Genomic DNA, 144,179 nt, shown 5'->3' on the forward strand with positions numbered 1-144,179 from the left:
TTGGCCCCAGAGAGTTTCTACAGGGTTTCGGTCCCACACTGAAGCACGTGTAACATGTGTGGCGTCTCCCTGGGCTAGTGACTTTGTTCGAAATGTGCCCCCGGTAGGATGAGATGGTTGTTAACCTTCTAGCGACTAACAGGCAGCTTGGGTTGTATACTCCCCCGGGAGCTGAGAATGATTCTTGATGTAGCCAGATGTTAAGGCGTTGATTCGTCACGATGAAGATCCGAGTTCGAGCTATATAAAATATGAAGCCCATTCTTGATGTCCCTACCATGTATATGACTGTGCCTACTCCCTACATTAAAAAGAAATATTTCCCCAAAGGCTTATTTATTGTATGACGCCTTATACATTGTTGTGGCACAACAGGGGATATATACAGTTTCCAGTACAGGTAAACCGTCAGATGATTATAAGAATAGTCATGTTTATCAAAACGATGACGTTGAAAGTTAACTTAATTGTTCATGAAGTAACAATTTCGGTACAGAACATTCAAGAAGGTTTTGGGTTTTTTTTATTAAATAAAACATAATATCTCAGCTGAAAATCCAGTATGAATTTCTAATATCGTAAACCAGGGAAATACGTGGTATCTATGCGGATGTGACTACGCCACTATGACGTATACGTACCCTAATATGTATACGGACGAGTGGGTTCGTGTTATGTTAACCTTTGCACAATACAACGCCGGTAGTCTTCACACAATAGCAAGCTGGGACTGATTTCATTATGGAAACATATATAGCTAGTACTGTTCCTTCATATGTGGGCCGTGCCTTGAGTTACCTTCCTGTTATACATTGTCGAGGATATCTGGAGCATCAGTGAAGGCAAGTTTACTGTTAATTGTCCTTTATGAAATTAAAAAAAACTCTGATTAAAAAGGATTATAACGTATAGGTTGTGTTCAAGAGCATACCAAACCTATTTTTGCTAGAACAAAGTTTAATGCGTCTCCTTGTTTTATAGGTATAATTTCACATATAGAGCCATTGAAATGTACCGATTTGTCCGTTTGCAATGTACGTGTATGTGGATATTTAATGTTAAGGACGTTATACAGATTGAATCACAACCTATACAACACAAAATGCAAATAACCTAAATGATCTAATGTATTAATAAATATTTTGAGGACAGATACGAAGCTTATACGTTACATTTAAAACATGACTCAGTTAAACAATTTGTTATGGCAGATATCCATTGAATTCAGATCAATGGTGTAGTGTGAGTGAATAGTGTGGACTTAACGGCGATTCGTCAAGATCAAAATAATAACCCACGGTGGCGTATAGGGATTTTGGACCGATTAGACTGCAACATTCATTCCGCAACAATGACCGCTCCCGAAACCAGGAAGTGATCACGTTGAAAGGAGGTCAAGCGGACTTACAATGTTAATTTATATCAGTATGTATGCTGGTGTAGATATCTAAATAGGTCATGGACCAGGTAACTTCACTTATTTGGTCATTTAGCATAGGATAAGTAATAATAGTTCCTGCTTTTCTAACAGGAATCAACCTGCGGATGAATTTTGTCAATATCGCATGTGACAACTGCATGCCTTCAGTGACAAGCAGTGTTTTACTGCTGATGTTTTGGCATGCCTCATTGTAAATTGATACCGTAGAATGACATTAACAGTATCCATGATGTGGGGTCTTTGATTATGGAAGTTAATCAACAACACGTGTAGATATATGTCACGTATGAATGTTACATAATAATATGTATCGATAGTGTTCAGTGCCAATAGTTGTTTGCAGAATTTCTGTGTGGAACAATTTGATCTGTTATTATTGTTTGAGATTTATTCCAACGTCATGTTAGCTTTCAGCTGTGCATACTCTATACTTAACATAGTACAGCAGACAGATCATGGCCTTATTATATATATTTATAAATGAGGAGAAACAGCTTAGAAGTGACAGTGTGTATGTTGTTCATGTTGTTCATGTTGTAGGTGATAAAGGGCACGTAGTTGTTCATATACAAGCCGGGGTTATGTTCCCTATGTTCTACCAGTCTTTTTTGTATGTTAATGACCTACAGCCTATGAAAGTGTACACATCCTAAAGCTATTATTAACCCCATTGGTGTGTGACATTGACACAACCTATCATGCCACTCAAGCTACTGTAATTTCAGTATTGGGTGTGGTTGTTTACCATGGGTACATGTGTACAGTGTGCAGTGTGCAGCTAACACTTGTTAAGGAGGTTGCACTTGTAGATAATCCTTTCTTTGGCTGATAGGTAAGATATGTGTTTACAAACCAAAGACTTAGTGTGATTTACAAAGTGGTATAGTGTTTTTTGTTATGATTATTACATTGGTGTGTAACTGTAGATTATTTGCTAATTTGTATGTTGCATTGTTTAAATAAGTTTTAAGATGTTTACTTGGAAGGTTGATTTTTTTTTTATTCAACTGTAAGGTGTTGATTCACTTACGTGGATCTCTGACATTTTAGTCAAGCGTTATTATGAAAATTATATTGTAGGTTATTGTTTAAAACAGCAGGAAAAATAGAATTCCACCAAAACCAATATATATATATATATATATATATATATATATATATATATATATATATATATCAAGATCCTTAATAAATGTTCTCCCTTTTATTTCAGCAATGTTCTGTGTCCCATGTACATGATCAGCCTAAAGGGAGACAACAGATGAAATCTAACATGATAAATCATTGCTGACCACTAAAAACACATCATGGTTGACAGATCAACAAGGTGTATCAGTGAATTATTTGGCTTTCTCAAGGAAGTTGAGCATTGTGAAAATTGTGACCCAAATAGGTCTTCAGAATTCAGAGTGCAGAATGAAGATATTGTCTCCACATCAAAGTTCATTAAGAAGTCGGTTAGTGACACCAAGTTGCTTCAGTCTCAAGCACAGAGCCAGCCTCAGATTGTAAGGAAATGTATCTGTAATTTGAGGCAAGAGAATGCTTTGGCAGCAAAAGGTAACACTGTTTCTGAAAATTCTACAATAGAAAATGGAACCATGGATAACCATGAAACACAAACTGTCAGTATTAAAGGAGAGAAAAGTGTTTCCATTGATCCTGGTAAAAGTGACGTGGCAAAACCTGTAGTCAGTTCTCATCAACAGGGGGAGGTAACTTCAACATTAGGGATGGAAGATGTCAATATCGACAAACAGAAAACAAATGTTTCCGACTCTGGTAGTCATGGTAACAGTGTAAATGGGATACATGAATTTTCGGAAGACGAGGAAGTCTCTATGAGACCAAAGTTGGCATCACAGGAACCAAGTCGAACAAATACACAAGTAGTGTCTGATGTGTTTAGTTTTCTCCGCACGGAGTCCGAGACAGGTGATGAAGGCACTCGTGTACAAGATCACATTGAAAAATTGAGTGAAATGGTCAAGAATGAGGATTTGATGAAAACTTCATCATGTTCCTCAGCAGAAAATACTGATAGTGCATGTTGTGCAAGTGTTGAAGTGAACACATCAGACGTTGCAAGTGCAAATGATGCAGACAAGACAATTAGTGATGTTGCAAAGATTCATCTAGATGAAGAAAAAACAAATGTGAGTATTGATGGCGGGAAAGAAGTGACTTGTGAAAATAGTTCATCTTTTGAAGTTGATCGTCTGAAAGGGGCAGTACCCAATGGCAGTGAATCAGAAAATGTGACCAAAATTTTAAAAGATGAAACAGCTGTGAGAGAAAATGGTTGTGAACACTTAAATGAGGTCGTCAAAGACGAGAATCGCAATACTTGTGAAGACACTGAGGGGAATGTATTTGATGATTCTAATGTTAGTGACACTGTAGCAAGAACTGACGCAGGGACAAGTGCTGATGGTTCCAAGGATGTAGCTCGGTCTGACAAGATGGCTACAGGGGGTAATGAGGATGTTGTTTTACGAAGACGCCAGTCCAGTAAAAAGTCAGAAGGAGATTATCACTCGGATGATTCATCAGATGAAGATACAGGTAGGTGTCCTGCTGTTTTACTCATGGGTAGTTTCAAAATATAACATGAATAACAAGAGGTCATAATTTATCCCTAATGTTAAAAATTCTTATTAAATATAAGATTGAGTCATCCTCCTAATTTCAAGGACTAACATGATCGGGTGGTCAGGCTCACTGATATGGTTGATTCATGTCATTGTATCCCAATTGTGTGGATCGATGGTCATGATGTCTATTACTGTCTTTTCCAGTGTGATATTTACAGACCGCCGTCATATAGCTGGAATATTGCTAAGTTCGCATTAAACAACAAACAAGCAAACAAACAATTACAGCCAACGTCAAGGAACTCAAATTTCAAACAAATTATTTTGCACTGATATTGGAGAACTTGTTTTCAACAATTCTCACTGACAAATATCAGTTTTGCGTCATGCCTATTTGGTTTGTAAGCAAGTTGGGGCATGGCACATTTGTCTTTATAATGGGTTGGGATCAGATTCACCCTGATAATCATGATTATGATCTTCAGTTTGTTTGAGACATACCAGTCCCAACTGGTTTCACCAAAGCGACAAACATCTAAGACCTGAGCCTCGTTCCACAAAGCGATCTTAGCACTGAGGCGATCATATCTCTCATACTGTAACATAGAGTTATGATGATCGTAGCGCTAAGATCGCTTTGTGGAACGAGGCCCTGGATTATCTTGGACTTTCCTACCAACATGAAGATGATATACTGTGTGATACCACTAGGGTGCAATATGTCCATTGTTTCGACGGGTTGTTATCCTGCGTATTGACCCCTGCAACATTCTGAGATTTGACAGTCCGATTCAGATGAGAGGGTAGCAAGCCTTGGTTCACAGTTTTGCATTGTCAAAGGGGCCTGCTGGAAATGTCAAATTTGAAAGATTTGAAAAACTTTGAAATGTTCAAATGCCTGACAGCCACTTCCAAGTTTTGGACTTCTTGGGCACGCAAGAAACCTAGGTATGATTGTGGGTTTGAATCCTGGTTTGCCCCAATAATGTTTCTAGATTTGTCAGCACCATACTCGTGCTCGTGGGTTTCACCGAAGTGGAAAACTTCGACCTGCATCACTTCACGCTTTCCTCCCAAATTAAGCGGAATAACCGGAATAATGTTAAAAGCGGCGTTAAACCCAACTCACTCACCTTACTCTAACATTACTCTAACATTGTCTAAAGCATTTGTTCATTATCCGGATTCCTTTCAAAGGTACAAATATAGTCATTGCATCATGTCAGTACAGTAATCATGGTAATGCATGACCAACTACAGCATGTTTACCCACAGTTCCACTCACCAGCCATTCAATATTCAGTAGGAAAATATCAGGCTGTTTACATAAGACAGAGTTTAGGAAGTGGTCTGAATCGTCCTGATCATGTCGACAGACAAGGAAGTGCAACACTGTCACTTATTTGTCAATTCTTTTGTGTTCCCCTGTATAATAAGACTGCTATTGTAGCACCTAGTATGTTTTCAAATATTCAATTTCGAATTGGATGACATAGGATCACCTGCGTCTGACACACTCAGATGCCTGCTCAAACCTTTAAGAAATAAACAACTGGGGTTGTTAATCATACAAAATATCACTGCAGGAGACTGAAATACGAGGGGTGCAGAACCATGAGTTGTATGTTTTGTATATGAAATATTAACATCATTTACAACCCCTTTAACCAGGTTAAAATGTTTTAAGGATATATACCTGTATTTACATAAAGATGACTCCCTGAATACGAGACAGCCTCAGTGGTCTAGTGGTAGAGTGTCTGCCGAGAGAGCAGAAGGTCCGGGGTTCGATCCCCGGCCTCGTCATACCAAAAAATGTTAAAAGATGGTACTTGTTGTTACCCTGTCTGGCACTTGGCATTAAGGGGCTAAAACAAGGACTGGTCGGCTCGGAGTCAGTATACTGTGTCTGAGTGGGGTATTTATGTTAAACTGCGGCATGGTATCTCAGTAAGCTAGCACTCCAAATCGGCATTAGTCCGGACTAGTACAAGCAGCCTAACAAACACATACACATACATGCACATCGCTATATAAGTGCAATAATCTTGGACGTGACGTTGAACCCCATTTCACCTCACCTCACCCTGTATGTAATCCGATCTTGGCAATGTCGGACAAGTCAATTATATGAACAGGGGGGATTAAGTATTTCCTGAATATTCTCACAAACATAAAAATAATTGACAATGGTTATCTTCACCTTTTCTCCAATTTATAAATTTCCGCATCTTGGCCACTTTTGGATGCGATTGTTTGGCCTTTGTATTTAAACTAAATCGTCTAATTTATGATGTCATCAAGTTGCAAATCTCCCCAAATGATGTCATGATGGAACAATGTTTCATTGAGAAATAAACCGTGCCTTGTTCTTCATTTTTGTTTGTGATTTATCCTGTAGCTTTCTTATTTAGGAAGGTATGTCTTTCTGTGTGTCATGGGTAAAATATACACTCACAATGGAGTTACTTGAAAATTGCCCATGAATCACGGTACATAATATTTCAGCTCTCTTCAGTCACACTCATAAACAAGGCAACGAGGACCGAGGCAAGGGAGGTAACTGACTTTAAAAGTCCAGTTTCCACCCTTGCCGAACTAGGTTGGTATTACATTTTGGCTGGACTAATAGTCTTTGTATAGTCCAATCAAAATATGGCATCGAAATCCGGTTCGTAAACTGTCATGCAGATGTCGGTCGATTGCAGGATTTGCAAAGCATGTGCACTGCCAACTCATTGTCAGCAGATATTTCCCACATCTTTTCATGTTTTTTATCAAGGTGCTCATGTGATTTGATGCATTTCGCGATGTAAGACCGGTTTATCACAATATAGGTCTTGATTATGGATCAGATCGTCCTGACTGGGCGCCACCATTTTGCGTGAAGCAAACACAGGTGATACGAGGGGTGATATCTGATTGGTCCATAGGAGAGGCTTAGAAGGGACATAACTGGCAATAGCCACTGGTGGCGCTACGATCGAGCCCAGTAATTCCAGTGTAGTTCGGCAAGGGTGGAAACTTGACTTTAAAAGTCAGTTAACTCTCTTGCCTCGGGAAGATGAATGGTCATGACTATTTATTTCCCAAGACCTCGCTCGTTTGTGTATCTTGCTGTCAATAAAGTTATGTAAAGATGCATAACATAGACATAAACAGATTTACAACATCTGATGCTTTTAGATTTCTGCACCCTAACAACAATCATGTAATAGACTATATCTTCTGATGTAGTCTCCGTGAAGATGCAGGTATGAATTGGTCTTCAGCTACCCATGCTTGTCGTAAGAAGCGACTAACAGGATCAGGTGGTCAGGCTCACTGACTTGGTTGGTGCATCGTTGCCCAATTGCATATATTGATGATCATGATGTCAATCACTGGATTGTGTGGTCAAGGCTCGTTCTTTGTAGATTGCCATTATATACCTGGAATATTGCTGAGTGTGGCGTTAAACAACTGAGAGAAAAACAAACAAATCATATGTACAGGCTCATATATCATGTATATGATATAGCTACAAAGTGTATTGCAAATTCTCAATAATACGATGTGATGTAACCATTTCTGACCAGGATAACAATACCGCTAAGCACAGAAGTCCAAAAGTAATCAGTTACATTTGTGATTGACAAAAAGACCCTGAACAATCACATTAAAATCAGATCTTAGTACTGGCTACTGCTTTTCATCAGACTAATCATGCTAATCATGAAGTTTGTAATGAGATTGGGAAAGTGAGGGTCTGAATGTTGTTTTTCATTATGCAGCCTCCAAAAGGTTAACACTGGTCTTTCTGAATGACAGTTATAGGCTGTAAAACTGATTTCGAATGCTAGACATTTGAAGCGGAAGAAACTGTCCCTCATCCCCCCCCCCCCCCCCCCCCCCCCCTCCCCAACACACACACACAACCCCCCCACAACCCCTTCTCTCCCTCCAACTTTAGTTGAATATTAATTGAAATAGTTCAAAAGTGAAACCACAAAGCAGGTGTTATAGATAACTCAACATGAAATCTTTGGTATTACTTGAAAAATAAAAACCTCAAAGCAGGTCGTACTTGAAAGTAAAGCCTCAACGCATGCATACTTAAATTTATTTTTGTTGTTGTCATTTCTAAAGACAATCCATCAACTTTTATATATACATTTGCAACCATGCATTTTCCATTTGCCAAAAAAGTGCAACACAGCTGTGGCTTGAGCTGTGTTTTAGCCCATGCGAACTACAGATTAATGTGAATATAAGCTGTACTCATGGTAATAAGGTAACAAAATGTCATCATGCATGACCGGTTCGTGTTGTGTATGTCTAAAACGTTTATGCATGATATATTTAACAGCAATAGCTACATGTAGGCGTGGTTGGGAAATCTCAACCGTCCATATGTCTTTTCCTTACTTGCGAAATTGTTTTAAGAATATTTAAGTATTTGATGTAACATAAGTGTTGTTTGATTTACCATGGACTCTGAACCCCTTGTCTTATTAAGCCATTCTAAAAGACCAAGAGTCCTAGTTGTTGCACAACAGTATTCTGTAAGTCTGGTGACTCACGAATGTCAACAATAGAAAGCCCCGACAACATATGTTATATGTATGTTTTTGCTTCTGCATTCTGCTTTTGAACAGAACAAAGCTTTGTCAATAGTAATTCAATTCTGTAAAAATACAAATCATCCTACACTATAAAGAGTATTCACCTTTATTTTTCGTCCCACCTCTAAGCTGTAAAACAACTTCATGCTTCATGTAAAAACATACTGTGCCACCACCCCAACCCCCACCAACCCTGAAAACAAATTGGCCAGCAAAAGTCTGTTAAACATAAAACAAAAAATGAGTATGGCACATAGATTTGTGTAACCATGGCAACTGGGTCCTTTTCATGCCAGGTGCTTCCTGCATCGTGTGACTTTCCCATGTATACCTGACTATTAAGAGCTACTGAGGAACTGTTTTCCTTAATCCCTTTATCCCTTTAAGGTAATGTTATCATGGAAACGGTGTGGTATGATTAACAGTGGTGATCAAATTGACAAGTTGTTTTTATGAAATGTTTGGTTATCAACGTTCATAATGGTGGATAAATTAGCTTCCTCATTGATTGTTTCTCAGTTTCATAAAGGAAATTGTGTTATCAGTAGAGCCATTACCATGAAAACAATACCTTTGGCTGCCCTGACAACCCTCTTGTTGCTAAGGTTACGATGCTATGTATGGTAGGATAGAGGAGAACCTGACACTCTTCAAATCACTGAGAAGTTTTAGAAGTTCAGTATGTACATGGATACACCTTGGCATACAGTTGGAATATTGGAGCTTATTTAAACATTTATATGTCTAAATCTGATATATTTGGCATGTGTAATCTAATTGTAAACAATTATAAAGAAGATTAAAGACGAATATTTCTCCTTTTATGTTGTCACATATATCATGATATATAGTTACTTGTTGTTTAAGTGTGTCCTTGTATGCAACTTTTATGTAAATTCCTCTTGGTGAAGAATTCCCTTTAGTTGAGGACTGATATATTTTTAGGGAAGTGTTAAACATGTTAAATGATTTTTGGTGATGAATTCCCTTTAGTTGAGGACTGTTTATCTTTAGGGAAGTGTTAAACATGTTAAATGATTCTTGGTGGAGAATTCCCTTTAGTTGAGGACTGTATATCTTTAGGGAAGTGTTAACATGTTAAATGATTCTTGGTGAAGAATTCCCTTTAGTTGAGGACTGTATATCTTTAGGGAAGTGTTAACATGTTAAATGATTCTTGGTGGAGAATTCCCTTTAGTTGAGGACTGTATATCTTTAGGGAAGTGTTAAACATGTTAAATGATTCTTGGTGATGAATTCCCTTTAGTTGAGGACTGTATATCTTTAGGGAAGTGTTAAACATGTTAAATGATTCTTGGTGGAGAATTCCCTTTAGTTGAGGACTGTATATCTTTAGGGAAGTGTTAAACATGTTAAATGATTCTTGGTGATGAATTCCCTTTAGTTGAGGACTGTATATCTTTAGGGAAGTGTTAAACATGTTAAATGATTCTTGGTGAAGAATTCCCTTTAGTTGAGGACTGTATATCTTTAGGGAAGTGTTAAACATGTTAAATGATTCTTGGTGAAGAATTCCCTTTAGTTGAGGACTGTATATCTTTAGGGAAGTGTTAAACATGTTAAATGATTCTTGGTGAAGAATTCCCTTTAGTTGAGGACTGTATATCTTTAGGGAAGTGTTAACATGTTAAATGATTCTTGGTGAAGAATTCCCTTTAGTTGAGGACTGTATATCTTTAGGGAAGTGTTAAACATGTTAAATGATTCTTGGTGAAGAATTCCCTTTAGTTGAGGACTGTATATCTTTAGGGAAGTGTTAACATGTTAAATGATTCTTGGTGGAGAATTCCCTTTAGTTGAGGACTGTATATCTTTAGGGAAGTGTTAAACATGTTAAATGATTCTTGGTGATGAATTCCCTTTAGTTGAGGACTGTATATCTTTAGGGAAGTGTTAACATGTTAATTGATTCTTGGTGAAGAATTCCCTTTAGTTGAGAACTGTATATCTTTAGGGAAGTGTTAACATGTTAAATGATTCTTGGTGAAGAATTCCCTTTAGTTGAGGACTGTATATCTTTAGGGAAGTGTTAAACATGTTAAATGATTCTTGGTGGAGAATTCCCTTTAGTTGAGGACTGTATATCTTTAGGGAAGTGTTAAACATGTTAAATGATTCTTGGTGATGAATTCCCTTTAGTTGAGGACTGTATATCTTTAGGGAAGTGTTAAACATGTTAAATGATTCTTGGTGAAGAATTCCCTTTAGTTGAGGACTGTATATCTTTAGGGAAGTGTTAAACATGTTAAATGATTCTTGGTGATGAATTCCCTTTAGTTGAGGACTGTATATCTTTAGGGAAGTGTTAAACATGTTAAATGATTCTTGGTGGAGAATTCCCTTTAGTTGAGGACTGTATATCTTTAGGGAAGTGTTAACATGTTAAATGATTCTTGGTGAAGAATTCCCTTTAGTTGAGGACTGTATATCTTTAGGGAAGTGTTAAACATGTTAAATGATTCTTGGTGAAGAATTCCCTTTAGTTGAGGACTGTATATCTTTAGGGAAGTGTTAACATGTTAAATGATTCTTGGTGGAGAATTCCCTTTAGTTGAGGACTGTATATCTTTAGGGAAGTGTTAAACATGTAAAATGATTCTTGGTGATGAATTCCCTTTAGTTGAGGACTGTATATCTTTAGGGAAGTGTTAACATGTTAAATGATTCTTGGTGAAGAATTCCCTTTAGTTGAGGACTGTATATCTTTAGGGAAGTGTTAACATGTTAAATGATTCTTGGTGGAGAATTCCCTTTAGTTGAGGACTGTATATCTTTAGGGAAGTGTTAAACATGTTAAATGATTCTTGGTGATGAATTCCCTTTAGTTGAGGACTGTATATCTTTAGGGAAGTGTTAAACATGTTAAATGATTCTTGGTGATGAATTCCCTTTAGTTGAGGACTGTATATCTTTAGGGAAGTGTTAACATGTTAAATGATTCTTGGTGATGAATTCCCTTTAGTTGAGGACTGTATATCTTTAGGGAAGTGTTAAACATGTTAAATGATTCTTGGTGAAGAATTCCCTTTAGTTGAGGACTGTATATTTTTAGGGAAGTGTTAAACATGTTAAATGATTCTTGGTGGAGAATTCCCTTTAGTTGAGGACTGTATATCTTTAGGGAAGTGTTAAACATGTTAAATGATTCTTGGTGAAGAATTCCCTTTAGTTGAGGACTGTATATCTTTAGGGAAGTGTTAAACATGTTAAATGATTCTTGGTGAAGAATTCCCTTTAGTTGAGGACTGTATATCTTTAGGGAAGTGTTAAACATGTTAAATGATTCTTGGTGAAGAATTCCCTTTAGTTGAGGACTGTATATCTTTAGGGAAGTGTTAAACATGTTAAATGATTCTTGGTGAAGAATTCCCTTTAGTTGAGGACTGTATATCTTTAGGGAAGTGTTAAACATGTTAAATGATTCTTGGTGATGAATTCCCTTTAGTTGAGGACTGTATATTTTTAGGGAAGTGTTAAACATGTTAAATGATTCTTGGTGAAGAATTCCCTTTAGTTGAGGACTGTATATTTTTAGGGAAGTGTTAAACATGTTAAATGATTCTTGGTGAAGAATTCCCTTTAGTTGAGGACTGTATATCTTTAGGGAAGTGTTAAACATGTTAAATGATTCTTGGTGATGAATTCCCTTTAGTTGAGGACTGTATATCTTTAGGGAAGTGTTAAACATGTTAAATGATTCTTGGTGAAGAATTCCCTTTAGTTGAGGACTGTATATCTTTAGGGAAGTGTTAAACATGTTAAATGATTCTTGGTGATGCATGTAGTCATCATCTGAACGATTCAGAGTCAAATTTCAGTATTGATGAGAACTAGTGCTGTTACCATGGTTACCAGTCTAAATAATGATATGTCTTTGCCAGAGCTGTCACTGGTTGTAGTTGTTTATTTCCCATATCAGTGTAATTATATTATGTTTCAATGCTGAGGTTGTAATGTGCCGTGCGAAGTTCCTTTACCCTGATTGGCCAATTGGGAGTTTGTGGGCCCAGTGTTTGGCGCCACAGTTTGTGATTGTTGGTTCTGCTGCCAGATTCACCCCAATTATGACCCTTGGTCAGCGGTACACCTGTACTGGTGTTTACAGTGCATGGTAAATGTCGAGAATGTTGGGCTTTTCTTTCATCAGGAATCATTTTTTCAAAATTTGGATTGTTCTTATTTTCTTAATCAATAGTTTATACATTTACATTCAATGCCATCGTGTAAAACTGAACATTAAAGCCTTTTCAGTCATCATATCTCATATTTTATCAGTGAAATGAAAATCACGTCTACAAAGCTTTAACAGTGGTAATATAACTAACACTATTAATTGAGAAATTTATAAATCCATTTGGGAATTTGTACTGACGTTGGCTGAAGACTTGGGATCAAATATTGGCCTCTGATCAGGCACAGGTAAATTCCTGCCCTCATTAAGCTGACTTGCCGTGAAATAACTAAAACACTGTTCAGTTCTGTAAGACCTTGCTCGCCCTCTCACTCACTCACTCAGTCACTCACTCAATTGGGGTGGTTGGGTAGCCTAGTGGTTAAAGCGTTGGCATGTCGCCGAAGACTGGGGTTCGATTCCAAACACTCACTCACTCACTCACTCACTCACTCACTCACTCACTCACTCACTCACAAACAAACAAATACCAGCTGAATGAAGAAAAGCCAACTACTTCAGGGGTAGAAACTAACAGTTTCAGTCCACTAGTCTTATAATGATAACATATAGCAAAACCCCTAAAAATGGCAAATTTCTACTAGCACTTATGATTCCTTAACTATTGGGCAGTTTGGACTACAGGCCAATTTCTAAAGCTGCTACTTCCTCAATGCTTCGTTAAACCTTTAATAACCTGATGCACTGAATACCATACAATACCAAACAATTCATGACAATTTGTATGTACATCTAATAGTAAATACACCTCTGCTAAGCTCCAATGAGTAGAGCATCTCTTGACATCCTGTTTGTCCCTTTGTGTTAAAAACTACATGGGTGTGTCCTTGTACTCTGTGTAAGTACTTGCAGTGTTGTCATGACTACCATATTCCCTGGTGTATGTCACTATATGATAAGGATAATATTACACACTTAGCAGGGCTAAATATAGACTTATTCTTCTTAAGACATGTAAGATATTGTGTACGTAGTAAGCAGCGTTTTTCATCTGATATATGTTGGGTTTGGGGCTTGCTTTATGTGTAAAAAGTAGACTGTACTTTGTTATTTATGTATTACTTATAATATTTTAGTGTTGTATGGATATTATTATATGTCTTTTCTGACACCCACTGTTTGTAAGCAGAAAATAACATTTACATCATTGAAATATGTACACATGCTCAGTTCTCATTGTAAATGTCTGCAATTTGGTACCATATAAATAACTGTTAACATTGCCATCAGTCTGCTAGTTAATGCCTGATTATCATGACCGTTTCATCTCTTTTCGGTACAAGCTTAAACCATGAACAATTACACTATTTCAGCTCATGGTCACTTTGTGACTGTGAATGTCATGATTTAAATCCTTTCCTAAACAATGGGAATTAAAGAATACATTGTATCCTTGGCAGTTTTGTTCCAGGACATATATAGAGAATCTCACCCTCGTGTCTTTTGATATCAAGTATATCAACACGAGTTGATAAAAGTGGACAAATTCTGAGGCTTGCCGAGGATTTTTGCCTCTTTTATCAACAAATGTTGATATATTTGATATCAAAAGACACGAGGGTGAGATTTTATTTATCATCCAACATCATTCTTCCAACTTTTTCAATTTGTAGACAGTAATTAGCAGTGTCTTCAGTGTAAAAAGTACTGCTAACAGCTTCAGTAGCAGAGCCATTAGTCATTGTGACGTCATGGTAACCAGTGACGTCACAATGGTCTGCAATTATCTAATCCAAGCGATATCTCCTGTGGGAGCCAGTTTTGGATGATAAATTCAAATAATATCATCATTAGATGAGAAAGGTCTGTTAAGAACCACCTCAGTAAGTCAGCCACAATACCAGCACGTTGTAATACATTTACGTCAAGAACAAGACGTCAAAGTGGCCGACATGTCAAACTTGACGGGTAAGGTTTCCGAAGTGGTCGATTACAGCAGTTAGTCCGTCATCATTGATCAACTGGCCGATCATGAATCAAATAGATACTAAGGTACATTCATAGATTGCTGCAGACTGTCACTGTCAGCCTCGACATGGATCAAGTCGATACTAAACGGCTTGGATGTTCATTTAGGTGAAAAACATACTGTGTTTTCAATGTAGAGCCTGGTTACCTGTAGATTTAACCACGCTAAATTGAATTTGAAACTGATTGCACAGAGTGAGGTTTCAAATGTTAGATTTAGCGTGGTTTCTAAGGGTTTCTAGGGGTTTTGCCCACACTGAACTACATCTAGCACAGGTGGTGTTTCCTAAGGCAAGTGACTTCGAAATGTGCCTCTATTCACCCAGCAGTGAATGGGTACCCGGTAGGATGAGATGATAACCTTCTAATGCCTCACAGGCAGCTTATGTTGTATACTTCCCAGGGAGCTGAGAATGAAAGTCACCTTTCATCAACATCATCATCATCATAAGGATTGATTTCAATAAAGTATACCTAAAAATATGTGATTTTTCTGGGCTCTTGTATGGTGGGTGTACTGTTGATCTAACTCAATGGAATTACGTTCCACTTAGCAGATTAGGAACGCAAGCCAGCTGTGTATGATATTTATATTGCTTTAACAGTTGATTGCCATGAAATACCTCCCTATTTCCTTGTTGAAAGTACAAAGGGTATGGAGATATGCATTGATAGAGTTTTCCTTAAAAGCATTATTTGAAAGTCCAGCACAATCATTTAGAAAGTGATAACAAACGTTCATACATTTCAGATTTCAGCATGTACGTTAGTAATCATCTCTTTTGCTCCTCCTTCATAGTGTGCTTCGTGAAGTTGTAATGTGGTGGATTATTCCATTGTAACCGGGCTCATGGTAGAATTATCCTGGATTTGTCTTCGATTGTGTCTTTATTAGTTGACCGAGTTGTGTCCAATTGTGTCTGTATGTTCAGCTTGGCAGACGGGTAAGTTCTCAGTTGTCAGAGACTCAGTTGGTTTGTGTCAAGTAATTGTACAGTGGCTTTAGGTCTCTTGTATGTACTGGGATAAAATCGTATTTCATGAATTTGTGATTAAAATTTGACGGACAACTTTGCTTGGTTGATTTTTCACTGCATTTGGCTTGAAAACAAGCAGTTTGTTTGTGATGTAAGCACATGACATCAGCCATTAGCTGATAATCTCATTTCATGCAATGTGATGTCATTCCTGTCTTGCTGTTGTTTGAGTAGAAGGAAAGTGCTTCTGAAAAGTATTGCTGTTGTCGAACCCCATTAGTCAACAATTTAAAGAGCCGTCTCAAAATATTTGATGACTTTTGTGCCTAACAATTTGTAACAGATAAATGTTTTTACAATTGTTTTTGAGGTATTAAGCCCCTGGCCTTTCAGCATTCTAAAACTTGTTTGAAATGAAGTTCTCAAATATCAAGTAGATCTACGCAAATTTACCTGCAGCATGGAAACAGCATGTTTATCTGCAATATAGATTTTCTGTACAGTGATGACATATTTTAATCCACTGAATTTATACATCTTCAGTACTTAATGGTGCCTTTAAAGGAATTTAAACAAATATTGATGGTACATAAACTTTGTCGTGATGATGATGATGATGATGATGATGATGATGATGATGATGATGATGATAGTCTGCTTGTAAACATGGTAAAGAGCATAACTCCATGTGCAATGTTTGCTCAAAGCACTGCATTATTAATACCCTGGTCAGTTGATCAATTTGTCACTCGATTTTTCAAGGAAATCCACACCCTAACATGCGTAAAGAATGCTCAAAGCCTTACATTATAACTTCAGTCAATGGACCAGTGGATCAATTTTCATTCTCAGCACCCTGGGGAGTATACAACCCAAAGTGCCTGTGAGGCGTGAGAAGGTTAACAGTCACATCCTACCGGTTCACATTCACTGTTGGGTGACAGGGGGTATATTTCAAACAAAGTGACTTGTCCAAGGAGACACATGTTCTGCATGTGCTTCAGTGTGGGGCAGGACTGAATCCTCAGAAACTCTCAGAAGCCAAGCTGCCAAACACAGTGCCCCATCCAAGGACTCTCCGCGACCAGCGTTGCTTCATCTGATTTGTGACCTGTGCGCTGTACACTGGACCACGAGCCACCACATTTATGACAGTTTCATTCAGTATGTTTACATTTAATAATTACCTTTCTGCACCCAGTAAATACTTGTAGTTTTTTGTAGAAGTTGTGCACTGTTTCCCATGATTTTAGGTGCAAGGTTTGTTTGTTTATTTGTTGTTTAACGCCGCACTCAGCAATATTCCAGTTATATGATGGCGATCTGTAAGTAATCGAGTCTGGACCAGACAATCCAATGATTGACATCATGAGCATCGATCCACGCAATTAGGACACGATAACATGCATCAACCAAGTCAGCGAGCCTGACCACCCGATCCCGTTAGTCGCCTCTTACAACAAGCATAGTCGCCATTTACGGCAAGCATGAGTTGCAGAAGACCTTTTCTACACTGGATCTTCACAGGTCTAGATGTAACGTAAACGTGTCTGGCTGGATTGACAAGAAATGTTGCATGACACCTTGATACAAAATCAATAGCATTTCGATACATATTACCATAAGGGTTGAATATTTGTATGGAATAACTTTCTGATATTTGCGCATATGCCTTTTAGCGAATCAGTTTGCTGATTGGTAAATTGAAGTCATATGACGGCACAGTGCTTCATTGTTGGGACAAAAAACGATACGACAACAATAGGCTGCTTCGGTGAAGTTTTTCTTTAGGGTTGACACTTTATATATTTTGTCTTCATTTTCTCTCTCAACATGCTCAAAATGTCAATGAGTAATATGTAGAATAACTTACTCAAGACTTGGGATTATGGATTATCTGTCCATCGTGACAGGCTGGGGATTAACACCATTCATTCACTATGATATGAGGACATATGATCTGCAGCTCCCCGTAGCTTGTTTAATGTTTAATTATTTGCCAAGCTGCAGACCTCAGTGAGTGTCAGATGAGAGCATTCATGATGCCAGTGCTGTATAGGGACAGCGGACGGTTCAGTTCAGGGTTCAGACCTCAGTGAGTGTCAGATGAGAGCATTCATGATGCCAGTGCTGTATAGGGACAGCGGACGGTTCAGTTCAGGGTTCAGACCTCAGTGAGTGTCACATGAGAGCATTCATGATGCCAGTGCTGTATAGGGACAGCGGATGGTTCAGTTCAGGGTTCAGACCTCAGTGAGTGTCACATGAGAGCATTCATGATGCCAGTGCTGTATAAAGACAGCGGACGGTTAAGTTCAGAGTTCAGACCTCAGTGAGTGTCACATGAGAGCATTCATGATGCCAGTGCTGTATAAAGACAGCGGACGGTTCAGTTCAGGGTTCAGATCTCAGTGAGTGTCAGATGAGAGCATTCATCATACCAGTGCTGTATAAAGACAGCAGACGGTTCACTTCAGGGTTCATTTCTGGTTCAATATCCAGTTTTATGTTGCTGCTGTTGTCGTCGCTGTGGCCATTGTCCGAGATGGATGCCATGGCAACATGGGATGAGAATTAAATAAAATCCCACTAACTCAATGGTCGTTCATATATACTTTGCACTTGAGTAGAAAGTCATATTTGGTTCCATGACCAACAAGTGTGCTTTTTGTGGAGGGTTAATTTGATCGAAAAGATTGGAAAAATGGTGTTCTAATGGACCAGGTTGCATGCTTTGCACATTGGTCAACTGTATTAAATGCCTGTGTTTAAATTCACACTGATTCACACCTTGATAACAAACATAATAACCTGTCCACAGTATAATCACAGCATCTTAGAAAGTGTGAATGAATCCTATCTGGTCAGATTTGGTCCATCTTCCTGAGGCAAGGGAGTTGACTGACTGTACAAGTCCAGTTTCCACCCTTGCCAAACTATGCTGGAATTTCAGCAAGGATGGAAACTGGACTTTTACAGTCAGTCAACTCCCTTGCCTCAGGAAGATGGATTTGGTCCTGTTGAGTCCTTGATGGTTTACTTGAAAAATATATTTGTATTTGAATAGATTTTATAAATGTGAGCATACTATAACTGATCTATGTATTTGTCTAATTTCCTTTTCCTTCAGGAAATGTGAGAATAATGTTTTGCTGGATCATGGTTGGTCTAAAATTCTGCTGTTCCTTGATAATTATAATAACATAACATGACCATGTTTACTGGTTGTAGTCTTAATACAAGCTAATATCTATTGTCAGGGATCTATGCTGAAAGTTTCCGCAACTCCAAGTGGATACGAATTGATGAAGATGAAGAGATGGGTGACATGAAGTTTGCAACATTGCCTGCCCCGCGGAAGAAGTTGGTGAAAGGGGTGGTTGATGGCAGGTCAGCCAGTGCGTCAGGTCAGTACAAAGTTACATAACATTGATGCCGTCACCCTCTCATGATCAGGCGAGAACAATTTAGGGCCTAACCATCGTGTGATATATATGACTTGGATTGTCATCATAACTCCGATGACCAGTTCTGGTTTGATTAGAAGTCCTAACCAGTTCAATAACTAGTTAAATATTATTGATAATATTTGCAGTTATGTTTTTGAAACTGATATCATTAATATTGACATTTAATGTTATTCACTATGACATACTTATAAAAAGACACTGTCTGTCAGTGCCGAAATATCATAATCTGCTGGTGCTATATCTCTGACACGCGTAGCACGATGCCAAAACAGCTACCTGTTTTTCCATAACACAAAGTTTTAATTATTTAGGCAATATATATACAATTCTGCAATGAAATAGAATTACTGTTTTATTTCTTTCCTGTTTAACATATTATTGAATGATTTCACATTTTGAACAATTTCATTTTGATTTCTTTCCAAAGTCTGCATTTTTGATTCACCCGCATAATGAGCTCCTAGTGTCACAGATTAAAGGGTGTAGCTCTGTTGTCTGTCCTGCAGTCGAACTGTAACTGTACTGGAACTAGAATGAAAACTTGGAATTGGTACCTTGTATCTGAGTCATCCATCATTCTAGCTGATGATGTACAAGCAATGTTGCTGAAAGGATGATTGTGTTGTTCAGACGATGTCTTCACTGAGAGCCATGGGTCTCCACAATTGGTGAGGTCACACAAGAGGTCAGACTCCTCGACGACAACCTTGTCAGAGTCTGAGTTCAAGCGCCAGTACACGTCGCGGAGAAAGTGCCTGATCCAGCGTGACGACAGCCAGCAGGAATACCACCGCTTGTCTCACCGCTTCTATGGTGGGTAGTATTGTACATCTTTCTTAGACACAATAGTGATACTTGGATTTCCTTGAAGAAAACCTAGTGGACATTATTTTGAGACCATGGAAAGCAAAATTTCAGTCCACAATAAATTCTTCTGAAAAAATAATTTCATCCATTTTGTCATCACAGTATTATGGTGTATGAGTATCCCATTCAGACAGATTTGCTTTTATTCTGGAGCGTGATACGTTCAGTAAGTACATGTACTTCATTTTGGAGTATAAAAAGCTCACAGTTATTAGGCCATAACAAATTATTTTTTAGAGTTTCCAATTCCTGCAGCCTTACTACCAAACAGATCATGAGTTTTAATCCCCTAATTTGCCATATTATGAGTATACATGTATAATCCTAGGTTTGTCATCACCAGACCCTATGTTTGTGGGTTTCTCCAAAGTGGTAAACCAGACATCAATCTTGCGATGGTGACTCACTTTTGCATTTTGTGACCGATATATGTGTGTCAGTCGTCTATTGGCGCCTTGTCTATAATTGACTTACGGGACTATGTTTTGGTCATGAATATAACTGGGATAGTATTAAACAATACACAGAAGTCGAGTTAAAAATATAGCAAGTTTTAGATCTCACCAAAAACATATATTATGTTCTGATGTTAGTGAATCGTAATGTTTCACATTGGCTGTCATCTGTAAAAATGGCAGCAACTAAAATAAAACTCAGCTTATACTTGTTTTATTACTTTGTGAAGTCAAATAACACATTCCAGATGCAAATGTAACATTTGGCTCCCTATATTATACCTTGGCTCCTTGAAATTCAATGTCGGCTCCTTAAAATAATGTTAAGGAACCAGTTGGCTCCTTGGTTTCAATTGTTTTCTTTGAAACCTGTAAATGTCTATAAGTTACATTATTTTGGCGTAACAGGTGTTCAGCAACCCATGCTTGCCGTAAAAGGCGACTCAAGGGATTGGGTGGTCAGGCCCGCTGACTTGGTTGATGCATGTCATCGTAACTCAATTTCGTTGTTCGATGCTCATGACCACTGGATTGTCTGGTCCAGACTCGATTATTTACAGACCGCCGTCATATAGCTGGAATATAGTTGAGTGTGCCGTTAAACAACAAACAAACAAACAAACATTATTTTGGCCTTCCATCCCTATTATGCTGTCAAGTCTTGATTTAACTGAAGTGATGTTGAACCAAGTCCAATGTATCACTCAGTCATTGTCAGGAAGCATCCTCAACATTCAGACATTCAGGAATTTGTAAGGTGATTGGGGACAACGTTATCATACAACACTATGGCTAAGCCATTTAGTGATATATTTTCAACAATATCACATGATTACAGAACATGAATCGCCAAACTAAACAATGCTAGCCTCCTATTCCAAGAAGCTGAAGCTGCACTTTCTGAAGATCCAGGACACAGGACAAAGATACGGATATAAATTTATTGGTTTAGATTGATCAAAGTTTCACTGTTTATTCTTATGCTGTTCAGATCAGTGATATGCTTGGTGTGGAACGTACAGTTTGATATGCCTGTTATTCCTCCTGGTGTTCATTCAAACTCTCTACCTTGTTATTTCCACTCAGAGTGCACACATTTTTCGAATCTTGTCAAATATATTGTGTTATCTTGATGAGTGGCCAGACATTGCAGGTATGCATGAGTGATGTAGACAAGGATAAAATATTTATTCAACTTTGTCAGGCAACCAAATGAAATATTACAAGGAAAATATTGATTTTTGTTTTAGAAGTGCAGTTTATCAAATAATACGCCAGAAATCATTTATACTTTCTCCTACTCATAGTTGAACAATGGTGCTCGTGAACTGTTGTGCAGCTGAGGTATTTGTCCTAGTTTCACTTGTACTGTTAGTGCAGGAAGCTGTGGGTAGTTGCAGTTGTTCAGATCAGATTTCAACATATTGTGCACTATTCTCAAATCTGCCTTCTGCACTGTGAACGTCTTGCCAGCTGTATGTTTTATTTAGTTTAAACATCATGAAAAACATGGCACAGGTCCTGCAACAGACACTGTGACAACATGTTCACATTAGACCTCAACCTTGTATAGTCCTGCATCCGACGCTGTGACAACATGTTCACATTAGGCCTCAACCCCGTATAGTCCTGCATCCGACACTGTGACAACATGTTCAAATTAGGCCTCAACCCTGTATAGTCCTGCATCCGACACTGTGACAACATGTTCACATTAGGCCTCAACCTCGTATAGTCCTGCATCAGACACTGTGACAACATGTTCACATTAGGCCTCAACCTTGTATAGTCCTGCATCCGACACTGTGACAACATGTTCACATTAGGCCTCAACCTCGTATAGTCCTGCATTCGACACTGTGACAACATGTTCACATTAGGCCTCAACCTTGTATAGTCCTGCATCCGACACTGTGACAACATGTTCACATTAGGCCTTAACCTTGTATAGTTCTGCATCAGACACTGTGACAACATGTTCACATTAGGCCGCAACCTTGTATAGTCCTGCATCCGACACTGTGACAACATGTTCACATTAGGCCTTAACCTTGTATAGTTCTGCATCAGACACTGTGACAACATGTTCACATTAGGCCTCAACCTTGTATAGTTCTGCATCAGACACTGTGACAACATGTTCACATTAGGCCTCAACCTTGTATAGTTCTGCATCAGACACTGTGACAACATGTTCACATTAGGCCTCAACCTTGTATAGTCCTGCACCTGACACTGTGACAACATGTTCACATAAGCCTCAACCTCGTATAGTCCTGCACCTGACACTGTGACAACATGTTCACATAAGCCTCAACCTCGTATAGTCCTGCTTCAGACACTGTGACAACATGTTCACATAAGCCTCAACCTCGTATAGTCCTGCATCAGACACTGTGACAACATGTTCACATAAGCCTCAACCTTGTATAGTCCTGCACCTGACACTGTGACAACATGTTCACATTAGGCCTCAACCTTGTATAGTTCTGCATCAGACACTGTGACAACATGTTCACATTAGGCCTCAACCTTGTATAGTCCTGCATCCGACACTGTGACAACATGTTCACATTAGGCCTTAACCTTGTGTAGTTCTGCATCAGACACTGTGACAACATGTTCACATTAGGCCTGAACCTTGTATAGTTCTGCATCAGACACTGTGACAACATGTTCACATAAGCCTCAACCTTGTATAGTTCTGCATCAGACACTGTGACAACATGTTCACATTAGGCCTCAACCTCGTATAGTCCTGCACCTGATACTGTGACAACATGTTCACATAAGCCTCAACCTCGTATAGTCCTGCACCTGACACTGTGACAACATGTTCACATAAGCCTCAACCTCGTATAGTCCTGCTTCAGACACTGTGACAACATGTTCACATAAGCCTCAACCTCGTATAGTCCTGCATCAGACACTGTGACAGCATGTTCACATAAGCCTCAACCTTGTATAGTCCTGCACCTGACACTGTGACAACATGTTCACATAAGCCTCAACCCTGTATAGTCCTGCTTCAGACACTGTGACAACATGTTCACATAAGCCTCAACCTTGTATAGTTCTGCATCAGACACTGTGACAACATGTTCACATAAGCCTCAACCTTGTATAGTCCTGCACCTGACACTGTGACAACATGTTCACATAAGCCTCAACCTTGTATAGTTCTGCACCTGACACTGTGACAACATGTTCACATAAGCCTCAACCTCGTATAGTCCTGCATTCGACACTGTGACAACATGTTCACATTAGGCCTCAACCTTGTATAGTCCTGCATCCGACACTGTGACAACATGTTCACATTAGGCCTTAACCTTGTATAGTTCTGCATCAGACACTGTGACAACATGTTCACATTAGGCCTCAACCTTGTATAGTCCTGCATCCGACACTGTGACAACATGTTCACATTAGGCCTTAACCTTGTATAGTTCTGCATCAGACACTGTGACAACATGTTCACATAAGCCTCAACCTTGTATAGTCCTGCACCTGACACTGTGACAACATGTTCACATAAGCCTCAACCTTGTATAGTCCTGCACCTGACACTGTGACAACATGTTCACATAAGCCTCAACCTTGTATAGTCCTGCATCAGACACTGTGACAACATGTTCACATAAGCCTCAACCTTGTATAGTTCTGCATCAGACACTGTGACAACATGTTCACATAAGCCTCAACCTTGTATAGTCCTGCACCTGACACTGTGACAACATGTTCACATAAGACTCAACCTTGTATAGTTCTGCATCAGACACTGTGACAACATGTTCACATAAGCCTCAACCTTGTATAGTCCTGCACCTGACACTGTGACAACATGTTCACATAAGCCTCAACCTCGTATAGTCCTGCGTCAGACACTGTGACAACATGTTCACATAAGCCTCAACCCTGTATAGTCCTGCTTCAGACACTGTGACAACATGTTCACATAAGCCTCAACCTTGTATAGTTCTGCATCAGACACTGTGACAACATGTTCACATTAGCCTCAACCTTGTATAGTCCTGCACCTGACACTGTGACAACATGTTCACATAAGCCTCAACCTTGTATAGTTCTGCACCTGACACTGTGACAACATGTTCACATAAGCCTCAACCTCGTATAGTCCTGCACCTGACACTGTGACAACATGTTCACATTAGGCCTCAACCTCGTATAGTCCTGCACCTGACACTGTGACAACATGTTCACATAAGCCTCAACCTCGTATAGTCCTGCACCTGACACTGTGACAACATGTTCACATTAGCCTCAACCTTGTATAGTCCTGCATCAGACACTGTGACAACATGTTCACATTAGGCCTCAACCTTGTATAGTCCTGCACCTGACACTGTGACAACATGTTCACATAAGCCTCAACCTCGTATAGTCCTGCACCTGACACTGTGACAACATGTTCACATAAGCCTCAACCTCGTATAGTCCTGCACCTGACACTGTGACAACATGTTCACATAAGCCTCAACCTTGTATAGTTCTGCATCAGACACTGTGACAACATGTTCACATAAGCCTCAACCTCGTATAGTCCTGCACCTGACACTGTGACAACATGTTCACATAAGCCTCAACCTTGTATAGTTCTGCACCTGACACTGTGACAACATGTTCACATAAGCCTCAACCTTGTATAGTCCTGCGCCTGACACTGTGACAACATGTTCACATAAGCCTCAACCTTGTATAGTCCTGCATCAGACACTGTGACAACATGTTCACATAAGCCTCAACCTTGTATAGTTCTGCATCAGACACTGTGACAACATGTTCACATAAGCCTCAACCTTGTATAGTTCTGCATCAGACACTGTGACAACATGTTCACATAAGCCTCAACCTTGTATAGTTCTGCACCTGACACTGTGACAACATGTTCACATAAGCCTCAACCTTGTATAGTCCTGCACCTGACACTGTGACAACATGTTCACATAAGCCTCAACCTTGTATAGTCCTGCATCAGACACTGTGACAACATGTTCACATAAGCCTCAACCTTGTATAGTTCTGCATCAGACACTGTGACAACATGTTCACATAAGCCTCAACCTTGTATAGTCCTGCACCTGACACTGTGACAACATGTTCACATAAGCCTCAACCTCGTATAGTCCTGCACCTGACACTGTGACAACATGTTCACATAAGCCTCAACCTTGTATAGTACTGCTTCAGACACTGTGACAACATGTTCACATAAGCCTCAACCTTGTATAGTCCTGCACCTGACACTGTGACAACATGTTCACATAAGCCTCAACCTTGTACAGTTCTGCATCAGACACTGTGACAACATATTCACATAAGCCTCAACCTTGTATAGTCCTGCACCTGACACTGTGACAACATGTTCACATAAGCCTCAACCTTGTATACTTCTGCATCAGACACTGTGACAACATGTTCACATAAGCCTCAACCTTGTATAGTCCTGCACCTGACACTGTGACAACATGTTCACATAAGCCTCAACCTCGTATAGTCCTGCGTCAGACACTGTGACAACATGTTCACATAAGCCTCAACCTTGTATAGTCCTGCACCTGACACTGTGACAACATGTTCACATAAGCCTCAACCTTGTATAGTTCTGCATCAGACACTGTGACAACATGTTCACATAAGCCTCAACCTTGTATAGTCCTGCACCTGACACTGTGACAACATGTTCACATAAGCCTCAACCTCGTATAGTCCTGCATCAGACACTGTGACAACATGTTCACATAAGCCTCAACCTCGTATAGTCCTGCATCAGACACTGTGACAACATGTTCACATAAGCCTCAACCTCGTATAGTCCTGCATCAGACACTGTGACAACATGTTCACATAAGCCTCAACCTCGTATAGTCCTGCACCTGACACTGTGACAACATGTTCACATAAGCCTCAACCTCGTATAGTCCTGCATCAGACACTGTGACAACATGTTCACATAAGCCTCAACCTCGTATAGTCCTGCACCCGACACTGTGACAACATGTTCACATAAGCCTCAACCTTGTATAGTTCTGCATCAGACACTGTGACAACATGTTCACATAAGCCTCAACCTTGTATAGTCCTGCACCTGACACTGTGACAACATGTTCACATAAGCCTCAACCTTGTATAGTTCTGCACCTGACACTGTGACAACATGTTCACATAAGCCTCAACCTTGTATAGTCCTGCACCTGACACTGTGACAACATGTTCACATAAGCCACAACCTTGTATAGTCCTGCATCAGACACTGTGACAACGTGTTCACATAAGCCTCAACCTTGTATAGTTCTGCATCAGACACTGTGACAACATGTTCACATAAGCCTCAACCTTGTATAGTTCTGCATCAGACACTGTGACAACATGTTCACATAAGCTTCAACCTTGTATAGTCCTGCACCTGACACTGTGACAACATGTTCACATAAGCCTCAACCTTGTATAGTCCTGCACCTGACACTGTGACAACATGTTCACATAAGCCTCAACCTTGTATAGTCCTGCATCAGACACTGTGACAACATGTTCACATAAGCCTCAACCTTGTATAGTCCTGCACCTGACACTGTGACAACATGTTCACATAAGCCTCAACCTTGTATAGTTCTGCACCTGACACTGTGACAACATGTTCACATAAGCCTCAACCTTGTATAGTCCTGCACCTGACACTGTGACAACATGTTCACATAAGCCACAACCTTGTATAGTCCTGCATCAGACACTGTGACAACGTGTTCACATAAGCCTCAACCTTGTATAGTTCTGCATCAGACACTGTGACAACATGTTCACATAAGCCTCAACCTTGTATAGTTCTGCATCAGACACTGTGACAACATGTTCACATAAGCTTCAACCTTGTATAGTCCTGCACCTGACACTGTGACAACATGTTCACATAAGCCTCAACCTTGTATAGTCCTGCACCTGACACTGTGACAACATGTTCACATAAGCCTCAACCTTGTATAGTCCTGCATCAGACACTGTGACAACATGTTCACATAAGCCTCAACCTTGTATAGTTCTGCATCAGACACTGTGACAACATGTTCACATAAGCCTCAACCTTGTATAGTCCTGCACCTGACACTGTGACAACATGTTCACATAAGCCTCAACCTTGTATAGTCCTGCACCTGACACTGTGACAACATGTTCACATAAGCCTCAACCTTGTATAGTTCTGCATCAAACACTGTGACAACATGTTCACATAAGCCTCAACCTTGTATAGTCCTGCACCTGACACTGTGACAACATGTTCACATTAGGCTTTAACCTTGTATAGTCCTACTTCAGACACTGTGACAACATGTTCACATTAGGCCTCAACCTCGTATAGTCCTGCATTCGACACTGTGACAATATGTTCACACTAGGCCTCAACCTTGTATAGTCCTGCATCAGACACTGTGACAACATGTTCACATTAGGCCTTAACCGTGTATAGTTCTGCATCAGACACTGTGACAACATGTTCACATTAGGCCTCAACCTTGTATAGTTCTGCATCAGACACTGTGACAACATGTTCACATTAGGCCTCAACCTTGTATAGTTCTGCATCCGACACTGTGACAACATGTTCACATTAGGCCTCAACCTTGTATAGTCCTGCATCCGACACTGTGACAACATGTTCACATTAGGCCTTAACCTTGTATAGTTCTGCATCAGACACTGTGACAACATGTTCACATAAGCCTCAACCTTGTATAGTTCTGCATCAGACACTGTGACAACATGTTCACATTAGGCCTCAACCTTGTATAGTCCTGCATCCGACACTGTGACAACATGTTCACATTAGGCCTTAACCTTGTATAGTTCTGCATCAGACACTGTGACAACATGTTCACATTAGGCCTCAACCTTGTATAGTTCTGCATCAGACACTGTGACAACATGTTCACATTAGGCCTCAACCTTGTATAGTTCTGCATCAGACACTGTGACAACATGTTCACATTAGGCCTCAACCTCGTATAGTCCTGCACCTGACACTGTGACAACATGTTCACATAAGCCTCAACCTCGTATAGTCCTGCACCTGACACTGTGACAACATGTTCACATAAGCCTCAACCTCGTATAGTCCTGCTTCAGACACTGTGACAACATGTTCACATAAGCCTCAACCTCGTAAAGTCCTGCATCAGACACTGTGACAACATGTTCACATAAGCCTCAACCTTGTATAGTCCTGCACCTGACACTGTGACAACATGTTCACATAAGCCTCAACCCTGTATAGTCCTGCTTCAGACACTGTGACAACATGTTCACATAAGCCTCAACCCTGTATAGTCCTGCTTCAGACACTGTGACAACATGTTCACATAAGCCTCAACCTTGTATAGTCCTGCACCTGACACTGTGACAACATGTTCACATAAGCCTCAACCTTGTATAGTCCTGCATCAGACACTGTGACAACATGTTCACATTAGGCCTCAACCTCGTATAGTCCTGCACCTGACACTGTGACAACATGTTCACATAAGCCTCAACCTCGTATAGTCCTGCACCTGACACTGTGACAACATGTTCACATAAGCCTCAACCTCGTATAGTCCTGCACCTGACACTGTGACAACATGTTCACATAAGCCTCAACCTTGTATAGTTCTGCATCAGACACTGTGACAACATGTTCACATAAGCCTCAACCTTGTATAGTCCTGCACCTGACACTGTGACAACATGTTCACATAAGCTTCAACCTTGTATAGTCCTGCACCTGACACTGTGACAACATGTTCACATAAGCCTCAACCTCGTATAGTCCTGCATCAGACACTGTGACAACATGTTCACATAAGCCTCAACCTCGTATAGTCCTGCATCAGACACTGTGACAACATGTTCACATAAGCCTCAACCTCGTATAGTCCTGCATCAGACACTGTGACAACATGTTCACATAAGCCTCAACCTCGTATAGTCCTGCACCTGACACTGTGACAACATGTTCACATAAGCCTCAACCTCGTATAGTCCTGCATCAGACACTCTGACAACATGTTCACATAAGCCTCAACCTCGTATGGTCCTGCACCCGACACTGTGACAACATGTTCACATAAGCCTCAACCTTGTATAGTTCTGCATCAGACACTGTGACAACATGTTCACATAAGCCTCAACCTTGTATAGTCCTGCACCTGACACTGTGACAACATGTTCACATAAGCCTCAACCTTGTATAGTCCTGCACCTGACACTGTGACAACATGTTCACATAAGCCTCAACCTTGTATAGTCCTGCACCTGACACTATGAGAACATGTTCACATAAGCCTCAACCTTGTATAGTCCTGCTTCAGACACTGTGACAACATGTTCACATAAGCCTCAACCTTGTATAGTCCTGCACCTGACACTGTGACAACATGTTCACATAAGCCTCAACCTTGTACAGTTCTGCATCAGACACTGTGACAACATGTTCACATAAGCCTCAACCTTGTATAGTCCTGCACCTGACACTGTGACAACATGTTCACATAAGCCTCAACCTTGTATAGTTCTGCATCAGACACTGTGACAACATGTTCACATTAGGCCTCAACCTCGTATAGTCCTGCACCTGACACTGTGACAACATGTTCACATAAGCCTCAACCTCGTATAGTCCTGCACCTGACACTGTGACAACATGTTCACATACGCCTCAACCTCGTATAGTCCTGCTTCAGACACTGTGACAACATGTTCACATAAGCCTCAACCTCGTATAGTCCTGCATCAGACACTGTGACAAAATGTTCACATAAGCCTCAACCTTGTATAGTCCTGCACCTGACACTGTGACAACATGTTCACATAAGCCTCAACCCTGTATAGTCCTGCTTCAGACACTGTGACAACATGTTCACATAAGCCTCAACCTCGTATAGTCCTGCTTCAGACACTGTGACAACATGTTCACATAAGCCTCAACCTCGTATAGTCCTGCTTCAGACACTGTGACAACATGTTCACATAAGCCTCAACCTCGTATAGTCCTGCTTCAGACACTGTGACAACATGTTCACATAAGCCTCAACCTCGTATAGTCCTGCACCTGACACTGTGACAACATGTTCACATAAGCCTCAACCTCGTATAGTCCTGCACCTGACACTGTGACAACATGTTCACATACGCCTCAACCTCGTATAGTCCTGCACCTGACACTGTGACAACATGTTCACATTAGGCCTCAACCTCGTATAGTCCTGCACCTGACACTGTGACAACATGTTCACATAAGCCTCAACCTTGTACAGTTCTGCATCAGACACTGTGACAACATGTTCACATAAGCCTCAACCTTGTATAGTCCTGCAACTGACACTGTGACAACATGTTCACATACGCCTCAACCTCGTATAGTCCTGCACCTGACACTGTGACAACATGTTCACATTAGGCCTCAACCTCGTATAGTCCTGCACCTGACACTGTGACAACATGTTCACATAAGCCTCAACCTTGTACAGTTCTGCATCAGACACTGTGACAACCTGTTCACATAAGCCTCAACCTTGTATAGTCCTGCACCTGACACTGTGACAACATGTTCACATAAGCCTCAACCTTGTATAGTTCTGCATCAGACACTGTGACAACATGTTCACATTAGGCCTCAACCTCGTATAGTCCTGCACCTGACACTGTGACAACATGTTCACATAAGCCTCAACCTCGTATAGTCCTGCACCTGACACTGTGACAACATGTTCACATAAGCCTCAACCTCGTATAGTCCTGCTTCAGACACTGTGACAACATGTTCACATAAGCCTCAACCTCGTATAGTCCTGCATCAGACACTGTGACAAAATGTTCACATAAGCCTCAACCTTGTATAGTCCTGCACCTGACACTGTGACAACATGTTCACATAAGCCTCAACCCTGTATAGTCCTGCATCAGACACTGTGACAACATGTTCACATAAGCCTCAACCTCGTATAGTCCTGCTTCAGACACTGTGACAACATGTTCACATAAGCCTCAACCTCGTATAGTCCTGCATCAGACACTGTGACAACATGTTCACATTAGGCCTCAACCTCGTATAGTCCTGCACCTGACACTGTGACAACATGTTCACATAAGCCTCAACCTCGTATAGTCCTGCACCTGACACTGTGACAACATGTTCACATACGCCTCAACCTCGTATAGTCCTGCTTCAGACACTGTGACAACATGTTCACATAAGCCTCAACCTCGTATAGTCCTGCATCAGACACTGTGACAAAATGTTCACATAAGCCTCAACCTTGTATAGTCCTGCACCTGACACTGTGACAACATGTTCACATAAGCCTCAACCCTGTATAGTCCTGCTTCAGACACTGTGACAACATGTTCACATAAGCCTCAACCTCGTATAGTCCTGCTTCAGACACTGTGACAACATGTTCACATAAGCCTCAACCTCGTATAGTCCTGCTTCAGACACTGTGACAACATGTTCACATAAGCCTCAACCTCGTATAGTCCTGCTTCAGACACTGTGACAACATGTTCACATAAGCCTCAACCTTGTATAGTCCTGCACCTGACACTGTTACAACATGTTCACATAAGCCTCAACCTCGTATAGTCCTGCACCTGACACTGTGACAACATGTTCACATACGCCTCAACCTCGTATAGTCCTGCACCTGACACTGTGACAACATGTTCACATTAGGCCTCAACCTCGTATAGTCCTGCACCTGACACTGTGACAACATGTTCACATAAGCCTCAACCTTGTACAGTTCTGCATCAGACACTGTGACAACATGTTCACATAAGCCTCAACCTTGTATAGTCCTGCACCTGACACTGTGACAACATGTTCACATACGCCTCAACCTCGTATAGTCCTGCACCTGACACTGTGACAACATGTTCACATTAGGCCTCAACCTCGTATAGTCCTGCACCTGACACTGTGACAACATGTTCACATAAGCCTCAACCTTGTACAGTTCTGCATCAGACACTGTGACAACATGTTCACATAAGCCTCAACCTTGTATAGTCCTGCACCTGACACTGTGACAACATGTTCACATAAGCCTCAACCTTGTATAGTTCTGCATCAGACACTGTGACAACATGTTCACATTAGGCCTCAACCTCGTATAGTCCTGCACCTGACACTGTGACAACATGTTCACATAAGCCTCAACCTCGTATAGTCCTGCACCTGACACTGTGACAACATGTTCACATAAGCCTCAACCTCGTATAGTCCCGCTTCAGACACTGTGACAACATGTTCACATAAGCCTCAACCTCGTATAGTCCTGCATCAGACACTGTGACAAAATGTTCACATAAGCCTCAACCTTGTATAGTCCTGCACCTGACACTGTGACAACATGTTCACATAAGCCTCAACCCTGTATAGTCCTGCATCAGACACTGTGACAACATGTTCACATAAGCCTCAACCTCGTATAGTCCTGCTTCAGACACTGTGACAACATGTTCACATAAGCCTCAACCTCGTATAGTCCTGCTTCAGACACTGTGACAACATGTTCACATAAGCCTCAACCTCGTATAGTCCTGCTTCAGACACTGTGACAACATGTTCACATAAGCCTCAACCTTGTATAGTCCTGCATCAGACACTGTGACAACATGTTCACATAAGCCTCAACCTCGTATAGTCCTGCACCTGACACTGTGACAACATGTTCACATACGCCTCAACCTCGTATAGTCCTGCACCTGACACTGTGACAACATGTTCACATTAGGCCTCAACCTCGTATAGTCCTGCACCTGACACTGTGACAACATGTTCACATAAGCCTCAACCTTGTACAGTTCTGCATCAGACACTGTGACAACATGTTCACATAAGCCTCAACCTCGTATATTCCTGCTTCAGACACTGTGACAACATGTTCACATAAGCCTCAACCTTGTATAGTTCTGCATCAGACACTGTGACAACATGTTCACATTAGGCCTCAACCTCGTATAGTCCTGCACCTGACACTGTGACAACATGTTCACATAAGCCTCAACCTCGTATAGTCCTGCACCTGACACTGTGACAACATGTTCACATAAGCCTCAACCTCGTATAGTCCTGCATCAGACACTGTGACAACATGTTCACATAAGCCTCAACCTTGTATAGTCCTGCACCTGACACTGTGACAACATGTTCACATAAGCCTCAACCTTGTATAGTCCTGCATCAGACACTGTGACAACATGTTCACATAAGCCTCAACCTTGTATAGTTCTGCATCAGACACTGTGACAACATGTTCACATAAGCCTCAACCTTGTATAGTCCTGCACCTGACACTGTGACAACATGTTCACATAAGCCTCAACCTTGTATAGTTCTGCATCAGACACTGTGACAACATGTTCACATAAGCCTCAACCTTGTATAGTCCTGCACCTGACACTGTGACAACATGTTCACATAAGCCTCAACCTCGTATAGTCCTGCATCAGACACTGTGACAACATGTTCACATAAGCCTCAACCTCGTATAGTCCTGCATCAGACACTGTGACAACATGTTCACATAAGCCTCAACCTCGTATAGTCCTGCATCAGACACTGTGACAACATGTTCACATAAGCCTCAACCTCGTATAGTCCTGCACCTGACACTGTGACAACATGTTCACATTAGGCCTTAACCTTGTATAGTCCTGCTTCAGACACTGTGACAACATGTTCACATAAGCCTCAACCTCGTATAGTCCTGCACCTGACACTGTGACAACATGTTCACATTAGGCCTTAACCTTGTATAGTCCTGCTTCAGACACTGTGACAACATGTTCACATAAGCCTCAACCTCGTATAGTCCTGCATCAGACACTGTGACAACATGTTCACATTAGGCCTTAACCTTGTATAGTCCTGCTTCAGACACTGTGACAACATGTTCACATAAGCCTCAACCTCGTATAGTCCTGCATCTGAGACCTGCCTCACTTTGGGCTGACAGGTGGTGGGGTAGCCTAGTGGTTAAAGTCTTGGCTCGTCATGTCGAAGGCCTGGGTTCAATGCCCCACATGGGTTCAATATATGAAGCCCATTTTCCAGTGTCCCCGCCATGATATTGCTGGAATATTGCTAAAAGCAATGTAAAACCTCACTCTCTCACTTTCTACCCTCTCACATGAAGCTAACACGATGCTATTACTTGAATACTGTTCACAGTGGTGTTAAACACAACTAACTCTCCACAACACTGTTACCATGGTTAAGGGAACTGACTCACCCACTTACCAGGAGTCGGAAGAGGAATTCATTTTCAACAATCTCTGTGATTCAAGTGATAAACTTGTTTACCTTTACAATAATGTTGTCTCCTACATCTAAATTTCAGACATGTTTGTTGACAGCCAATACACATTGTGGTCCAAACTGCATATTGAAACAAATAAATGTTGCTCATTCCAGATCAGGAGAAAGTGGTCATAATCGAAAAACAGGATTCAGAGAGCGGACAAGATTTTGGGCTCCACATCCTGGATTGTCAGCCAGCCTACATCACATCCATCGACCCAGGTTGGTTTCACGTCTCACATTACCTTCTGTCGATGCAGAAACCAGTGTTAAGCCAGGGTTCTTAGATCTTTGTCTACAGCAGGAATCTTATACACAAAGCTGAGGTGCATTATGTATGCATGACGTTACATGTTCACATTGTCACTTGTGTAACTAGATATACGTCAGATGTTACCTGTTTGTGTTGAACTACAATGCAAGCGCGCAAAGGCAGTATTTTGTGTAGAGTGAGTTAATGGTATTCAATGCTTTATGTATGAGCAAGCCATGTGCCATAGTCTATCTGCGCCTGGATACGTACCACCATAAAAAAGTAGAGCAGCGTAAAGAAAATATATTGAGAGCCAATCATTATTGACCTAGTTCTGACTCCTATCTCTAAAGGGAATGTGACCTGAGACGTATGTAGGTTATGGGGACTTTAGTTGTTCACTGGAACATATTGAATGTGACAACCCTGATTCTTAAGGAGGTAATACAATCACTGGTGTCATTATCTACCATCCAACCCTCTTACCTGCCTACACCTACCTACACGCTTGTGATGGATATTTGACATGACTTTTGTCCACAATTACCTCCGAGTGTTTGAGTTGTGTGAGACATTCAAGGGCTGTGAATAACAAAGTCAATATTTACCTTCAGCACAAGGATCACTTTTTCATTTTTTCTGTCTGTGCATTCGACGCATTGGATAGTGAAATTTAGTTTTTATTATGTCAGACAGCTCCATCTTTGACAGATTAGAATTTTTGTCCCCCGCTGCGCGAAAGCGCGAAGCGGAGAATATACTATTCACGACCCTCCGTACGTCCGTCCGTACGTCCCACCACGGTGTTGCCGCGATATCTCAAGAACTAAACACTGGATTGTCTTCATATTTGGAACTATGGTGCATATACAGACTCCGAAGACACCAGTCGGTTTTGGTGACCTTGACCCCATTTTCAAGGTCTCAGCAGGCAAATCTGCTTTTGGAGTTGGAAAACGGTGTTGCCGCGATATCTCAAGAACTAATCGCAGGATTGTCTTCATATTTGGAACTATGGTGTATATACAGACACCGCAGACACCAGTCGGTTTTGGTGACCTTGACCTCATTTTCAAGGTCACAGCAGGCAAATCTGCTTTTGGAGTTGGAAAACGGTGTTGCCGCGATATCTCAAGAACTAAGCACTGGATTGTCTTCATATTTGGAACTATGGTGTATATACAGACTCCGCAGACACCAGTCGGTTTTGGTGACCTTGACCCCATTTTCAAGGTCACAGCAGGCAAATCTGCTTTTGGAGTTGGAAAACGGTGTTGCTGCGATATCTCAAGAACTAAACACTGGATTGTTTTCATATTTGGAACTATGGTGCATATACAGACTCCGCAGACACCAGTCGGTTTTGGTGACCTTGACCCCATTTTCAAGGTCACAGCAGGCAAATCTGCTTTTGGAGTTGGAAAACGGTGTTGCCGGGATATCTCAAGAACTAATCGCTGGATTGTCTTCATATTTGGAACTATGGTGTACATACAGACACCGCAGACACCAGTCGGTTTTGGTGACCTTGACCCCATTTTCAAGGTCACAGCAAGCAAATCTGCTTTTGGAGTTGGAAAACGGTGTTGCCGCGATATCTCAAGAACTAATCGCTGGATTGTCTTCATATTTGGTACTATGGTGTATATACAGGCGGGGGACATTTCGTCACTTTGTGACAAATACTTGTGATTTAAATAATAATCCATCACGTGTCACTGGCCAGTGCAGGAGATGATTTCTATTTACATGGATGGATGGATGGATGGATGGATGGATGGATGGTTGGTTGGTTGGTATATGGATTGTTTAGCAGATATTTGTAAACAATCAAATGAAATGGGTTTGTGAGTCGGGTTTTATGCCGCATTTAGCAATATCACAGCAATATCACAGTCAGGGACACCAAAAATTGGCTTCACATACAGTACCCATGTGGGATTCAAACCTGGGCCTTCGGTGTGATGGGCTAATGCTTTAACCACAAGGCTACCCAACCACCCCAAATGAAATACGTCTGGCCAAAGGGAGTTGGGTGAAGAAATATGATTTCTAACTGAACATTACTGAGACAGTGGCTAGAATGAATAGAAAGATTGTAGTAAAATGGAATTAGAATGTAATTTTGGCAGGAGAGCGTAAAGTGTCAACTTCTTCATCAAAGACCCTTCATCAGATGAACTTCTGTTTAAAGTTATGTAAATAGATCCAACTCACTCACACACACTAGGTTACTGTGTTAGGGATAATATTTATTTCATGATTTGAGTGAAAATGTTGCAGATATTGCTGATGAGTGTTGAAGGTGGTGATCACGTGGAATATGAGCTGGTTCCTCATTTGTGGTAACACATTTCCTTGCCATGTTTCATACAGGAAGTCCAGCAGAAAGGTCAGGGGTTAAGGAGGGTCAGATTCTTATCTCCGTCAATGGTGTCAACGTCCTTGAGGCCTCGCACGATGAGATCGTCAAACTCATGCAACAAAGTAGGTCGAAACTAACGTTATCATTATTTATGTAACAATTTGTGTGCCCAATGTATATAGATCACATTTTCTCCTATAAATCTGATCATTTCTTCAGGTACAATACTTCTCTGTGTCACAACCATCACAGGTGAACAATTAGACAACTTTTCCTGCAAAATCTAAATGAACAAGTGCAAAAGTGAGCGTGGCTCACTAATACCCCGGACCCGCCTAGTGTGTCAGTAGTTACAAATTAAATAGCTAGGATAGGGTAAGGGTTTGAAAAATTCATAAAAAAATGGAAATTAATAAAAACATTTTTTTTCTTTTCACTGCACCCCTCCATATGACACAGATTATAAGTACTAAGTTTGAGATGAATCCCCTGAATAGTTTAAGAGAAATCGCACGGACAAAGTTTTCGGACGGATGCGGAACCTTGGTATTACTTTATACCCCGGACATTTTGTCGGGGGTATAAAAATGAGTGGGTTTTTGAGCCAATCAGATGTCAGCTTTTTAAAACAATTCATCTTCATTTTTCTTCCACCTTGATTCAGAAATTTCTATCGTAGCAAAACAAACACCACAGAAGACACACATACCCTCGACAGTACAACCTTTTGAGGGTAGATTCCATGGCGCTCAGGAAAGACAGGATGTATAAAATATCCACAACACGATAGCAGCTGCATGTTAATCTTTCGATCAGACCTCCCTGATTATGTTTGTTTTTTCGAGATACAGAAATGACAGATGGTTGCTAGAAAGCTTTGCTTATTCTTACCAAGAAGTTAGGCTGATCAGAAAGTTCACATGTCATGATCTCTTAAGGAGGAGTCTTCAGATCTTAATGCACAGAGGTATCAAATCGGAATTGAAGACTTGAGTTTAATGAGATTGTTGTATAGCTTTATTTGGGTGGTGGATAAATGTTACCTTTAAGTTTGGGTAATGTATCGATATATCAACAATAGTGATTGAGTATGGTTTTACGCCGCTTTTAGCAATATTCCAGCAATATCACGGCGGGGGACACCAGAAATGGGCTTCACACATTGTACCCAAGTCCGAAATCGAACCCGGGTCTTCGGCGTGACAAGCGAACGCTTGAACCACTAGGCTACCCGACCGCCCCTTGTTTCAACAATAAGACAAAAAATAAGTCCCTTAGTTATATTTTAAAAGGTCTGCATAAACCGTAGGTAATGTCTCAACATTGTTTCATTTTTGTATGTTTGAAACTATTAATTTATATGACAATATGTTTTTCAAGATATTTTATTGTGACAGATGGTGTGTAAACAATCTCAGTCTCGTTAAACCCTTGTCAAGGTGACCAGCCATGATTAAACTGAAATACTGTCCAAAACGATGTTGAACAACAAAATCAACAATTGAACTCTACTTCTTTCTGACCAAAACATAAAGCAGCTAAGACTTTTAAAGATTGTCAACTTGACCTTTCACTACCCGAAATTAAGCGTCTGCTTCCTTCCCAGACCCGGCCATCATCAAGCTGGAGGTGGCCTACAGTGACTTCCAACCTGTCAGGGACCTGCAGGCCAGCGTCATGTCCGGCTGTATGTACAAGCTGGGCAACTCCGCTCTCATGAAGACGTGGAAGAAACGATTCTTTGTACTACGTCAAGACAACTGTCTTTACTATTATAAAAACGAACAGGTTAGTATCCGATACAGATTTACATAGAAAATACTTGTACATAACATACAGTATGGTAGCTATAGCATCAATGCTGTCTTTACTATGGAAAGGAAATAGTTTAGTGTCAAATCAGTATAGGCCTACTACAGGTATTTATAACTTACCTGTGAAGAAATAACCCAATTTATAACAAGTTTAAGTGCGTAATAAATAAATTACTACACTCCTCACTGTTAGATATCGTTTTTATTACAACTTGTGTATTTCAAAACATATCCAACTTTCTTTTGCTCATCAGATATGTTTTGCAATACACTCATAGTAAAAAGAGTATCTTACAGTGACTTACTAGTAATACAGTAGAACACGGATATAATAGACATGGATAGAGCGAACAAACAGATACAACGCTCTGTTAAAAAATCCCCGATTTATCTCCTATATCTTATCATATAAAGGTTACGTACATAACGAACTAGCTACAGAGAACTAATGGATCTAGCGAACTGATATCTGATCCCCGACAAGGCCTGTCTACCACTATTTAGTGACGTGTATAGCAAACTGTGAAATCTCACTCAGTGTCAAGTGTCACTGACAATTGGCTGTACGCAATCAGCGGCAAATCAACACAATCACTGGTGATGATTCAACGTGGTTAAACTTGCCTTATGTTAATCTTACCTGTCCATGTAATTGGACCAATCTTTCAGATACAATTTCTTCCTACCATTTGATCAAAAGGTTTTGAAGTTGTATCATTGGGTACTTTTTAACTGAATCACCAGTACAAACGTGTATAAACGTGTATGTGTATTGTGTTTTGCTTTAGCCAAGTTGGTGGACGTTTCCGAGAGAAAACGTTTATTACGAACATCGTATATAACGAACTGATTTCTCTGGTCCCTTGTAGTTCATTATATCCATGTTCTACTGTATACATATATAGTCACCACCAAAAGAAATGCAAACCACATGAAGTATGTACATTAAGAAGAGATGTTTCCAATGTGTACCAATTAATGACCAAACTAACAGTCAGTGAAGTGTTACCACAGAGTGTCTTTATTCTTATCACTATATGCTGCATGTGATTTTCAAACTGTACACGCTAATTCTGCGAGATTCAAAGGGTGCTTCTGAAGTAATGGATCTAAGACGTAACATGTGATGAGTTCATTTGCATCGGTTCACATGACAAACCAGTATGTTCGTTTGTGCATCAAACCAATCTAATATCTCTTGAATATGAGTAAGTCTTCATATTTTAACCAACATGTATGGTATTAGTGTTTCTTTTGGCAGTTAGAAATATATAAAAAATCGCATACATTATGGCTTATTACTCAAGATCCCCGGCCGCGTCATACCATGGTACTTGTTACCCTGTCTGGCGCTCGGCATTAAGGGGCTTAAACAAGGACTGGATGGCTCGGAGTCAGTATACTGTGTCTGAGTGGGGTATTCATGTTAAACTGCGGCATGGTATCTCAGTGGGCTAGCACTATAAATCGGCATTAGTCCGGACTAGTACAACCAGCCACACACACACACGTGCATGTACTTAGCTATATAAGTGCAATAATCTTGGACGCGACGTTAAACCCAATTTCACCTCACCTTATTACTCAAGTCGCTAATGTCCATGATCTTTCTGCTGTTTTAATTCAACTCACTGAAAATTGGCAATATTGAATGATTCAACAGACAGTGGACTGTCATGTGAGGTAACATGTTACATGGCGTAAGGGGAGGCTACCCATTTTCACAATAGGTCTGGATTATGTGCTATTAGTTGTGAATTTGTTTCTATGTAAGTAGGGTGTTCCATTGCTAGTAGATTACTTGACAAGTTTTGCTTGACAACGGTTAATAAGGATCTATACCGAAATGTCGCTTTTTACAGTATTAAAGAAGTTGTTATCCAGAAATTGTGTCAACTTTGTCAACCGTCAGCTCCTAAGTAATGCCTATCAAACAATTTACTGGTAGATTGGTTTAAACTTCAGTTTGCAGGCAAGTGAAGCATTGTGTGAATGACTTGATCACTGAGTTTTTTAAATGTGAAAAAGTATGAATAAATGAAAAGCATTTTCTCTATTCCACCAACCAGAAATGTTGGTAAAGAAAATTTTAGAAGACCAAACTCATTTACTGTAACTAACCATAAATTCTTGAAAATGATACAATCAAAACCTGTTGAAAATCTATCATAAAATTTGAAAACACAACAATCCATGACGAATTGCAACAGCTCTGTATCTATGACGCAAGGGAGGTAATTAAAACTAGTTTCTTTCCCTGTTCAACCCGCCCCCATCTTTTTTCCCTGTCTTTATTTTAAGGAAATCCTAAAATCAAATGGAATTGAATTGGAAATTTCTTATTAATATTTCTTCAACATACTGACCTGAATTTTTGGCCTATAATCAAGTGTATATTTACAGTAATCAGTCATTTTCCAGACGATAATGGATCAGGTGGCCTCAATGACATGGTTGAGTGCCATCATACCAACGGTGTTGATCATTTCTCATAATATCAATCACTGGATTGTCTGGTCCATACTCAGTTATTTACAAGCCGCCGTCATATAGCTGCAATATTGCTGAGTGCGGCGTTAAGCAACAAACATTCAAACCATACCCTTGAAAGCACAGTTTCCGTAAGGAGCGACCTGCTTGTTGATGTATAGTAACCCTTCCCCTCTGCTTCCCCACCCCAGGAGCAGATTCCCCTGGGTGCCGTACCCCTGGCAGGTTACAGCATCTCTCGCTACATCGACACCAACAAGGACTTCTGCTTCAAGGCCGACAAGTATGGTGCCCGGTCCTACTACTTCATGACCGACAGCAGAGATGAAATGACTCAGTATGTAATAATGATGATGATGATGATGATGATGATGATGATAATAACTGACTGCAGTGAGGATGAGGAGAAACTTTAGGATATACTCATCAGTATGATAAGATATATGTCTGACATTACGATAAGAAACTGTTTATGTGTCAGGAAGAAAGTTGAAAAGAGAGAACAGATTCAAATTGTACTACGGTATTCTTGAAAACAGGATGTTTATATTGTTCACTAATTGCAGATGGGTGGGAAAGATGACTGAGGCGTCTGCAAGGTCGAAGAAACGGGTAAGTTGGTACCAAGGCCAAATGAGAAGATTAACAGTTCAAACAGCTCTACTCAATCCTTGAAACATTTATTATGCCCAGATGACTTTTTACGTCTCTCTTCTCTCCCCAATATTTTCTGTTATATGGGTAATATGAGATCTAAGGTAGGGCTGGGACGGGTAACGCGGGTACTCGGGTCGGGTAACGCGGGTACTCGGGTCAGGTCGGGTAACGAGGGTACTCGGGTCGGGTCGGGTCGGGTCGGGTCGGGTAACGCGGGTACTCGGGTCAGGTCGGGTAACGAGGGTACTCGGGTCGGGTCGGGTCGGGTCGGGTAACGCGGGTACTCGAGTCGGGTCGGGTAACACGGGTACTCGGGTCGGGTCGGGTAACGCGGGTACTCGAGTCGGGTCGGGTAACGAGGGTACTCGGGTTGGGTCGGGTAACGAGGGCCCTCGGGTCGGGTCGGGTCGGGTCGGGTAACGCGGGTACTCGAGTCGGGTCGGGTCAGTACTGAGTAGGACCTGGGTACCTACGGGACTACCTGGACCCGTGGTTAGTTACGTCATATATTGTTTAGTGACAAAAAATATCTAAAACTCTATGGTTACAAGTCACTAATGTTCGCATTTCTTTCTGACTATGCACCCATTCCTTCTGACCTCTATAGGTTTGAATAAAGATAAAACTTCAGTCAACTTCAGTGTATGCATGACCAGATTGTTTTATAAGTGTATCTAAATACATTTTACCATGGCTTAGTAACGATCAAACTATTCCCACTCGGACATTTACACCCAAGTCTTGAGACATATAGTGGGTAGGGTTGGGTAATAGCGTGGTGGGTACCTGGGTAGTAAATTTGGACTCGTCCCAGCCCTAATCTAAGGATTTCTCATTCTTATGACCATAGTTTGATATGGAAAAAATAAATTATGTAAGAGGTGAACGTTAAGCAAATAATATCATTTGACCTTGTCAATAGGAGTGAAATGACATATATATCTGACAGTTGATGTATTGCCATTGTTAGCCCTGAAACTGTACTATATTGATAAGAATTTTAAAATGCCAATAGTATTGTCAATAGTATTGTCAATAGTATTGTCAATAGTATTGCCAATGGTATTGCCAATAGTATTGTCAATAGTATTGTCAATAGTATACATAACAATCGATAGTTTGGGAAATATGGTACACCAAGAAATACAATACGTCTGGTCATACATTGCAACCACAAGTTTCAAACCCTGCAAGATGTTCTCAAGCACTCTATGATATGAGCGCACATGTTCCAAGTATATGGACAAACCTGGTAATTCTCAATCTCATTAAAATCAGACCTCAGTTCTCGCTACCGCTAGACAAAGATCTGAGAATCCCATTAGGTGTTACGTCAGAACGGCCTTTCACCCGACCAATCAGAGCATCGCTTACCAGATTATGAAAGTGACAGTCGGAATGTGATTTCTAATCATGCAGCCTCGAAAACTATTACTCCGAACGATAGTTACAGGTTTAACGACTGAATCCATACCATCTAGACCATCTATTAGCCATTCCAGGATGTTCTTTTGTTCAGGTTTCAAATTTTTAATAAGTAATTTGTCAAAATATGTTTCGAAGCATAGTTGCCAAAATGAAATTGAGGCCGTAAAGCACGAGAAAGCTGCCTTCTGATTGGTCATTCCATCAGTCGGTCAAAGTTCATGCAAGGTCTGACGTGACCCATAATGGGATGTTCTCAGATCTTTGTTTAGCGGTAGCGAGAACTAAGATCTGATTTTAATGAGTTTGGGTAATTCTGTCCTAGTAGGTAATACAGCCATGACAATGGTGTGATAACCTTATTTCCCCCTAATCTCTGTGTACAGAAGGACTCGTGGCTTGATGTGAGCAGCCACAACGTGGGTCTGCCTGCCCTGGAGATCCGGCGCCCAGAGTCCACTGGCTACCTGACCAAGATGGGGAGACAGAGGAAGGTGTGGAAGAAGCGCTACTGTGTGTTGAAAGATGCCTGCATCTACTACTATAAACTCATGTCCTCCCATAGTGCACAGGGTGAGTGACAGTCGCCATCTTTATCACCTTCTTTATTTTGGAGGTATGTAAACTCACACTAAATATGGGTCTGGTACTACCCTACCAATTGAATGTCTAACGTGGGAGTTTCTTGGATTTGAACCCATGACCAGCTTACCCTGACAGCTATAGTGTTGTATCCACTTTGACAATGAACAAGAGCAGATTGTGCACCAAGGGAGATTACTCCTGACAAGCTGATCAGTAGAATTAACATGATTTTTTTTTCAGGTGAGGTGAGGTGGAATTGGATTTATCGTCAAATCCAAGATTATTGCACTTACCAGTACATAGCATACTAGTACATAGTACTTACCTGCCTGCTTGTGTGTGTGTGTGTGTGTGTGTGTGTGTGGCTGCTTGTACTAGTACAGACTGATGCCGATTTATAGTGCTAGCTCACTGAGATACCATGCCGCAGTTTAACATGAATACCCCACTCAGATACAGTATACTGACTCCGAGCTGACCAGTCCTTGTTTTAGCCCCTTAATGCCGAGCGCCAGACAGAATAACAACAAGTACCATCTTTTAACGTCTCTTGGTATGACACGGGTGGTGAATGAACTCCGGACCTTCCGCTGTCCAGGCGGACGCTCTACCACTAGACCACGGAGGCGGTCTTTTCTTTTTTTCAGACATAGAGTAAGTGAGGCAGTGACTTGGGTTTATGGCAGCTTTGAAAATTGTTTGCATCACCAGAGCCTAATGTGGAGGCTAATATGGCTACATCTAGAGTCATAGATGTGTACCACCTTGTGAAAGCCACAGACCAAGCAGCTCCATGAATGAATAGGAACATGCAAGTGTGACTAGCCTTGAGTTTGTTACTTTCAAGACATTAATGGATATATTCAGTATGTGCATAAATCACAAGCAAAGACAAGTATGTTCATTCTTTATTTTGTATCAGGGGTAGCTCATCTCCATGGCTACACAGTAGACGTGAACGGCCTTCCTGGGCGGCGCCACAGCTTTGTGCTCAAACCACCGGAACAAGGAATGAGGACCTTTTACTTCTGTGCTGAGAATGAGACAGACAAAGCACGGTAGGTATTTGTCTCCAGTGATACCTGTAATGTACACATAGCAAAGTGAGCTTGTTGCTCATACTATCAACCACTGGTTTGCCTGTCCCACTTCAATTATATAGGGACTGGTAACATGTATATAAATGGTTTTTTTGAAAAACTAGAACTTTTTTCATGACACCCCCGATCCCAACCAGCCCCCAACAGGTTGCTGAAATCTCACCAGGTCTCCCCCCACCCCCCTATAGTACATGACCAGGACGCACTTGCACAAAGCGATCTTAGCGCTAAGACTATGGTAAGCCTATGTTAAAGTACGGTTGGGAGTTACGGTCATCTTAGCACTAAGATCGCTTCGTGCAAGTGGGCCCAGTTCCTTACAGGCGCTGTATTATAGCTGGACTGTTGTATACTGACGTATTAACCTTTTCACTATTTGGAATAGGTGTTCAAGTTTTACAGGCTTGGCAATTCAGATGTTTTATTAACAAAATTATTAAGAAAAAAATTATCTTGATAATACAGTAAAAATAACAGGTGTTAAACTTCTATTCAGTCAAAAATGTCCTCATATCATTTTTGCAAGTTTTGGGCAGCTTTATCTGTAAAACGTGAAAGACGTTTTTTCTGGCCTCATCAGTGAATGCTTCTTATTCAGGTGGGTGGATTCCATGAAGCGTTCTATCCAGCGCTGGGTGAAGGTGGACACCAAATAACCATACGTAGCCTTCAGGAGTAGAAACCAGAGTCACTCAAGGATTGATGATGTGACTGAAGTCAGCCCTGCTCCCTATAAAGATATCTGATCCTCCACAGTAGCCTTCAGGATGTAGACACCAGAATCACAGAAGGATTGATGATGTGACTGAAGTCAGCCCTGCTCCCTATAAAGATATCTTATCCTCCACACTAGCCTTCAGGATGTAGAAACCAGAATCACAGAAGGATTGATGATGTGACTGAAGTCAGCCCTGCTCCCTATAAAGATATCTGATCCTCCACAGTAGCCTTCAGGATGTAGAAACCAGAATCACAGAAGGATTGATGATGTGACTGAAATCGGCCGTGCACTGCACAACCCATGTTCCCGAGGCAAAAGTCCAGTTTCCACCCTTGCCAAACTAGCCTGGAATTTCTGGGCTCGATTGTAGCGCCACCAGTGGCTATTACGAGTTAGGTCCCTTCTATGTCCCTTCTATGGCCTTCCTATTGACAATCAGATTCCACCTCTCATATCACTTGCATTTGCTTCAAACAAAATGACAATTCCCAGTGAAGACAATCTCGTCAATAATCAAGATCTTTATTGTAATACAATGGGTCTTGATTAAAAACGTGAAAAGATTAGGAATATTTATTTTCATGCTAAATTGATGGTACACGTGTTCTGCAAATCCTGCAATCGACCAAAATCTGCACAGCAGTTTACAAACCAGATGTTGATTCTGTTATGTGGTTTTGATTGGACTATACATACACTTGTAAGTTCAGCCAAAATATATCCCCATAATACCAGCCTAGTTCGGCAAGGGTGGAAACTGGACTTTCATAGTCAGATCACTCCCTTGCCTCTGGAAGATGTGCACAACCATGTCCAAGGGAGTCCCGATACACCCTGGACTGTACATACATCGGCTGTAGATACATCGCTGCATACATTGACTAAGCGATCTATCAACTGAGTCATGCATGAACATCGCCAGCATTCAGTGACCACATTGTATTTACTCACAGCATTATTTGGTATCACTACTTGGTTAGCCCAGTGAGATTCCTACACACTGTGTAACCTGTGAGAGAAGATCATTGGACTGTGGTGTCTGATGGACTGGACTAGTAACTGTCACCAAGCATCCATCTTATGATGACAGAGGTTGATCTGAAGGTGTGTTCTCACTGCTGTATATATTAGTGCTATTTCATATTCTGTTAAACCTGATGATTGAATCATTGCCCTATGCCAACGCAGTGATGAATTGTGTCCAGTGTTGGAAATTAACAGTTCTAATGTTTAGGATATCATTCTTAATGAGTCCTTGAGTCAAATACCACAGCCAAAATCCTCATTGACCTCTTTAGTTCTTGTTTGATATTCATTTATTGAGATAAAAAACATTTAAAGACCATAATGTTTATTTCACATCAGCATCCATTCCATAATCCCTACATATTCATCCCTCAGTGCTAGGCAACCATTGAGACATTTTGATCTAGGCGGTAATTGTTTTCATTTTTAAGAAACGACAAGGGTCCTAGGGCCACTTACAAAAAGTGTTTTTAGTGCTTTGACACACTTTAGCATTGACCTCCGATAGTCGACGCGCTAAGATCGTAAGATAAGTCCTGGGCCCCTTTCAACAAAGCGATCTTAGCGCTATGACTGTGGCAAGTCAGTGTTTAAGAAAGGGAGTTGCGATCGACTTAGCGTTAAGATGGCTTTGTGGAACAGGACCCTGGGCCCCGTTCCACAAAAAAATCTTAGTGCTAAGATGAACGTAACTCCCATACTTTAACATAGGCTTATGACAATCATAGCACTAAGTTTGCTTTGTGGAACAGGCCCCTGGTGCTAATTCCACAAAGCAATCTTAGCTCAAAGATTAACTCCTATGCTGTACCATAGATGTACAACAGTCATAGCACTAAGATCATTTTGTGGAATGGGCCTTGGTTTTCTGGAGTAGTACAGACGTTTTTGATACTAGATTCCCTGGTACGTTACAACTTGGTTCTCAGGAAAGTGTGGAAGTCACTTAGATCTCTGGGTTAATATCTTCTACAGTGTAGTCGCATATAGTTCAACAAGAATGGATTCCCATTAACGGGTGAATGCCAGACTATCAAAGCCTGTTCCAGGTTATCTGTGGGGCAGGTAAAGAAAATCATTCAGATATGTTTATGCTGCGTCCAATTTTGTTTCATCAACAGTTTGAATATTTATGAGAAATGTACATATTTAACCAGTTTTAGGTCAGTAGTATTTTATTCAGAGACCGAAATATTTCTTATTCATTCTATGTTGACGTACATATGTCTCATTATTCGGTCATTACTCAGATGGTTGTATTTTGGGGGAGAATTGAATGTCATGATCTAATATCACTGATGAACTGATGAGTCTATCAACTGTCACACTAAGGCACAAAACTCATGTTCACTGTCAAGGCCGTCTTTAAGTTATGTTCAGTAGGCCAGACTAATTTGATTAATTGTTTTAAAGACTTTAATGCTGAAATTTATTGTGTTTATTCTTTTTACCGATATTGATAGACAAACATTTGTGTGATGAAGAGAGTTGTGAAATTTTTGAAGTATCAGGTGAACTGATAATAAAGAACGTGTCTCTATGTCCGTGGAATATATCATGACATCTGTCAGCTAAAGTCTCATGCAATCTCATAAGAATGAGATCTTAGTGCTCGCTTCTGCTGCACCATATTTACTTACATTTTACTGTCTCACATCACAGTCATTGTCTGGTTACCCAACACTTCGCCTTGACCATTTTCTCTCAATCATGTAAACCCAAGACTCCATGTATTTGAAGGTATGCTGGGCCCCGTTCCACAAAGTGACCTTAGTGCTACAACTATCCAAGTCAGTGTTAAAGTATTGCGTTAAGATCTTGTTAGTGCTAAGATCGCTTTGTGCCCAGTTCTATATCAGTGTAGAGTGAATTGCCCCTTGGCTGTGAACATAGCTTCTATTATGGAGTCAAAATTTACTACCCGGGTACCCACCACCCTATTACCCGACCCTACCCGGGTACCCACTGTTGGTCTCAGGAGATGTCTCAAAATGTCCGATTGGGAACATTTTTAGCATAGCCCTGGCAAAACGTATTTAGATAGTATTTAAACAATCCGGTCATTTATACACTTAAGTTGAATTAAGTCCTCTCTTTATTCAACCAAGTGAAAAATCAGAAAGGATGGGTGCATAGTCAGAGATGAAAGAGAAAATTAGTGACTTGAGTGTAACCATAGAGTTCTAGATATTTTTTTGTCATTAAAAAATAACAACGGTTCCGGGTAGTCCTGTGGGTACCCGGGTCCTATTCAGTACCCACCCGAACTGGGTACTCGAGTTACCCGTCCCAGCCCTAGCTTCTATGATTATATGTAAATGTTTTGAATTGATTAAATGTTTTAAATGGACTATTACTATTAGTTATGCTGGCTACTTGTTTGCCTGACCTAGACTTGATTATGTACAGGCTATTGTGATATAATTGGACTATACTGACTGTTGCTTAAAACAACATGCACCCATTCAGTATAACCATAGTAACGGAAAGGGATGGACAGAGTATTTTGTACTCATATGAGATTGGACCTGAAGTTTTGTGAATGTGTTTGGGGTGAGCCATCCATATGTGATGTGGCTGCGTGAATACATGTATTAAATACTGTGTGTTGCTGCCAAAGGATTACGGTTGTGGTTTCATATTTTCCTGCTTGAATATACTCATGAATTTGAAATATTTACTTTTGTATAAAAATGTCTTGGTCAAACCAAAAATGTATTTATTTGCTATATAAGTCAACAAAATAGATACAATGTGTGGATAACAACAATCTCATTAAAATAGATCTTAGTTCTCGCTACCTCTAAACAAAGATCTGAGAACACCACATTACAGGTCACGTCAGACCGACCTTGCGTAAACTTTGACCGACCAATGAATGGCTGACAAGAAGTCGACATTAGCCAATCAGAAGGCAGCTTTCTCAGTCTTTACGGCACTAATTTCAAATTGGTTACTACGATTTGGAACATATTTCGACAAATTCTTGATTAAAACTTGAAGCCTGAACAAAAGAACATTCTGGAATGGCTAATTGATGGTCCAGGTTGTATGGATTCAGTCGTTAAGTCCGTAACTATCGTTCGGAATACCCTGTGTTAAAGTTTTTGAGGTTGCATGATTAGAAATCACATTCCGACTGTCACTTTCATGATTGGGTAAGTGACGCTCTGATTGGTCACATGAAAGGTCATTCTGACGTGACCCCTAATGGGATGTCCTCGGATCTTTGTTTAGCGGTAGCCAGTACCAAGATCTGATTTTAATGAGATTGAGATAACAACTTCTTTTATGACTGTACACGTTTGGTGTAGATCCTTATGCCGACATCAAGCAAGGCTGGAGTCTATACATTCCTATTTCTACTTACCAAACCCTATTAACTTTTATAGTGTAACAATATATGCTTTGATCAGCTCAAGAACATTGAATTCCAGACACACATACAAGATCTCAAAATATTATACATGAAATATGTATTTTAATGTGACACCAAAAATATGTATTATAATATAATATTTATGTTTTAAAGCTTAAAAAATTGAAAGGATTGGTTCTCAGTCGGGCTAGTGTTTTTTTTCTTTTTTTCTCTTGGTCGAACCAGTATGTAAACAAATAAATAGTTGTGTACCACCAACCTGTGAAAGGGAAAGGGCTTTCCTACATAAAGAAGCATACAAACTCCTATTGCCGACATGACCATAACACTAGATCCGCAGTAAAGCAGTGCGCATGTAAAGGGAGGTAACTGCACATATATTTTTTTAAGTATTAAGATTTTTTACGTTTTTGGGGAAAATGGAAATAAAAATTAAATGTGAGACAGACTTTATGATGAAGCGGGCGGTGCCTGAGAACAAAGAATATTATTTTTTTTAGCCTAATAGTACAACTTACTGCAGGAATCTGTATGTCCTGTGACGAGAAGAGAATCGGTTTTGAATCTGAAATGGTTGTGAGAGTGCATACATTCTTGAACTAAACATATCAGTTCACTTTATCAATGGAGAGATCTTCTTCAAAATATATTCATCACATTGAGGAACAATCACTGGATGATCTCGTCATTTGAAAAATGTTGATTATCATGATAAGACAATTGTACATAAAACCTACCTGTAGGGTTGTCAGTTCACACAAACACTGTAACAATGTAGTCAATTGATATATGGGAATACGATATTCAGATGATATATATATGTGTGTATGAACCCACTGTACTTACAACTAGTGTTTGTTATATGTGATATGATCACGTGTACATATCTCCACCATCCCACAATGCAGTAGTCCTATGTACTTCCTGTCAGTGCTAATTTACAACTTTTCCCAATCAGAAACACAACATAGGAGGTTTACTGCCAAGGTCAAGGTTAGAATATCGAAGCATATGAGTTTTGTCAGAGATATGTTCTTTTATTGTCTGGCAGAGTGGATTAATCTTGTATGTTGGGTTGTTTGATACACAATTAAATATGTGCAACCTGGCTGTCGAGACTTCCATTCTTTTGCTTAAATTTTTGGCAATTATTGTCATTTGAGTGATATACAAATTAGAACAGTAATTCAGTTACCTGAAATTGTGTTTATTTTCAGTATCTCTGCATTTTGTGGATATGATGTATTAGGACCCAGACAGGTCATCTGTGATGTCAGCCCTCGATTTTTTTACTATTAGAATGCAACAGGGGCGTACTAGTTTTATTGATGTGGTTGTTCAAGTCGTTACTGGTTTTCCCAAACCTAATCTGATACTACACCTTGTGTAAAACGTAAGTCACTGCCTAATTGTCAGTTCTTCATATCTCTCTAGGGGGCACGGGGGGCCAAGTCGTCTAAGGCACCGTGATTCACTGTGCAGAGTTGAGTCCCAGAGTTGCATACCAAAAACCTATGATTGTGGGTTTGAATCCCGGTTAGCCCCGATTATGTTTCTAGTTTTGTCAGCACCAAACCCATGCTCGTGGGTTTCACCAATGTGGTAAATGCCTGAGACCTTCATCAATTAGGGCTTTCCTCCCACATTAAGCTGACATGCCGTGATATAACTGGAATATTGTTATAAGCGGCGTTAAACCCAAACTCACTCACTCACTCACTCACTCATATCTCTCTGGCAGTGTCCATTCAGTACAAATTCATCAACATGAATCTATGTCGCCTATGTAGAACAAAACACAATAAACATTATGTCTCTCAGTGCATCTGACTCTGTCAAGAGATTGACAGACATTGACCACTTTGACTAGATTTCTTAAAACTGATACTTTTGATAGGGTTTCTGCAATAGTTTTATGATATTATCATCTTGATATATTTGTTTCTTCTTACAAGAATACTTTACAAATGTATTTTTCATCAAGCCATGATGTGCCCTCATGCAGGTCACTTGTTGATATTTCTGTGGCTAAAGGGTTGTTAGTATTGTTAATGGGCCAAAAGGTAGGAATAATTTGGAGGCCAAATTGTTCTTTTTGCTCATTACATATATTGATATAACAAAATACATGGGAAAAACATTGTAATAAATAGAATTTTATTTGAATTTCTTTCCCATTTAGATAGGAAATCAGTATTAACAGTATTGCATCCTCAGCAGATAACAATACATAAAAAAGTATGTGTGACCTTGAGATAGCAAGGTTATGTACCATTAATAAGTGAAGTGTTTGCACATTCCTAATCATTACAACTGGTGTTTTTTTTCGTTTTTGTTCATCTTTTCACAGTTTTGTATCTGCACTTTTGTAAGATATTTGTTCATCTGTTATGATGAATACCAATGTTACTTTGAAGGTACCCCGGATGTACATGAATGTAGAATATGACGGAACCTATTATGTCCCTCCTCTTTGTGATCGTGTCGTTTTTGTATTGTTGTGTCTGACATCTCCATATTGTTCTATGTATGGAAATGGTCGACAGAGTTGTTGATTAAATGTATCTCAATACTTACATGGTATACGATTTGTGTTGACACTAGTTGTTGTTGTTTGTTGCGTCTCAGATAGCTGTTTCTGTGAACTGGAATCCGTCTAACAATATATTTGTACTTAATTTGCCATTGTGACAGATATTTTGTTTGAATGTTGTGTAGATAGTTTACTGTCTTTGTTATTTGTTGTTCTGTCTTACGATGTCTGCAGCTCATACTTACCATGTTTGATATGTCATTTACATTTATTCAGAAATGTTTTTGTAATGTTGGTTATATGTTCTATATGAATATTGGGTGCGTTTTTTTTTTTAATCGCAAGACTGATATCTACATGAAATCATTTAGATAAAAATCAGTTGTGTGATCATGACGATGTATATGTATTTGTGCAGACAATGATAACATCTTCAGTATTTGTAGCTCTGACATATTTCTTTACTGGTTTGAAGTCTCTTGTATGTTCAAATGAAGTGTTCTCTCTTACATATCATGTGATCTTCAGGCAAGACTTTGTTCTAAGGTGGTTATGGGTTTTGATATCACCTATATAAAAAAATAATTTACTCAGCAAGCCCGAAGAGACACACACGCTTAGGTAAACTGCTAACACTTTCAGACGTCGAAAAAGCAACAACAAAAATTCACATTTATCAAACAGGAAGTCCATGAACCACTACCACGGGTAATTAAAAAATGTCTGATCTTTGAGACTGTGATCTACCGGTAATCAAGACTTAAGTTCAAACTGGGGACGCCGGTGGCCCAGTCGTCTATGGCGCCGCGATTTGCTGTGCAGAGTTGTGTCCCTTGGGCATGCCAGAAACTTATGATTGTGGGTTTAAATCCCGGTTCGCCCTGATTATGTTTCTAGGTTTGTCAGCACCATACCCGTGCTCGTGGTAAACGTCTGAGACCTGCATCACTTCGGGCTTTCCTCCCACATCAAGCTGACACGCCGCGATATGACTGGAATACTGTTAAAAGCGGCGTTAAACCCAACTCACTCACTCACTCACTCATTAAGTTCAAACTGTCTGCAACTCTGATGTTAAAGCCGTCATCATGATGATGGTGGTGGGGACATAGGCTCTTTAGAGAGAGGAGGTGGGCTTATAACCAAGAACAGACCTTTAACTGGACAATATTGTAAGTATGTACTTGACAATGTGAGAATTAGTTTGTGTGTATCTAGGACATTGATTATATGATACATGTGCATCTGTGGACTATGCATCAGTGTTGCCTATACCAAACAGCTGAATATATTGTTATAAATGCTGAATTATTGTAAATTATGTGCCAAAAAAGCCATGATGCTTATGAAAGAAAAGGTATTGTCTTTCAGGTGTTCATATTCCTAGAAGTTTTATTTGTTTCCTTAGGAAGCACTTTTTGACATCTTAGAAAAAATGAAATCTTCGACTCGTTTTGAACTTACAGCCTTATGTTCCTACTCTACATTAGACTTGTTTATGTCTTGTATCAAAAATACATTCTCTTGACAATCAATGAAATGTATTTGTCATATACTATATAACTGATTATATGCAACAGAATGTAATACAATGATATGACTTGCTAATTTATTAGCCTAGAAATGCACATAAGGACGATGTTGCACTTAGTAAGTATAAAAAACATGCCGGTAATTGCTCAAGTGTCAAGACAAATCCCTACCCCCAAAAACATGATCATGAAAATTCCTTTGTCAAGCTAACTTGGCAATAATTGTGAAGCTTTTGGTGTGGCGGTATGTCAATCAGGCTTTTTCCTAATTTTATGCCTAATGTGCAGAAGCCTTTAGTTTTCAAAGTAAAGCTGGGGGGCACGGGTGGCCCAGTCGTCTAAGGAGCCACGATTCGCTGTGCAGAGTTCTGTCCCTTGGGCATGCCAGAAACTTATGATTGTGGGTTTGAATTCCGTTTCGCTTCAATTATGTTTCTAGGTTTGTCAGCACCATACCCGTGCACATGGGTTTCACTGAAGTGGTAAATGTCTGAGACCTGCATCACTTCGGGCTTTCCTCCCACATTATGCTGACACGCCGCGATATAACTGGAATACTGTTAAAAGCGGTGTAAAAACCAAACTCACTCACTTACTCAAAGTAAAGCTTTATTTATTGACTTGAACTGTAAACCCCCTGAACAAGACATGTAAACCCCAACCACAACATAACAAAAATGTTTATCCGACTTCAAACTACTCCCTTGATGTCTTCACCCTTGTCCAAAACGCCCCAGACCGTGCACGTGGATTAGGATCACCTGTAGTGACGTGGTTTTAGTGATGGAGTCCTGTTGAGTAGTGTGCAGTGCTTAGGCTTGTTAATCTATGATATCACTAAGGATCACCGTACAGGATATAAGACTAACCAACACTTCACGTTTATCACAAGAGTACTTAGGACTAGTTTGATTAAGGTCCTTCTAGGTCCACTGTCTGCTGGCTTGGATCGATCGAACAGTTTATATTACCCTGATAACAGACAATGTCTTCTTTTCCCACAAGTTCAGCGGTCAAGTAGCCTTGTGGTTGAGCAGGTCACTTGTGTCGCTGATGACCAAGGTTGGTTTCCTGGGTACGATGTGTAAAGCTCATTTCTATTGTTCCCATAATGCAATCTCTATCAGGTTACTCACTCAGTTTCATGCAATTATTTGTCAAATTTCACCAAGTTTTCATAACGGTTATCATGTTTATGCATTTAATGGTAGAAATATTCCATGTAACTGTCTGCAGTATATCGCAATATGTCACAAGTTAAACCAAGAGTGTACCTATCTGCTAGACATTTCACCAGACAGAACTTGATGCCTGATCTGCATGGAGACAAGCTGAGGCGTGTGTGTATGGAGATACTACTTCCCCGTCTACTGATTTCCGTGTAGTCATCAAGTTCTTGTCCTGTGTAATGTGCTGTTCAATGCTTTAGTGCTATATGCTGTATTGGAAGCTTTCAGCTAGAGGCAGTTGCTAATTTGTTTATTGTGAAATAAAATTTGTTGCAATGATTTCTGTCTTTTAGTCTGCTGTTTTAAGTAAGCAGCCCCATGTACGTGGGTATGCTTAAAGGTTTTGTCACAATCGGACCACTACCACCACCACCACCACCACCACCACAATTTGTTGTTGAACCCACGCCATGAAAGATATACCAAGGACCTGTATACCGCCTTTTATTAGTTGGTTTACAATTTAGGTGGTACATAAGAAATATATACAAATTTCAACATCTGGAATAGTACTGCTACTAATGAATGAAAAACAAACTTGTAGGTCATGGAAATATGATTGTGAATCAGTGTTAAAAGAAAATTGTTATTTCTGTTAGAAAATACAGTGGTGATAAATTCTTGTGTTTTTCACCTTTCACCTGACTGAAAAACAATGTCAGTCTTTTCTAATTTCCATTTGTTTTTTCTGTCTGTCTCATAAACAAAAACATTAATAAGGCCTATAGGACTGATCATTTCATATTCTTATGAAGTATATGAGTATTTACCCTATTAAAGAATGTTTCATGAATACACCATAATGACAGCCTTGATGGCACCTGATAAACAATTTGACTTATCAGAGTGTTTGACTCTGAAAAATGTCATTCACACAACACCAAAAGAATGATTTTGTATGACTAATCAGGAGTCAAATAATAAGAAAAATTGAAGGACATTGCCAGGACAATTATTTTGACACACCTGAGAATTCACCTCTTCAGGGTTTAGACACTGGTGTTTAGCATACATGATACAACATGTCGTCCATGTGGCTGTATCATGTGAACAAATATTGAAGTGGCTTCAATATCAGGCAACAGTAAGATTTTCACAAACTTCATGCACAGAGTAGGGCTCATTTAATTTCTACAAGTAATACACAGCCTCATTTCAATACTTGACAAAACAATAAATGTCTAGTGCTATTTCAGCCGTATATCGACTGTGTATGGATGGGTGATGGAGGAATATAGTGTACACAACCTCGTAAAGTATTCACGACATAAAAGTCAGTGTGTGTTTGTTGTTTAACACGCACTCAGCAATATTCCAGATATATGACGGCGGTCTGTAAATAATCGAGTCTGGACCAGGTAATCCAGTGATCGACATCATGAGCATCGATCCACGCAACTGAGATACGTTGACATGCGTCAACCAAGTCAGCGAGCCTAAACACCCAATCCCGTTTGTTGCCTCTTAAGACAAGCAGAGTTGGCTTTTACGGCAAGCATGGGTTGCCGAAGACCTATTCTACCCCGGATCTTCATGGGTCAGCAAGCTCTGTCAACATGGTAATACATGTGTCTTGAATTACATCAACATGATCAAATAACAACATGACAGAGTCACAAAATAATAAATTAATTTATTATGAAAATACATTTCATTTTGTAGAGTGTCCATGTACACATCAATCAACACACGGGAAATAATAAATACTAGAACCACAGTAACCATGGAAACAGAAAGTAACAAAAAGCCCATTTGGAAATGGTAAAGCATATTCTCAAAATCAGGTAGTTAGATTATCAAGATCAACATTATTCATCCACAGACAGCAGAGACAAGAAAACCAGGGAGAGCACACAACACAAGCATGAGCAGTCAGCCACACAAGGTTGCTCCAGTCAGCATCTGGCACTGAATGGAGTCCTCCATACACCTGGAATAAAAAAAAGTACCACCTTTTTCTTTATTTTCATACATCCCACACTTCCATGTACCTGTGACACTGATCTCATGTATTAGGGCTGGGACGAACAACTCGGGTATTCGGGTCGGCTGGATACTGAGTAGGACCCGGGTACCAACAGGACTACCCAGACCTGTGGTTAGTCACTCGATATATTGTTTAATGACCCAAATTATCTAGAACTCCATGATTACACTACAAGTCACTAACGTTCACATTTCTTTCTGACTATGAATGCATTCCTTCTGACTTTCATATGTTTGAGTAAAGATAATGCTTCAGTCAACTTCAATGTATGCACGACCAGATCATTTCATACGTGTATCTAAATACATTTTGTCAAGACTATTTCCAAACGGACATTTTGTATCCATCCCTTGAGACCTACATCAGGTACCCCGGTTGAGTAGGGTAATAGGGGGTGGGTATCCAGGTAGTAAATTTGGACTCGCCCCAGCCCTATCATGTATGTACACGTATCTGATCCCACTGAAACCTGCTGACAAATGGTACCAGAACACTGTCTCCAGATGTTCGGAAATATGTGACATCACATGATGCAAAGAAGCAACTGAAAAACCATATTCAACATAATAAGCGCCCAGGGTGCTCTTAAAATTAGAAATAGGGGGCTTTTATTAGAATATTTGGTATAAAAATAAACAGTTGAAAGATCGTAAATTTTGTGGTTTATGCCAACAGCCTGAAATGTTTACATACAGATATATTTTTCCAGAATTTAATTGGCCATAATAAAGGATGCATATAACACAAGAGTGTGTATTATACACGAATAAATAAGTCATGTGTACATTGATCAATCGGAAGGAGTGCTAACTGGGATTGTTCTCCAGCCAATATATTAGCAAATATCGCTGTTGGTGCTTATTAGAGTGGGGCCCTTATTACATTAAATACGGTAACTATTTCCATGGACGAGTTATAAAACATGTCAATGGACATTACAAAATCAGTTTCAGTCTCTGTTTTTCCATGTCGAGCAGGTTTTGTCAGAAAATTAATACAGGATACGGTTTCATAAAAAGCTATTTTTAAATAGAAATATATTGTAAGCGGTGTTCAACCTTTTCCAGGTGCATAGTACGTACCAGTATGGTGCAGACACAATATCATCAATGTCATTTTGGCAAAGAAACAGATTTTTCCACAATACTGATCTCTTTCCCCCGTGTTGAACAGATTCATTATCAAAGAACCTGAATATGATAGGTCGAAATAGGACAGTTATTATTCAAGATACACTGCATGTCTACAAACGTAGAAGATGTTACGGTCATCGCTGTCAGGCATGCACCACTGCGACTACCATGTGTTTCTTATGTTCATTATTATCCCGACTGCAGGTATAATTAGTCTATAAATATAAGGAAACAACGTATTATGTGTGTCTCATCACTAATATTTTTTTTTGTTTAATGCCACTTTCAGCACTTTTCCAGCTATATGACAGCCTGTAAATAATTAAGCGTGGACCAGACAAACCAGTGATTAATATTGAGAGCAATGTCTACGGTCATTGGGGTATGATGACACACAATCAACCAAGTCACGGAGTTGGAGTTCCCAATCGTCGCCTCTAACAACAAGCATCGATTGGTGACAGATTCTAACCTGGTATTACCACAGAGGTCATCACTAATAATGCTAATGTGTTTGACCATTGAACATTGTCGAAACAAGTTTGTATATCAACAGATTCAGATGTGGAACATATATTTTTGTTACAAAAAATGTGTCATCAATTCATTTTGCAGAGGAAATATTTTTCAACTAGACTTCCAAAACTATCACAGATCACAGAATGTGACAAATCCTTACTTCCTGTCTGGCAGACAGTTTGTACCTGTCTTCTCTAAAAAAACAGCACGGACATGAGAATCTCATGAGACGATAGTCAAATATGAAATTAAAAGAAACACAACACACTTCTGAGAAAAAAAGGAATGTAGGGCCCCGCAAACTGAGTATTTGTTCATGCATCATTGTCTTAAACATGTAAAGCACCTGACAGTTGTGATTTTCTAATTAGGGAGATATTATCATATTAAAGCCAGTGTGTCAACTAAAAACATTTTCATTTGTAGGTGATCTCTTAAACTAGTTAAAAGTAACCTAGTTAAAAGTAAACTAGTTAAAGCTCACAAAGTAGACACCATTTATGGATAACAACTTCTTTAATACTGCATGATACTGTAAAGGTGACATTTCAGTATAGATACTTATACTGTTGTTTTAAGCAAGGATCTATACCGAAACGTCGCCTTTACAGTATTAAAGAAGTTGTTATCCATAAACTGTGTTTACTTCGTCAACTTCTAAGTAATGCCTATCAAATAGCTAAAGCTCCGTTTACCTACAAAAGACTTGCAAAAAAGTGTTTCTGACAAAACAAATGAGTGGCTGAGCAAATAAAGAAAAGAAAACTTAAAATTAGAAATATGTAACACATCCATTATTAAATATTACCATCTTCCAAAAGATATTCAAGTCTTTCAATTTATGAAATCCATATGTTATCACCTATTCAAGTGTCCTTACCATCTTCAAATAGGAAACAAAATTCAGAAGAACAAATAATACATTTGGAATTGCCTTAGCACAATTTTGCTGTATGTACAATTATCTGTTAATATTTAAGAATAACTATAGAGTAGACACTGGTAAACAGTAGAATATCATAAATAGATTTCTTCGACATATGTGTGCAACTCTTGCAACAACCAAGAATGTTGTCACTATGACAGAATGCAACTTTATTAACTTGTTCACTTTTATTACTTGAACAAATTAGTAGTGGAGTTATGTTAGCAGGAATTCATGGTGGGAGAAACAGTCAATGCTGATCAAATTTCATCTTCAGATCCTGAACAAGATAGATCATAGCCACTTGAAGCATTTACCTGTTATCATCTCGACAACGAACAGGATCAAGATTATAATTGCTCTGTCATTTCTTTAGAACCTAATCAAAAATAGAAACTTGTTTATATGTTGTGAACCCTTGTTAATTGGGCCCTTTCCACAAAGCAATCTTAGTGCTAAGGTAATCACAACTCCCATCCTTTAACCTAGACTTATGATAGTTGTAGCGCTAGAACGAGCACCATGTCAGTATAGTTCATTATGAATTCATCCAGATTAACAAATCATGGGTACTGAATGTTCCTTAATTCTCAGTAATTGTCTGGAAGACAAGATTTCCATACTAAAGTGGCATCACCATAATCACTCTACAAGAAATCATATGTGACTATGTGTGACCATTCAGACCATTTCTCTCTTGTAAGACATACCATGTATCAAACACGGACTCAGGAACTCTTGTATATACTACTATCAAGAAATAGAATCTTGAAATTCATTACTCTAAAATTCTCATCCTGACCCTGAACTTTTTTGATTTTGGTTTCAAGAGTTAGTGAGTGAGTTGGGGTTAATGCCACTTTGAACAGTATTCCAGTTATATCACGGCATGATCATGATGATAGCTAGATCATAAAGTGAGGGGAAAGCCAAAAAGTGATGCAGTTTATAGACGTTTACCACTTTCATCAAACCAACCAGCAGTTACTTTCGTCAAACCAACCAGCAGTTATGGTGCTGACAAACGAAGAATCATTATCAGGGTGATTCTGATTCGTGATTCTTTCACACCCTAGGGATGCAAACCTGCACTGTGACCATGCCCCTACATTTAACAGAACTACAGACACTGATCCTATTCTACACAGTTCCACACATGCGTGCTGATGGGATTGGCAGAACGGTGACCATGGTGACATGCTACAATATCCTGACAACATTAATCTGGCTGGATGTCATATATCACAAAGAAGGAAAGATGAAAAAATAACAAATGTAAAATGTTAACGTCGAAAATTTAAATATTATCGTAACATTAAAGATAAACCCAATAAGTTGGAATTTATAACCGACCAAGCACGGACATGATAGAGAACAAACAAACACATGAACGAAGATTTCATTATCATTCACAACGTCACAATAATAATATTGATTTATAAAAGATGGATTTTGTTCTTATAAAGTTGTAAACTGATGTGCAAAAGATGATCCTTCTGTGTGTCCAGGTGACTTATCATCATCACAATAATATATACAGTGTTGTACATCATATAGTGACAAGACGGAAGGAGTGTCTCCACGTTCATAGCTGGTGTGAGCCACAATGTTTGAATTAACATAATCAGTGTTCAAAGCTAAGGGGATCTAGTTGTCCTTGAAGCTGTTTGCAATAGTATTTGAATCTAGGAACACCCTAGTTTGATTTTTAACATTAGGGCTGACAAAGAACCCTCGAAATTTTAGTTTAGAATCTGATTGTTTAAATGCCTCAACATGAACTGATACATAGGTAGGCGCATCATTTACTGTACTGTGATATCTGTGTGAGCTCTGGTAGAAATATGCACCTTCAAGATCTCAACGTCCTGTCAAACTTCTGCTTAACATGCTTAAAATCCCTGCAACCAGACGGTAATCATTTGGAGATCTTACATGTTTTGGGATTCAATACTATGGAACCAGCTGCCACTAGAACTGAAACTGTCACCCACTCTTCCATCCATCTTTCCAGAGAGGACTATAAACACATCCATTCAATTAATATGGCCTAACATGGATTGTGTTCTTCATCTTTAATGCTATGGGCTTTCCATTGTGAATGGAATTTGGCACAATACAAATGTTTTTATTGTTATGAAAATTTAAAATGCATCATTTTTATTTTTAGAAAAAGGCTCTTAACATGCTTAATGAGTGTGATAAGGTGGGAGAATTCTAGTCTGTGAAGGTGCAGCGAATGTCATCTCAGTTGGGCATAACTCTGTTTTGAACAGTATCTCAGTCACCGCATGACAGTTGAATGTGATAGGATATAGTGCCAATAGTCCATAGATCATAACCATGTTGATTCTGGTACATGTACCCACAACCTGGAGATTTGGCACAACTGATGAATGGCACTCAAGCCAGAAAACTCTGGCATCTCGGACCACATGACAATCTACCGGGATGTAGCAGTCTCTTGTTTCTAATCATCTACACTTCATTCCTTGTTGAACACATGTAACATATTTCACTGACTCATTGTGACCTTACATGTTCTGAAGATGTTTTTCAAATTTGGTAATGATGTTACATGATACTGAAGAAGGTTTGATCAAAGAAAGTTCTAATGCCATACTTCTCTAGCATAATCACTGAGATCAGATGTTATTACCAGTGACTACATCAGGGGCATGAGTAACCATCAGTTTTGATTTTGGAGTCAGAATCCTGGTGTTTCCTGGGCATGATAGAGAACCCCAAACCCTGAAGGACACACTGCTTTAATCATGTTCATATGGTGCCATATAATGGATAAGTAGCTACTGACACAGTGAAATAGAGGGAAGGTGGTGGTACTGCAATAGAGGTAAGGAGGGATGGTGAGATTCAGGGGGAAGCCAGGGATTTATCTGGGATTCATAACTAAGTGCTATTGGCAGACAAAATAGGAAAAACGCGTTACTTAGTTTAAAATTGGGACTTTCTCTAATTTTCATAAATTCAGGGGTATTTTAATATTCCATTCCATGCAAAAACGTAAAACCAAATATTCAAGCCTCTGCTTGTTTATTGGTCCTGTGGTTAGTCAAATGCAAGTCACCTCTCAGTCTGTAAACATGGTAAAACAGTAACATTAGTTATTACTGTAACATAACATGGCAAGTTCTATTATTCCAATTTGGGAATTAGAACTCACAATTGTTTCAGACTTGGGGTCAAATGTCGGCCTCTAAGCAGGTCTAGATAAATCCCTGGGAGGATCAGCATATGTTCTAGGGAAGTCTCAATAGAAGCTAGTCAAATACAATAGCTGAGCATTTTGCAGTGAGTGAGAGTATATGGCAACAATCTTTCCATCATACCACAGCATGAGATGGGGTTAACACTATTAATTCCTTGGGGAATTGAACCTCATGACATGTCAAGAAGGTACCTATAAGCCTTACAACTGCAGGAAGCATGTTATTAATTTTACTGTAGCATCTTTGAAAGGAATTGTTGGGTTAAGTTATTGAGAGTAGAGGAGTGTGATCTTTCACAATGAAATGATGCTAGATGAAACCAGAATCATATACTGCATGTGTATGCAGCATCAAACATGGGCATTGTCCAAAGCAAGCAAACCATACCCACTGTGCTACTCAACTTGCAGATTCAAAGGGGATATTCTCAACTAACTCACAATAAAAATGGCCCAATAAAAGAATTTCTTAAAAATGTCAATACCATAAGCATAAGTGAGAATTGCATCTGGAATTTTAGAAATCACACTTGTAGCACATGAATATCAGTTCAATGCACAATCTGATAATACAGGCAACTGACCAGAATGTTCTTGCTATGTGAACACTTCAGGAAGGAAGTCATGAATCAGATATTATGGGTGATGTGTATGAAGTTAACTGAAGCCTGTAGACAAATTCTATTATGCAGGCATGCATGAGTCAGATGGCTCAGCCATAATGTTGAATCTTGATTGGAAGTTGAACATTCAAAGATCACTATACAATAAGTATCACTTTTACAGAAGACTGGCAAATAGATATTCTATATCTACACAACCATCCAGTATACTAACTATACAGCAATGTCACTTGGTATCATTCGTTTACTTGCAAATTCTCCATTTCCCTTGAAACTTGTTCTAAAGCTTGTTTCTCTTCTGGACTTGGCTCACTTTCAAACAGTTCAGCAAGCTTTAACCTTGCACTTTCAAGGTTATCTAAAGACCTTGACCTTGTTAAACATGTACCAGCATTTGGTTTTGTGGGGGAAGTAGCGTTTGATTTTGAATGCCGACTTTCACTTCCTTCCTCTAAACTAAAGTCACTTTCCTGCATGGAATGATACAGACGACCAGGAACATTGTAGGGTTTCCGGAAACGTCTTGCTCGTGCAAGTTTAATTCGAGATAATCGATTGTTCCTGGCTTCAACTTCTAAACTGTCCTCGACATCACGATACCCTGAGTTAAATCTAATACGCTCTTGGTTTTCTTGTCGCTGTATCAAGGAACCGCTTGCTGGTGAGGATGCCACAGGAGAAACTGCAGAAAAACCTGTCACATAGTTGGTATCAATTTGAAGAATCTGAAACCCATTTGCAAGATTTGGACTACTCCGTGATACATGCACAGACCCCTCACTTTTGGTTCGACTTCGCTCCCGAAGAAACTGTCTGCGGCTCTCTGTGACCGAACTCAGCATGCCCAGTTCATTAAGGGCAGAGTCAATGTCCATCATGTTGCTAGATGTTTGACAACAACAGTAACAACTGTTTTTCATCTCTCCTCTCTTGCAACACGACCTCTTTGTTGACACAGAGAGATCTGCAAGAAAATAACCACAATTTCAAGACATATACAAATGCTGACGTTCATACATATGGTCATGTTAAATATGGATAGGACCGATACCAAATTTCTATGAACTTAATTCAGCACAAATGCTCCATAGCAATAACAGGGAAAACAACTTTAACATACTCTTTAAGGATAATAAAACATATGTAACAAAAGTCAAAGACTACTTCAGATGTTTGCCCCCACAAACATGATAAACTCAAAAGTAAGCAAAATACATAAAATTGTGATGCTCTATCTTGGATTAGGGCACTGCTTGGTGATAAAACTTGCCTTGGCAGACCAGTAAAGTTCTGTTTGAAAGACTGTGATTCAAACTTGTAACATCCAATGCCTTATGATGAACCATATACTATAGGCTGGTAAAGGTTGGATAAATGTTTTAACACTAAGTCCCTTTAATGAAGAAAGACATCCGTTTTAAACCCCAACCTGAAAAACATACATCGTCTGTTATAGATAATGATGGTGGCTGATGAAAGGCACTCTTGACAACACTTTTTACAGGTGTAGCCTGCATGTTCGATCAAGTCATGTTCAATGTGAACTCAGTCACAACATTAGACAGGCTGAAAATATCTTCAAATTGGAACTATATCCATGTCATTAACTAGTCCTAAAAGTATGATCCATCACAATTCCATTTCTGTGGAAGTTATAGGCTACAGGGATTGTCTTTCATTTTTTGTGTAGGCCCTATTTATCTAATGATAAGTCTCTGTCACAAATTGTATAAAATCGTGTAAGCGATGATTAAAATCATGGTTTAATGCATTTATGGTAAAATCAACAGGTAAGGAATCAGCGCGTAGACAAAGCAGACTACGATAGGGATGAGTCATGTTTTCCCTTAGTTATGCGACACTTGGACATCGATAGTGCCAGCCAACCCAAGTGTTTGGCGCCTTCCTCTGCTGGCAATGACACGTCAGGATGGAATTCAAAACCACCTACAGTACATATTTACTACAATTTAGCACCAAGGTACATTCATAAGCCATCAACCGTTAACGTGTACCGTTTAGACTCTGTGGTTAAAATATACCTGTTTATTTCGGACTGTTATCCATTTCAATCAAAACCAAAACAAACGAGCTCCCGTTTACCCACAATTCAACTGGGATGTGGTGTCTATAAATGTATTCCCGGAACATAAACGAAACAAGTCTGAACAAGTGCGCGAGTCTCACTATGGTCAAGCAATGGGGCGTTTTTGCATTAATTGGCACACGGAATTATAATATAATAAAGTCACTGACAATTTATCATTGCTGGTTGAATATGTATGTGCTTTATATTCTGTGAACTACATTTTCTTATATTATACTTTGTCAAGAGGTAATATATAGATGGTAACCAGAAGTAGCAACGATTGGCACTGTGGCAAATACTAGAGCTATGGACGGTGTAAAGGATCTGATTGTAATTACTTTGATGTGGAATCCTCGTCAAACGTATAACGGGGCGGTATAAACCAGGTGAACAGATTCTATCATTCTGATGGTGAAACTGTTGGTCTTCCTTTTCAATATTGAACTATTTCCCTGTTTGCATTTGCACTTTATCATTTGTAGTTAAACGAGCTAACCGGAAAATTTACCGGTTGCAGTTGTCACGCGTTAAACAGTATACTAGACTTGCACAAGTCTCTAAGGCTAAAATTATTAGTTAAAATACTAAGTTCTAGATTATGCAAATTATGAGAAGACTGGAGTCCCTACTGTCCACATATCTAGACTTTCTTATTAGGAGGATAGAACAACTACACATCCATGGACTTATCTTTCAGTATACAGCCTTGTAGCAAGGCTAACAGTATGCATATGTATGTATTTCGGTTTCATCGTCGCGTGTCAGCTAAAAGTGGGAAGAATACCCGAAGTAGACGTTTGCCGTATGGTGAAACTCACAGTTGCGCTGACAAATCAAATATCACACTCAAAGCTAATCCGGGATTCGAACCCACGACCAGCGGACCCTGGTATACTTAATAAACACACGTTAGCACAATATATTTCGGCGTCTTCATTATACCATTGCTCCACACGGAAACCCTGCAGCTGTAAAAAGACATAAACTAACGATCGTGTTCTCTGCAGTGAGCGAAAATGTGTCAAGTATGGAAAGGTATTTACATTACTTGATCATGTTTGACGAACACTGTTTTTGGATTCAAACCAGATTGAAACCATATAATGATATGTAAAAGTGTATTTTGGAAGGACGATTTAACTGAATAAAATTGTCATATAAATTAAAAGAATGAAAATGGTATTAAAACCACCTGTCAATACATCATATAATGTCAACTATTTGCTATATATTACAGCAATTATAAGTGAAAGTTGTTTAACATCCCGCCTATATCATTACTGCCTGTAAATAAGCGAGTCTGGACCAGGCAAACAATTTGACTCAAAGCATGAGGAACGACCAACGCCATCGGCCGGGTAAACTGACACACAACTCAAGGTCTGACGACCCGTCTCCCGTTTTAGTGGGCTCGCACGACAAACATGACCGAAAGCTCCATTAACCAGTCAACCTCAAAATGTGAAAGATCCGTGAAGATCCGGGGCAGAAAAGGTCTTCAGCAACCCATGCTAGCCGTAAAAGGCGACTATGCTTGTCGTAAGAGGCGACTCACGGGATCGGGTGGTCTGGCTCGCTGACTTGGTCCAAACTGCGTGGATCGATGCTCATGATGACAATCACTGGATTGTTTTGTCAAGACTCGATTATTTACAGACCACCGTCATATAGCTGGAATATTGCTGAGTGCGGCGTTAAACAACAAACAAACAAACAAACAAACACACAAACAAACAAATAAAATGTGAAATATCATCCAGCGGAAGCAATATGGTTTCTCTTAGGGTTGGGACGATTAACTCAGGTACACGGGTCGGGTGGGTACTGAGTAGGACCCGGGTACCCACAGGATTACCTGGACCCGCGGTTAGTCACGTGACATATAGTTTAATGGCACAAATTATCTGGGACTCTACCCTTACACTATAAGTGACTAATGTTCGTATCTCTTTCTAACCATGCACCCATTCCTTCTGACTTTATATGTTTGAATAAAGATAAAACTTCAGTCAACTTCAGTGTATACATGACTAGATCGTTTTAAACGAGTATTTTGCCAGGGTTACGGTCAAACTATTCCAAATTGGACATTAGGACCTACATCTTGGGGCCTACGGCGGGGGTAGGGTCGGGTAACAGGGGGTTGGGTACCCGGGTAGGAAATTTGGACTCGTCCCAGCCCAAGTCTCTCTCTGTTCTTCAGCTCGGTTTAATTATAATCCACAATTCAACAAACCAAAACTTATTTGTATAAGACTGCAGATGAAATCCGTGAACAGCGTTTGCTTTGTCCAAGTTGAAAAAATAATTCCTAAAATTGTAAATTAGTTAAACGAGTTCTAAAACACTAAGTTATGTAGTTTGTAATTGGTTAATAAAAGGAAATGGTACGGGAAGTAACGGATGTTAATTCATTTGTGGGTGAGTTGGTTAAGTCCAGTACGCTCTAACAGAAGAAACCGTTTATCACGTCGCACTCCATTGTTGATTTGTTTTCTAATATACAGCGGTACGCCACCATAGCATGTCTCACCTCATTATTTTTTTATGCGCAAAATAAACCATTAACACCCTGTCGGGACCACGCCCACAGGAGGTCGGACAGAATATACCATATTAATTAGCATTTGCTTTCGTTTTATTTTATTGTTTATAATCTTGAAGCGCATCTGAATAGCTTTTCTAAATAACATTTTCCGATGTAAAATCCGATCCATAATTTAAAAAAATACTTTCAACCGGAAGTGCACATGCTGTCAACAAACTTTACTAATTTATACTTAGGGTCTATGTGCTAAATGTGTAACTATCTTGGATCAGTTGTCTTTTACTCGTGCATATATTTCATTTAAGAATATGCATGAAGCACACTGTACATATTCGATGACTGTCAATTAACTTCTAGGATCGGCAGCCGGCTTGGCTGCGACTGGATGTGGTCATGGCGCGCTGGAGAGGGAATTTCGAAAATTTGACGAAATCCCTCATATCACATTTAACTGGACTCGAGGTATTAGAATGGGTATTTGTAGTTGATAACTTAATAAGAACTATGCCTGATAAAATAATTATCGGTTAGTGAATGTTTGTCCTTGTGTTTCTATAAATTCTTGTCTCTACGTGTTTACATTCCTGATTGTGAATGTGTCATTGGCTATTCCCGATTCTGATAATCAACAAGAAATTTCAAATTATAATCACCACCTCAGACAGAAACAGCTGATCTGACTGCCACATCAATGCAGTAGCTATACACTAAGTATGTCTTTGTTAGTTACCTTTGACACCTGTGGGGCTGCATGTGACTGTCTTCATATTCCAATGAACATATGCTCATAATGTCAATCACTGGGTTGTCTAGTCCAGACATGATTGTTTACAGGCTGCCGTCATATTACTGGAATATTACTGGGTGTGGCCTAAACAAGCAAACAAACCTCCGATTCCAAAATATGTGACTCAAGAACAGTCTTGTCTTGCATTAGCACCCCTCAGTTGTAAATTAGGGTTAGTGTTAGGGTCAGCTATCTCACCACATGAGCGAATGTTGCATAATGAAATCCAAACTGATCTGAGGTCAAGCCATATTATTAGCTCACTTGACTGAAAGTCAGTTGAACTTTTCATGCTTATGTCTTGTATTGTTTGTCTGTAGTATGTTTTGCATCATTTTGTGATGTGCTGAAAGTTTAAATGGTTTTATATTCTTTCAAAATGTGTTTATTGCACTGTTAACATTATCACTCAGAAACCACTTACCAATGAAGCTGAAACATCACATGCTTGTTCCGACCAATTGTGACACCTAGGCGGTCGGGTAGCCTAGTGGTTAAAGCGTTCGCTCGTCACGCCAAAAATCCGGGTTCGAATTCCGACATGGATACATTGTGTGAAGCCCATTTCTGGTGTTCCCCGCCGTGATATTGCTGGAATATTGCTAAAAGCGGCGTAAAACCATACTCACTCACTCTTTACTTTTGTTCTACATATTCCTGTTTCTTTTCAGGAAGGAGAGGACAACTTTCGACTGTGTCAGCAGTTTGCCACCTCAAACTTTAAATTCCACCGATTTCTAGATGTGGACAGTCATAAAGTGACCAGAGCCTTAGATGGGTAATAACCCTTTCCTCCAGACCTAGATAACTATTGCTGTATCTGACAATGGACACTGAAACCCTGTTGATCCAGCCTGTAGCATACCTGCTGGAAGCACTTATGTTAACAAATTTCTGGACTAACAATTTCCTGATTAATGTTACTTCCAAGAAGTAGTTGTCTGGATAATGGGGTCTCGACTATCGAGGTTTCATGGTACTTTAGACATGTTAGATACTGACTGAACAATATCACAACATATGTACATGACTTAAAGAACCTACTAGTGCTCAGTACTGGAAAATTTTGATGATTTCACTTGTGATATTTTATCATGCTTATTGATGATATTTCTTAGCCAGGTGTCTACATATGTTTCTATTAATACAGTTGTTAAGATAATTAAAGTACTTTAATGTCCAAACTTCTGAAGTTGTTTAATTTTGGCAAATGTTGAATGTTGAGTTATATTGGTAATCGCTTTTTCTGTATTAATGCAATTATTTTAGAAAGAGATAAATACATTAATATATCAATCAATATGCAATAGCTATATCCCTGATCTACAAGCATCTAGAGAAACCATATTTAATTTCTACTTGTTCTGTGTCTTCTTTGCAGAATGCGCATAAAACTGGAAGTGCATTCACAGACTGAGAAAGCAAAAGCTCTGACTCAGCTGACTGAAGATTTCTTGAATAGTCCGATATTTGAAGACAAAAATGACGGCAAGGTACATATGTAACAGCAGTAGAAACTAACATTTTTAGTCCTCTAGTCCATATAATGATAACATATAGCAAAACCCTTAAAAATGGTAAATGTCTACTCATCCTTGTGATACCTTTAACTGGTTGGCAAGGACTACGGGACTAGTGCCAATTTCTAATGGTGTGTAATTTGATTACCTGGGTTACATTTCTGTAGTCCAGTACCTGGGTTACATTTCTGTAGTCCAGTACCTGGGTTACATTTCTGTAGTCCAGTACCTGGGATATATTTTTCTAGTCCAGTACCTGGGTTACATTTTTCTAGTCCAGTACCTGGTTTACATTTCTGTAGTCCAGTACCTGGGTTACATTTCTGTAGTCCAGTACCTGGGTTACTTTTTTCTAGTCCAGTACCTGGGTTACATTTCTGTAGTCCAGTACCTGGGTTACATTTCTGTAGTCCAGTACCTGGGTTACATTTTTCTAGTCCAGTACCTGGTTTACATTTCTGTAGTCCAGTACCTGGGTTACATTTCTGTAGTCCAGTACCTGGGTTACATTTTTCTAGTCCAGTACCTGGGTCACATTTCTGTAGTCCAGTACCTGGGTTTCATTTCTGTAGTCCAGTACCTGGGTTACATTTTTCTAGTCAAGTACCTGGTTTACATTTTTGTAGTACCAGTGTTAGAAATGATACATGAAAATCAAAGTCCTTGTCATTACCCCAGTGCTAAAAGCTCTATGTTTAGGAGCCCCTATATTCAAATACTAATTCAGCAACTCTTAAGGACCCCTGGGGATCCTTAAAGTGTGACCACAACCCTGTCAGTGTTACTATTTGGAATAGATGTATTATCAATCATGTCAATCAGAGGATTTCCCTTGCTTCTGATACTAGTCCTTATTGAAGTCATCATTACTGTCAAAAGTGAAATAGCAATTTCAGGGTCATGATAATTTTAAGAAACATTTTTTTATTCATGTGTAAAAACTCAAATCTTGTTGCTACTGAAGAGAATGAAATGTTATTATGTGATATAGTAACCATAGTAACTGTTGACTGCTTGCAGACAGACACCCACTACTCCATCCTCTACCTGTTGTTCCTGTTGGCGGACCACCCCACGGCCACCGACTTCAGTCTCGCGCTGCCCCATCGTGAAGATGGTGAGTCCCACTTCTGGTAACAGACATTTACCATTTCAATGGTAATCATCAGGGTATGGCACTGCCCCGGGTAATACTTAATTTGTTGGCACCATACCTGGGATGGTTTCTTTCACAAAAGTTGTGCATCATGTCTTCAGCTTAGGTTACTTTGGGCTTTCCTCCAACATAAACTGGGGGCACGGGTGGCCTATTTGTCTATGGTGCCGCAATTTGAGTTGTGTCACTTGGGCACACTAGAAACCTATGGTTGTGGGTTCGAATTCCAGTTCACCCCGTTTATGTTTCTAGGTTTGTCAGCACCATACCCGCTCATGGGTTTCACCAGAATTGTAAGGGTCTGAGACTTCAGGCTTTCTTCTCATGTTAAGCTGACACGCCATGATGTAATACTGTTCAAAGCTGCATTAGACCCAACTCACTCTCATTCCAACATTGACGTGATGCAGTAATACAACTGGAATGCAACTCATTCTGCAATGTTCTGTGGATTGGTTCCGGTCACTAACTGTTCAGTCAGTAAGCGAAGAATGTTTGCATGGAATCTGAACTATAACGTTTCCATTTTCACATTGTGGGAACCCCTGTGGTGTTTCTGAGTTAGAATTGGTCCTCAGCAACCGATGCTGGTTCAGAGAGGTGACTTAATGGAAATAAGGAGTCAAGCTCATTGACTTGGTTGATTGCATGATATTGTACCCTGATGGTGTGGATCATTCCTCACAATATGGATTATTATTGTCTCGTCTGGATTTGTACCCATGAAGATCCAGGTTAGAATTGATCTTCAGTGACCAATGCTTGATGTGAGAAGATACTAATGGATTCGGGATCAGCAGGCTTGCTGACTTGGTTGATACCGGTAATTTTATCCCAATCATGTGAATCGATGCTCATGATGTCAATCAGTGGATTGTCTGGTTCAGACTTGATTATTTCAGACCGCTGTAAAATAGCTAGGATTGCTGAGTGATGCATTAAACAACAAACAAACAAACAAATGGTCCGGACTCTATTATTTACAAATCACCGTCATATAGCTGGAATATTGCTGAGTTGCAGCATTAAACAACAAATAAACAAACAAACAAACAAACATATATAGTCACATACAGTGGGCAGACTGTATTAAGACATCTTTGCTTTGATTTCAGAACCTGTAGATGACTTTGACTGGTCTGGTCACCTGTTGGAGGGAGAGGATGTGTATCGAGGAGGATATGCTGATTCTCCGGTAACCACCTTTGCTTTCCGCTGGGATATAAATCAATCTCTGAGTCTGTACTATCCGGAATAATAATACCTTGTATGGACATGTAAAGCTGAACCTCCGGGTTGGCATCATCACACGTGCATCAAAGTTTACGTGTATCGTTTCACCCTTAGAATCTGATTTCAAGAAGGAAATGATCAGTTCTCTGAGTGCATTCCGACAGTGTGCTTTATGTGCTTTTATGTTTTTGCAGATTCCTTCAGATGATGAGAGCTTGTCTGATTCTGATGGGGATGAACGGTCTCAACCACAAGACAATGCAGCAGATAATCAGTCTGCTGTTGTCACGGCAACACAGGATACATCTATGCTGGTTACACATGAGTCTGATGTGGTGGAAGACAAAGGATATGATTGGTTGATGAAAAATCTGGTGGTGCAGTATTGGAAAGGAATGAGTCGTGAAGAGGATACTATAGACAACCATTTCAGTTCCAACTTAGCCAGAGATTGGTAGGTTTTCATTTGTATGGCACTGTTGCATCAGTTAATTATACTTCCGTCATAGATTGATGTCTTCATGTCCATGTTTTTGCCTTGCCTCTGCAATTGCTCTTGGGATAGAGGACCTGAATGCCCAGGTGTCATAACGAGTATTGGGTGGTTTCAACAGCGCTCCAGACAACGTTTTTGAGCAATTGAGTTTTTACTCTAGGGTATCTATTTTAATTGGGTTATTACATTTTTCAGTGGGTAACCGATATGTTTTCACTCATCTATTCATCACTCTATTTGTTTTTTTCCCAAAAGAGTGAACATTTTTAAGATGAAAATAAAATGAAATAATTTTTTAGAGATATATATATAATCACGATATCTGTTCTAAATATATGGCTTGACTCGGAAAGTAAATTATCTTGTAATTGTGTTTCGGAAATTTGCTCCTTTCTAATGACTATGCATGCTGAAAAAGCTCCATTGGGTATTAATGCAGGCTGTTTTTATACATTTGAGTTTTTCATTGAATGCATGCGTTTCTGTACACATGTTAATATTTTACGCAAATACGCTGCTTATCTGCAGCTCTGTTGCAATATGTAACCTGTCTGATAGTGCCCCGGCTGCAGGAATCAGTGCTCATTGTTTCAACCCAGATTTTATACCTCCTGTCGTGATATGGCTGTAATATTGTTGACAGAAGTGAAAAACGCCATTGCTCGCTCATTGTTTCTATAGCCACTAAAGGGCTGTGGGGTAACCTAGTGGTTTAAGTGTTCACCTGTCACAACGAAAGTCCAGGTTCAATAACCCATATGGGTAAGATGTGTGAAGCCCATTTCTTGTGTCCCCCCACCATGGTATATTGCTAAAAGGGTTTTCAAACCATAATCACTTATTGCCACTGAATCCAGTCAACAAGAATTAGCAATATGCCTTCAATTCAGATATTTGATTACGTGTTGTTGTGTCAAAAGTGTTCATGGTTTTTCCTTAGCTGAAATGCAAAATATCCCTGATGTTGATCTGTTTGTTTTTTTTCTATTTAAGGGAGTCCTACAAGTCTCGCACTAACCAGCTGTACTGTGAAGGGGGCCGCACCTTCGTCACGGAGATCCAGGTCTTGAGGGAGGTGTTGTGGTGAGTTGTAGACAAATGTATGTCAGCAGCGTGTCATGATGTGTTGGGAGTGAGTGAGTGAGTTGGGTTTTTAACGCCGCTTTTAACAGTATTCCAGTTATATCACAGCGTGTCAGCTTAATGTGGGAGGAAAGCCTGAAGTGATGCAGGTCTCAGACGTTTACCACTTCGGTAAAACCCACGAGCACAGGTATGGTGCTGACAAACCTAGAAACATAATTGAGGCGAACCGGGATTCGAATCCACAATCATAGGTTTCTGGTGTGCCCAAGGGACGCAACTCTGCACAGCAAATCGCGGCGCCTTAGACGACTGGGTCACCCATGCCCCCTGATGTGTTGGGAAGTCACATCATGGTATGTTAGTCTCCTTTATACTTAAAACACCATCTTGTCCCTTTCTAATTGTGTACATGATAATAACATCTCTTCACATGGCAAATGATAATAATACAAAATGACAAATACTTGTATCACATGCAAATTTGTTTGAAACCATAATCTTTTTGGCATGATTGACATTGCACGATTCTCTTGACATGTTTGACATTTGCATTACATAATTCTTGACATGTTTGACATTACATGATTCTTGACATGTTTGACATGACATGATTCTTGATATGTTTGACATTACATGATTCTTGACATGTTTAACATGACTGACATTACTTGATTCTTGACATGTTTGACATTGGCATTACATGATTCTTGACATGTTTGACATTATATGATTCTTGACATGTTTGACATTGGTGTTACATGATTCTTGACATGTTTGACCTTACATGATTCTTGACATGTTTGACCTTACATGGTTCTTGACATGTTTGACATTACATGATTCTTGACATGTTTGACATTGACATTACATGGTTCTTTACATGATTGACATTGACATTTCATGATTCTTGACATGTTTCATATTACATGATTGACATTGATATTACATGATTATTGACATGATTGACATTGCATGATTCTTGACATGTTTGACCTTACGTGATTCTTGACATGATTGACATTGCATGATTATTGACATGATTGACATTACATGATTATTGGTTGGTTTGGTTGGTTTGTTGTTTAACGCCTCACTCAGCAATATTCCAGCTATATGACGGCGGTCTGTAAATAATCGAGTCTGGACCAGACAATCCAGTGATAGATATCATGAGCATCGATCTACGCAATTAGGATCGATGACATGTATCAACCAAGTCAGCGAGCCTGACCACCCGATCCCATTAGTCGCCTTTTACGACAAGCATAGTCGCCTACATGATTATTGACATGTTTGATATTACATGATTGACATTGACATTGCATGATTCTTGACATGATTGACATTACATGATTGTCTTCACATGTTTGGCATTACATGATTGGCTTTGTTGGCAGGATGCTGTCTGGTGTCTCGGACCTGTTTATCTTCCTCCACAAAGGAGGCCGCTTCACTCTCCGTGACGACATCTCTGTGTCCCATCTAACTAAGGTCAGTGTACAGCTTCTAGAAGTGCTTTTAACTTTCAAGTCAAGTGACCTGTGAAGATCCAGGTAGAGAACAGGTCTTCAGCAACCCATGCTTACCGTAGAAGGCGACTAATGGGATCGGGTGGTCAGACTCGCTGACATGGTTGATGCATGTCATCGTATCCGAATTGTGTAGATCGATGTTCCTGATGTCAATCACTGGATTGTCTGGTCCAGTTTCGATTATTTACAGACCGCCATCATATAGCTGGAAGATTGTTGAGTGTTTTGTTAAACAACAAACAAACAAACAAATCCATGACAAGTGTAACCTTATTTCCCTGTGACCATGGTTATCTTATATACAACAAATATATACTTATAAAAGAGTATTTATGACAGGGAACTTAGCACTAGCATGTTAGTTTTAGCCAGTGTACCATAGCTTTCGTAATAGATTATTAGATGATTACAAAGCCACAGTGGGGTCTCCCCATCTGCATTCTCTAGCTGAAGTTGTCCCCCTTTCAGGAGAGTGTTGAGAGTTTTGTTCAGCCGTTCTGCAGGCATGGGGGCCATGTTCAGGTTCTGCAGACCTTCGTTCAGGAGATTGTGTCACAGAGTTGCCTTGGTAACGACCTCACCGGAGTACCCATGACCTACCAAGCGTTCACTAAAACAGTGTCCCAGTTTCTGCAGGACTTACAAACTTACCTCTCGGGTCTAGAGAAAAGGATCATAAGAAATGGTAAGTGGACATGATTTTGGGGGATCAGATGACTGCAGAGTACGCTGATCACTGTGTCGGATTAACGAGTCTGATTAATGAGTGATTTCGGTAATTTGTTGCAGATTATGTGTGTCGGAGACTGTCGGATTAAGTGGTCTAAATCGTACTGATTTGATCGGTTCCCATCATTAGTGTCGGATAAAGCTGATTGTCGGATTAACGAGTGTTGGATTAACGAGACTTGACTGTATAGTCATGGAGATCTTGTGTATGTGGCTTTTCGAGGAGTTAAGTTCCATCAAACTCTGTTGAATTTCAGTTAGAGCATTTCAGACCTTGTTGAATTACATGTGCTCTGATGGAAAAGTTGCGATGTTTGATTATGTGAGATGATCCAGAAACACCTGAATGAAAAGCCATTGCGGTTTTGTTCCCAGAAGAGGTCATGACTCTGTCGATGATGTCGGTGGAGCTGCAAGCATGGAGTCAGAAGATCGGCCTGGTGTACTCCCTGTATATTAATGGTGTGGCGGCCGCTGCCAGTCTGCCCACAAACAGTCTCAAGGCCTCCCATCTCCTCAGTGTCATGTACAACACTGTGCTGGAGTATGACTCACTAGGGGAGTTTACACCGGACATGGTAGGTGACACTGGCTGTAGCGTGTTCAAGGCCTCAGTAAGACTCACTAGAGGAGTTCACACCGGACATGGTAGGTGACACTGGCTGTAGGGTGTTCAAGGCTCCCATCTCAGTATGACTCACTAGAAGAGTTCACACCGGACATGGTAGGTGACACTGGCTGTAGAGTGTTCAAGGCTCCCATCTCAGTAAGACTCACTAGAGGAGTTCACACCGGACATGGTAGGTGACACTGTTTGTAGGGTGTTCAAGGCTCCCATCTCAGTATGACTCACTAGGGGAGTTCACACCGGACATGGTAGGTGTCACTGGTGTTCAAGGCTCCCATCTCAGTAAGACTCACTAGGGGAGTTCACACCGGACATAGTAGGTGTCACTGGTGTTCAAGGCTCCCATCTCAGTATGACTCACTAGGGGAGTTCACACCGGACATGGTAGGTTCACTGTGCTTAGTTGCTGTAGGCATGCAAGAGACCTATGATCATTGCTTCGAGTCCTTGTTCACCTTGATTTTGTTTATATTTTTCTAGGCATCGTACCCATGCTAGTTTCATCACTTCAGGCTTTCCTCCCACATGAAGCTGACACTCTGACATATAACTGCATACTGATGAAAGCGGCGTTAGACCCAACTCAAAGTCACTCAAGCTGGATATTGTTCACTTCTATTTCAACCTATGTCTTTAATGTTGTTGAATGGTGAAAGGATTCATTGTGATTGGGTGATGTGTATATTGCAGATTATGCTGTTACTGCCAATGTGGATGCAGACGTCTCAGCCATATTTGCAGATCATTGGAGACTGGATCAACAACGGCCACCTGGATGACCCAATGAATGAGTTTGTTGTTCAGAGGCAAGTAGCCGGCACACCCAGGTGGAACATGTTCCCTGTACACACTGGTCACCAGAGGGCACAGATGGAATGGTGACCACAGTCACTGAGTCAATGTTCCAGAAGCAACAAACAGCATTGACTTTCCCAGTCTGTCCTTGAAAAGATTGAATCAGCCTTTAAGGTCTGGCCTTTTTTGGAAGGCCTTAAATTTGAAACAAATTTGGGGTGATCATTGCTTTGCAAAGGTCTTGAGAGCCCTTCTGCTCCTAACACTGATACTACGTATGTACTAGATTAAAAAGTTCAGGATGTGTATTTAAATATTTTCCTCAATGTCTAATGTGCATGAAGTGTCATGAAGTGTCATGATGCCATGCAAAATAATAATGTGAAATGATCTCATAGTTTACAGAAAAGCGTTTTGCTACTGCCATTCACCTTTGCCATAAACATCCTTGACTGGTCATAAATGTGAATTATCTAATTTTTCGTTAGACAAAGTGGCCTTTCGGTGATAGATTGGCTTAAAATGTTTGGTAAAAGCACCTGGATGGACAAAGGTTTTATAATAGCAGACAACCTAAACTATGTCAAATGGAGGAACTTACATGTGATTACTTTCTTACAGAAATGACAATGTGAAGTCAGTTGATGAGACATTTTGGGAGAACGCTTTCGTGCTCCACATGCCAAAGAGTACAACAAACTCCAGTGTGCTCAGCACAACTATTGCCCAGTTTCCTGAGCATGAGCAGGTTGCTGTGGCAACAGCCTGGGCTCCCAAGTTCCTGCAGCCAGTTGTCAAGGATATCGTCTTGACAGGAAAATCCATGGAAGTGCTTGAACACTTGGGACAATTATTTCAAGTCATAGGGAACAGAGATGGTATGTGTCCAGGAAATAGTATGTCCCTGGTTTGGAGATAAGTGATTTTTCTGGTATTGTTTGAGAGGACATTTTGTTGATGTATGAACTCTTTAAACTCATAAAAACTCACTCATAAAACTCATACCATCAAACGTATACAGGTGATTGAAAGCAGAATCCTGAGTGTTCAAATTTTCAGTTGATATTGAAATGGGATTAACTTTAGGTTTATTGAATTGTATATTTATAAATTTATCTCACACTATGCATTTCTTCCTTCTTCTTTCGATCCTGTGTGGAAATGTGCTTGAACAAAGCTTCCAGCTTCTAAAAACAAATCAGTCGAACACATCCCAGCATCACCATGGTCACCACCCAAAACAATGGGTCACGCACTGTAATCCTGTGCAAAGTGACCTACACGACCTGATCACATGATGCCCCTGCCTCTTTTTCATCCCCACATTGTGGCCTGTCCGGAGTGTAGAACTACCTTTTCAACTTCAGACCCTCATTACTATTTCTGTGACTGTCGTGGTCAATGCAGTATTAACAAGCATTGTTCCCTTGGTGCCCATCTTCCAGAAGAATCCTTCAACATGTATCTACACAAGTGCCACAGACGGGAAAATTGTACGGCGCTTGAAATCTAGGAACTCGCAACATGACTCACGCTTCTTCCAAGGGTCAACATTCCAAGAAAAGTTGATCACAGGATCAGCGCTCAAAGGATCGCTCACCTAATGTTTGACAGTCGGAGAATCGTCCTTCCAGTTTGCCAGGTCGCACTCGTGATCGAAACTTTGTTCAAGCATATTTCCACATAGGATCGAAAGAAGAAGAAAGAAATCCATAGTGTGAGATAGGATAAGTATATGAATATACAATTTAATGTAAAATTAACAAATTTATATTTATTATATTCTACAGGCAAACCAGATTCGCTGTATGACACATTTATGAAATCCCTGGAGCAGACCCTTGGGACCAAGTCACCAGCAGCTGGTAAATCAGAAGGTTGGAGAAGGGTGACAACTGTGTCTACTCCAGTCCTGACTGCTCAGATCGAGCAACAGCTGAGGGGGCTGGGAGTCTATGACCCTCTGTTGAGGATCAACTTTGAGGCAGTGTTCAGCCATCTGCACGTGGGCCCAGTCGAATCAGAGGAGGACAGGGAGTTGAGGTGAGGGCAGGGATTTATCTAGACCTACTCAGAGGCCGATATTCAGTCCCAAGTTGGCAGCAAATTACAGTAAACATTCCCAATTTGAAAACAAAATCCCACTTCCTCAGTATTTACAAAAATGAGAACACTATAAAAAGTCATTATTTGAACAATATACAGTCGTGCCTCGTTTATACGGACACTTGCGTCAATTCACAATTCGTCCGCATAAACGAATTTCCGTATAACTGAAACCAGCTTCTTACTGGAAGTCTGTCATGGAAGTTTGAACTTTACCACATTTTGAGGTTTGAATTTTAAACAATAATTCCAAATTGTCCAGATCGCCTGTGTTCTCGATATAGTTCATCAAGGTCTCTATACAAGCCACAAACTTGTGCTTGGGGATTACATGTACAATAAACAAGCTCGTAGCTCAAACGTAACTCAGTGTCACTTGGTTAATTGACTTCTCACGAGTCAAAGGATTACCATCAGCGGAAGGATTATATGTATTGTCCGGATAAGTGAGACAATTTTGTGTGCATTTCAGTGTTTTGTGTATGAAAATGACCGTCCGGTTCCGGAAACTGAATTTCCGTATATACGGGTAAATTTATATAGTCATTATTTCGTTTTGAATGAAAATCGTCCGGGAACCGAGGTTTCCGGATATCTGAAGTCCGTATAAGCGGGGCACGACTGTAACAATATTTTTCCAATATTGCTCCCAAGGGCATTTGGTTGGGAATCCTAGATAAATCCCTGTGAGGGAGAGCATGTGGTTAGATCTAAAAGGGATCAGGAGAAATACTTTGTTGTTTGGGTTATTTATGCAAAGTGCATTAACTTTGAAATGCTATGTGAGGATTCAATGAATCAGCCAGGCTGTATCTGATGGAACTTTTGTCTCAGTATAAGCCATCTAGATCTCTCTGTTCTGAAAGTGAACACCTGCTGCAAGTGCCAGAAGACTTTTGCTTGAAGACTTTGGGCCATAGATGTTTAGCAATACTGTGCCTGTCATGTTAAGAAACTAACTCAATTGCTTGTTATCATTTACCACTTTGTGGCATCATCTGAGACCCTTGCCTGTGGTAGGTTGCTGCGGGGCCTAAAGTCTGAGAACCTGCAGCCAGTTGAGATGCTGCTCCAGGAGTGTCTGTACCCACACATACTACGCAGGTACCACGTGGTTTGTTCCGAACTGGTCCGCATCCTGAAGGAGAAGTATCGGCTCATGGACTTCCTCACTGCCATGAGGGTGAGTGCCGACTTACAGGGGGTGAGGCAGATGGCACCAAACCTGATGGGGGTGAGCCAGATGGCTGTTGGTCCTGGTGGGGGTGAGGCAGATGGCTGGTGGGGATGAGTCAGATGGCTGTTGGTCCTGGTGGGGGTGAGGCAGTGGACTGGTGGGGATGAGTCAGATGGCTGTTGGTCCTGGTGGGGGTGAGGCAGATGTCTGGTGGGGATGAGTCAGATGGCTGTTGGTCCTGGTGGGGGTGAGGCAGAGGACTGGTGGGTATGAGTCAGATGGCTGTTGGTCCTGGTGGGGGTGAGGCAGATGGCTGGTGGGGATGAGTCAGATGGCTGTTGGTCCTGGTGGGGGTGAGGCAGATGACACCATACCTGATGGGGGTGAGCCAGATGGCTGTTGGTCCTGGTGGGGGTGAGGCAGTGGACTGGTGGGGGTGAGGCAGAAGACTGGTTGGTGAGTCAGATAGGTGTTGATCTATGTGGGCGTGAGGCAGATAGCTGTTGGTCCTGGGTTGGGGTGAGTCAGATGGCTTTTGGTCCTGGGTTGGGGTGAGTCAGATGGCTGTTGGTCCTGGGTTGGGGTGAGTCAGATGGCTGTTGGTCCTGGTGGGGGTGAGTCAGATGGCTGTTGGTCCTGTGTTGGAGGGAGGCAGATGACTGTTGGGGTGAGTCAGATGGCTGTTGGTCGTGGGTTGGGTGAGGTAGATGGCTGTTGGTCGTGGGTTGGGATGAGGCACATGGCTGTTGGTCCTGGGTTGGGGTGAGGCAGATGACTGTTGGTCCTTGGTTGGGATGAGGCAGATGGCTGTTGGTCGTGGGTTGGGGTGAGTCATATGACTGTTGGTCCTGGGTTGGGGTGAGGCAGATGGCTGTTGGTCCTGGGTTGGGGTGAGGCAGATGGCTGTTGGTCCTGGGCTGGGTTGTCAGATGGTTGTTGGTCCTGGTGGGGATGAGACAGGAGATAGAGGATCTGTGATTGTGGACATTGATTATTATATGGGATCAGTGATCGTGAAATTTGAAACAAAAATACATCTACCTTTGAAATATTTTGGTGTACTTAAAGAATTTTTTTTTTAAATGGGGCTATATATACGCTGCCACAATAGGTTCCTTTAAGACCATAGGTAACTGTGAGAGATATGTATTGGCTGTGAGTAAATGTCGGATGGTAAAGGCAGAGCAGAAAATGACAGCAATAGAATAGTTTGTGATAAGTCATTGTCTTAAGTCAGCACTGAAATGTTTTTTGAAAATGTTTTTGGTTTTTGACAGTTGTGGTGATGTCTTGTTGTCTGTGTTGTACTGATGCATCAGTATGTCGTCTTTGTTGTTGCAGAAGTTTTTCTTGATGGAGGCGGGCGACACCATGTTCAACTTTTACACCAACATATTTGACAGAGTGAGTACACCATCTTACCTCAACATACTAAAACATTACTAGTGTCATATAGGCGTGGCATGGGTGGTTCAAGACTGTTCAGAGTTGTGTCCCTTTGTTCATGTTGTTGCCAGGATCTGCTACTTGTGGCTTGAATTCCAGAGTCATGTTCATTATCTTGTTTAGCCTCATACTTTTCTTCAGTGTTTTTTTATTCCCACATCAAACACAATGTGATGTAACTGGAATGCTGTTAAGATCTGTGTTAGGCTCTAGGTTGTCCAGCATGCTATAATATTCACAATGGTGTTGTATTGTACCCTTTTGGAGAAACAGTCATTACATCAGCAGTTTATCAAGCGTCCCTTGGTCTGTCAACTCCACTTTAAAAAGTCCCAGCTTCCTCATTTGTTGTTCAGTCTGCCCAGTCAGAACTGGTGGAGCCACAGTTGTCTCTCTTCTCCCACCCTGGAGGGGGCACGGGTGGCCCAGTCGTCTAATGTGCAGTCGCAGTGCAGAGTTGCATCCCTTAGGCACGCCAGAAACCTAGAGTTGTGGGTTCGATTCCCGGTTCGCCCGGATTATGTTTCTAGGTTTGTCAGCACCATACCCGTATTCGTGGGTTTCACTGAAGTGGTAAACGTCTGAGACCTGCATGACTTTGTGCTTTCCTCCCCTGATATCACTGGAATAGTGTTAAAAGCGGAGTTAAAACCCAGCTCACTCACTCTCCCACCCTGGCTGTGGCCCAAGTGTCCAAGAGCTACACTGTGTGAATCTGACTGCTTGTGTGTACCATGATGGCCTGGATGGATGTATTTGTCTGGCCAAGACCCGATTCTGTACAGGCTGCCTTGATGTTGATAGAATATTGATCACAGTAGTATTAAACTGCATTCACTCTGTTACTCACTCACTCAACTCCAGTGAATATGTAAACCTTTTCAGCATGCGAGATTGCCTCTCATGGATTATGTGTGGGACTGCAGGTTTAGTCCTGATTAGAGAGATTATCGCAGGAGTTACGTCCTTTGCTGTAAAGATATTAACGTTCAAGATGGAAGACAGAAGCACATCAATTTTGGTATTTAAAGTATTACATCTTGTGTGGTTCTTCAATGTTTGTAAACATGTTTTAAAAGATAGCTTTACAAACCTTTTTCTAAGAATCTTTTCTTTTATGTTCATATTTTGTCATTGTTATGACAAATTCCACTTAAACACATAACAGTATAATTTCATCTGAATACGACTTTGAAACTGAGATGTACTCCCATCAGATATGAATTCCTGGACTCTCTAGTCTGCCTCTGTTGTGTAGTGGATAGAATCTGCCTGGAGAGAGGAAAGTCTGTGGTTCGATCCCCTGGCCAGTCATAACAAAAGAAGTTGAAATATGGTACTTGTTGTTACCCTGCCTGGCTTTCGGCTAGCATTTTGAAGTCCATATTAGTACAAGCAGTCACACACACATGTGCGTACACAACGTCTCTGTATAAGTGAATACATTCGCCTCACCTGGACTGCTAGAGCTTCAAGTTGACTTGTTTCTGACAGATGAAGAACATGGAGCAGTGGAGGGACCTCTCCGTGCTGAATCTCGTCCTACACGAGGCCATGTACGCCCTCTACCCCGACGAGACAAACAGGTCAGACCCCGGGCAATATAGTCTCATAATGACTTAAATACATTCACAATCAAACATGTAAAGGTGGGATTGTCAGGTACATGTTTTGTTAAAGAATATTGTTTAGTACTGAACTATTTTTTTTACATTTATGCCATGTCACTTTTTATGCTTTGTATATCAATAGGTAAATAAGAACTTAATTATGCTATTTAGAGTCAATATCTAGTAGAGATATGTAGTTTGACCAGTACTCCATGATTTGAAATACAAACTCAATATGTTTGGAAAATACCAATATATGCAGTTTTTCAAAATCATACATATTTTTGTTTTGTTGGCAAAGTGTGCATAAGTGACAAGTCAAATTGAAATACCGTATTCGACGTAATAAGCGCCCAGGGCGCTCTCAAAATTAGAAATGGGGGGCTTTTAATAGAATGTTATTTTGGTGAAAAAAAACAGCCTTGAAAGATCAATTTCGTGGTTTATGCTGACCATGCTGACAGCCTGAAATGTTTATATACGACAGATATATTTTTCCAGAATATGATTGCGTATTATACGCGAATAAATATGTCTTTTGTATATTGACCAATCGGAAGGGGTGCTAATTGGGATTGTTCACCAGCAAATATTTTAGTAAATATCGCCGTGGGTGCTTATTAGAGCAGGGCGCTTATTATGTCGAATAATGAAATTAGCAACTGATTCCTATGATAGAAAAAGCAAAACTATCACATGCAGCTTCCTTTATATGAATTGTCTATTAAGCACGCTTTGTGACCATAGCAAAGTACAAGAAGAGGCGGACAACTAACAAAGTTATATTTGGGTTATTATGATTCAGGTTGTTACAAATTACAGGTGAAGGAATGCATGCAATATATTGTGGTATGGATCACAATACATGAATCAGTATTGTCATAATTTGATACCAAAGTCAGACCGAGACCCATCACTAATATCTAGCTTTCAAAGAAACATGAACTGATTCATACATTGTAATACATAGTAGATATTACATACCTGTGTCAAGAGTAAAGGTACTCTGTACAAGCCCCATAGCAGGAGATTATCTGATTCAGTGTGTGGAACCAAGTTTGTACTACTCAATATTTTCTGACTAAGTCATCTTCAGTCAAAGGAGTGGTCCTTAGCAAGTGTTGAGTGGTATGTTATGTTATATCAAGCATGATAATGTAAAAAACTGACGCTCCTTACTTACCGGTGGCCCAGTCATATAAGGCGCGGCAATTCACTGTGCAGAGTTGCGTCCCTTGGGCATGCCAGAAACCTATGATTGTGGGTTCAAATCCCGGTTCGCCTCAATTATGTTTCTAGGTTTGTCAGCACCATACCCGTGGGTTTCACCGAAGTGGTAAACGTCTGAGACCTGCATCACTTCGGCCTTTCCTCCCACATAAAGCTGACATGCCGTGATATAACTGGAAAATGTTACAAGCAGCATTAAACCCAACTCACTCACTCACCCCTAACTTGTGAATATTGAAACTGTCAAACCGAAGTGGCAGACTGGAAGTGGAATTTTAATAAACATGATAATAAATTGATTGTACCAAATACAATTCACTTTCTGTCATTAGTAGGTAGGCCTTGATATCATTGGATGCAAATATGATCTCTTCTAAGTGGGTTCCTTCTCGTCATATTTGTAAAGTCCCTTAAATATTTTAAGTACGACATCTTTTAGTCTGTTATTTTGTATACTTATATCATGATGAGAGTCAAACAATACGATCCTTCATTTAGATGGGGAGGTCAAAGTGCACTCAGTTTTATATAATTCAACCTTCTTTGGAAGTGTCCTCATTTCGTGATGCAAAGAGGTATCGTCATGGAGCTAAATGGTTGATTTTAATTAGATGGTTATTTTGATGGAAGGATCATGTTTCAGACTCAGCATTACTGTGGAGGTTCCTAGTGTTCAGGAGAAGTTTCCTATAAGTGTCACCGACTGTATCAAGCTGTCATACGAGGTGAGATGTCCGACTTGTCCGTTAGTCAGACCTGTTGCCTCCTCAATGCTAGTTTCATTCAGCATGTAGACTGAGTACTGGTTTTTCAGTACCCAGGCAGCATACCTACTGTAAGACGTTCCCCCAGATGTACCCACAAGGGAATGTACCTGACTTTGTTTTTGTTTTTGTTTTGTTTTGTTTTATCATAGGTTGTTACTTACTGTGAGATTGTTATGTATCATGGGATTTGATTTTTATTGTGGGATTGTTACTTACTGTGGGATTGTTACTTGTTGGATTGTTATTTTATGGTGCAAATGCTAGTGTTAATATGATTCGTGTGTATACAGGTTCCCTGGCCAGTAGACCTGGTGATAAGCTCCCGGAGTCAGGATATCTACAACCAGATCTTCTCCTTCCTCCTACAAGTGAAGCGAGCTAAGTACTGCCTGGAGCAGCTCCGCTTCTTCGGTACGTAGTCAGTGCATGATGGTCTCACCATGGTGGCTTCTGTATGTAGTCCGTACATGCTGGTCTCACCATGGTGGCTTCTGTACGTAGTCAGTACATGCTGGTCTCACCGTGGTGGCTTCTGTATGTAGTCAGTGCATGCTGGTCTCACCGTGGTGGCTTCTGTATGTAGTCAGTGCATGCTGGTCTCACTCTGGAGGCTTCTGTACGTAGTCAGTACATGCTGGTCTCACCGTGGTGGCTTCTGTATGTAGTCCGTACATGCTGGTCTCACCGTGGTGGCTTCTGTACGTAGTCAGTGCATGCTGGTCTCACCGTGGTGGCTTCTGTACGTAGTCAGTGCATGCTGGTCTCACCTTGGTGGCTTCTGTACGTAGCCAGTGCATGCTGGTCTCACCATGGTGGCTTCTGTACGTAGTCAGTGCATGCTGGTCTCACCGTGGTGGCTTCTGTACGTAGTCAGTGCATGCTGGTCTCACCATGGTGGCTTCTGTATGTAGTCAGTGCATGCTGGTCTCACCGTGGTGGCTTCTGTACGTAGTCAGTGCATGCTGGTCTCACCGTGGTGGCTTCTGTACGTAGTCAGTGCATGCTGGTCTCACCGTGGTGGCTTCTGTACGTAGTCAGTGCATGCTGGTCTCACCGTGGTGGCTTCTGTACGTAATCATCCTTAGTACCTCAGCACCATGCCTGTGGTAAATACCATTGAAGATCCGGGTAGAATAGGTCTTCAGCAACCCATGCTTGTCATAAGAGGCAACTATGCTTGTCGTAAGAGGCGACTAACGGGATTGGGTGGTCAGGCTCGCTGACTTAGTTGATTGCATGTTATTGTATACCCAAATGCGTAGATCGATACTTATGATTTCAAACACTGAATTTTCTGGTCCAGACTCAAATATGTACAGACTGCCGCCAATATAGGTGGAAGATTGCCGAACGCGGTGGTTAAACAGCACACATACACACACAAACATGTGGTTTATACCAAAGTCTTTCTTGCTATGTGTATGTACACTTCAATAATGAAAATCAGAAGATATAGTAGCATGTAATATATATATATAAGTAATATCATGTTATAAGTAATTGTAGCTAAAGGCTGTCTGCCTGTTATTACTGAACCCTGTGGGGACTTGAGTACCCTGTAGCTTGTCGTAAGAAGCCACGAAAATGGATCGGGTGGCTGAGTTTGTCCTTGTACCTGATAGCATTGGATGTCAAACATTTGTTAAGTCACAAGTTTGACTCTTTTTATTCACAGGCTGATGATACATAGTTAGGAATATTCCTGATCGTGGCGTTAAACAACAAACAAATACTATTTCAGATCTGCAGAAGGAAGACATCTTGAAGAGCATCCACCTGTCTCAGTACGAGGAGGAGGATACGACACGTAACACTCGCATACACCGCATGCAGCTGCTGAGGTTCCGCCTCCTCTACTTTGTCAACAGTCTCCACAACTACATCATGACCAGGGTCAGTCTTCTGCAGTCGGATTTTCAGGGTTGATGGGAGCCTGGAGGTTAACAGTTGGTGTGGTGGTTATTTCATCAACATTTTAATCTCACATCAGTACTTGGGTCAGGCTACTGCACTGTTGCAGAGTGGTGTAGTTAAATGGTTAAAGTCTTCACTTGTTGACTAGCAGACCAGGGACGGTCTTACACCTCGACTCCTGCATAAATATAGTACATGTAGTCTAGGGCAGGGACGGGTAACTTGGGTACCCGGGTCGGGTGGGTACTGACTAGGATCCGTGTATCCACAGGACTACCCAGACCCATGGTTAGTCACGTGATATATTGTTTAATGACAAAAATTATCTAAAACTCTATGGTAACACTGCAAGTTACTAATGTTCGCATTTCTTTCTGACTGCACCCATTCCTTCTGATTTTTCATATGGTTGAATAAAGATATAACTTAATTCAACTTCAGTTTATGAATGACCAGATTGATTTATCTAAATATGTTTTGCGAGGGCTATGCCCATAATGTTCCCAATCGAACATTTTGAGACATCTCTTGAGACCTACAGTGGGTACCCGGGTAGGGTCGGGTAATAGGGTGGTGGGTACCCGGGTTGTAAAATTGAACTCGTCCCAGCCCTAATGTAGTCCTGGACTTTCACTAGTCTCTGGACCAGCTGAATAGTGACTGTTACCCTGTACAAGCTGTGTATGGACTGTTAATACGGTTTGATTGCCTTTCCTTCATGGCAGATCTTGCAGAGCACGGGGCTTGAGTTCCAGAGTGACATTGAGGCCAGTGTGGACCTGGACCAGATCATTGCTGCCCACAACAGCTATGTGAGCAAGATCCATGAGCGCTGCCTGCTGCACCCCAAGGTGGCCTTCCTCAGGGAGGCTGTGCTCAAGGTCCTCAACCTCATCCTCAGCTTCCACAAGATCTGGGACCAGGGCGTTGATGAAATCAGGTCAGAAACAACACACAGCCTGTTTAACAGTAGGAGTTTACTTGTCTACCTGGATTATATAATATTTTAAGTGTGGATGGCTTTTTAGAAAAGAAGGGGGTATATTTTGTTATCATAAGTGCTAGATTAATGTAAATAATCAATGAGGCAAAATGCATTTTGTGGTTATGATATTTATTTTAAGAACATATCAATATTAATTGAATCAGTGTGAGTATGGTGTGGTGAGTATTTTGCGCTGCTTTTAGCAATGTTCCAGCAATATTGTGGCAGGGAACACCAGAAATGGGCTTCACACATTGGGGAATTGATGTGGGGATTCGAATCCCGGCCTTTGGTGTTACACTTTAACCACTAGACTACCCTGCTGCCCATAAATGAATTAGGTACTGTGTTGTAATGTGTGATCACTTATGAAACTTCCAAATGTATGAATGTTGAGGATGTTTCAGAAAGTGAGTCAAATGGTCTTGTACACCAGGAGATGACAACCACCAGTCTTGCTTGACAACGGGTTAAGGATCTATACCAAAACGTCACTCTTTACAATATTAAAGAAGTTGTTATCCCTAAAATTGTGTCTACCTTGTCATCCATCAACTTCTAAGTAATGCCTATCAAACAATTCATGAGATGAAGTATGGACAGCATGAGCCAGATGATTATTTATTGTGCTGTGAGAGCACATCTTGTTTGGTACAAGAATTGTTATGTTGTCTTGTAAAGTATTTGGGTATCATATACCAGCCTCAAGAACAGCGTGTATTTGTTAGAAAGCACCATGCTGAAGACCAGTGGCCTGTTCCACAAAGTGATCTTGGTGCTAATGTAGCCATTAATTCTATACTGAAACATAGACTTACGACAGATGTAGCGCTCAGATCACTTTGTGGAAAAGGGTCCTGGGCTTGATTGTCTACTGTTGGTTCCTTCCTCCCTGATATTGCTGGAAAGTAGCAAGCAGCATAAAACTGCATGGACTCTTTAACAGTAGATCTGTTTCATTCCAGTTGCATTTGGCAGGACATCAAAATGTTATTGTGTGCAAGATTATGTTGATATTTACCTCTGCCAAAAATATTAGTGAAGCACTGTCTCTTTTCTCTGTGGAGAAAACCAAAGATAAGATTGTGATATCTCAGAGAGAAAAACAACCTACGGAAGGCAGAATTTCTGCTCTCCTTTCAACAACATAGATATCAGATCAGCGTTGATGAGCCTCAGCCTACCAGCATGATCCTAGTGTAAGACATGTCCTTGTGTTGGCAGCATGATCCTAGTGTAAGACATGTCCTTGTGTTGGCAGCATGATCCTAGTGTAAGACATGTCCTTGTGTTGGCAGCCTGATCCTAGTGTAAGACATGTCCTTGTGTTGGCAGCATGATCCTAGTGTAAGACATGTCCTTGTGTTGGCAGCATGATCCTAGTGTAAGACATGTCCTTGTGTTGGCAGCCTGATCCTAGTGTAAGACATGTCCTTGTGTTGGCAGCCTGATCCTAGTGTAAGACATGTCCTTGTGTTGGCAGCATGATCCTAGTGTAAGACATGTCCTTGTGTTGGCAGCATGATCCTAGTGTAAAACATGTCCTTGTGTTGGCAGCATGATCCTAGTGTAAGACATGTCCTTGTGTTGGCAGCATGAAGATTATTGAAGATATGGAGCTGGAGTTTTCACGCTGTATTCAGTTCTTGGCCTCCTTCCTCAACAACGTCATAAAGCGAGGGTCCTTCCCTCACTGTGAGTATAGACTTAGACCTTGCCAGTGTATGTTCTCCTTCCTCAACAACGTCATATAGCGAGGGTCCTTCCCTCACTGTAAGTATACACCTCCACCTTGCCAGTGTATGTTCTCCTTCCTCAACAACGTCATAAAACGAGGGTCCTTCCCTCACTGTAAGTAGAAACCTCCACCTTGCCAGTGTATGTTCTCCTTCCTCAACAACGTCATAAAGCGAGGGTCCTCCGCTCACTGTAAGTAGACACCTCGACCTTGCCAGTGTATGTTCTCCTTCCTCAACAACGTCATAAAGCGAGGGTCCTTCCCTCACTGTAAGTAGACACCTCGACCTTGCCAGTGTATGTTCTTCTTCCTCAACAACGTCATAAAACGAGGGTCCTTCCCTCACTGTAAGTAGAAACCTCGACCTTGCCAGTGTATGTTCTCCTTCCTCAACAACGTCATAAAGCGAGGGTCCTCCGCTCACTGTAAGTAGACACCTCGACCTTGCCAGTGTATGTTCTCCTTCCTCAACAACGTCATAAAGCGAGGGTCCTTCCCTCACTGTAAGTATACACCTCCACCTTGCCAAAGTGTGTTCTCCTTCCTCAACAACGTCATAAAGCGAGGGTCCTTCCCTCACTGTAAGTAGACACCTCGACCTTGCCAGTGTATGTTCTTCTTCCTCAACAACGTCATAAAGCGAGGGTCCTTCCCTCACTGTAAGTAGACACCTCGACCTTGCCAGTGTATGTTCTCCTTCCTCAACAACATCATAAAGCGAGGGTCCTCCCCTCACTGTAAGTAGACACCTCGACCTTGCCAGTGTATGTTCTCCTTCCTCAACCACGTCATAAAGCGAGGGTCCTTCCCTCACTGTAAGTAGACACCTCGACCTTGCCAGTGTATGTTCTCCTTCCTCAACCACGTCATAAAGCGAGGGTCCTTCCCTCACTGTAAGTAGACACCTCCACCTTGCCAGTGTATATTCTCCTTCCTCAACAACGTCATAAAGCGAGGGTCCTTCCCTCACTGTAAGTATAGACCTCGACCTTGCCAGGGTATGTTCTCCTTCCTCAACAACATCATAAAGCGAGGGTCCTTCCCTCACTGTAAGTATAGACCTCGACCTTGCCAGTGTATGTTCTCCTTCCTCAACAACGTCATAAAGCGAGGGTCCTTCCCTCACTGTAAGTATACACCTCCACCTTGCCAGTGTATGTTCTCCTTCCTCAACAACGTCATAAAGCGAGGGTCCTTCCCTCACTGTAAGTATACACCTCCACCTTGCCAGTGTATGTTCTCCTTCCTCAACAACATCATAAAGCGAGGGTCCTTCCCTCACTGTAAGTATAGACCTCCACCTTGCCAGTGTATGTTCTCCTTCCTCAACAACATCATAAAGCGAGGGTCCTTCCCTCACTGTAAGTATAGACCTCCACCTTACCAGTGTATGTTCTCCTTCCTCAACAACATCATAAAGCGAGGGTCCTTCCCTCACTGTAAGTATAGACCTCCACCTTGCCAGTGTATGTTTTCCTTCCTCAACAACGTCATAAAGCGAGGGTCCTTCCCTCACTGTAAGTATAGACCTCCACCTTGCCAGTGTATGTTCTCCTTCCTCAACAACATCATAAAGCGAGGGTCCTTCCCTCACTGTAAGTATAGACCTCCACCTTGCCAGTGTATGTTCTCCTTCCTCAACAACGTCATAAAGCGAGGGTCCTTCCCTCACTGTAAGTATAGACCTCCACCTTGCCAGTGTATGTTCTCCTTCCTCAACAACGTCATAAAGCGAGGGTCCTTCCCTCACTGTAAGTATAGACTTAGACCTTGCCAGTGTATGTTCTCCTTCCTCAACAACGTCATAAAGCGATGGTCCTTCCCTCACTGTAAGTATACACCTCCACCTTGCCAGTGTATGTTCTCCTTCCTCAACAACGTCATAAAGCGAGGGTCCTTCCCTCACTGTAAGTAGACACCTCCACCTTGCCAGTGTATGTTCTCCTTCCTCAACAACGTCATAAAGCGAGGGTCCTTCCCTCACTGTAAGTATAGACTTAGACCTTGCCAGTGTATGTTCTCCTTCCTCAACAACGTCATAAAGCGAGGGTCCTTCCCTCACTGTAAGTATAGACCTCGACCTTGCCAGTGTATGTTCTCCTTCTGTCAGAGAGGACGTGACATTTCCACTGCAGTAGCTAACAGTACAAAGGCTTGTCTCCTTGTCTCCTGTATTTGAATTCTATGGAGACTAGGCGAAGGCTAACAGCATTTATAGCAACATTCTATGATATATATTCATCTAACAGTTAATAATTAGTTAGCTTGTCTCAATTACAAAATGGCACTAACTACATCAATTCGACCAGGGCCCACTTGCAGAAAGCGATCTTAGCGCTACAACTATTGTAAGCCTATGTTAAAGTATGGGAGTTACGATCTTCTTAGCGCTAAGATCACTTTGTGCAAGTGGGCCCTGGTGTGACATTGGGGGTCAGTCTGTGGAGCACAGGCTCTCAGTATGAGATTTATGTGCCATGTGTAGTTATGTATATCCATTGGAAGCAGAATGTAGCTAGGGTGAGGTTATCATTTGTCGTCATTTGTGTTACCATTTGCTGTTTCTTCCACTCAGAGTCAAATATTTGTCCTTTTCCAGTGGAATCCCTTGCCTTCTCACTCATCACGTCAATGGAATACAAGGGGAGGTAACAAATGGTTGGATATTCCATCAGGAGAGAAGTTAGCCACAGGAGGAACAGGGACTTTTTCAACTGCATGAAATGTCTGTGCTGGTTGTTATGCATAAGGCGAAAAAAAAAAGTAATCTTGGTTCTCAGGCACAACTGCATCATCACAAAGTCTGAGGCACAAAAAAATCCTTAAATATTCCGCGTGTGGGGAAAACATTACTCCGGCCATGGAATGCTACAATTCTATCTAATATTGCGTGCAGTTACTTCCCTTTTTAACATGCTTATTGGCTTACTGCCATCTTGTAATTTGGTCATGGCGGCAGTGGGAGTTTGTGTGCTTGTTTTGCTGTTTGCAAAATTGGTCAATGAAAACATGAAATTTACGAAAAAACATCACCAGACATGATGATATGTGTACCCTATGCCGAACAATGTTTTACACACAGCTGTTCACACAATTTATGGGTGATTTAATTTAAAAAATACTTAATGTCATGGCCAATATCATAACTGAAAAGAAATTTCAATACAGTAATAGGAAGACAAATACTTTGTATGTCTGACTAATGTTCGTTTCAATGCGAGTTCATGGTGACTTGATGTGATTTGACGATCAGTTAATACACAATTTCTCGAAAATAATGCAAACAAAATTGAATGAGATGTTGAACAAAAGTAGTATAATGGAGTACAAACATCAGTCCAGATACACTATGAACACTTTTATAGCCAGATAGTGTAATAACAGGACTAACTTCAGTACGGATTTGTTGACATGCTACTTCCTGTGTTGTGTGCTCACGATAAAATCAATGCATTGTGAAAAAAATCGAAGCGCATTGCATGCATGTAGTCATACGGTAATCAAATATTGTATTCCAGTATTTCATGCATCAAGGAATACAGTTATGTAGGAAGGCCCTTTCCTATGTTGATTGTACACAACTGTTAATTTGGTTACATACTAGTTTGACACCCCACCCCCCCCCCCCCAAAAAAAAAGGCCACCTCACACTATTTTTCAAAACCTGTCGCCTGAGAACTAATTCTTTTTTTTTTTTAAGCCTTAACATTGACAAGGTCTCACAACATCTATATGTATATAGGGAGAGATAATTTGTTTTGTATATATACAATGTGAATGCTTTTGTATAAAGTGTATAATAAAAGTTACGAAATACGAAACAAACTATGTAGTTGTTTTTGTATCAGTATACATGACTATTCCCAGCCGGTGTTGAAGTCATGGGCCACTAGATGAAGTTACGGTTGCGCAGTGTCAGTCCCAAGTGTCATACAGGTTTACTGAAGATGTGTCCAGGTTTTATTGCGTGTAATCAGTAGCTGCAGTACTGTACCCTATTTGTAGAAATCTGTTCTACTGAAGTTGGTTGGTTTGTTGTTTTACATCGCACTATATTCAAGCTATATGACGGCGGTCTGTAAATAATCAAGTCTGGACCAGACAATCCAGTGATTAATATCATGAGCATCGATCCACACAATTGGGATCGATGACATGCATCAACCACGTCAGCGAGTCTGACCACCCATTGATCCCATTAGTCACCTCTTATGACAAGCATAGTGGCCTTTCAGGGCAAGCATGGGTTGCTGAAGACCTATTCTACCCCGGATCTTCACGGGTCGACTGGAACAACGTTTCAAGAGGTTCAAATCTTATTTGGGGGCACGGGTGGCCCAGTCGTCTAAGGCGACACGATTCGCTGTGCAGAGTTGCGTCCCTTCGGACACGCCAGAAACCTATGATTGTGGGATAGAATCCCCGTTTGCCCCGATTATGTTTCAAGGTTTGTCAGCACATTACCCGTTCTCGTGGGTTTCACCGAAGTGGTAAACGTCTTAGACCTGCATCACTTCGGGCTTTCCTCCCACATGAAGCTGGCACGCCGCGATATAACTGGAATACTGTTAAAAGCTGCGTTAAACCAAACTCACTCACTCACTCAAATCTTATTTTCAATAATGCCGCCACAGCAACCTTATTGAAAAAGCTAGTTGTGGCCATCACTCAACCATTTTTGTCAAAATGGAATAAAATTTGGTAAATATGTAGTTAGTACATATGACTTGAAATAAATGATACATTTACATTGGTATCTGAGAGAAAAGGACATGTCTTTTTCTTTTTTAACCAGAAATAACTGGTCTGATGCTGGAAAAGTCATCAAAGCCTGTAGCACACGACAGAAACTTTCCTATAAATTCCACAAGTCACATAAGTGTCAGTAACATCATGCTTACGAGACACACATAGGCATGGCTGGTACCTGAACTAAAGTTTTAAAAATTCTTTGAAAATATATATACACTCATCAGATTCAACGGAGTAAGGGTGGCTTAGTCGTCTCCGGTGCCACAATTTGCTGTTCAGTGTTGTGTCCCTTGGTCATGCCAGAAATATTGTTGATTCAAATCCCAGTTCGCCCTGATTATGATTCTAGGTTTGTCAGCACCATACCCGTTATCGTGAGTTTTACCAAAGTGATAAACATCCGAGACCTGCATCACTTCAAGCACATCCACGCTAAGTTCACACGCTTTATCCCCTACTATGCTGATACACTGTGATAAATCTGGAATCCTGTTCATTCTCAGTTCTTTCAAATTCAACTTGTTCAACAAGGAAATTGAAATATTTCAGCAAGGTCTCTTTAACAAGGAACCTTTTATAAGAAATCCATGACAACATTGTTTTTCATTTTTTTATTTTGCATCCTGCATTTTGACATATTGACCAAGACAATACTTCAAAACAACCCTGAGAAATATATATGTAGAGTCCTGAGATTCAGGTGACATGCAGGGCTAACTTCAAGGTGTTATTACAGCAGTTGGGTGGGGGGTGGTCAGTCGCCTAAGGCGCCGGAATTCGCAATTCACTCACTCACTACAGCAGCAGATGACAAGGGTCAGGGTGCATTTCAGAAATTTGTATACAACAGCTAGAAAAAATATTTCATTTGTGTAAATTTTGGGCAAACATATATTTTCTTGGTTTACAGACATGCCTACCAAGAAGGGTGCAACAAAACCCATCCAGCTGACCAATGTCAAATATAAAGGCTGTCAAGAGCTCACACTCGTATGCACAAAAATAGATTAGTCTCTTTGTGAGCAACTTGACACATATATACATTCTTTTTGCAAGCTAAGCAATATCAGTCAACCTGTCCCCTTCTTGAATGTCATGGTTATCTTTATTGAATGTATTTTCATAATTAATTGATACTTTATGCATCTGCATCTTGTCCGAGAAAATGTGCGCAAGAAGAAACAAACTGGTCTGCCCTCAAACACGTCTGGACAGTAGGGCTGTGACGGGTAACTCCGGTACTCAGGAAGTGTGGGTTGCTAGTGTTCGCATTTCTTTCTGACTGTGCATGACTTTGTGACTTTTATATGACCGAGTAAAGATAAAGCTTCAGTCAACTTCAGTGTATGCATGACCAGATTGTTATATACATGTATCTAAATAGTTTTTGCAAGGAACAGGGTAAAACAATTCCCATTCTGACAGTTTGTTCCTAACTCTAGATACCTGGGTAGGGTCGGGTCATAGGGGGTCGGGTACCAGGGTAGTAAATCTAGACTCGTCCCAGCCGTACATCACGGTAGCTGGGGTAACCATATCTATGTGCAGCTCCCTTGTAAAAAAACAATTTTGATATTGACAGCTACACACAGCTACGGGCTGTCACATACTATTTTCCTAATAGGATCCCGATTCGGAACATACCGCACCAACAACCACAGCAGTTGTATTAGTTTACTACAAAGTAAGACTTACGTCTTGTATCATATGTCCTCTTCATGAAGTAGAATTGAGACCAAATGTATTGATTTTGACTTTTCAAGACTCGAATCCAATGTTGCATGTTGTTTGATGGTATGCTGCATGAGCAGGACTGTGGGCCTTGGACGTAAATTCAGGGGATCACTTTGATATAAATGGCATCACAAGAATGAACTAAAATAAGTCTGTTAGTTGGGCTTTAATGGAGTAATTCAGTCAGTATGGGATGATAGCCCATAGTAATACTGTCACACTCTAATATTTCAACCCACAAGTTAGTACGGTCAGATCAAGGATCATGTCAGGAGAAATCGAGATCTTAAACTACAATCACCTGATCCTGATACAGACAAGAGACATAACTCTGGAATACATGTAGAGTTAGTGGACTGTAATATACTATATACACGTTAGCCAATGTTAGGTTATAAAGCAACTTATCAGGTTCTTTTTGCATCAGAAAATACCTTTGTTTACTGCTACTATCACAAATCTGAAAATTTGGACTGCCAAGCACCCAGGTAACAGTACCAGGGAACCAATTGTATTACTGATGTCAGCATCCAACAAACATTAATCTACATTCAGCTTCTTGAAGGTTCCAGGTAAACTCTCCATAGCATCTTGAGATTTCTTGCTAGGCTGTTGTATGGTCATGGAAAGGAAGCCGAACTTGGCATCATCTTCAAATTCCTGTTCACGTGCTAGCAGGCGTTCAAAATACTCCTGTAACAAAGTAAAAGAATATCAGCAACAGAATGAACAGCATGTTCTGCCTGACCATGTACATGGGTTGGGAGAGTCTGCACAGATTGAACAGGCCTAGAAGTTCGAGGTATATTTTGAATAGTGCTTGAATTTAGGTTTTCCCTTGAAAGTGGATAATGTACCATGAAAAGGACTTGAATTTTCCCATTCCCTATCAACATTCCATATCAATTCTGGACTAGACAATACAGTTGTTCATAATTGATAATATGATCAATGATCTATGTTGGGTGGTTGGGTAGCCTTGTGGTTAAAGCGTTCGCTCGTCACGCCGAAGACCCGGGTTCGATTCCCGACATGGGTTCAATGTGTTAAGCCCATTTCTGTTGTCCCCCGCCGTGATATTGCTGGAATATTGCTAAAAGCGGCGTAAAACCACACTCACTCACTCACTCTTTCGATCTACATGGACTGCTGGGAAGCTATTCTAACCCAGAACCCCTCGGAACTGTGGCGATCTAGGTAGGTGTGTGAACTGTGTACCACATGACTACAATACCTGGGAACAAATAGATGGTAGTTTTCCTGCATACTCTTCTGGCAAGTTCTCAGGATCAATATACTCGTGGAGGCCCTTCACGTTTTCTCCAAGAAAATGTAGCTGAAAGAAAAAATAGTCAATTATAGATATTATAAATAAAAATGGATTTGAGGATGAATCATTTGATGTTATCAAATATATTCTCCTAAACCTAAATACACAGATATCACCTATGACCTATGAAACTTGTACACATATATCACCTATGACCTATGAAACTTGTACACATATATCAACTATGACCTATGAAACTTGTACACATATATCACCTATGATCTCTGAAACTTGTGCACATATATCACCTATGATCTATGAAACTTGTACACAAATATCAACTATGATCTGTGAAACTTGTACACATATATCACCTATGATCTATGAAACTTGTACACATATATCAACTATGATCTGTGAAACGTGTACACATATATCAACTATGACCTATGAAATCTGTACACAAATATCAACTATGACCTATGAAACTTGTACACATATATCACCTATGATCTATGAAACTTGTACACATATATCAACTATGATCTATGAAATTTGTACACATATATCAACTATGATCTGTGAAACTTGTACACAAATATCAACTATGATCTGTGAAACTTGTACACATATATAAACTATGACCTATGAAATCCGTACACAAATATCAACTATGATCTATGAAACTTGTACACATATATCACCTATGATCTATGAAACTTGTACACATATATCAACTATAATCTGTGAAACATACACATATATCACCTATGATCTATGAAACTTGTACACATATATCAACTATGATCTGTGAAACTTGTACACAAATATCAACTATGATCTGTGAAACTTGTACACAGATCTTTATCAAGCCATGCTTGCTGTAAAAGGTGACTATGTTTGTCATAAGAGGCGACGTATCCCAATTGCATGGATAGACGTCAATCACTCGATTGTCTGGTCCAGACTCGATTATTTACAGGCCGGCATCATATAGCTGGAATATGGCTGAGTGTGGCGTCAAACAACAAACAAACAAACAAACAAAACAAGATCAACACCATTTCAGCAATAGAAAGACACCATCCAGCTTACCCGTTTTCTTAGCTTTTCCTTCAAGAATGGCTTGATGATAGAAAAGACATACTCAAACAGTGCTGGTTCATGCAAGTAGTGGATGCCCTTCACTCGCATCGGGAAGGCGTCCTGGAAGCAGACGTATTTCAACAAAAATTCAATACTTTGGGGAACTTATTATGAAAATAAGTAAATGTTCTTTTAATATGAATTTTCTCACTGATCTTAGCTTAAAAGCCATGGTGCCATTGAGGCAGACGGAAAGGTCAAGCATTATAGTCGTACTTCACTCAAAGGAAATAACAAAAATAGTGTTTTATCACTAGACACATGATGAATACTTAAAATACTCTATACATGATTTCTTGGAACTAAGAGGGTTACTTTGACTGTGGATCCTGCAGTGCAGCAAGATGGCTTACCTGAATTAATGTGGAGAACTTCTTTGCGAAAGTTGGGGTGAATGTTTTAGCTTGTGCCCATCCCAAGTCTGTGAGGTCATTGATGTAACGTACACCATTCACCTGAGCTTCCTCTGACTGAAGGAAAGGGAAATACTGTAACAATACTGTGAGTGAGTGAGTGAGTGGGTGGGTGAGTGAGTGAGTGAGTGAGTGAGTGAGTGAGTGAGTGAGTGAGTGAGTGAGTGAGTGAGTGAGTGAGTGAGTGAGTGAGTGAGTGAGTGAGTGAGTGAGAGTGAGTGAGTGAGTGAGTGGGTGGGTGGGTGGGTGGGTGAGTGAGTGAGTGAGTGAGTGAGTGAGTTTGCCTCTTATCTTCACACTCCCTTCCCCATTTTCACATTTTGAGGAAATAATTTTTTTTACTGAGCTTGGATTTAAAAAAAAAGAAGAGTTTGACCTACCGACCTGAATTGTTAACATAAAATATGAGAAAGTCATTTACGTATAATTACGGCTGTTCCTTTAAATCCACCACAAGGAAATTACAGAAATTCGTCAGAATATGACTTAATATCCTGAATGTGTGTTTCCTTGTTATAAGTTTAGGATTTCCTGTTAATATCTTGTAAACTATGTCCTGTAAACTGTTCCTGTGTAGGATCTCAGATCTAGTAGAATGGAAATGTATCTGGGAATGTGTTCAATATATCAGTATTGGACACATGTCAAGCAGATCCTTGTCAAACATCCTTGAAAACATCATGATAGTGAAGTCAAACATGCTGTTTGATTGGCATTCTAGAAGTTGGTTAGTAAATAAAGAAACAAACAAACTTTATGGATAACAATCTCTGGTCAATTTCATTATTCATTTAGCGACATTTCAATGCACTTTCACCTTCATAATCAGTGATAATGGTGTGATAATCTACATCGAAACATCACCAAATACAATTAACCGAAAGTGAATATCAACACGGCTAAAAAACATAATAGTCTTGGTTCTCAGGCACCCCCCACATCATCATAAAGTCTGCTGCATGTTTTGTTTTTATTGCCATTTTAATTTTTTTTTAAATTCATAATATTTAAAAACAATGCAATCCAATAGCATGCAGTTATTTCCCCTTACATGGGCACTGCTTTACCGCACATCTTGTGTTATGGTCATGGTGGCAATAGGAGTTTGTATGTTTGTTTATAGGGAGTCTGTTTCCCAGGTTGTTGGTACACAACTGTTTATTTGGTTACATACTAGTTTGAACAAGCCAAAAAAAAAAAAATCACTGCTCACTGCACTATTTTTTCAAAAGTCATTGCCTGAGAACCAATTCTTGTATTTTTTTAAGCCAAATTCAAAATTGGTAACAGCGATTTCTTATGCAATTCCTTTTTCTCAATGGTTTTGAGATTTGTGTAAGGTAGTATTCGGGATTCAGCGTTGAGCAATGAGAGTAAACATAAGATGGTATTTGGGATTCAGGGGTGAACAATGAGAGTAAACATAAGATGGTATTTGGGAAACATAAGATGGTATTTGGGATTCAGGGGTGAACAATGAGAGTAAACATAAGATGGTATTTGGGAAACATAAGATGGTATTCGGGATTCAGGGGTGAACAATGAGAGTAAACATAAGATGGTATTCGGGATTCAGGGGTGAACAATGAGAGTAAACATAAGATGGTATTTGGGATTCAGGGGTGAACAATGAGGGTAAACATATGATGGTATTTGGGATTCAGGGGTGAACAATGAGAGTAAACATAAGATGGTATTTGGGATTCAGGGGTGAACAATGAGAGTAAACATAAGATGGTATTTGGGATTCAGGGGTGAACAATGAGAGTAAACATAAGATGGTATTTGGGATTCAGGGGTGAACAATGAGAGTAAACATAAGATGGTATTTGGGATTCAGGGGTGAACAATGAGAGTAAACATAAGATGGTATTTGGGAAACATAAGATGGTATTCGGGATTCAAGGGGGTGAGTGGGTTAGCATCCTCTGTTCTGCCCAGAATCCCCACGGAACATTCTTGAGGGTCATGACTAGGGCTGTTACAATTCACTTGCGTTTCCGGTGAATCGAATCGTACCTATTCATGAATTGAATTCGTTATTCGTGACCAATAGAATCGAATATTCATGAATATGCAGTCATGTGCATTTACATACCCTGTATCTAAAAATATCCATAAGAACATATTATATGCATAGCTTTCGTGAAAGACAACACTCTTATAACATTTAATTTGACAGTAATGTGGTCACTGGTCATTGTAGCATTTGAGCAGACACTAGCACCTGGATAAGTGCAGTATATAAATGTATAATATATTAATAATAAACAAACCATGTCAAATAATTTGTGTTGCTTTTGTTTCACTGAATATAACAAATAATACATCAACTGCTGACTTGTTATTGTATTTGTGAATTAATATTCATATCCATTACTCTATATTCGTGATACGAATCGCATTCGCCTGATAGTGTATTCGTTGCAGCCCTAGTCATGACCATTATCTTTAACCCTACTGTTATAACTAACAACATGTTACCTCTATCACAGCACTGTTGACGAGGAAGGACACTCTGAAAATGTCTTCAATAGGATATTTCTCAGGATTCCATCGCCCTGGAAATAAGACAAACCATGATGTACTACCTGAAATACCTCAAACACTGACCTGCAGACAGACTGCAGAAACAGGGGCCTGTTCAACAAAGCGGCTGTAGCGCTACGATAGTCGTGAGTCTATGTTAAAGTATGGGACTTACGATCCCCTTAGCGCTACGATAGTCGTGAGTCTATGTTAAAGTATGGGAGTTACAATCACCTTAGCACTACGATAGTCGTGAGTTTATGTTAAAGTATGGAAGTTACAATCACCTTAGTGCTACGATAGTTGTGAGTTTATTTTAAAGTATGGGAGTTACAATCACCTTAGTGCTACGATAGTCGTGAGTTTATGTTAAAGTATGGGAGTTACAATCACCTTAGTGCTACGATAGTCGTGAGTTTATGTTAAAGTATGGGAGTTACAATCACCTTAGTGCTACGATAGTCGTGAGTCTATGTTAAAGTATGGGAGTTACAATCACCTTAGTGCTACGATAGTCGTGAGTTTATGTTAAAGTATGGGAGTTACAATCACCTTAGTGCTACGATAGTCGTGAGTTTATGTTAAAGTATGGGAGTTACAATCACCTTAGTGCTACGATAGTCGTTAGTTTATGTTAAAGTATGGGAGTTACAATCACCTTAGTGCTACGATAGTCGTGAGTTTATGTTAAAGTATGGGAGTTACAATCACCTTAGTGCTACGATAGTCGTGAGTCTATGTTAAAGTATGGGAGTTACAATCACCTTAGTGCTACGATAGTTGTGAGTTTATGTTAAAGTATGGGAGTTTCAATCACCTTAGTGCTACGATAGTCGTGAGTCTATGTTAAAGTATGGGACTTACAATCACCTTAGTGCTACGATAGTTGTGAGTTTATGTTAAAGTATGGGAGTTACAATCACCTTAGTGCTACGATAGTCGTGAGTCTATGTTAAAGTATGGGAGTTACAATCACCTTAGAGCTACGATAGTTGTGAGTCTATGTTAAAGTATGGGAGTTACAATCACCTTAGTGCTACGATAGTCGTGAGTTTATGTTAAAGTATGGGAGTTACAATCACCTTAGTGCTACGATAGTTGTGAGTCTATGTTAAAGTATTGGAGTTACAATCACCTTAGTGCTATGATAGTCGTGAGTCTATGTTAAAGTATGGGAGTTACAATCACCTTAGTGCTACAATAGTCGTGAGTTTATGTTAAAGTATGGGAGTTACAATCACCTTAGTGCTACGATAGTTGTGAGTCTATGTTAAAGTATGGGAGTTACAATCACCTTAGTGCTACGATAGTCGTGAGTCTATGTTAAAGTATGGGAGTTACAATCACCTTAGTGCTACGATAGTCGTGAGTTTATGTTAAAGTATGGGAGTTACAATCACCTTAGTGCTACGATAGTTGTGAGTCTATGTTAAAGTATGGGAGTTACAATCACCTTAGTGCTACGATAGTCGTGAGTCTATGTTAAAGTATGGGAGTTACAATCACCTTAGTGCTACGATACTTGTGAGTTTATGTTAAAGTATGGGAGTTTCGATCACCTTAGCCCTAGTATGCTTTGTGGAACTGGCCCCTGATTACTACCGGAAATATAACAGAACGCCTAGGACTAAAGCATGGAAGCCTGTTAATACCAACCCTAATGAATTTGTCTGAAAAAATGAAGGATAAGGGAGTTTTTTTGCCCACGGCCCAAGCATAATTTACGAAATTACCAAAACCCTTAGAAATCATTATGCAAGAGTAGGTGTGTCAATATCGAAGACAACAATATGATTTCAACAATTGCATATTTTGGACTTAACAGTACATGAATAGGTAATATCTGAACTTGAGCAAGTCTTTGATCCGAGCTGATTTTAGTTGGACACCCTGATAAAATCAGTGCATAGGCCTACATAAGGCTTAAAAAAAGAAAAGAATTGGTTCTCAGGAAATAGCTTTAGAAAATAAAGTCTGAGTGGGTGGTGTGTTTTTTGTTTTTTTTAGATGGGGTGGGGTGGGATGGGATGGGATGGGATGGGATGGGGTGGGGTGGGGTGGGGTGGGGTGGGGTGGGGTGGGGTGGGATTGGGTGGGTGTTTGTTTTATTGTTGTTTTTTTTGGAGGGGGAGGTCAAGCTGTATTATGTAACCAAATGAACAGTTGTGTACAATCAACCTGGGTAAGGGCCTCCCTACATAATTGTTGGACTTGGGATATTTACCTTTTTTTTCTTCTTTTTTTTCTCAAAATTGGAAATTAAAATGAAATGTTGGGCAAACTTTATGATGATGCGGGTGGGGCCGGAGAACCAATTAAGACTTTTATTTCTTTAGCCCGAGGGAGAATAATCATATTGGGGCACAAACTTGTACATGAGTGAGTGAGTAAGTGAGTTGGGTTTTAACAGTTTAATGTGGGAGGGAAGCCTGAAGTGATGCAGGTCTCAGACGTTTACCACTTCGGTGAAACCCACGAGCACGAGTAAGGTGCTGATAAACCTAGAAACATAATTGGGCGAACCGGGATTTGAACCCACAAGCATAGGTTTCTGGCTTGCCCAAAGGAGGCAACTCACGCCAAAAACGACTGGGCCACCCGTCGTTCACTCATTTTAGCCATATTTCTATATTTGATCATGAGAGAAGTCCAAAACTTGGAAGAGTAATAAACCTAAAAGGCTTGTTAAATTATCAGGCATTTGAACTTATCCTGTCTCGTTTTTCTGGAACATTACCAAATCATCACTCATATTAACATCGTATGTAGATATGTACCATCGACATTCCTAACAGCTGTTATCTGGTAAACAATGTTACCTGGTAAACAAAGTTTCACCATGGTAGCAGAGCGTGCAAACTGCAACAATTCATTGTCAGTTTACAACTGGAATTACCTCCCTTGAAGATGATGACCGTTTCCCCGAACTTGCTTGGTTTAGGTAACACAGTTACGACTTCAGAATCTAGCAGGGGTTTAACACTTTTGGGGGTCATATTGGTGTAGATGTCCTCATTCTCTTTCTTCATCTGATAGTAATTGAGAATTAGAGAAAATGTCCGCTCCTGGTCAAACTTGCGTGCACGTAGAAACTTGAGGAGGAACACATCATCCACACGGGGCTTCAAACCTGGAAGAGTACAGAAACAATGAGTGAGTGAGTGAGTTGGGTTTAACACCGCTTTTAACAGCATTCCAGTTATATCACGGCGTGTCAGCTTAATGTGGGAGGAAAGCCTGAAGTGATGCAGGTCTCAGACGTTTACCACTTCGGTGAAACCCACGAGCACGGGTATGGTGCTGACAAACGTAGAAACATAATCGGGTCGAACCGGGATTCAAACCCACAATCATAGGTTTCTGTCGGCCCAAGGGACGCAACTCTGCACAGGGATGTCACTTATTTGGGATATTATTCAGGATATGTTGCTGATCCTAATCTGGGTGCGGGTGTGGTGCAGTTCCTAAGCAGGTTGCATCTAGGATTGGGTGTGGTGCAGTTCCTAAGCAGGTTGCATCTAGGATTGGGTGTGGTGCAGTTCCTGATCTGGGTGTATCTAGGATTGGGTGTGGTGCAGTTCCTGATCTGGGTGTATCTCGGATTGGGTGTGGTGCAGTTCCTAAGCAGGTTGCATCTAGGATTGGGTGTGGTGCAGTTCCTGATCTGGGTGTATCTAGGATTGGGTGTGGTGCAGTTCCTGGTCTGGTTGTATCTAGGATTGGGTGTGGTGCAGTTCCTGGTCTGGTTGTATCTAGGATTGGGTGTGGTGCACTTCCTGATCTGGGTGTATCTAGGATTGGGTGTGGTGCAGTTCCTGGTCTGGTTGTATCTAGGATTGGGTGTGGTGCAGTTCCTGATCTGGGTGCATCTAGGATTGGGTGTGGTGCAGTTCCTGATCTGGTTGTATCTAGGATTGGGTGTGGTGCAGTTCCTGATCTGGGTGCATCTAGGATTGGGTGTGGTGCAGTTCCTGATCTGGGTGTATCTAGGATTGGGTGTGGTGCAGTTCCTGATCTGGGTGTATCTAGGATTGGGTGTGGTGCAGTTCCTGGTCTGGTTGTATCTAGGATTGGGTGTGGCGCAGTTCCTGGTCTGGTTGTATCTAGGATTGGGTGTGGTGCACTTCCTGATCTGGGTGTATCTAGGATTGGGTGTGGTGCAGTTCCTGGTCTGGTTGTATCTAGGATTGGGTGTGGTGCAGTTCCTGATCTGGGTGCATCTAGGATTGGGTGTGGTGCAGTTCCTGATCTGGTTGTATCTAGGATTGGGTGTGGTGCAGTTCCTGGTCTGGGTGCATCTAGGATTGGGTGTGGTGCAGTTCCTAATCTGGTTGTATCTAGGATTGGGTGTGGTGCAGTTCCTGATCTGGTTGTATCTAGGATTGGGTGTGGTGCAGTTCCTGGTCTGGTTGTATCTAGGATTGGGTGTGGTGCAGTTCCTGATCTGGGTGTATCTAGGATTGGGTGTGGTGCAGTTCCTGATCTGGTTGTATCTAGGATTGGGTGTGGTGCAGTTCCTGGTCTGGGTGTATCTAGGATTGGGTGTGGTGCAGTTCCTGGTCTGGGTGTATCTAGGATTGGGTGTGGTGCAGTTCCTGATCTGGGTGTATCTAGGATTGGGTGTGGTGCAGTTCGCAGTTCCTGATCTGGGTGCATCTAGGATTTTGTGTGGTGCCGTTCCTAAGTAGGGTGTACTTAGGATTGGGTGGGGTGCAGTTCCTAAGTAGGGTGTACTTAGGATTGGGTGGGGTGCAGTTCCTAATCAGAGAACATCAAGGGGGGTAAGGGGTTGCTGATCCTATCTGGGTTGATCTGGGATTGTGTATGGTGCAGTTCTTAATCTGAGAGAATCTAGGATCAGATATTGTGCAGATCTAGAATTGGATGTGGTGCCGATCCTTATCAGAGTGCAATATGAATGGTGTTTCCCGCAGATGCTAATCAGGGCCCATCTAGGATCAGGTGTGGTCTTGTTCCTGATCTGGGTGCATATAGGATCCGAACTGACAATCATAGGATCTGGATATGACTGGGCCATCTGTGCCCCTTCCTTACGAGATGAACTTACATTTGATCCCAGACAATACTATCAGACGTAAGTGATGGTATCTTTACACACATGAAGTGCAAATGACAATGAGTTGCACCCCTTTGTCTTGCCAAAATCTGCAGGTCTGGGTTCAAATCCAATATTTGTCTTAATTATGACGCTGGGTCTGTCAGCACAGTACTGGTGGTAGATAATGTCACTCTACTCACTCACTCTAGTACTGACCTGGGTATCGGAGAAGCCTCTCTCTCAAAGTCTGTATTTCCTGTTTGCGAGTGTCAGGGTCTTCGGTCAGCTCTTTCTTGGCCTTCTCAAGGAGTTCATCACTCAGAGTGCACTTATAGTTGTGGAGCTCTCGCTGCGTCATTCTGGATGATGGTCTCTGGAAAACAGGGGTGACTATTGAGGACATTGTGACTATTGCAATAGATAGTCCAAAACACTACTGCATACAACTGTGATAAATATCATTCAGTATGATAAAATAGTTTAACATGTCTGCCTGTAGGGACTCCGAGTTAGAACAATCAGGCTCGGCGACTTATGTGTCTGCGTACTTCATGGCCTGGATAGTTGCTCACAATATCAATCACTTGTTTTTCTGGTCCAGACTCGATTTCTTACAGGCTGACGACATATGACAGGAACATTACTTACTGAATGTGGCACTGACGTCCGCCAAGTATTATTTGCGGTAAATTTTCGGAGAAGTTACTATGCACTTAGGCCACATATTACTTAAATTTTATGATTGACGAATTTATTGCAGCTTTTCCACACAAGGTCGATCAAAATAAAACTAAAAATAAATGGCTATATCAATCATTTATTTATTCATATGAAAGTCATTCTGCCATGGAATTAAAACTGCAGCTGGCTTCTGGAATCACCTATAGTAATGTAGACATGGAATTTATATAACATTTTATATTTATAAGAGGGTCTTTATTTATACTAGCGGGAGACATAATAAAAGTAAATATTTTTATGTTTTATTTATTTCTTTTCCAGCTGCTTTTCAGTAGGGGCGGCGGGCCTGTGAAACGAAAAATATAAAATATGTGGCCTTTAGGGCACTATCTCTAAAAAAGTACAAAGTTTTTGTTATCCTATTTTTCATGATTCAGACTGACTGGCATGGAATATAAAGTGAATGCTATTTCTCGACTGCAGAAAAGACTTGTGATTCGGAATTACTTTCTCAAAAGTAATTCTCCATGACCTCGCGTCAGTTCACCATTTTGCAACAGTTGAAACAATGTCTAAAAATAGTATTGGAAACTCCTATGTATCGGAGAGCCAAAAGATTAAGAGGGCCTCTGTTATAAACCATCAACAAATCAATTAAACAAACTGTTCAGGGGAGAATACTGTATTGCCATAAGAGCTTATAGCACCTAGCACATTGTATGTGATTTCTTTGCGGTCAATACATCTTTAGAACGGCCTTCTGTTTCGTAGCTTGGCCTAATCTTGATCAGCTCTGCTACGCTACATATTTTGTGACTGTTACTTTTCAATAAATGCACAAAAAAGTGATAAACAATCCTTACATACTGTGTTGCCTTAAATTTATGAACATTATCTGAATGAATAACCATGTGTCTCTTCAACATCGATTTTAGCTCAAAACAATTTGGAAAATAAATCAATAGCAGTATTTTTTTTCATTATTATATGTCTATTGGAAATAACAATAGAATAGTATGGCACTGATGTCAGCAATTGATAGTTTGGCTTGTCATCTATGTTTTGTTATCTGCAATTGTGATGAGTCAGCAGTGTGTTAAACCCCTAAGTGACCCTCTAACCCTGCCTGGAGCTAGGCCCAAGTTCAAATCTAGGCTGGACAAACGAACAAGCCAAATATCAATCACTCAAGAAAAATAGGACATGATGTCCTAATAAATCTACCATTGGACAATAGATTATTTTTCTTTTGTGATAGAAAGATAAAAGATAAATAATACACTGCTCTTCACTGTTTTGGTAAAACATCAATGATCAGACAACCATCCATTGGGACAGTGCCTTTAGATGAGCGGTAAGGACTAGTATCAGCTCTGTGGTGTCTCAAGCTGTGAATAAATTTGTATATCCTCACTAGCTCCCAGTAAACATATCGCAATATACTACTCAAAAGATGTTAAGGACCACCCAATTCTTTCAAATAACTACAGCTGATCTGTCATCGTATGAGGGGCGGTCAGGTAGCCTAGTGGTTAATACCCCCATCACACCAAACTAGTTCTCAATACGTTCGTGAAAATGTTGTCGAACGGGCTCCAACTGTGTATGAACGTAGTGGATGTAGTAGGAACTATTCACAGTCTTTATACAAACTTCATGGATGGGCTCGGACGGGGAGGGTGCTCTAGAACTTTGAGTCTGCTCAAAATTTTATCCTGTCCATCCCGTTCTCCAATTAGTTGGATTGACAACATACTTACGAACGTATTACGAACGGAATTGCCGTACTTCTAACCTACTAGGGACGTGTTACGACGTGGTGCAGTGTGACATAAATTTCAGTACGTGTGCACACTAACTGGGTCGTCTTCTCTTTGGAGGCATGAGGTACAGCTCGGAGCCCTGAACTTGAATGAAGACTGGCTACAACATGCTCGGTATCCATAGGAGTCGGGCCAGGACGGGCCAGGGCGCGAATACACACGCACTTGGGACGAGATGAGGACGTACTGCGAACGAGTTGGTCGGGTTAAGAATTAGTTAGAACTGGCTTGGACGTATTGTGAACTAGGTAGAATGAGGTTGAACTGGTTAAGAACGGGGTTCAGAATGACTACAGACGTGCTCGAACTGCTTCGAAATATTGTCGGGATGAGGTGAGTACTTTTACACTATCTGAAATGGATACAAATGGACTGAAGACTGGCTAAGAACGAGATAGACGTATAGAGGACTGCTTATGAACGAACTAGCTTCGTATTTTACGCCAAACTACACGTTCTACCATGATCACAGCCCGTTGTAGCATTTTTTTTAGAACGAGGTAGAATGGGATTGAACTAATTTGGTGTGATGGTAGCATTATGCGTTCGCTCGTCACACCGAAGACCCGGGTTCGATTCACAACATGGGTACAATGTGAGAAGCCCATTTCTGGTGTCCCCCGCTGTGATATGGCTGGAATATTGCTAAAAGCAGCATAAAAAAATACTCACTCACTCACTCACTCATGGCATGACATTAACGATAGTAATATGAAAGAATCGGGTTGTCCTTTACTTCTTTAGAGTAGTATACATCATTCTGGTGTGAGTATTGTGTTCTATATAACAGTCCGTAATCTAAGGCTTTATATCTTCACACATGTGTAGCTCTACACAAAGCTATCACAGTGCATGAAGCATTGATCTCCCGCTGATCAATAACCGTATGTTGTCCTACTGCCTTGTTGATAATTCATCCTAACAGAGACACATACAACTAATACCACAGTAATACGAATAGGTTTTCATATCAAATAATAATGACTGATATCACTGTTGCTTGTGAACAGAAAACTGCTGGTGTATATTCAGTGTATATTTCAGTGATGCATGGAGAGGAACAAGAATTGGCATACCAGGCACTGTTTTCATGAAATTAACCGTTTTAACTCAAATTCGAGAAAACTTAAAGATTGCATTTCTCGAAACAAACCGAGTTCAATATCACATTAGAAACGGAATTGCTATGGGGAATACTTTAAGACACTACATCTATAAGCCTTATAGATTTGTACTGTTTGGTTTGTTTTTTACGTCACATTTAAACTACATCACGGTATCCAGTAAATTATGACATACAAACCTTTGGTTGAAATCATGAGCAATGTTACATGTTTGGGTGTCATGATAGATCTATCAGACTATGCAAGACAAGCAATGGGATCTATTCCATCTCCATCAGACTATGCAAGACAAGCAATGGGATCTATTCCATCTCCATCAGACTATGCAAGACAAGCAATGGGATCTATTCCATCTCCATCAGACTATGCAAGACAAGCAATGGGATCTATTCCATCTCCATCAGACTATGCAAGACAAGCAATGGGATCTATTCCATCTCCATCAGACTATGCAAGACAAGCAATGGGATCTATTCCATCTCCATCAGACTATGAAAGACAAGCAATGGGATCTATTCCATCTCCATCAGACTATGCAAGACAAGCAATGGGATCTATTCCATCTCCATCAGAAGAAAAGGATGTAGTTTTCACAGATTCCATTAGACAAAACAGTAGTGAAAACAATATGAATTGATCAATGACAATCAGTCATGACATGTTCACCAAAAGGGTAATCATGTCCCGCTCTACTGGTAGCACCCCCCACTCACACAATTTGCATTATATATTTTCTTGAGTATGGTGCACACTTTTTTTCCCCAAAAACACAGCTTAGTAGAAGGGGGTGCGCATTATACACGCCATAATGAATTTTGATGTTTTTTTCCCCCAACGCAAAGACATTACCGTGAGTACGTAACATCGGAAATACCATGTCAGCAAATCCGTACCGAAGTACACAAATTAATCATGTCATAACACTGTCTGGGTGTTCATTGTATATCTGGATTTATGTTTGTAACTTATTTCAAAATTGTATTCAAAATTCCTTTTAATATTGTTTTAATCAATTTCGGCAAAATTGTGTATGAAGTGATCAGAAGATTGCACAACTCACCTTTATTAACAGCAACCATGGTAAGATTACTACTATTGACTGACAAATTTGTACTGACAAATTTTCTTATCACCCGTTTGTTTACTGGAATTCGCTGAAGGGGTACAGTGTAATTTTTTTCTGCGCATAATATTCATATTTTTTTTTCTCAAAAATACTGAATCCACGAGAGGGGGGTGCGCATAATACTAAGATGAGCACTATACTCAAGAAAATAAGGAACAATAAAACAATATCATTTTTCTAAAGGCTAAACGAAACGCCCCATACCTTCTCCTCCCCCTCTACCCCCCAATCTTAAAGAAGAAAACTTTGTAGCTGTATTTACATATTATCATATATTTTGAACCTTTGTTATATTATTTTGCTTTAGGCTATATTCATCAGCACGTAAAGAATTTGTTGTAGCATTATTGACAAACAGTCCAGGTTATGCATACTTAGAAAGTGTATCACAAAAATCAATATTGTGAGCATTGATATGGAGGCAGTGAAATATGTCAAGGTACAAGTGTTTGTGTGTTTGTATTCTACTTGGTCAATAGTCTTTATAGACCACAGGTTGACAATGGCTCATCGTGAATAAAACATAACTGATTTCTAGGAAAATGCTCCAGAATTCAGGTCTTAATATTGTCTGTATTTTGATGAAGGTAGTAAAATAACTACACTGGACAGAATACACATTGTGAACCCGAGTCTATGTAGTTTACCATAGTCATAGAAGGAGTGATCTATCTGTCTGGAGAATCTGTCCTGGAACCGTTTACGAGGTCTGGTGATTAATTTATATCGCCTGTATTGGAACACATGTTTGATGGGCATTACAATCGACAAACTGTAAAGGCGTTGTCAACAGTGTAAGGATCTACATGTATACCGAAAATTCGCCTTTACAGTAAATAAAGAAGTTATTATCCATAAACTGTCTCCACTTTAGCAGTACAAGGGGTGGGGTGCTGATAAGGGCTTTCACTCCATACAATGATTGTGTCCCTGTGGGTGCTCGGGTATCACTGGCCCCAGCATCTGATGCTTGTTGTAAGGGGCAACTAAAGCAGAATTCAGGGATAATGTGGTCAGACTCTGTGACTAGTTGTTTTGGGGTCATCGTCCTCTGAAAGCACGGATCGTTGATCATGCCATCTGACATTGCTTGCCTGGCCCAGACCCTATCAGTTGCTTCCGTACAAATGTGCATGTGTAAGCAAGGATTATATCCTACCTAAATATTATCCCGGGGGAAGTTTTACTCTAGAGTATAGTATAGGATAGGATTTAACACACTGGTATGGGTTCAAACTTAATAGGTAGAATCATCCTGACACTAGACAATTTCATCCCCGGGATACAAAATAGGGTAGGATAATATTCACTCTTACACATGCATTATTTTAAAAAAATGTAGTATTACAACATTGTCAGAATTTCCCTTATTCTCACTGAGGTGCACTTGAAGTGTTTCTAATACATTTTATAGATTCAGATGAACTCTGAACACAGGGATCCTCTGAGCAATGGAACATAGCTAACTTATTAAGGACCTTTTAACTCTTTCAACACCAGTCAACCAGAAGCTTTTACTGCTGGGACACCGAGTTCCCAGACTCTTGTGTGATAGAAGAAGCCAACATTTATCAACAAAATTATCGGCTTCTAAAACATCTTTACTGCTACATGTTATACACCATTTGATGGATCTAATCCTAGTGTTTACACAAATGAATGTTATGTTTATCACATTATTCAAATATGCATTTAATACTTAATTAAGTTTGTTGTAAATAAGCAAAACAATACCTGCACTTAATACACTAGGCCAATAAAGATAAAGGTTTTGAAAGGTAATATGTCCAATAAAATTTAAAATAATGCTATATATACCACTTCAATATATGAGTTTGATGTCTTAAATTATGTTCCAAGATGTAAGGCACTGATGAAAGACTGTCACCAATGTCTAGATACATGTTTACATTGTAAAAATAGTTGTTTGGATAACACCAGGCAGGTTTAATGACCCGCGGAAATCTGTTAATGGTCCATGTCCTTTATGTTGTGGTGATCACCGCTGTATGATTCATCTTGTGTTGAGTATTTTGAACATCTCTTCATATATTAGAGTCTGTAAAATATATATAACCCAGTGTTTTAGGTGTATAATTTGAAAACATAATTTACATGGATTGTTAAATCAGCTGGTATCAAGTATGTCTTAATTGTGAACTTCTAAACATTTGTTTTGCTTATTGTAACGCCATTCTAGGACATTGCCACAAACAAATACACAAGTTACGATACATATGTTACTACTGATAAAGTTCCGATTGATAAGCTTGACATAATTTGCTAGACAGAACCTTTGCTGTCTACCGGCAAGTGAGGGAGATTCTTCAGGTTGCAGCAGGGAGACAAGGAAGCAGTAGAAAGACTGGTTGGGGAAGATATGTGATGAGTATGTGATACCCATGGTACAACATCAGGATATATACACAGTGTGCTGTGACTAATGGTGATGAGAGGGAAGGATATGTGAACCTGTGTTTTAGTTGATAATAGACTGGTCACAGAGTTCTCCTTGATTTCCAGATCTGAAGGGTTGTTTTTAGTGAGTGAGTGAGTGAGTGAGTTGGGTCTAACGCCACTTTTAACAGTATTCCAGTTATATCACGGCGTGTCAGCTTAATGTGGGAGGAAAGCCTGAAGTGATGCAGGTCTCAGACGTTTACCACTTGGGTGGAACCCACTAGCACGGGTATGATGCTGACAAACCTAGAAACATAATCTGGGCGAACCAGGATTCGAACCCACAATCATAGGTTTCTGGCGTGCCCAAGGGAAGCGACTCTGCACAGAGAATCGCGGCGCCTTAGACGACTGGGCCACCCGTGCCCCGTTTTTATTGAGCTCCATATGTTACCCTAATGCTGCTTTAAAGATGTGGCTGGTAGGGCTGGGACGAGTCCAAGTTTACTACCAGGGTACCCACCCCCTATTACCCGACCCTACCCGGGTACCCACCCCCCTATTACCTGACCCTACCCGGGTACCCACCCCCCTATTACCTGACCCTACCCGGGTACCCACCTCCCTATTACCTGACCCTACCCAGGGACCCACCCCCCCTATTACCCGACCCTACCCGGGTACCCACTGTAGGTCTCAAGCGATACAACATGTCCCATTGGGATTTTTTTTTTACCACAGCACTTGCAAAACGTAATTAGATACATGTATTAAATGATCTGGTCATGCATACACTGAAGTTGACTTAAGTTATATCTTTATTCAATGAAAGGTCAGAAGGAATGGGTGCATAGTCAGAAAGAAATACGAAAATATTTGTGCCTTGTAGTGTAACCATAGAGTTCTAGATAATTTTTGTCATTAAACTAAATATCACATGACTAACCATGGGTACGGGTAGTCCTGTGGGTACCCGGGTCCTACTCAGTACCCACCCGACCCGGGGACTGGAGTTACCTAGCTCTAGTGGCTGGTGATACTGTTTTGAATGACATAGTACGTTGTTCCATTTCAACATTCTATACTGAAATTACAAACCTTTATGTGTCACTTCATAAGAGGTGAATTCACCGTGAATCACTCATATTGAAATATTGATAAACACAATGTTTAAATGTCATAGCATAAAACGTCACATGACTATATGGATCCAAATAACAACAAATATATTTTAATCACTGTTTCATTCTAAAAGTATTGAAACATATCTTGATAATAATCATCTATTGTGACTGTGAGGCAGTCGTAAGATACACGTTCCCAAACTCATCTGTAATTGTTCCTCACCAAGAAATTAGTGAGTGAGTAAGTGAGTGAGTTTGGTTTAACGCCGCTTCTAACAGTATTCCAGTTATATCACGGTGTGTCAGCTTAATGTGGGAGGAAAACCTGAAGTGATGCAGGTCTCAGACGTTTACCACTTGGGTGAAACCCACGAGCATGGGTATGGTGCTGACAAACCTAGAAACATAACCGGGGCGAACCGGGATTCGAACCCACAATCATAGGTTTCTGGCGTGCCCAGGGGACGCAACTCTGCATGCGAATCGCGGCTCCTTAGACGACTGGGCCACCCGTGCTCCCCCAAGAAATTAGTGTTGTTGATGTCAGACATTTGCTTTTCTATGTAACAGATTACCATAATTGTGTTTCCTTTTCATAGTTCTTGCTGTCAAATTATTTCTTTTCACATCACATCACATCATATCACATCATATCACAGAACGGGACATTTAGTTTTTGAAATATAATCCAATATAAAATTCAAATAATCCAATTTTAATCAAATGAAAATAATTTGAAAGTAAATAGGACATGTCATGAACAATGTTTTATATCGTTTGAAGATTAGTGTAATCACTTGTCACTTGTTAAACTCATGCGTAAAAGGTGACTATGCATGCCGTAAAAGGTGACTATGCTTGTCGTAAAAGGCGACTCACAGGATCGGGTGGTCAGGCTCGCTGACTTGGTTGATGCATGTCATCGATCCCAACTGCGTGGATCGATGCTCATGATGTCAATCACTGGATTGTCTGCTCCAGACTCGATTATTTACAGACCGCCGTCATATAGCTGGAATATTGCTGAGTGCGGCGTTAAACAACAAACCAACCAACCAACCAACCAATGTTTAACTCATGGTAGCGTAGGTATTCCCCAGCAATGAAGCCATGTTGTTGGCTTCATCTTTGACACAATGCTGTACATCTAAAACACAAATGGTGCTGCCAAACATTTCAAACTGACAACCTTTTGAAATAAAGTCCCACTCAACATGAATTACCTTTTTAATTTTGTTCATATATGAGCACTTCAATTGTACCTCATTACTACGAGTGTTAACCAATATGGCATTTTCAGATTGTGTACCTGATTTTACATACAGATCTTTAGTTTAGACTGTGTACTTTGTTCGGTTCATTGAGGTATGACTTAAAAAAACCGATGTGCAAACTGTATGAATCCATGTAGTTGTATGATAGAGGTGATAAGAAAGGGAATTCACTCGACTTTAATTGGGATTCCCCAACATTTAATTGTGATCGCTGGGTGAGGCTTAATTTTGTAATTTTATTGGGAAATTCAATAACACATGACCAGCTACTTACAATGCAGGAATTCCAATGAACAGAACGAAATGTTTTTTATTATTTATTGATCAAATGCACTCATCTCCATGGCCGTAACTGCGCTGAACACTGCACAGAGTGCCATGCCGCACTTGGTGCACATTAGACATACGTCATGCACATACTGCTGTGAGCGGATGCAACATGTGGCACACCTAGTGCAGCACATGGACAGATGCAAATTAGAAGTCACTGAACCAGTAATATAAGCTGAATTATGTCTACTTATTACTTCAAAACTTGAATACCCAGACTGGACCCAAATGGGTATATATTGAATACCCAGAGATAAATATCAATACCTGCCTAAAATGAAAACATTAATACTCAACGGATTCCCAAGTGATTCTGGTTGGTCTACACAATTGGGATACGATAACATGCATCAAACAGGTCAATGAACCTCACAACCCAATCACATTTGTCACCTCTTCCGACAAGCATGGGTTGCTGAAGACCAATTCTAACCTTCACCGGTCGTTGGTATATGAGAAACGTCACAACCAGGTAAAACAGGATTTGAAATATAAAATTTAGTTTAAAACTGGTGGCATTTTCAGGGATGAGCAGGTCATGAAAAACAGTCATATTCTTTAATATGCTTAGTCAAACACATTCTATCATATGTTTACCAACAATCTGTTCATGTGCTACACATATTATTCAACATGTCCAACAAGTGTACTACTGTACAGAAGTGTACAAAAATATATAACAATATAAAGATCTGCCAGAGTGAGGCACCTAATCCCCAGCACACAAAGTCAGCGATCTAACCGGGGCTTCCACAAAAATGAAAGTCCGACAACTGGTAGTCTAGATCTGGCAGAGAGGGTTCGAATCCCCACGGGACTCAACCCCACATAAGTACTTTACAAAGAAAGTGTTATCCAAAATCCCAAATATAACATTTCTAATATTGACCACTTTCTAAATGGCATTGTGTGTTCATAGCTTTCGGCCATGGGAGCCGTGCCAATTTGCACTTGTCAGAGAGGAACTCAAAGTACGTGATCTAGACTACCAGTTGTCGGACTTTCATTTTTGACGAAGCCTTGGTGGCTGAGTGGGTTAGATCGCTGACTTTGTGTGCTGGCGATTAGGTGCCTCACTCTGGCGGTGTGGGTTCGAATCCTGGACGAGTACGAAAAAAAGTATAAGAATCTGTACTTAAAAAGAAAGTGTTATCCCAAATATAACATTTGTTACATTTGACCACTTTCTAAATGGCATTGGGTGTTCAAAGCAACAACCCATAAACATATAGACTCCGAACTGTTGTGTTCCTAAAGAAGTTGACAATCATAAATTCTCTTCCTTAGGTGTATCACTTCTAAAAGCCTTTCAAAGACAATATATAAAGCTCAGAGAGATGGGAGATACAGACCCTGTGGAAAGTCTCAATTTCCTTCATTTTCTAGCTATAGCATTACAGTAAGGCTGGGTGACAAGGAAAATACTATGGTTCTGGGACTATAAGACCCTAAATGTGGCAGGCTGTTTTAGTTACACAGGTGACCCACAAACCTTGCAGGCTCCCGGAGAGAAATGTGATCTGTACATGACATACCCCACAATGAGAATTCTAATTGGAAATTGGATCAGTATCAACAGGGGGACTTCACCATGCTGAGTCTCACAAGGCAAGGATGACTGGACATTCTGCTAATGATATACATTGTATGTCATGGTTTTAGGTCAAAGAATGCATCATGTGTAGTAAGAGGTTTTAGGTCAAATAATAATTCGTGTGGTAAGAGGTTATACGTCAAATAATGTGTTATGTGTGGTAAGAGGTTATAGGTAAAATAATGTGTCATGTGTGGTAAGAGGTTATAGGTCTAATAATGTGTCGTGTGGTAGGGGTTATATGTCAAAAATGTGTTATGTGTGGTAAGAGGTTATAGGTAAAATAATATGTTATGTGTGGTAAGAGGTTATAGGTAAAATAATGTGTTATGTGTGGTAAGAGGTTATAGGTCGAATAATGTGTCATGTGTGGTAAGAGGTTATAGGTCGAATAATGTGTCATGTGTGGTAAGAGGTTATAGGTCGAATAATGTGTTATGTGTGGTAAGAGCTAGGTTATAGGTCGAATAATGTGTCATGTGTGGTAAGAGCTAGGTTATAGGTCTAATAATGTGTTATGTGTGGTAAGAGGTTATAAATCAAATAATGTGTCATGTGTGGTAAGAGGTTATAGGTCTAATAATGTGTCATGTGTGGTAAGAGGTTATAGGTAAAATAATGTGTCATGTGTGGTAAGAGCTAGGTTATAAGTCAAATAATGTGTCATGTGTGGTAAGAGGTTATAAGTCGAATAATGTGTCATGTGTGGTAAGAGGTTATAAGTAAAATAATGTGTCATGTGTGGTAAGAGGTTATAGGTAAAATAATGTGTTATGTGTGGTAAGAGGTTATAGGTCGAATAATGTGTCATGTGTGGTAAGAGGTTATTGGTCGAATAATGTGTCATGTGTGGTAAGAGGTTATAGGTCGAATAATTTGTCATGTGTGGTAAGAGCTAGGTTATAGGTCTAATAATGTGTCATGTGTGGTAAGAGGTTATAGGTCGAATAATGTGTTATGTGTGGTAAGAGCTAGGTTATAGGTCGAATAATGTGTCATGTGTGGTAAGAGGTTATAGGTCGAATAATGTGTTATGTGTGGTAAGAGGTTATAGGTAAAATAATGTGTCATGTGTGGTAAGAGGTTATAGGTCTAATAATGTGTCGTGTGGTCGGGGTTATATGTCAAAAATGTGTTATGTGTGGTAAGAGGTTATAGGTAAAATAATGTGTCATGTGTGGTAAGGGGTTATAGGTAAAATAATGTGTCATGTGTGGTAAGAGTTTATAGGTCTAATAATGTGTTATATGTGGTAAGAGGTTATACGTCGAATAATGTGTCATGTGTGGTAAGAGGTTATAGGTCGAATAATGTGTCATGTGTGGTAAGAGCTAGGTTATAGGTCGAATAATGTGTCATGTGTGGTAAGAGGTTATAGGTCGAATAATGTGTCAAGTGGTAAGGGGTTATAGGTCAAATAATATGTCATGTGTGGTAAGAGGTTATAGGTCGAATAATGTGTTATGTGTGGTAAGGGGTTATAGGTCGGATAATGTGTCATGTGTGGTAAGAGGTTATAGGTCGAATAATGTGTCAAGTGGTAAGGGGTTATAGGTCAAATAATATGTCATGTGTGGTAAGAGGTTATAGGTTGAATAATGTGTCATGTGTGGTAAGAGGTTATAGGTCGAATTATGTGTCATGTGGTAAGAGGTTATAAGTCAAATAATGTGTCATGTGGTAAAGAGGTTATAGGTCAAATAATGTGTTAAATGTGGTAACAGGTTATAAGTCAAATAATGTGTCATGTGGTAAGAGGCTATAGGTCAAATAATGTGTTATATGTGGTAAAGAGCTATAAGTCAAATAATGTGTCATATGTGGTAGAGGGTTATATTGAATCAGTCCTTGTAAGGAGTCATAGATCTTACATTATTTTTTATATGGGATATCAACAGGTATAAATCGTCTAAGTGCAATCTGGATAAGTCAACCTGTCTGCACTGTTCGGTGGTCTACAAGGAAACATTATTGGTATTTACTAAGTTTAGGGACAATTTATTGTCCTCCCATCGAAAGGGATAAGTGTTGACTGACCGATGTGTTTGGTAGTCTGTAACTGGAGCAGTGATCTATGGCAAGTCTGCATCGACTGCTGCTTCCTATCTCCCACCCTGGAATACTACTCAACTTTTGATAGGGATATTCAGGTGAGACTGACAAAAAGAGTTCGATATGGGATGGACATTTACAGTTTGCCTTCAAAAGTAAACCTTTTCATTACCAATAGGGTTAGAAATAAACGAGTTCATAAAGTTTGTATGTGCACTAGTGCAAATATCACTTCTTGCACACCAGTGTATTGCTTCTGTCATCCCAACACCATTGTTGACATCATTCAAATCTTATTGTTATGTTGGTAGAAATGACGTCACACTAGAAATGACGGCATAGCTGAAGATTACTGACGTCATTCGACAAATTGTGTTTTTCTGGGACAGCATGTTTCTAAAGGGGAGCTCAAAAGGAATAAGAAATAATGGGTCATAAAGAAATTATTACACTCACATGTGTGTCATACTGATTTTACAAAACTTGTGTCAGAATTCATGTATTACACTCGCTCGCTATTTCTGAAACTCTAAAATTATGCTATTTAAATAACACATTACAAAAACAAATTATAAATTCCTGAATTTACATACAATGTTTTGTTTGTTTGTTAAGTGAGGTGAGGTGAAATTGGGTTTAAGGTTTTTATCCTTGAAGTTAAATTATTTATCATGCATTTGTATTATTTATCTCTAACTATATAGCCTGTCTTATTTGTTTTAATAAAAAAATAAAACATAAAAAGGTTTTATCATTTGTGTTGCATGAAAATATAAAGTTATTGTTAACAGTTCAAGTGGACACGCATCATTCAAGTCTCTATCAGGTCTCTCTAGCAATACCATTTCCAACTGCAAGTTAAAACTTTATAGATTATTAAAATGTTGTCTATTTAGTTCCAGGAAAGAGTGACTAAACTACACCTGTCAACCTAATCATTGTTAGCCTTTGTGATGTTTGAAGCAGGAAATGGCAGAGATACTGGTGACTAGACACTTATATCACTGAGTGATGTCAAGAACCACTTATTGGGAAACTTGACATAACTGTGAGACATCTCATTGAAACTGTGGGAAATAGCATTACAACTGTGGGAAATAGCATTACAACTGTGGGAAATTGTGTGACAACTGTGGGAAAATTGCATTACAACTGTGAGACAATGTATTACAGCTGTGAGAAATCAGACAACTGTTATAAATGCCAAATCAGCCATTGGAAATCATACAATCTTAACTGAGTCTGATTTTACAAGTTACTTGAAGCAATCATTACAGTGTTTAGAAATTGTGCTCTTTTAGAGTAACGAAAACATTAAAACGTTTACCTGCCTCGACAGGTTTCTTCACAAAACATAAACAGAGAAATTCTTCTCCCTCAGTTTGAAAAAAAGAATCTCATGTTTGCAACCTTTAGGGTGTCAACAGAGCATGATCTAAAGCAATAAAACAGCCACAAGCAACATGATGGCCTCTCCTCCCTCCATTGCTCATATACAATGTGATAACCATCCAGGTCACATCAGGGACAGGCCTGGTAGTGCCTGGTTACTGCAGGGTATAACAAGTTAGTACGGTATGTATGATACACAGAAGTTCTGCGCAATCTGGGAAAGTCTTTCAAGAGACTGTCAAGGACTTTAACTAGGTTTGTAATACAAGACAAGGATGCTAAAATATGATACTGAACTTAATACCTTCATAATGTATTTCATAAAAGGTACCCTTGACCTTCGTTTGAGTTAAAACTGTTAATTCAATAATTATTTACAAAATTAGCCTTTTAACATTTTTTATATTGTTTTTATTTTGCCTGGGGGTTATTCGTTTACAGAATGAAGTAGGACTTAATTTAAAAATTGAGCAAAATGCTTAGAAATTGTTACGGATATTTTTAAAGTTACAAGATATCATAAAATAAATGAAATCTTAACTTTGTTCATTTTGACTATTGCCTATTTGGATATTATGATAACACTAAATGCACATGTAAGGATAAAGTGTGTCAATAAGGCTGAGTGTAGAGCTTTCTACTTATATTTGACCAAGAATAAGTCTTGACCATGCATATTTTCGTAAGAGATGTACTACATTACAAACATATTGTAATAAATTAATTTTCAGTCACAGACTTGCTCATAATTAGATTTTTATTTAAGGTTCTAAAATTCTGTCTTTTTCACTTATTTTATCCCATTTAACCATGTCAGAAGTCCAATTGTTGTTATTGTAATACATATAATATACTAGTTGTCACCCTTTTAAACATGGCTGATAATTGCTGTACATTTCAAGTGGGCCAAAGAGGGCCCAAAATTCCTCCACCTTTACAACATCAAGGGAGACAACTGCTGACGTGGACGTTTTCCTGCCCCCATGTGCAGCTAGGCGATTAATTTCAAGATATACTTTTGAGGTGGCCCCCATGTTTAAGACACAGTATAACCTTACATGACGTCTGTGTTGTAATCTTCACTATGTAAAACACACTAGCTTACATCTGCTTTTAGAAAGCGAGACTGTAGTATAAACCCAGTTTGTTGAGTAGAGCCTATACCTCTGCTGATTTAGTGCAGAGGAATTCGTAGCTGTGCACAATTAGTTTATTGACCCATGTATCCCACGATACGTAGATGCACGGTTCAATAAATTATATTTGTGAACAGCTACGAATTCATGTGGTTAGTGAATACCTTCATATCATTCAAACCACAAATGTAACCGATTATAAAAGATTTCACAGCTGAGGGCTCCATCTTCCCATTCTATCGATCAACATCTCTGCGATATTGTGATCGATATATTATTTATGCATTGTACCTAAAGAAAGCACGACCGTTGATGTATGCGTATAAGTATATACGATATATATGCCCGTATTTCATGAATCAACTCAACGATGTTACACATCCCTATCTATTATACCAGTAATTACAAACCTGACAAAATATACCCCACTGCTATATTGCGTGATAATCGTTTTAAAGATTTCATTAGTCCTTCGTAGTGTCAAACATATCTGGCATTATTATTTTATAATATAAGTGTTGTAACTCATAGATCTATAAAGTACTTACTGTCAGTCAGTTAAGCCTCTATGTAGTCCCCCTTCAATGTGAACCCGCTACTAGAGAGCACAGGACATGACACACAAACTATTTGAGTAATAAAACCCTCAATGCTTGGCTGCCTGGCTGTAGATCTATTATTGACGACATCTGGTGCGTGAAATAACGCACGAACTGTAGAGTTATCTCCCTTGGTTATATTGCCGCCCTGACCTGCATGCTTTCTTATCTATTGCAAACTTTTTATCACACATGCACCAGATTAGATCTCGCCTGACGGTTAAAGGTTAAGAAATGTGTGCTACTCACATGGGAATAGCTCTCACTCTCACAGGGCTGTGCAGAGAATATATTATTCAATATTAATTGAACTGCAGTAGCCAATGCTTCAGATGTCTTGTGTGATATGAAAAACATGCGAGCGATTCGTATTCATCAGAGCTTATAAATACGCACTGAGGACCCACGTCAACGGGTAAAGATGATTCAGCACGGGGAGACGCCGTGGGCCATATCTAACGAGTCCTTTCAGATGAGACCTCTTTCACAGGCTGGAGAATGTGATTGACATTCTGAAAGATGTATCAATAGGGCCTTTTTCTAATGTTATAGTCAGCATCAAACACGTCCTACTCTTCAGAGATACGCAACATTACCTGTTTCCATGTTTAAATAAGTAAACAAAACGTTATTCAGCTCAGTAGGGAAACATTCCGCGAAGTGAATGAGCCAGTATGGTTTTACGCCGCATTTAGCAATATTCCAGCAATATCACGACGGGGGACACCAGAAATGAGTTTTGTACCCATGTCGGGAATCGAACCCGGGTCTTCGGCGTGACGAGCGAACGCTTTAACCACTGGGCTACCCGACCGCCCCATTCCGCGAAGCTCCAACCAGGTCACGTGGACATTGAAATGGACAGGTGTTTCGATCAAATTACACTCGACAGTCATTTAATTGCACGGATTCCCTGGGGTTAAGAGAACTAAAATTAGCCGTGGAAAATAAATAAGTTGCAGGTGAATCCATCGCTTTTGATTGGCTAACCAAGCATATCTTTTTTCGTTTATGTTTTCATAATAGTAAAATAAATGGGCCACGTTTATACATTTATACCCCCATACGTGTAAAAACTAATTATTGAAGTCAATTCTTAGGTAACTGAGATGATAAATAACAGGTGTAATTAAGTTAGGTGCAGTTCATACTCACAGAAACAACCGGGGGCACGGGGGTGGGGGTGGGGGTGGGGGTGGTGGTGGGGGGTCAGTCTTCTACGGCGCCGCGATTCGCTGTGCAGAGTTGCGTCCCTTGGGAATGCCAGAAACCTATGATTGTGGGTTCGAATCCCGGCTCGCCCCGATTATGTTTCTAGGTTTGTCAGCACCATACCCGTGCTCCTGGGTTTTCACCAAAGTGGTAAACGTCTGAGACCTGCATCACTTCGGGTTTTCCTCCCACATGAAGCTGACACGCCGTGATATAACTGGAATACTGTTAAAAGCGGTGTTAAACCCAACTCACTCACTCACTCACAGAAAAAACGACTTTACGTCCATTTGGCGTGACTTGTCTGTTGTAAAGTTGACGTCGTAAACTAACATATATAGAATTAAGGTTTCATCTAATAAGGACATTTTATCACATGACATTTTCAAACGTTATGACACAAACTGATATTGTAATAGAGGAAAAGGAGGGTCGTATTATATATAGGGGAAAAGGGGAGAGGGGAAAAAAAGCAACGTTTGTGTATTATACACACAGAGGAAAATGGTGAAGTGAAATGGGGTTTAACGAAACATTAACAAATCGAAACAGGTATAGACCATATACATACGTGGTCCTGTGCACAGCACACAGGGGTATGCAATGTTGGTCGCCGTGTTTGACAACTCGACTCCAGAGGTGAGGTGAGGTGAGGTGAAATGGGGTTAAATATTATAATGTCGCGTCCAAGAATATCGCACTTACATAGCGTCGTGCATGCACGTGTGTGTGTGGCTGCTTCTACTAGCCCGTACTGATGCCGATTTATAATACTAGCCAACTGAGATAACATTTAACATGAATACCCCACACAGACACAGTATACTGACTCCGACCCGACCAGTCATTGTTTTAGCCCCTTAATGCTGAGCATCAGGCAGGGTAACAACAAGTACCACTTTTTAACGTCTTTGGTAGGACGTCGCCGTCGGACGCCTGGGCGGACGCTGTACCACTAAACCACGGTTGCGGTCCAGAGGAAAAAGAATAATGTAGAATATACGGAGAGTAACGCAGTAATAACGTGTGATATACTCAGAGGTAAACAGTAACGTGCAATATCCAGAGGAAAGCTGTAACGTGCAATATCCAGAGGAAAGCTGTAACGTGTAATGTACACAGAGGAAAGCTGTAACGTGTAATATACAGAGAAGAAAGCTACAACGTGTAATATACACAGAGGAAAGCTGTAATGTGTAATATATACAGAGGAAAGCTGTAATGTGTAATATACACAGAGGAAAGCTGTAACGTGTAATATATACAGAGGAAAGCTGTAACATGTAATATACACAGAGGAAAGCTGTAATGTGTAATATACACAGAGGAAAGCTGTAATGTGTAATATACACAGAGGAAAGCTGTAACGTGTAATATACACAGAGGAAAGCTGTAATGTGTATTATACACAGAGGAAAGCTGTAACGTGTAATATATACAGAGGAAAGCTGTAACGTCTTATGTACACAGAGGAAAGCTGTAACGTGTAATATACACAGAGGAAAGCTGTAACGTGTAATATACAGAGAGGAAAGCTGTAACGTGTAATATACCCAGAGGAAAGCTGTAACGTGTAATATACAGAGAGGAAAGCTGTAACGTGTAATATACACAGAGGAAAGCTGTAACGTGTAATATACAGAGATGAAAGCTGTAACGTGTAATATACACAGAGGAAAGCTGTAACGTGTCATATACACAGAGGAAAGCTGTAACGTGAATATACACAGAGGAAAGCTGTAACGTGTAATATATACAGAGGAAAGCTGTAACATGTAATATACACAGAGGAAAGCTGTAATGTGTAATATACACAGAGGAAAGCTGTAATGTGTAATATACACAGAGGAAAGCTGTAACGTGTAATATACACAGAGGAAAGCTGTAATGTGTATTATACACAGAGGAAAGCTGTAACGTGTAATATATACAGAGGAAAGCTGTAACGTCTTATGTACACAGAGGAAAGCTGTAACGTGTAATATACACAGAGGAAAGCTGTAACGTGTAATATACAGAGAGGAAAGCTGTAACGTGTAATATACCCAGAGGAAAGCTGTAACGTGTAATATACAGAGAGGAAAGCTGTAACGTGTAATATACACAGAGGAAAGCTGTAACGTGTAATATACAGAGATGAAAGCTGTAACGTGTAATATACACAGAGGAAAGCTGTAACGTGTCATATACACAGAGGAAAGCTGTAACGTGAATATACACAGAGGAAAGCTGTAACGTGAATATACACAGAGGAAAACGGTTATGCATGGTGTACAGGTTAAACCGGTTTCTAAAAGTTTAAGTGTATACTTTCACTCACCACCCAGACATGTCTGAGCTAAAGGGCAATTGTAATAGCCATGTCATGCTGTAAATACTATTCCACATATTCAAAGGAATGAATAAAGCAAATACGCGTCAAAAGTTTGCGACAAGACGCCTAAATATGCTCCAGCTAGGTGTTATACAGTTTATATCAATGTACTATCGCATTGGTTCCTGAACATCACTCCAACACCATTCGGGCTTAACGGATCATTCAATGCCAATTGTCTGAGTCACTGTCGTTGCCTGACATGAATACCTTACAAAACACCCTGCACACCCCATTACCCAGCAGCTTTATGGGTCCTGCCTAGTTCCACCCTGATGTATTTTATGTTAATATTTTCGTTTTGACTTAAGTGCTTTCGGACGCATCCTCTATTACCAAGTACATTATATCCCCATTCTATTCTACTGAATACCCTGGATCTATTTCCGTGAGACATTACTGATGATGTCGAAGGAGAGGGTGACGTCACTTCCGCAACGAAGCTGTGGCATCGTCATCATCATCATCATCATCATCATCATCATCATCTCGAAACAAATGAGCCCTTTTTGCAGACAGTTTACCAAAGTGTCCAAATAATGCAGTTAGGTCTTTTTCTTTATTAAAAGAACAACAACTGAGCATGTGTTTATGTTTGAAAACATAATTGAGCTCCTAAACATTAAATGCTGATCTCAAACCTACTCCCTCCCTCTCCCCCTCCCCCTCCTAAAAAATGGATGGCCCTTTACGTATGTAGAAAACTATTTCAAATATCGTGTAAAACCATAAAGATATGTATAGTCAATAGTCAAGTTTGCACGTGCAACACAAGTTTGTCGTAATTTATACCAGTCATGCAATTGCACATCAACTCTTTGTGGGCATTTTACGAAAGAAAAGCAAAAATCTTATTTCATAGCTCCCACAACAATTCACGGACCTTTTTCAAACTTGCATGACTCTAAAGACCTTAACTTCCTTACTAAAGGCACACAAGGGGCAACCTCGGTAAAGCGCTCAGTGAGTTATGAATTACCAGACGAGTCATAGAAACGAGAACTAGTTTAGAAATACTATGCTAATGCAGGTAAGACTAGTTGGAAGTTAACACTATAAAAAAACTTAGTATGTTGACTGAGGTATATTAACTTTTAAAATTTATTAAACGCAGCCCAGAGGCGATGTAGACTTAATTGTGTCGCCATTGAGTATTATTAAATCCGAAATAATAAAGGTTATAGGAAAATCAGAAACCTCAGAAAACAAGAGATGACGTCACGTTCGGTAGACAAAGAGTGAGTGAGTGAGTTGGGTTTAACGCCGCTTTTAACAGTATTCCAGTTATATCACGGCGTGTCAGCTTAATATGGGAGGAAAGCCTGAAGTGATGCAGGTCTCAGACGTGTACCACTTCGGTGAAACCAAAGAGTACGGGTGTGGTGCTGACAAACCTAGAAACATAATCGGGGAAGGATTCGAACCCACAATCATAGGTTTCTGGCGTGCCCAAGAGACGCAACTCTGCACAGCGAATCGCGGCGCCTCAGACGACTGGGCCACCCGTGCCCCCCGTGCCCCCCGGTAGACAAAGACTACATGTATAGGCACATGTCGTCACATGGCTACATACACACCAGCTCTATTTATGCACAGCAGAAATAATATCAGGTCTTGATCTTCTATTCGCCTGTTGTACATATTATTGACGCAGTTTACTCGACCGAACGAGACCCGTCATTAATGATATTACGAACGCTTCACTCAACTGACTCAGTTCATCGGGAGTTTGCAAAAGTTAAAAATTCAACTGTTTATCACTAACTAAATCAACAGTTTAAGAGAAATCGAAACATGTGTCAGACTTCGATAACACCGAAAGCGTTCGCCAACAACGTCACCAGGGGATGTCTGAACAAAGACTGCATATTTTCCAGGATCCGTCATGTTATTGGAGGGGGCACGGGTGGCCCAGTCGTCTGAGGCGCCGCGATTCGCTGGGCAGAGTTGCGTCCCTTGGGCATGCCAGAAACCTATGATTGTGGGTTCGAATCCCGGTTCGCCCCGATTATGTTTCTAGGTTTGTCAGGACCATACCCGTGCTCGTGGGTCTCACCCAAGTGGTAAACGTCTGAGACCTGCATCACTTCAGGCTTTCCTCCCATATTAAGCTGACACGCCGTGATGTAACTGGAATACTGTTAAAAGCGGTGTTAAACCCAACTCACTCACTCATTTGATTGGACATATAATTCGGGACGTAGGGAGGAATCAAGGTCTAGACTTGACCGTGTCGGTATTGGTAGATACGGAACATATGTTTAGGCTGATGTCAATCAGGGAGTGATGAAACACAAAACGATATATTCAGTCAAAATTTATTGGGGGTATTTGGATTGTCTTGTCAAATTATGTTTATCTCACCATGCGACCTGACAAAACTGATATTTCCATGAGTCGCTGGAATATTGCTGAGTGCGGCGTTAAACAAACAAACGAACAAAATGTCTAAAGCATACGTATAATGTCTTGCGACTGAAACCAGCCTTATTAATACAATGGGATAACCTGTGAATTAAAGCATTCACGACCGAAGGAAGGAAGGGTAGCGGACAGATAAGTGCTGAATATTTATATAAAGATATATTTGTCTTCATCACTGATTCATTCAACAGAAGAGCAAGGTGTGGGGAAATATGTTATCTCTAATGGGTGAAAAGGGCCATCAATTAAATTTAAAAACAGTTCTAAAGATTGCCGCAGCCAGTCACCCTTTATCATTGTTTAAGCATGTACAGGCATCTCCCCAACACTGTACAGTGAATGCCGATGCCCAGAGGCCTCTGGTAACACGAGTGTCAAGATGAACAAACGCACGGAGAGCAGGACGTGAGTCCCCTCAGGCTGGGAAGGTGCTGTGCCTGGACTGAACCGCTTATCAAGTACATGCACAACAGATGCACCCGTGGACAAATACTGTCCCTCCCACTTAATGCACACACGACGTGCAGTCCGTGTACGCACTGCACACTTGTACACAATGCACATGTTTGGTATCACAATATTCCGGTTGGGGTTTATTGTTGTCAAATAGAATGTCACATGTCACAGCGGATCTACCTTCAAGCTGTGTTTTCTGCAGTGAATCAGATCCGCATGAAATCCCCTGGCGATGCCTGTGATGTACCGAGACTGTACGTATTTAAGCCCTGGGTACCGCTCCACCAGGCGATCTCAGCACTACGATTCTCGTAATTCTATGTATAATGTATGGGAGTTACGATCGTCTTAGTGCTGAGTTCGCTTTGTGGAACGGCGCCCTGGGTACCGTTCCACCAAGCGATCTCAGTTCTTTAATTCTCGTAATTCTATGTTAAAGTATGGGAGTTACGATCGTCTTAGTGCTTTGAGGAACGGCGCCCTGGGCTTAACAGACTTTGCCTAATATAAACGAGTAACATTTTATCCAAATTTAAGCTCAGGGCTTAAAATCGAAAAAGGACAAAAACATGATGACTACCACAAGTTTAATGAAACTACTCACAACTGGAATAAGAGAGCAACATTTTATCATTACTGTTTTTTCCAACTACAAAGTTTATGAGTCAAGGACACGTTCAATAATGAAATGACAAACGTTATAAACGTAACAACAAACCACTATCGCAGCAATGCGTCTGTCACTTGCCTTTAAAATGTCGCACTGGGTATCCAGAATATCACCAGCGTTAGGGGCCCAATGTGGAAACCTCTGACAGCACTTACGGTGCAATGTTGATGCAAATTGGCCATATAGAAAAGTGTGCTACAACACTTGAAGAACATCTTCGATAAAGGGGATCAATCAATTTTCAAATTAATTTTAGCCCATGGGTTTAAAAGCGTTTTATTTGTCCGTGTTTATGCCCAGAGGCCAAATAACGAGGGGGCGTAAAAACGCGCAGTCCCGGTAGTCCTTACCCCGAGGCTCGAGGAATGCATGGACTCTGCGTCCTCGGGAATCTAGCGCAAAGACCGTAAGCGACCTGTCAACAAGTCACGATTCGGGATATCCCAATAGCCATTCTGTTCTATGACGATATAGTGCCAAAATACAATGTATTGCCGTCAGTGTTGTGATGAAATGGGTGTCTTACTAAATGGATGGCATTTTGATGCGTATTTACATTTCAATGCTGATATCGATTTAAGTAAATAGTCATATCATGAGCAACTAGTTTCCTCATCTCAAACATGATGTAACAGATAAAGGGCAGTAAACAGAGTTGTTATCGTCATTGTGTTGGATTGTGTCGAGATCATGGGAACGGTTCTGCTGCGTGGGTGGATGTAGCGTTATCCTGAGTGATTTGGTGGGGTTAACCACATACTTGGGAGGATGTGGGTGAGAGGGTTAGGTAAGGTAAGGTAAGTTAGGTAGGGTTATCCTGAGTGAATGGGTTATTGGGTTATCCTGTGTGAGTTAGCAGGGCTATCCTTGGTGAGTTAGTAGGGTTATCCTGAGTGAATGGGTTATTGGGTTATCCTGTGTGAGTTAGCAGGGTTATCCTCACTGAGTGGGTTATTGGGTTATCCTCAGTGAGTGGGTTATTGGGCTATTCTGAGTGAGTTAGCAGGGCTATCCTTGGTGAGTTAGCAGGGTTATCCTAAGTGAGTTAGCAGGGTTATCCTAAGCAAGTGTAAGGAATTTGTTGTACAAGTTAACCTGTTTCACCCTGTGTGAGTGGTTTTCCCCTGTTAAAACACAACTGTGACATCACTCTATTGTTTAAACGATTCATTATTTTTTCCCGGATGGACAGTTTCTAGTCACTTATCTATACTTGGAATTAACGGAAATATTTTTTTATCTTCACACTCAAGTAAATGATTTCTCATTGTGTCGCCAGCGGGTCTCGAACCTGCATCCTATAATTTCCGGACATGTAACAGCAGACCTGGGCTACGGAGGCATATGGCAGAACCTTGTACAAATAACTATTACATATCTTTAAATGTGTGTGAAACCCCAAAGCTCAGTAAATACTATGTATAACCCTGTGTTACATTATAGGCATATTAAAGTAATTAAATAGCCAATTGAACCCAACATACACGAATGTCCCTCTTCAGAGCTCTATATTTCCCATTATCCCGTCAGCATGGAGTAAAAACGTATAAACACATCGTAAAATACTCGTTTTGGACCTTAAGGAAATAACCAAGAGCCCTGTGCCGAGCATTGTGAAGATCAACTCGCGACTGAGCTTGCATGGCGCACGTGCACTGTGACCATCGACACATTTCACGTGCAGTTTTGTCCAAAACTAAAAGTTGGGATGTGTTATTCGTTTGCGAAAGTGGGAATGTGATCGAGAAATGACTCGTGACGGATGGCTTGTGAATAAGAATTGTAAAATATTCTCGTGTGTTCTCCCTTCTGAAAGTCTGAGGTTGTACCGTATATGCAGGAGCTACATACTCAAGATGCCAGACCCGAAAAAATCCGGGATAGAATAGGTCTTCAGCAAGCCATGCTTGTCGGAAGGACGGCGAACGGGATCGGATAGTCAGACTTGGTTGATGCATGTCATCGTATCCCAATTGGGTAGGTCGATGCTCATGATATCAATCACTGGATTGTTTTTTCCAGACTCGATTATTTACAGACCGCTGTCATATAACTGGAATATTGCTGAGTGCGGCGTTAAACAACAAACAAACAAAGAAGATTCCAAGACGCATAGGGCATAGTTTCCCACCATCTACACAAGTAAACATCATATTGTTCGTATTGAATCCTGTTTTAAACCCTCTGTTTTAATATAATCGTTTCGCTAAATATAACCGACAGCTTGGTTCTAATGGGAATTGAATTCGGTCTTAACGAACTCATGAAACAACCCGATATAGATCTGAATCTGTAAGAGATTAGTGTTTACATGACAATTTTCTTCACAATAAAACCCCTTATTCTAACACGGGTGCATCCGCTAAGCTGTCGTGTGTGTTGTGTCAGCTAGAAGGCACTGATGCCATAAGACGGGCAAATAACTCTCTGCATGATTCCACGTCTCAAGGCTGATCTGTCAATAAGGGTGTTAGTTTGAGCATTATATGTTACAAAGTGATTCCAGGTATATTGAAATGGATTACTCAGTCTTCAAATAGTTTAATACTTTTGGTATGTTTAAATACCTCGTGTCCTGGAGGACGTATTGAAGAATAGCTGAGAACGACCCTTCCTCTTGCAGATTATCACCCTTGTGCAATTTCGTGATGTAAAAACAGAAGGGACATTCTCAAAATGTTTTATGAGGTTACACGTGCAACAATTAAATGAATAGAGTTAGGATTTCTGCCATGGATCCACCAAATGTAGTTTGTTATTTAGAAAGGTTCAACTTTAGGAAAGGGGCTCTAAGTACAATATACGGTAACGATATATGGGAAACAGATTCTTTTTATATCTGAGATGAATATTGTTTTAAATGAAACCCAATTTTGACAGCGCCCCCGATACCCGCCCCCGTGTGAGCGAGTGCTGACTGATCCCTGGCTTAAGGCCGTTTACTCGGGGATTCGTACAACACGGGGTCGACCAAGGAAGTGTTGAGAAACAAATTCAACGACATCGTCAGCCACACTTAATCATTTCGGTAATCTTTACAAGATTATCACTTTATATAACTAAGCCACTCTGCTGATAGATCTGCTCCGCAAATAATCAACCACAGTCAGCGGGGAGCATATCAAGAGGACTTGAGAGCGTCCACGTCAGACATCGTGTGGTTGTTTGTACAGAAAACCTAAGAGCTATCGTCATAATGAACACGAACACATTATTCATTACAATCACGTTTGTGGAAAGAGCATTCTGGGAATAAGTGTCCTTAGAGTTTTCAACTCGTGCCCGTGGTTACGTTTTTGGGTGCACGGTTGACATTAGTTGAAGAATGTTCGTATTGATTCGATTTCATGTTATAAACGTCAGGCTGGGCGACTGTCTCCTCCAATTGACGTTGTATTTGTAAGCAGATTTTCTAAACTTATTTAAATTTATTTGCATGTTAAAAAAATATTCACACAAGTTGTAAATGGCATAAATGGAAACAGGTCATAAATCAAGGGAACTTAAGCAATGTTGGTCGTTGTGTTCGACAACTCGACTCCTGAGGTGGGGTGAGGTGAGGTGAGGTGAGGTGAGGTGAGGTGAGGTGAGGTGAGGTGAGGTGAGGTGAGGTGAAATGGGGTTTAACGTCGCGTCCAAGATTATTGCACTTATATAGCGACGTGCATGCAGGTGTGTGTGGCTGTTTGGACTGACGCCGATTTATAGTGCTAGCCCACTGAGATACCATGCCGCAGTTTAACATGAATACCCCACTCAGACACAGTTTACTGTCTCCGAGCCGAACAGTCCTTGTTTAGCCCCTTAATGCCCAATACCAGACAGGGTTACAACAAGTAGCATCTTTTAACGTCTTATGGTATGACGCCGCCAGGGATCGAACCCCGAACATTCCGCTCTCCGGGCGGACGCGCTACCACTAGACCACGGAGGCGGTCCTCCAATGTCCTACCCTACATTGACGCACATGTAGAACATGTGGTGTTTCCTTAGGCAAGTGACTTTGTTAGAAATATGCCTCTATTCACCCAGTTGTGAATGGGTACTCGGTGGGATGAGATGTCATTATTATTCGGGTAGCCTAGTGGTTAAAGCGTTCGCTCGTCACGCCGAAGATCCGGGTTCGATTCCCGACATGGGTACAATGTGTGAAGCCCATTTCTGGTGTCCCCCGCCGTGATATTGCTGGAATATTGCTAAAAGCGGCGTAAAACCATACTCACTCACTCATTATTATTATTATTATTATTATTATTATTATTATTATTATTATTATTATTATATTTAGGCTCATCATCATCTCAGGGCCCTTGCCCCCTCTACACGCAGCCCAGACAGCGAATGGGAAGCCTGCCTAGTCGAACCCACCAAGGACTCTTCGGAGAATGTGAAGACTCCCCAACACTGCAGCCTTTTGGATTACCCAGATTGTCAGAAGGGCTGCATTCCTTACAGCAAACCCGGGTACTCTTTCAATGCCAGACAACAGTTTGGGAGGTACCAAACCTAAGGCACCGAGAACAATTGGGAGTTAGGGTGCTAGCGTGATATTTCGAAAGCGAGGTCCACATATTTGCCATGTTTTTTCCTGAATCTTGTCCATCACAGTAGTGTCAAGAGGTTCAGAAAATTCAAAATTCAAAGATATAAATGATTTCTTGGGATTTATCAAAAAGGACAAGTTCAGGTTTGTTGGCCTAGATAGATCTGGATACGGGCCTGTTCCAAAGAATTTTGTATTTATCGTTTTCCATGACACCCTCAACATATTCTTGGTCGTACCATGGATGGACCTCTGTGTCAAAACCACAAGCATGGCGAAGGTGGTAATAAAATGACCGAGCTACTGTGTTACTGATCCTGAGCCAAAGACACTGACGATGTGTGGGAAGTCTCATTAAATTCATTGCATCATCTACATTTCTCATTTAGATTTTGATGCAAAATCACACATTGACGGTTTCGAATGGGAAGTAACTGGTCCTGAGCATCAAACAGAATTATTATTATATAACTTTTAGGAAACTTACTCTACAGTTCGATGAAAATATACCACGATACTTTGTATTCGGCACCTACCAATGCGATGTAAGGTGGACAATGCTCTGTATCTATATGGTATATAAATGAGAGTTCCTTATCTCAAGGACTTTTGGTAACCCAATGATATCGCAGCTTATCACTGGAAAGAGACACGAAGACTTAGATCCGACAATATCGACTGTCAAACAAAGACTAATGAACTTCCACGGAGACCTGAGGCCTTGTTTATTACATGGCGTGGGATAAGCTGGATAACACGGGTCTCTAGCCAGGATGTCGAATCTATCCTTGTTTTCTTCTGAGGTGACCGTCTCCGTGTCATCCTCACTGTTTTCGTATTTGACATTTCGGTGTTCCGCCTATTAGCCGTGGCATGGACCGTGTGTTTGAATCTCCGATTCGCCCAGATATTTGTTCTTTGTCTGTTGGAACCACCCCTGTGTCCGCGGGATTTTTCACAGTACTTAATGTTAACGAACTTAGTCATTTATGGTGTTTCTCTGACTCGCAATGAAATACAGCACTGTCCCAACTCACTCACCCAAATACCAAACCACCCTGCCCACTCACTCACCCATTCCTCTCACCAACTCACCCATCCAAACACCCACCCACCCAAACACTACCCAATCACTCACTCACTCACTCACCCATCCATCCTAACACCCCCCACCCCCCATATCACTTAACCCACTCACTCACCCACTCATGATCACTCACCAACCCACCCAATCACTCATCCAAACATCCACCCACTCACTCAGCCACCCAAAGACCGACCAAAACACGCTCCCACCAAACCACCCACTAACTCACTCACTCACTCACCTAAACACCCACCCACCCACCCAAACACCCACCCACCCACTCCCTCACCCACCCTGTCAACCCACTCTCTCACCCGCTCAAACACCCACTCGTTCACTCACCCACCCAAACACCCACCCCCTACTCACTCCCTCAACCACCCTGTCAACCCACTCACTCACCCACCCTGTCAACCCACTCACTCACCCACCCTGTCAACCCACTCACTCACTCACCCACCCAAACACCGACCAAAACACCCAACCACCCACCGACCCACTCACTTACTCGCCCAACCAAACACCCACCCACCCACTCACTCACCCAAACACCCACCCACCCACTCACTCACCCAAACACCCACCCACCCAAGTACTCACCTGTATATCACTCATGACGAACATATACTTATGAATATGACCCAATCAGTCATCAAGATAACGGACGTGTACAATACGCATTCTAAAAACGGTAACGTTTCTACAGAATTGATGAAAATTGATGATTTGTTTTACCTAGCATATCGGTGTCAGCCACATGCACAGTTTCGGTCCCGAACAGGCAAATCAGCAGTTCCACGCCAGACAAGCCACGTCCCCGGGGCCCGAGGACACAGCAACCCTGCCACGCCCAACAAATCCCCCTCCCCGGGGACTAACCTGTGTGGTATTAATGTACACTACCGGTGTTGACCGTTGGTCATATTATCAAATACAGCCTGCCTGCTTCAGATTCCATTATTTCCCGTCCGCTAATGATATAGCTGAATTATGATGAGTGCGGCGTGACACAACATTCACTCACGCCTCCCTTTTCTAGACCAAACCACACGGAGATATACGGGCTATCCTGTTCCGGGATACCATAGAGATTCTACAAGCTGTGCATGACGTATGCATGCGCAACGTATGGTCTCATTGCATTCTTATACAGTAAACGCAATCATAATATAATTACAAAAAAAACACGTTAAACTCTTGTCAACACATTGCAAATCTGCCAAGTTCACTATCAATGCGGAATTAGAAGGAAAATATAAATATCCACTTTAGTTTTCTGGGTACTCTAAATACCTCAACATCTATGTAATCAGTATCAAAGCACATGACAAGACTTAATTTTTATAAGATCTTCTCAGCCACTGGTAAAAGCTAAAACCAAAAAAATGCTTTGAAATATTTGTGTAGTGCAAAACAAGGGTGTATTTAAGCTGTCGGTTTATGTCAAACCACGCATTTCACTTTCAGGTTGAGCGAGTGCGCTTAACATATTTTCTGAATGCGATCCAAACCATCGTTTGTTAAGCGGGTATACAAACGTGTGCTGCATTGAGGAGGGCTGGGGTTATTCAATCATGCTGAATAACCTGATATATTTCGTTTTTGTAATGTTTTTCAACACAGAGGTAATTTACAGAGGAAATCTTCAGACAAGCCGTTCAACAGTGCGCATGTCACGGAGCCCACGTGATTGTATATAAATATAAATTTCAATAGCGATTGGAAATACACGTTTTAGTTGCCTTCCTGGCACTCACTATCCATTAGATATTATAATTATAAGGATATAAATACGTGTTTGTTTGATTGTTGGTTGGTTGGTTTCTTTGTTGTTTAACGTCGCACTCAGCAATATTCCAGCTATATAACAGCGGTCTGTAAATAATCGAGCCTGGACCAGACCTTCCAGTGATTGACATCATGAGCATCGATCTATACATTTGGGTTATGATGACATGCATCAACCAAGTCAGCGAGACTCACCACCCTCGTTAGTCGCCTCTTACGACATACATATTTGCCTTTTTTTCGGCAAGCACGGCTTGCTGAAGACCTGTTCTAACCCGGATCTTCACGGATAGATTTACATACTACGAATCGTGAATTTGTATAGCCGTTACATTCTGTGTAATTTTTTTGTTAAAAGAGTCTTAGGTTATGGCAAGAATTGCAAGAGTATTAAAGTCGGATTTAACGTTTTAGAGTTATATCAAGTGGTGCAAGCTTAATGTGGAACGACTACCCCACTACTACGCAGGCCTTGTACGGTTACAAGGATCAAGGGACAATATTAGAGCGAATCTAGATTTCAACTGTCCCCCAGCTGATACTGGCATGACTAAGGGAAGCAACTCTTCATGGGGAACAGAAGCCTCTGAGACTTTGACCCATCTACATATGTATACCCCTACTGGAGAACACTCCCACAGTCAGATGAACGATGATAAACACAAGAGGCCCTCCTGTAGTAAGATGGGATCCAGCTAGTGTTGAATTATTCTGGTCCCATTGTCTTGCATTGGTATCGTTGTGCATAATGTGCTTGCTTGTCAAACACCCATATTCCGGTTCCAATTTCTAAGTCAGATAATAAAGTCTATTTTATTGAAAACGGTCGTAATGAGATTGCAGAAATACAAAAGACTATGGAAAGTGTAAATCTGTAAGATCTGTTTACATAAGGTGACCGGCTTCCACAGTGCCTATACAGTGACGTCATGGTTCCTCGCTGCCCGACGTACGTAGTGATTACCCAGATACCCGACGTACACAGTGCTTACCCAGATGCCCAACGTACGTAGTGCTTACCCAGATGCCCAACGTACGTAGTGCTTACCCAGATGCCCAACGTACGTAGTGCTTACCCAGATGCCCAACGTACACAGTGCTTACCCAGATGCCCGACGTACACAGTGCTTACCCAGATGCCCAACGTACGTAGTGCTTACCCAGATACGCCACGTACGTAGTGCTTGTAAACACTGATAGCATGATGCCCAGATACCCGACTTGCGAGGTGCTTACCCAGATACCCGACGTACGTAGTGCTTACCCAGATACCCGACGGGTGTAGTGCTTACCCAGATACCCGACGGGTGTAGTGCTTACCCAGATAGGTGACCGGCTTCCACAGTGTCTATACAGTGACGTCATGGGTCCTCGCTGCCCGACGTACGTAGTGATTACCCAGATACCCGACGTACGTAGTGCTTACCCAGATACCCGACGGGTGTAGTGCTTACCCAGATAGTTGACCGGTTTCCACAGTGTCTATACAGTGACGTCATGGTTCCTCGCTGCCCGACGTACGTAGTGATTACCCAGATACCCGACGTACGTAGTGCTTACCCAGATACCCGACGGGTGTAGTGCTTACCCAGATAGGTGACCGGCTTCCACAGTGTCTATACAGTGACGTCATGGTTCCTCGCTGCCCGACGTACGTAGTGATTACCCAGATACCCGACGTACACAGTGCTAACCCAGATACCCGATGGGTGTATTGCTTACCCAGATACCCGACGGTTGTAGTGCTTACCCAGATACCCGATGTACGTAGTGCTTACCAAGGTACCCGACGGTTGTAGTGCCTACCCAGATACCCGACATGCGTAGTGCTTACCCCAAAACCAAACGAATGTGGTGCTTACCCAGATACCCGACGTACGTAGTGCTTACCCAGGTACCCGACGGTTGTAGTGCTTACCCAGATGCGCCACGTACGTAGTGCTTATCCAGATACCCCACGTACGTAGTGCTTAAAAACATTGATAGCATGATACCCAGATACCCGACGGTTGTAGTGCTTACCCAGATACCCGACATACGTAGTGCTTACCCAGATACCCGATGTACCCAGTGCTAACCCAGATACCCGACATACGTAGTGCTTATCCAGATACCCCACGTACGTAGTGCTTAAAAACATTGATAGCATGATACCCAGATACCCGACATATGTAGTGTTTACCTACGTACCCGACGGTTGTAGTGCTTACCCAGATACCCGACGCACGTAGTGCTTACCCAGGTACCCGACGGTTGTAGTGCTTACCCAGATACCCGACATACGTAGTGCTTACCCAAATACCAAACGGGTGTGGTGCTTACCCATATAACCGACGTACGTAGTGCTTACCCAGGTACCCGACGGTTGTAGTGCTTACCCAGATACCCGACATACGTAGTGCTTACCCAGATACCCGACGTACGTTGTGCTTACCCAGATACCACACGTACGTAGTGCTTGTAAACATTGATACTAGCATGATACCCAGATACCCGACGTACGTAGTGCCTGAACAGGTACCCGACGTACGTAGTGCTTACATTGATATCACGATACCCAGGTACCCGACGTACGTAGTGCTTACATTGATAGCACGATACCCAGGTACCCGACGTACACAGTGCTCACAGCGACAACATAACAGAGCATCTTGTGATATTCGTATAGACAGGATGTGTGTAAAACAAAAGTCAAAGTGCTAAATATCGTATTTGTTGCGATATTTACCTTCACTAGCTCACACTTCCTATAGAACAATGGCATATTCACCAAACCAAATTGTGTCAGGCGTCTCTCACTCTGTATGCCTTTTCAATTACAAAGCCGTTCGTATAGTCCTCACGCTAAGTCATCCGCGAGATGTTCAAAGTCGGCCGTGAATGTTGCATGGGTGTAAGAAATTGTTAACGTTTAGCAGATGACATTTTGGGACAGAAATCAGGGATGTTTAAAGGCCATACAAGGTGCTAAGCATGACTAAGATTTATGTAACAGTTCAGTTGTGGAACGACAAGGGGTCAGACGTACATAGCGAAATCGCCAGCACGGATCGGTAACATTCCTCCCAGGGCAGAGAACGGTAAGTATCAATTCTCGCTGTTCCCTTACAGTCAGTGTCTTGCTTTCCATTCCCAGTGCGTAGTGACCCTGGTCATTGTTGCTGATGTAACTAGATTCATGTGTGTCCAGCATGAGGTCAGTGACCGAGAGCCAGGTGTCCGAGTACCACTGGCAGAGGCGGATCCAGGAATTTCGAAAAAGGGTGCAGATCATACGTAATGCTTACCCAGATACCCGATCAAACCCATGTAATGACCCGGCCGAGGGCGCAGCTAACATGTAAGGTGTTTAAAAATCGAGGGATGTCGTATCTAGTGATGTTCCCGCCCCACCTTACCTGTTTACAAGGCTGTACAGGCCTAATCCTAGTCCTGTGGGATAAAGAAATCAACAACTTAAACTTTTCTTTTGCTAAATAATATAGTCTTGATAAACATGTCCCGGTGGATGTCAATATAATTAATTTGCAATTAAATTAATTGCAAATGAAACCCAAACACTTCTTATCTGGTATTGTATTCTTTTACTTATCGGAAACAAAACAATTCACGAATCCATTCACTTGGAAAAATGGTATGTCGTACTTCATCTTATCCTTGGCACCCAGACTCGCTTGGAGCCTATATTGTCACCCTGTGCCAAGTCCTCCGGGTGTTTGGGTCAGTCTCTCTACACGCTGCGATATAACTGGAATACTGTTAAAAGCGGCGTTAAACCGAAATCACACACACACACACACACACACACACACACACACACACACACACACACACACACACACACACACACACACACACACACACACACACACACACACACACGTGGGCCATATAGTCTGGTTTTCGGTTTCCTGTTCGTTTTTAAAAATACACATTCACTAAAAACCTTTACTATAGGCACAGGCACAGGTTTATATCGATCATGCGTCTTGACAGTTGGAGTGAGTGAGTGAGTTGGGTTTAACGCC

The 144,179-nt window shown here is 40.7% G+C and overlaps 4 protein-coding genes across 4 annotated transcripts; 2 read left to right on the forward strand and 2 right to left on the reverse strand.

Annotated features, from left to right (window-relative positions):
- The first annotated feature begins 1,382 nt into the window (after positions 1 to 1,382).
- LOC139471073 (uncharacterized) lies at positions 1,383 to 56,319 on the forward strand. The gene is made up of 12 exons (XM_071253388.1): positions 1,383 to 1,467; positions 2,655 to 4,006; positions 19,058 to 19,204; positions 19,898 to 20,080; positions 35,057 to 35,164; positions 37,572 to 37,682; positions 39,167 to 39,348; positions 42,056 to 42,201; positions 42,431 to 42,476; positions 44,333 to 44,519; positions 45,454 to 45,589; positions 46,230 to 56,319. Exons 2-12 carry the CDS (start codon positions 2,749 to 2,751, stop codon positions 46,285 to 46,287), a joined length of 2,562 nt encoding a protein of 853 aa, XP_071109489.1. The 5' UTR covers positions 1,383 to 1,467; positions 2,655 to 2,748; the 3' UTR covers positions 46,288 to 56,319.
- A 1,405-nt stretch (positions 56,320 to 57,724) lies between these two features.
- Positions 57,725 to 66,575, reverse strand: LOC139471178 (uncharacterized). The gene is made up of 2 exons (XM_071253494.1): positions 66,510 to 66,575; positions 57,725 to 65,431 (listed from the first exon to the last, which is right to left on the reverse strand). The coding sequence occupies exon 2, from the start codon at positions 65,385 to 65,387 to the stop codon at positions 64,704 to 64,706; it is 684 nt and encodes a 227-aa protein (XP_071109595.1). The 5' UTR covers positions 65,388 to 65,431; positions 66,510 to 66,575; the 3' UTR covers positions 57,725 to 64,703.
- A 2,740-nt stretch (positions 66,576 to 69,315) lies between these two features.
- Positions 69,316 to 94,735, forward strand: LOC139468382 (gamma-tubulin complex component 5-like). Its single transcript, XM_071250320.1, has 22 exons — positions 69,316 to 69,566; positions 70,563 to 70,669; positions 71,273 to 71,384; positions 72,432 to 72,528; positions 73,683 to 73,762; positions 73,995 to 74,254; positions 75,290 to 75,379; positions 76,780 to 76,873; positions 77,383 to 77,599; positions 78,019 to 78,221; positions 78,962 to 79,077; positions 79,688 to 79,944; positions 80,857 to 81,109; positions 82,193 to 82,355; positions 83,691 to 83,753; positions 85,290 to 85,381; positions 87,279 to 87,360; positions 87,693 to 87,813; positions 89,144 to 89,295; positions 90,042 to 90,256; positions 91,896 to 91,996; positions 94,639 to 94,735. The coding sequence occupies exons 1-22, from the start codon at positions 69,498 to 69,500 to the stop codon at positions 94,689 to 94,691; spliced, it is 2,997 nt and encodes a 998-aa protein (XP_071106421.1). The 5' UTR covers positions 69,316 to 69,497; the 3' UTR covers positions 94,692 to 94,735.
- A 3,503-nt stretch (positions 94,736 to 98,238) lies between these two features.
- On the reverse strand, positions 98,239 to 125,670 carry LOC139468386 (alpha-tocopherol transfer protein-like). The gene is made up of 8 exons (XM_071250333.1): positions 125,547 to 125,670; positions 109,159 to 109,315; positions 106,780 to 107,013; positions 103,839 to 103,915; positions 101,295 to 101,411; positions 100,891 to 101,001; positions 99,760 to 99,861; positions 98,239 to 99,218 (listed from the first exon to the last, which is right to left on the reverse strand). The coding sequence occupies exons 2-8, from the start codon at positions 109,298 to 109,300 to the stop codon at positions 99,066 to 99,068; spliced, it is 936 nt and encodes a 311-aa protein (XP_071106434.1). The 5' UTR covers positions 109,301 to 109,315; positions 125,547 to 125,670; the 3' UTR covers positions 98,239 to 99,065.
- Positions 125,671 to 144,179: the final 18,509 nt, after the last annotated feature.

This window comes from Haliotis cracherodii, unplaced genomic scaffold (assembly GCF_022045235.1).
Source record: "Haliotis cracherodii isolate W230 unplaced genomic scaffold, xgHalCrac1.p SCAF_1, whole genome shotgun sequence".
Lineage (NCBI taxonomy): Eukaryota > Metazoa > Mollusca > Gastropoda > Lepetellida > Haliotidae > Haliotis > Haliotis cracherodii.

What these genes read in the sequence shown, in the direction of transcription:
- LOC139471073 (XM_071253388.1), top strand. Translation starts at nt 2,749, where the DNA reads ATGGTTGACAGATCAACAAGGTGTATCAGTGAATTATTTGGCTTTCTC. An exon ending in GTCCTCCCATAGTGCACAGG is followed by an intron (nt 44,520 to 45,453) that starts GTGAGTGACAGT and finishes ATTTTGTATCAG; the next exon opens with GGGTAGCTCATCTCCATGGC. An exon ending in AATGAGACAGACAAAGCACG is followed by an intron (nt 45,590 to 46,229) that starts GTAGGTATTTGT and finishes CTTCTTATTCAG; the next exon opens with GTGGGTGGATTCCATGAAGC.
- LOC139471178 (XM_071253494.1), bottom strand. Translation starts at nt 65,387, where the DNA reads ATGAAAAACAGTTGTTACTGTTGTTGTCAAACATCTAGCAACATGATG.
- LOC139468382 (XM_071250320.1), top strand. Translation starts at nt 69,498, where the DNA reads ATGGCGCGCTGGAGAGGGAATTTCGAAAATTTGACGAAATCCCTCATA. An exon ending in GAGGAGGACAGGGAGTTGAG is followed by an intron (nt 81,110 to 82,192) that starts GTGAGGGCAGGG and finishes TGCCTGTGGTAG; the next exon opens with GTTGCTGCGGGGCCTAAAGT. An exon ending in GCGAGGGTCCTTCCCTCACT is followed by an intron (nt 91,997 to 94,638) that starts GTGAGTATAGAC and finishes GTCCTTTTCCAG; the next exon opens with TGGAATCCCTTGCCTTCTCA.
- LOC139468386 (XM_071250333.1), bottom strand. Translation starts at nt 109,300, where the DNA reads ATGACGCAGCGAGAGCTCCACAACTATAAGTGCACTCTGAGTGATGAA. An exon ending in AGTTCTCCACATTAATTCAG is followed by an intron (nt 101,002 to 101,294) that starts GTAAGCCATCTT and finishes GTCTGCTTCCAG; the next exon opens with GACGCCTTCCCGATGCGAGT. An exon ending in TACCATCTATTTGTTCCCAG is followed by an intron (nt 99,219 to 99,759) that starts GTATTGTAGTCA and finishes ACTTTGTTACAG; the next exon opens with GAGTATTTTGAACGCCTGCT.